The sequence below is a fragment of the Mercenaria mercenaria genome, chromosome 9 (genome assembly GCF_021730395.1).
Source record: "Mercenaria mercenaria strain notata chromosome 9, MADL_Memer_1, whole genome shotgun sequence".
Lineage (NCBI taxonomy): Eukaryota > Metazoa > Mollusca > Bivalvia > Venerida > Veneridae > Mercenaria > Mercenaria mercenaria.
The window spans coordinates 33514033-33630424 of NC_069369.1; the positions used below are offsets into that span (position 1 = coordinate 33514033).

At 35.2% G+C, this 116392-nt stretch overlaps 5 protein-coding genes across 12 annotated transcripts; 3 read left to right on the plus strand and 2 right to left on the minus strand.

The window, feature by feature from the left end:
- The first annotated feature begins 239 nt into the window (after positions 1 to 239).
- Positions 240 to 8266, plus strand: LOC123546881 (uncharacterized). 2 transcript variants are annotated; one of them, XM_045333507.2, is made up of 8 exons: positions 240 to 393; positions 815 to 844; positions 1418 to 1551; positions 2368 to 2679; positions 3336 to 3440; positions 4429 to 4464; positions 5730 to 5789; positions 7228 to 8264. In XM_045333507.2, the coding sequence occupies exons 1-8, from the start codon at positions 240 to 242 to the stop codon at positions 7384 to 7386; spliced, it is 990 nt and encodes a 329-aa protein (XP_045189442.2). In that variant the 3' UTR covers positions 7387 to 8264. The 2 variants fall into 2 exon arrangements, with proteins under 2 accessions (XP_045189442.2, XP_053407154.1); XM_053551179.1 differs by lacking the exons at positions 3336 to 3440; positions 4429 to 4464 and having other exon boundaries at positions 7228 to 8266.
- Positions 8267 to 13976: 5710 nt separating this feature from the next.
- Positions 13977 to 25524, plus strand: LOC123546883 (transcription factor IIIB 50 kDa subunit-like). The gene is made up of 2 exons (XM_045333508.2): positions 13977 to 14149; positions 23216 to 25524. Exons 1-2 carry the CDS (start codon positions 14015 to 14017, stop codon positions 24620 to 24622), a joined length of 1542 nt encoding a protein of 513 aa, XP_045189443.2. The 5' UTR covers positions 13977 to 14014; the 3' UTR covers positions 24623 to 25524.
- Positions 25525 to 35313: 9789 nt separating this feature from the next.
- Positions 35314 to 40812, minus strand: LOC123546886 (HIG1 domain family member 2A-like). Its single transcript, XM_045333518.2, has 2 exons — positions 40555 to 40812; positions 35314 to 37134 (listed from the first exon to the last, which is right to left on the minus strand). Exons 1-2 carry the CDS (start codon positions 40736 to 40738, stop codon positions 36926 to 36928), a joined length of 393 nt encoding a protein of 130 aa, XP_045189453.1. The 5' UTR covers positions 40739 to 40812; the 3' UTR covers positions 35314 to 36925.
- Positions 40813 to 41176: 364 nt separating this feature from the next.
- LOC123546885 (nucleolar protein 16-like) lies at positions 41177 to 112602 on the plus strand. Its single transcript, XM_045333517.2, has 7 exons — positions 41177 to 41336; positions 64176 to 64284; positions 65586 to 65670; positions 66460 to 66566; positions 70542 to 70656; positions 107133 to 107330; positions 107827 to 112602. Exons 1-7 carry the CDS (start codon positions 41236 to 41238, stop codon positions 107904 to 107906), a joined length of 795 nt encoding a protein of 264 aa, XP_045189452.2. The 5' UTR covers positions 41177 to 41235; the 3' UTR covers positions 107907 to 112602.
- LOC123546884 (testicular haploid expressed gene protein-like) lies at positions 74966 to 106563 on the minus strand. Of its 7 annotated transcripts, XM_045333509.2 has the most exons (10): positions 104405 to 104698; positions 95493 to 95558; positions 94832 to 94862; positions 94363 to 94416; positions 87685 to 87747; positions 87029 to 87163; positions 86484 to 86621; positions 86067 to 86105; positions 76821 to 77076; positions 74966 to 75315 (listed from the first exon to the last, which is right to left on the minus strand). In XM_045333509.2, exons 1-10 carry the CDS (start codon positions 104418 to 104420, stop codon positions 75025 to 75027), a joined length of 1089 nt encoding a protein of 362 aa, XP_045189444.2. In that variant the 5' UTR covers positions 104421 to 104698; the 3' UTR covers positions 74966 to 75024. The 7 variants fall into 7 exon arrangements, with proteins under 7 accessions (XP_045189444.2, XP_045189445.1, XP_045189449.1 ...); XM_045333510.2 differs by lacking the exons at positions 95493 to 95558; positions 104405 to 104698 and adding an exon at positions 106147 to 106563; XM_045333514.2 differs by lacking the exon at positions 95493 to 95558 and having other exon boundaries at positions 104405 to 104691.
- Positions 112603 to 116392: the final 3790 nt, after the last annotated feature.

Below are 116392 nucleotides of genomic sequence, written 5' to 3' on the forward strand. Positions count from 1 at the left end.
ACAGATACTTCTTTATATCTCACAGCAGTGATGACAGCGATAAGGTGTTTTCAATCGTACAAGACCTTGAACATCGTTTCAGTGTGCCATGTGTGTACGCCGACCGGGATTTCCAGCCAGGAAAAGATATTTTAGAAAACATCAAGGATGGAATGGCACGCTCAATGATGGTATTGATGTTCCTGTCTCCAAAGTTCCTCCGAAGCGGGTTTTGCAAATAAGAGAGTGACATTGCTTTCATGAGGTCTATGGAAAATGGAGCAAATTGTATTATTCCAGTACTGCTGGAGCCATGTGAAATACCAGTCACGCTGAAAGCTTTAACTTACATCGATGCAACTGCTCCTGATATAGATATACCTGCAAAAATAGTTTCTGCTCTAATACAAGGAGGTATGTATTGCTTCTAAGGATCATTTTAGGGTCATTAAATCAAAGGTCAATGTCAAAATGATATTGAGAATGAACAAAACTAGATTTCTTGAACCTACAGGGGTAAAATTAAACTTCTTTGGATTATATCCTGCAGTCAGTCGATAACCTTATTGGTTTTTGCGGTCTTTATATAATGTTGAGGTTGCGGTAGCTTGTACATAGTGGAATTTTGTAAACATATATGGCATATTGCTGTTACATAAATTAACAGAAATTTCCGAAAGCATTCTGGGCAGATTTAGTGACAGTTTTAAATGACTCATGAATTTTATACATCGTTATCTGTATAGGCCTAAACTCAGTAACACTTAATAAGAAAGTCCAAAGTAATCTTGTAATGTTGTCAGTTAATAAAATGACAATATCTTATTTGTTTCAGAGGCTGACTGTTTACCCTATTCAGAAATGAGTAAGTATCAAGCAAACAATTAAATATACGTGTTGATTTTAACCCGCCCGTTTAGCTCAATAGAGAGAGCGCAGATCTACGTATCACGGGGTCGTGAGCTCGGTCCCTGTGTTGGGTGTATGTTCTCCGTGACGATTTAATAGAAGGCATTGTGTCTGAAATCATTCGTCCTCCACCTCTGATTCAGTTTGTACTGATACAAAATCCAGGAACACTGATTAGATTAACTGCCCTCCGTAACATTAAAAAACGGCATTAATGCCTCCTCCTCCCACCCCCACCAGCAAGCACACACACACACACACACACACACGTTATTTTCTTTTTTAAATTTCAAAATTAGTTTAATATTTCAGTTCTGTAATACTTATAGAAATTGAAAGGTAGGTACAAAATGCAAGTGTAAACAAATAGCTGCTGTGTATTAGATATGTAGTCATGCTTGCAAGCAGACGACAGTAAAGGTAATTGTTGAAAAAATTGTTATTGATGCAGACTTTATCAAAACATGAGCGTTTTCAAACAGTTTTGCTTTTCATTAAATGTGCGTTTAAATGGGTCTAACTATTTTAGATGAAAATGGTTACAGCATTACTCTTCAAGCACAAACAACTTCTCGCATTCTTCACTGTCTACGGATTCCAACCAAGTACCAGTTTAAAATAGACACACATCTCTTACAGAAGCTTGAAAGCAACAAAATAAAGGTATGATAGTGGGTCAGATGAATAAACCAATCTTTACCGATTTTACGTCTGATTTAAAGCATGTGGTCAACCTCTTGTGTTTTACCCAGTGCCATATGGATATGATGTTTTCTTTTTGATCTTGCAGTACTAGTGCCATTGATGTGTTTATTGTCCAGGCAATCAGACGCAATACAGTGTTAAAAAGCCAAAACAGTTTTCTTTACCTTTAAAAGATCATGTTTGTTCCTTTAAACTTAAGTCCAGTGGAAAAATGTAAAGTAATTGTATATCATAGATATATAAAGACATAAACCAAAGACTAGGATAGTCTTTTCTAATTTTGATTAATCTACATCAAAGTAATTGACTTATATTAATTAAATTCTTTTACTTACCTTGCTATTCCAAACCCTTGAGGTACATGTTTGAGTTACATAAATATATAGAGGATATTACATGAGTGTCTTTTCATATTGAATTTATTAAACGAGTTGAATAAAATGATAAAATGCGAGGCTCTGCTCTTGCGTTTTGCCGATAATCTGTCGGCAGAGCCTCGCATTTTATCATTTTATTCAACTCGTTTAATAAATTCAATATGGAAAGTCACAAATGTAATATTCTTTTTATCACATGTTAGTCTTTCTTGTCAAAACATAAAAAATTCTACTTTCTTTTACTATATAAACAAGTCAACTTGACCAACGTTTCCAATACTATAAACGACGTCGACGTCAAAGCTTTATTACACTAGTGTATTATCGTTTTTATTTAATGGCTTTATTACACTCCCGTGACGTCAATCATGTGATAAAACATTTTTTTTGCGAACAGGTTTCAGAGCGACTTTTGGAAGATGCAACAAGAACAATCAACCAAGATTCTGTGATGAATTCCTACGATTATCTTCGAAGAAGGAATATTGTTTGTTGGAGTGTGTTGACAATTCCATTCTTCGTACTGTTGTTTTTCTTCTTGTATTATATGACCATTGTCACACGTGCATCTAGGACACCTTTCTCGGAAGAAGATATGCGATTTATTACCAATACTTTTGCCTCTTTAATGACATGCATGCCTTCAGTTTACGGCTTCTTTGCGTTGCTACTGATTTGCGTTTTGCCGATAATCTGTCGCAGACGAAAAGTAAGTATCTCTGTATTTATACAATTTCAGTGGTAGGAATATAACCATTTGCCCGGTAGTTGTAATATAATTGTTATGTGGTATTTTTGCCACTATGACCGCGCCAACTGGCGGCCAACCACTTAGGTGTCAAATGGAATTTAAACTGCGTAAGAAGACTAGTAAGCTGCCACACAAAAAAACAGTTTAAGCATTCGAGTAAGCTGATCAAAGCAAATAACCTGGGTATGAGGTGTGTAATAAATATAAAGTTATTTATATTTGCAATGTTTTTTTCAGTGAAAACCACTTTGAAAAAAATAAATGGTACTGCCCAAAATGAATGATGGACCAGTCCATTTTAGAACTTTAGCAGGGTTTCAGATGTAATACAGAGCACTTATAGGAGTAGGTTGGTTTTATCGATTCAAACTGGCATTTGAGGGAAACGCATTGCATTTACATAGAACAAACTGTTAGGCTCCCAGTCAGTCATCAGGTTTCAAAGATTTTCTTGAATTGGTGTTTTCCCGAAACTTTTATTTTGAGAGGAACCGGTGATCTAGTAAAATTGATTTTACTGTGTATTATTTCCAATTTAATTTGCCCGCCGCATTCAGTCCCATTTAGGGCTTTTACTAACCTAAATGTATTTAAAACTTTGCTTGATATTTCAGGCAGTAGTTAGACTACAGAAAACTTTACTACATCTATATGAAGACGAATTCATCAGCAATAACATTCTTCTTATCTTCTCGGGTAGAAAATACAAACTACCAACTGTATCCTTTCTCATATAACTTCAGTAGTGATCGTATCTTTTACTCTTTTTTTTTGTTGTACAACATACAATAGGTTAGATCTACCTCCAACAATTATTAATATAGGGCAACTTCACAAGTTCAATGCGCTATAGTATTGTTATGTCAAAATTGAATATATTATTCCCACTCTCTTGCTTTAAAAATTAGACCCCAAAATGCACCAGAGGCCACCATTTCATATTTCAAACATTTCCAGGGGAGACCCCCTGACCCGCGCTCACGCGAGTGGAGGGCCCTTCCCGTACCTTCCGTCATTCGCTATTCACCTCGCAGGTGACGTCTTCGTTCTAAACTGGTGCCCCCAGTCAAATATTTCTGGATCCGGGCTGTAGAGAAAAATCATTGTGAAAACGTTTTAAGGCATATCGAGGCGCGAAATTTTAATAAGTACAATATAACATTATCTAAAACGTACGTGTGATATGATAATAAGCATTTGAACGATAAACAAAAGTTTTATTCAACGACAAATCATTGCTTTGGATATCATGTAGGCCTACTATAGAATTTATATAATATCTGATATTTTTCTCTCTATAAGTTCTGTTATCAGTAACAAGGACCACAATATAATATGCCCGGTTCATTACACATGTTTGTTCAACCACGAAAGAATCTATTCTGTGTCTCCGAAATCAGAGAAATAGTGAGCATGAGTTTGGACAGAGATAATGAAGGTTTTTCTTAATCATAAACTGGGAACAATTTTTCAGTCTTCTAAATACCCGTCTGAACGCATAAAACTTAGAGTAAATAAATAGCATTCAGTCCTTAAAATAAGCCTATTCGGATGTAAAAGAACAATATGTGGTATGCTGTCGAATGCAAGCGGGGCCAACGCTAATGAAAATTGAAAGTATGGAATTATCAAACATTATTTCATTAATTAAATCATAAGGCAGCAAAATATCTTTCTTCGTTTTAGTACTTAACTAGTGAATTTCAGTTACACATCATGCGTTACAACATTAAAAGATGCAGAGTAAGTTGGATTATTATTTCTTTTAAAGTTTTTTTAGAAGGCGTTGCAAAACATCACACAGCGGACAAAGACTGATCACAATATTAAACCTAAGGACTCCATGTTTAAAATGTATTTTACGCCATTACTACCTTGGTATAGATAGACAACTACATATTAAGTAAACTAAAATGTCTCTAAATATTACAGTATTTTATTATATTCATTTAATATTGAAATGTATGGCAATATTTATCCACGGCTCAGTGTCTGGCCGCTTCAAATAACAAATGGCTAGCCTTAAACAAAAACATGTCCAATCAAAACACAATTATACGCAACAACATGTTAAGAAGATGAGCCCAATCCTTGGGTAACAGCGATGTAAGACTCACAAATGTTATAAGCATGAAAACTATTTCGCAACTGCCAGATGGTATCGCCTGCGAAATCTTCAACTTCCAATTGAAGAGACCCGCCTGGCGAAACCACCGCCAATTTGCCAAAATATGAAAGAATGAACAATGACTAAACAGTGGCTATGTAAACACGAAATAAACATGTTTGTGTATATAAACAGTGTTTTTTAGGCTAAACTGACAAACTGTGACTGAAACTGACAGTTTTTTTCTATAAAAAGTATTGCAATTACACTTTAAATTATGAATACAGTTCTACATACAAAGCATTTATGTTCTTGTTTCGTAAATCAGCATCGATTGAATTTACTCAAACACTGTAAGGCTAAGTGTCCTATTATGAAAGAGCGCCTAGCCGCTGTATACTCGGGCCGGCATCCCTCCAAAATAAAAAAAAATAATAAATAAAAAAAATAAAAACCCCACAGGGTAACACACTACTCTAACAAAAATATATTGCACTACCAAAGGCCCATTCACAATGTAACGCTAGGATGTTTGCCTTGATTGGACATTGACATAAAATGATACACTATCAGTTATTCTTTTGAGTTTAGCGAAGTTAAGTATATTTAATGCAGATTTTCTACATTTAAATTTAATTAAAGCCTAATGACAAGATATATTAGTGCAAAATGCATAGACTTCAGTAACGTCATATTTTCTTTCGCCCTTCAGACGTTGTTTACTATAACAGATTTTATCACTGTTGTTTTCTTCCTTTGTTTAACTAAACGACAAATCAGGGTATGTTAGAATGATCAGATAGTACATGTATATATCTTAGGATGGTTTTTAAGTCACTTCTAAAAAAGTCTTCCTTTTTTCCAAGAAGTTCTCAATTGTGTGTTTTCCACCTTTTTACAGGACTATCTAACTGTACTTGTGAAAAAGAAAAATCCACATTCTACATGTGAAGATGCGGAGGTAAATTCTTGTTTCTTTTAGTTTATAGCTATTTGGTTTAGTGAATTAAATCTCTTTATGTGTTTAGATAACATGCTTTATTTTAAGGTACGATTTTTTCACATCACTCCTCATCCGTTACTTATATATTAAGTTCTAGTTTTTTAAACAAATTACACAACGTCGCGTTAGAGTGCAGAAGTAGCTTCTTTGTACACCACATTATTTTGCACTGAGGTAACGGATTTTAACGTGCTGTATATTTTACATGATTTCATTGTCAAATGTATCATTTTATTGATTATTTGTACGGTACCTATTACTCCCTTACGTTTTATCTATTTAGGATCTTTGGTCGTATATGATAGTAGTATGTAATGCCCTGTGCGCGCATTATTTCATGTTCATGCTCTAGCTTGGGGTTGATGTTGTGTGCGCATGCTCTAGCTTGTTCTAGATTCAAGATGAGGTCAACCTCTTTTGAATAAGATACGTCATCATTTGTTGGCATGATGTAATCTACTTTGGCACCCATTCCTGAAAGTCTGCGAGTCCTCCTGAAAGTGTCGCAGTTCTTGATATTTTAAAAGGTCACAGGGATTACTGCGACCATGTAATCTCCTTTAATACCGATTCCTGAAACTCTGCGAGTTCTCGTGAAAGTGTCGCAGACAGTTCTGAATGTTTTGAAAGGACGCGTGGATTAGTGGGACGGTTTTATCTCCCTTGGCACTGATTCCTGAAAGTCTGCGAGTCCTCCTGAAAGTGTCGCAGACAATTCGGAATGTTTTGAAAGGACACGGGGATTACTGGGACTGTGTTTTCTCCCTTGGTACCGATTCCTGAAAGTCTGTAAGTCCTTCTGAAAGTGTCGCAGACCAAGAGAAATGATTTAGAATGAGTAAAGAACCTTTGGCATCATGTTATCTCCCTTGGATCCTACTACTGAAAGTCTTCGAGTCCTCCTGAAAGTGTCGCAAACCGTTCTAAATGATTTGAAAAGAATCAGGGACTACTTGAGTGGTGTTATCTCCCTTGGCATCGGCTCTTGAAAGTCTAGAAAGTCTGCGAGTATATTTGAACGTGTCACAGACCGTTTGAAGGGACTTAAAATGAAACCAGAATGTTAAAACATGGCCTTTTCCGTCGTTACCGCCGACTCTTTGTACTTGTTATGTCGTTCAGACTCGCAGACTTTCAGGAATCTGTACCAAGGGAGAAAACACCGTTCCAGTAATCCCCGTATCCTTTCAAAACATTCTGAACTGTCTGCGACACTTTCAGGAGGACTCGCTGATTTTCAGGAATCGGTGCCAAAGGAGATAAATCCGTCCCACTAATCCCTGCGTCCTTTCAAAACATTCAGAACTGTCTGCGACACTTTCACAGGGCATTACATACTACTTGTGATAATGAAGTTGTATGCTGTATCTCTAAATTTTGTTTTCTCTAAATATAGTTATATGCGCGTTCGCTTATCCATGCGCATTTGGAGGAAATTAGTTTGGTGCTAGCAGAAAACTTCGAGAGTCTACCAGAGCGACCATATAACAGACATACTGTAAAGAAAGGCAGAATGTGCATGTGTCAGATCATAGAAAACGAAGGCATGCACTGAGAAGAAAACATAAGGGATAGAGGGACATCATCACTCCATCTTAAAGTATCAAATAGACCTATGTGAAAAACAAACATAAATACATGTATGTAAATTACGCGTTGTGAATGCAAACTTAAATAATTAGATATTTTTCGGAGGAATACAGGAGTATATTTTTCCTGTTAGTATTTCTTCTCTTTTTTTTTTTTTTGGCAGCGTAATGGTGCCAGGAGAGGAGAGATTTGTAGTAACTCTTACGTTGGACATAATAGCTTCTAAGTACGACTTACTACCTCGTACGCAGGACGTTTCCGAACTCCAATGTATAACTTACTTTCAGTTCTGTCCTTGTCTTGCATTAATCATGCGATTTATGTGTGTGTCCCAGGATAGGCCAGTGGATGTTAGGAAACTGATTCTACTTATACATTATATAGAAATAATTAGTTGTAACTGGATTTTTAGATCTGCTGATACGATTGACTTGATATTTTGAGTATCTATTCAGTGTTTTGAGAATACATAAGTGATTGAATTGATATCAGATACGCACTGAAGGAATGCAATAAATGTTCCAGAAACCAGGAGTGTACAGGAACGCGACATATCTTAGTTTTACTGTGATTCAAATGAATGCATTCTTTGTCAAATGCTATTATCAGTTTTATAATAATTTGATGAGAATTCCTCAAATTTATTTGGTATTTAATTGTTATCAGTTGTTAAAGTTAAGTAAATAGTGTAAGGTTCATGGTCTACTAACTACTAATGAACATTATTAACGTACCTGGCATCTCAAGAAACATGTTGCATGAATAAAACAAGGATGAATATCCAACAGGGAAAGCCACTTTCTAAAAACGCAGCCTCCCCAAACTTAAACCCAGCATGCGGACTCGCACACGACCAACACACACACTCACACAAAGCAAACACACAAGGACAAAACGAAGAAATAAAGGTGGGGGCATCGCCTTAGAACGGTTAGTGGCAAAACCAACACTGTGGAGCTTAAACCGGCTTACATTGCACCTGACCTCACTCTTACCCCCACCATGTACCAAAGTCACAGGACAGTGTAAATAAAATTATCCTCGCCAGGTGAAACCCTAACATACGCAAAGGCAACAGAAGGCATGTAATATAAAACAAAAATGCTCTTGTATTATTTATATAAATGCAATCCTTAAGAACCTAAAACGCTTGTACTCAATGCATTGCAGAAGACAGAGCAACAGGGGAAACACCATTAAGGGCCCGATGAATCAGGCCAGATAATAGAAATCAAAATGGAATTTAAGAACTAGCTATCATAGAGTCCTCCACCTGTTCCGTCAGACACAATCAAAGAGGAAAGCGTAGCGTCCAGCTGTAAAAGGGCTGAACACCAAACACGCGGTGTGTCTCAAAACAGTTGGATTATAACCTCTTTTAATAAAACGTTTAATAACTTTACTAAATACAATTGAAAAATTGCCCTGACCCAAAATCTTACGAAGTTTGTAAACCACATCATAAAAAGCGGATTTTGATATACCTTCTTGCAGACGTGTCTTTAAATTGCTGTTGTATTTTAAAGCCAAATCTGAATTATTTACGTAATTTATGATAATGATAGCCCTGATGAAGAAGCTTATTTGTAATATATTGATTACGTTCATTGAAATCCCCAACATGACTACACGCTCTTGCAAACCGATTAACTGAGAAATATATATCCCATAAGATGTTGCATGGGGTACGTCCCCATCAAAATGGGGGAAATTTACAATACTGAAATTAAAATCATCCCTCTTGTCATAAATTTTGGTGTGTATAAAACTGTCGTAAATAGGGAGATGTAAATCTAGAAATGAAGCAGTAGTATCCGAGTTGTTAGTTTTATTTGATAAATAGTATCCATCAATTGAGCAAAAAACTGATTATCCATATTAAGTATATCATCTAGATGCGTGATGTATTATTAAAGGTAGTCATAATGTCTGCCTGTGTATCTAGAGAAAGTCCCAACATAAAATCTCTTTCATAACAGTAAAAAAACCAATCTGTGACAAGGGATGCACAATTTGTTCCCATGGGAATACCAATTACTTTTCTGAAAACTGCATTCCAATATTTTTTCAATGAAAAGGAAAGGGCTTTACAAACTTCGCCATAGGTCCGCATAGTATAATTTTTTACAATGCAACTAGTTAAAAATTCCTTATCGACATTGCAAGCGAAAAAGTAGCATTTTCCATGGCAAAAGTCTTTTGAATTAGGGCAGTTAGTTTTTCATTTATTACGTTATGTGGTAAAGTGGTATACAAAGTAGAAAAATCGTATGCACTGACTGAAGACACCTTGTAAGTTTTCGTAATCATTTCATGTGGGATTTTATAACAGTAAGGTTAATAACTTGGAAATATTTGTAGTGGTACAAGAGCTTGAATTATAGCGATAAAACGAGCATTATGGTTGTTTATGTAATTTGGAATCCAATACATGGTTTGAAGTTTAATTTGCTACTTTCAAATTGGAAACTTAAGTGATGTGATCCGTGATCAAATGTTGTCAACAGAAGAACGCAATGTATAAGCTTTAGTGCCATTAAGTTCGTTCCGTAAAACATTAATATAATGTAGGCGTCCAATGATGATAATATTGTAAACCTGACATCAGTTAAACTATTACAATTCTTATTTAGGTGATGTCAATTAAATTTTATCTTATATGTCAACATTTGAAATAAAGATATGTATCAATGCCAAAATGGACACAATAAACATATACTTGCACTGTAAATAACATAGTCATATCATTTACATTTTTTTGTGTTCAGCAATTTACTTTTCGAGACAGTTTTTTTTTATTTTGATATATTATTGATAAAAGGCAGTATTTGAGAATTAGAATTGAATTGTAACATTGAGAAACCGTGTAGAAAATGTAGTTCGATTTGTCATGATTTATCAATAATATGTTTGAGAAGTAACGACGTTACTATTACGTAACTGGTTAAATCTCATCTTATATTATAAAGATATTTTCCTGGTACTTACTTTTCTGAACGGCAAAAATATGCCAAGTTGGAGAAGGGTAATCAATCCTAGAATGCTTCTATTGACTAAGCTGGCTTGCCTAAATGAAATTAAGTTTAAATTTGTTAAAACAATTTAAAAATTAAGTAAATTACAAAACAATACACAACAAAAACCCGAAATTTAATTTACGGTTTTATTTCGCATTACATTACGTTAAAAAGCTAAAGTATGTTAATACCATGATCTATTTCTTATAAGCTACTAAGTATATCCTTTAAACATTTTTGCTGTCACCATATACAAAATTTAAATTTGAATACAGGGTAGTATATTAAATTGTCCATTAACCCTTAGCCTACTGGTGGCAGATGATTCTGCCTTTGCGTCCAGTGCAGACCAAGATCAGCCTGCACATCCGTGCAGTCTGATCATGGTCTGCACTGTTCGCTATTCAGTCAGTAAATTTTCAGTGCAAACCCCTTTGAATAATAAATGGTACGGTCCAAATTGAAAGATGGACCAGTCCATTATAGAAATACAGCAAGGTAAGGGTTAAGAAAGATAACAAAGAACACTCGAGCTAGGCTGCAAAACTCGAAGCTGAGTACAACTCAAACAAATGGTCACTACCTGAGACTGACCTTTGTGAAACCTTTGTAAAACATAGTGTATAGTCACTTCTAACGATCTGATTATACCAACTGAGAGACCTTTGTAATGTCATAAGTAGCTGCTAATGTACCAATTGACACCTGTAACTGCACCCATTTACACCATTTATTATGTTCTTGAAAAGTAACCAGATTACGTTATCGTTAGATACTATATCGGAATCTGTAAGCACAACTTTGCATAAATTAATGGTTGAGACAATTAATTGTTACTTTTTAGCGGTTCTAGATCATTTCCAAAAGACATGATATTAATTAGTAACATTCTTATGCAGTAAATGAATCTGTTTTAAATAGTGTCAGATACGTTACTAAATACCTAATGTATTGATGAGTGCTCTCATTGTGTAAGAATTTACATCAGGTGTAGCTGAAATTGAACTGTGATAATAATAATATTGAATATGATAATGTACTACAAGTGTTTAGAATCCACAATTCATGTAATCGTATTAAATGACAGCATGTCAAATTTATTTGGCCTGAAGTAAGCTTCAGTATTTCATTTCGCCCTTTTATCTGAGAGCTTAGATAAGATATCAAGAAATGGAAATTAAAGACATGCTTACATAGCTTAAAATATTTGTAATTTGGCAAATCAAATGCTTTATTTCATTTAAAGATGATAGTCAAAACAAATGTCCTGTATTACAAAGAGCCTGATAGTAACATACCGGTATCTGGTTTTGGAGTTTTCAGTACCATTTACCCAGCCAGCATTCCATATCGGCCCGATATCCAACCAACGTCGTTGTCTATAACGGCCCGATATCGGCTTCAATTTCGGCTGCAAATAGGAATGATGTCGGCACGACGTCGACAGACGGTATCGGGCCAACGTCATAATGACATTGGTCCAATATTGGCAAAAGATATTTGGCTAACATCAAAATGATATCGGCCCGATATTGGCAGATCATATCGTGGTCGCGAAATAGTGTGACACGCAGTGCTTTATCAAAGTTTTCTTAAAATGTACACTTCATAAATTCTCAGGGTAATTTCCTTGAGAACTGATATGTCTCGCATCATGTGTATGATGCTTATTTGATTTTATTGATATAATATTTTTCACAAGTATATACTGCATGCTTTATACAGTTACGTAAGCTTTCTGTATATTCATAATTAACACTATTAAAATGTTCAATTAGAATTTTATACATATTTATATTTTCCATTTTTTTGTAATTTTAAATATTTCTATGACGGCATTTTACATCAAAATCAAAATGCATCTTAATTATTGCCTCCCTTTATTACATATAAAATTTTGATAAATACCGTCTACAAATTTTGTTTGGAACCTAGTTTGATTAATTCTGGCATATATCATATTTGCTTAATAAATTAGCACATATAAACAATTAATTTACTTTTTCACGTTTATCAATAATATTTTGAAAAATATAGTTTTATTAGAGAATCCAATATCGGCCCGATGGCACGTACGGAATAGTTACACTGGATCTACCGATTTCAATATTCTGCCAGCACTACAACGGCCCGACGTCGGCCCTGCGTCGGCACATTTTGCCGACATTCCGACATTATACCTATATCGGGCGATCGATAGAGTCATGCTGGCTGGGTAACAACACCCTTTAAAACGTATTTTCAACTAGCATAGTGTGTCCATATAGATTTTTACCTCTTAGAGGCTTAATTTGTACTTTCAGCACAACACAGTTGTATTAAACCTGATAAAAGTTTATTTTAAACCAAAGTGCATTTTGAAATAAAACAGATTTACGCAGAATCAGTGTCAAAATGGCTTATACTAGAACCGCGCAGAAATCAGTCTTCTCTAATCATGCTGTATAAAATTGCAAACAACAAAGTAATTGTAGAAAACAGACATCTCGTACCGTCTAGAAATCTAAATTGTATAATCCTATATCCGATAATTCAATACCATATGAACCCTTTCTTTCCCCGTGCAGTCAGACTCTGGAATGATCATGCAGCCATATATACCATCAAGTAGGCATAGGAACTAAAATTATATACGTAAGTAGGCACTATTTATTTTAGATATATGTGCAGCTAACTGCATGAAAACGCACAGTCTGAACAAATATCATTTTCCATAAAAAATGTTTTTAAACTGAAAAAATGATCCTGGGTAAAATATTTTGAAAGAACTGGAGACAACTCCGCTAAAACTACATTGTAGACTTAGATGACTATGTATACAGTATCTAAAAAGAACGTGAACTTTTTACCTCTAGGCATGAAACAATCATGCATAGTTACTGCAACGGTAAGCTGTTTGAAAAGAAAATTATGTCATTTAATGCCCTGGTGCAAAGTTTAACATTTTTTGTAGTAAAATTTGGTAACAAATAGACGATTAAAAAAAAGTTTAAACCATCAGAATTTCACAAAGTAAAATATTTTTAGAAAGCTATTGCTAGAAAGAGAACAATCTCTGCTATCCATATATAAACTTCTAAGTATGGGGAAACATCTAGAATTATGAGAAAATCAAAGAAAACAATTTCAGGTCTGTTAGATGCATGACTGTGGTATCCTGTATAGCAGTTAACATAAATAGTTTTCTTTTCCATTGCAATGATATAAAATGGACAGTATTATGATTGATAAACGGTGTTTACTCAACAATTTCACTCTCTAAACAGATTGTTTCACATCGTAAAGAAGACCTGGGATAAGTATCTACTAGTAGTACAGTATATCAAGGCTACAGTCTACGTACAACGCTTCACTGTTAGCCTAATTTTCTGTATGTATTAACAACGGTTAAAAAGCATGCTATTGTTTTAAACAACTTGCATATTAAAAGTATCTTGTAATACAGTCCTTTAATACTGTCCCCGACCTCGGAAGTAAAAGTGAAAAATAATTGTACGGCACGGTACGGGTTTCCAAATTAATTATTCACTCCATCTACAACAACAACAACAAAGCGGGCAAACAGAAAGTAGAAAAATGGAAACTTGTCCAGTTTGTGGTGAGAAAGCAGTTACAGAAGATATTGAAAATGGCCAGAAAGTTCGTGTATGCACTGAGTGTGGGGCTATGGATAGTGATATGCAAGAATTGACATCAGCTGACCAGTTCGAGGTAAATACACAACTGCTAGAGCGTTCGGACGTTCATAACCGCAGGAAAGATAACTCTTGCAAAGTTTTTTTTCAAGATTTCCAAAAAATGTGACCACAAAAAAATTGAAATGCTTATGTTCACTTTTCAGCCTACTTTATCATGTTATATAGAGGGTATTTAAAATACTGTATGACTTTCAAGACTTAAAAAATTATGGGCAGATTAGAAATTTCCAAAGTGAAAGTAGCCTGTTATGCTGTAGTTTCGATCCCCTTAACACTTCCTTCTGCGCATGCGCATTAACAAAGACATGTGCGAGGGTCAAAATTAGGTCAAAGTATATTTTGGGCATTCCTTCAAAGATATAAATAGCTTAAAACACAAAGAAATATAAAATATATAAATTATGCATATATAAAACCAGCCATGTCATCGGTCTGAATCGCTAAAAAGCTTTCTTGTTAATTCGCACCCTCTGAATGCATATGTGTAGAAAGTCTTGTTTAACGTGAAAAATTAGTATTTACCGCAGAGTTCACTTTATTCATTCCATCCTGAAGCCACTTGTATGTAGAATTGTAAAATAACGATGTACAAACTGGAAAGTGTAACTTTTTAAAAACACATGTCAACTGGATGATTAGTTTCTGGACGAAGAAATTAGTTTTAGGCACTGCAGCCTTATTTCCTTTGACCCTCTATAAGACACCAATTAGTTGGTTGAAAAATCGAAAATACTGGCATTATGCAACAAAATGTATTATTAAATAAGATTCAAAGCAAAATCAAGAAATTTAGTCAAAAGAGCAGGTGCGCGAACAATTGCATGACCCAACAACTTGCGAAAACGTCAGCCGCTCGCCTTATTTTGCATTAAAAATGGCGGACCAGTAAGTATGAATTTAACGGTAATATACAGGGTTTTTGAAAGGGAAGCAACTACCGGCTGAAAAATCAATACACACCTGCAAGAGTACGGTTGCGTGGAAGAAAGTTTAGCGGAAATTAAATGGAAACTTCAACGATTTAATGGCAAATAATCGGGAATTTAGATGAAATTAAGGTCGAATATATACTGTGTCAACCATTTGTTTGATGATTTATCTGCTTTTTGCGCATGTTGAGTGATAAATTCGCGTTTTACGCTTAGGTGAATCTTCGACGTATCGAACGTAACCGGTACTTGGCTGATGTCAGATGCGTCTCCTGCGTTATTTCAGAAAATGCTAAGGGATTGAAACCACAGGAAGGGTCGAATTGACAAGAAGCAGCAGCGTTCGACACTAACTTTTTTGCCAGGTATCCCGAAGGAATACCTGCTGGGAAATTTAGGAATCCCTGCTGAAAATTAGGAGTCCCTGATAACAAAATGTGGTTAGAACATGAAAAAACTACAATCTAACAAGCACACAACTGTTTACAGTACTACATGTATTTTATTTCCACTTTATTTCAACAACAGTAGCTTGTATGACTTTTGCTGTAAAAGAATAATGTCATTTCTGTCCAAGTCCTCTTCCCCCTCATCTTCACTACCATCGCACTCCTCTGCGATTTGTTGTAGTTCGTCTAAATGTATGCCGCCAAGTTCATTCCCCCTTATAACCCCCTTATTTGTAATCATTTTTTTGACGCGCGTGCCGTAATTTATGCGGGTAAAATACGAGTTTTTCTCGATTTTCGCGGGTCAAAACCCGGGACCTCGGGTCAACTGAAGCAAAAGACCGATGTTTGAGCGAACAAGACTGGGGAATTTCACTTTTTTAGAATCATATTTTATCTGAAAATCAAGAGTCCCGACGGAACACCGAAACTGTGAACTTTAGGATCCCTTGCGGATTTTTGGTGACCTCGGGATCCCGGGACACCGTTAGTGTCGAACACTGAGCAGGCATACATGTATTTGAATGGGGCTAAATGTTCAGCCATAATTTTTAGCTCACAATCTGGAGCACAAAGTGCGCAAGGTGAGCAATTATGACCGGTCATTGTCCGACGTCCATTGTCGTGTGTCAACATTTGCCTTGTGAACACTCTAGAGGCCACAATTTTGACCCAATCTTTATGTAACTTGGTCAAAATGTTAGTCTTGATGATCTCTAGGTCAAGTTTGAAACTGGGTCATGTGGGGTCAAAATCTAGGTCATAGGTCAGATCAAAGGAAAAGCTTGTGAACACTCTAAAGACCACATTTTTAGCTCGACTATTCGAAGAATAAGTAGAGCTATCCTACTCACCACGGCGTCGGTGTCGGCGTCACACCTTGGTTAAGTTTTTCGTACCAGTCCACATTTTGACAAAGTCTTTTGAGATAAAGCTTTGAAACTTTCAACACTTGTTTACCATCATCATGGCCAGTTATAGGCAAGAGCACATAACTCCATCAAGGATTTTGGCTGAATTATGGCCCCTTTTGACTTAGAAATCATGGTTAAGTTTTTCGTACCAGTTCATATTTTGACAAAGTCTTTTAAGATAAAGCTTTGAAACTTACAACTCTTGTTTACCATCACCATGGCCAGTTATAGGCAAGAGAAGATAACTCCATCAGGGATTTTGGCTGAATTATGGCCCCTTTCGACTTAGAAATCTTGGTTAAGTTTTTCGTACCAGTCCATATTTAGACAAAGTCTTTTGAGATAAAGCTTTGAAACTTTCAACTCTTGTTTACCATCGCCATGTCCAGTTATAGGCAAGAGCACATAACTCCATCAAGGATTTTGGCTGAATTATGGCCCTTTTTGACTTAGAAATCTTGGTTAAGTTTTTCGTACCAGTTCATATTTTTTGTAGTGTTTGACATATGGCTTTGAAACTTTTATCACTTGTTAAGTATAATAATTTTTATCTGTAGGAAAGAGAACATAACTCTGTCACCTATTTTGGCAGAATTATGACCCTTTTTGGACTTTGAAATTGGTTCTGTTTTCATACAAGTCCATGTTTTGTCAAAACTATTTGACATATGGCTTTTAAACTTTAAACACTTGTTTTTCATTATGATTTCCATCTGTAGGCAAGAGTACATAACTATTTTGACTGAATTATGGCCCTTTTTGGACTTTGAAATTGGCTCATATATTGCCATTTAGTGCAAGACTTATTGAAATCAAAGTAATACAGGAACATTGTTCGTCTAATCTATTTATTTCTTTTGTCTGAATATCCGTGGAAATATTTTGACCCCATTCTTCAATCAGTTCTTCGAATAGTCGAGCACGCTGTCATCAGACAGCTCTTGTTGACCCAGTCTTTATGAAACTTGGTCAGAATGTTAGTCTTGATGATCTCTAGGTCAAGTTCAAAACTGGGTCATGTGGGTCAGAAACTAGGTCAGTAGGTCAGATCAAAGAAAATGCTTGTGAACACTCTAGAGACCACATTTTTGACCCAATCTTTATGGAATTTGGTCAGAATGTCAATCTTGATGATTTCTAGGTCAAGTTCGAAACTGGGTCATGTGGGCTCGAAAACTAGGTCAGTAAATCAGATCAATGGAAAACCTTGTGAACACTCTAGAGACCACATTTGTGACCCAATCTTTATGAAACTTAGTCAGAATGTTATTCTTGATGATCTCTAGGTCAAGTTTGAATCTGGGCCATGTTTGATCAAAAACTTTGTCAGTATGTCAGATCAATGGAGAACCTTGTGAACACTCTAGAGACCACGTTTGTGACCCAATCTTTATGAAACTTGGCCAGATATGATCTCTAGGTCAAATTTGAAACTGGGTCTTGTTGGATCAAAAACTAGGTCACCTTGTCAAATCAAATGAAAAGTTTGTGAACACTCTAAAGACCACAGTTGTGTCCCAATATTTATGAAACTTAGTCAGAAAGTTTGGCTTGATAATTTCTAGGTCAAGTTCGAATCTAGGTCATGTGGGGTCAAAAACTAGGTCACCTGGTCAAATCAAAGGAAAAGCTTGTGAACACTTTAGAGGCCACAGTTGTAACCAAATCTTAATGAAATTTAATCAGAATGTTTGTCTTGATGATCTTTAAATCAAGTTCAACTCTTGGTCATGTGGGGTCAATAACTAGGTCAGTAGGCCAGATCAACTCTGGTGAGCGATATATAGGGCCATCATGGCCCTCTTGTTTGTAGGAGAGATTGCCATGACATCATGCATTAACACCTGTTTATCTGGTGGTGGGCTTAACATGTTTTTACATCGTTTGTGTATGGGATCAGAATTTTTAATTTCTAATAACTTTTTTGCTAATTTATGGATTTTAAAAATTCAAAAAGTTTTGAAATGCTTACGATTTTCATATTTTCTTATTTAAATATCTTTTGAAATGAAAAAATATTTCAAATGTCATATGATTTTAATAACAGTGTAACGATGCTCCAAAGTTTTAGAAAAAAAGCACTGTAAGTTAAGCGTTCATAATAAATCCATTCTATTTTGAAATAATAATTAAAAGAAATCAATAAATTGCTGGTTTTAACACCTTTCCATTGATCAAAAAAATATTTATATTATTTGTGTTTTAAAAAAGTTTAAGCCGTTAGAAAAACATCACAGTTTACGAAAAACATGGACGCTCGGCGTCTGCCCACCCGACCTTTGTTTCATCAGTTCTAAAGTAAATGTAAACAAGAGCTATCACTAAAGGTGACGAATGTACCCCCCTCATGCACACAGTAAATTGCAATCTGACGCACACAAGATTGCATAATTATCTGGACTGTATGAATATAGACTGTATGTATACAGTATAGTAACAAAAAAAAAGTCCCATAACTATGCAGAATATATATCTAAAAGAACGTAACATGCACCATTGTCACCATGCACAACTAGGGTTGATACTGATCACTTGTGTGAAGTTTCATTAAATTGTGTGCAAGGGTTCGGAAGATTAGGCGCGCACAAGATTGCATATGCAGACTGTAGGTACATAGTATGTTAACAAAAAACAAAGTCCCATAACTCTGCAATTTTTGTTGTTGAAAGAACCTAACATGCCCCATGCACATCTAATGTTGTTAATGATCACTTGTGTGAAGTTTCATTAAATTGTGTCAAGGGGATGAGGAGAGATGGTGCGCACAAGATTATGTATATAGTATAGTAACAAAAAACAAAGTCCCGTATCTCTGCAATTTTTTTTCTGAAATAACCTAACATGCCCCATGCACAACTGCTGATGCACAAGATTATGTATATAGTATAGTAACAAAAAACAAAGTCCCGTAACTCTGCAATTTTTTTTCTGAAATAACCTAACATGCCCCATGCACAACTGCTGATGTTACTGATCACTTGTATGAAGTTTCATTAAATTGTGTCAAGGGGATGAGGAGAGATGGTGCGTACAAGATTGTGTCTACGGACGGACAGACAGACAGACAACCTGAAACCAGTATACCCCCCCTTACAACTTTGTTGTCGGGGGTTACAAAAATACAATGGATTTGTATACAAACATGATCTCTCCTATTGAATGGCTTTGTAATCTCTCTACAGAAACTAGGGAAAAGTTCCTTTATAGTGGATGAATAAGTCATATTAAGATAAATCAAATACATGTAGCAGAAAAAAATGCAATTAACTGCAGACAATTTTGCACAAAACACCTGAAAACGTTGTTACGTGTCAAAATCTAGGACATGACTTTAACACCGCATAAAACTTTATCGGTAATATTTACATTCAAAAACACAATTGATTTGTCATTTATACTCATATTAGAGTCCAAAAACATAATTTTATGCCTGTAAATCAAAACTAACAAAAAGTGGTGTATGTTGCTACCTTGGGTGGTCCTCTACCAAAGTTGATCAAATGGTTCCGCTTGGTTGCACATAGGGGCTGCCAGAGCAAATCAAAGCCTTGAGATGTCTGGTGGTTGCGGGGTTTTGTTAGATTTATTTTCATTTTAAATGCCAATCTATAAATATACATGTATAAGAAACAAATACTAATGTGCCTCATTTCTAAGATAAACTCTGCCTGACCTTACATGAACAGCTGGAAGTCAGTGATGTAACCATGGGCTGGAATACCTAATCACTGACAGATCTTATATAATCTAAATGGCTAGTGTAAATGGATAGAGGACGAATAGGAACTGCTTGATCATTGATAATTCATCAGCATTGTCCAAGAATGGGACTACTTTGTGTAGCACATGAACATCCTTTGGATGTGATTTGGAATCAAATAAAGATGCTACATGATTGTCAGAAATACACTTAACTTTGGTAGCGGGATAAAACCCGCAACCAAAAATAGAAAAAACTTCAAACGACATCTCCTAAAGTAAAACAGATGGTCCGATTTTGAAATAATTTCACAAAAGGAAATGTCTAGCCGTCCGGTAACCGGACGCCTAGCCTGCATTTTAGCCGTCCAGTTACCGGATTGCTGGCAAATCCTCAGGGTATTTTCTAGCTGTCCGGTAATAGATTTCCTAATGAATATGTAATGATTTTATTTACTCACACTAAAGCTGTGAGTAAATCAATTATTCTCTAATCTCAATTATCAGAACAAAAAACAGATTCAGTATAGGTTTAGACTATGTATTTTGACAGCAAATATCTTTACATTTTTCGCGGAGTAAATACAACATTTCTATAGTGTGGATTTCCTCTTGTTGTACCCATCAGGCTTTGGCATGGATTGTAAGCTTGATTCTTTAAGATATTCTGAAACGAAACTAACACATACTTTTAGTAATCGTACAAACGTGTTATTCAAAACTAAAATACTCAGCTTTCCGAAACTATTATTTAAAATTATGATTCTAAATGTATATTATTCATGTTTTTGAATCCAAATGAATAGTGTAATTAATTATTCTAAAGTCGGATCACAACAATTCTTATTTTATAAAGCTATAAAGCTATAAGTCTCTGATATATCCATGGTCCATTAAATAGTTTAGTTCAGCTTCAAATAAGGGAGGGTGGGTGGGTCCTGATGTGTATTGCTGTCAAAATTCTAGCCTCAAGTGATGACTACACCTGTGTAACGCTTAAATACCCCCGAATTACCACGAAAACCCTGTTCTAAATTCCTGCCAAACAAGATCAATAAATTACCGTACAGCCTGATAATTTCGAAACGAGAATAATTTCACATATAGTTTTAATGTTATTTACTTAAAGATATCGATACTTATCTGCAAACAAAATTTTGTGTGAATACATGCTAAAGATTTACAATAAATCACAGCATTATTCAGCTGATAAAACGAAAGGTTGTTGAAATCAATAATGGTGAGATCACCATGATGTCACTCATTAAAATCTGTTCATCTGGTGGCTTTTATTGGAACAGAATTTTTAAATTTTAACATTTTTTTTTTCACTGGATTTTCAAAATTAAAACATTTTTGAAATACTTACAATTTTCATATTATACTATTCAAATATTTTTTTAACGTGAATAACTGTTTTAAGTAGCATTTAATTTCAGTAGCAGCAGTGTTATGTTCAAAACTTTTAGAAAAACAGTAGTTAATTAGCGTTCATAATTAATCCATTTTATTTCGAAATAACAGTCAAAATTAATTAATGAATTGCTTGTTTTATGAGCTTTCTGTTCTTCAAAAATATATATAAATTTTCGTTTTAACAATTTAAGTTTAGACCGTTAAAAAACATCACTTTTTACAAAATAATATGGACATTCATCGATTAATGTTTTATCTGGGTACACAGTAAATGCAGATAAATGCAAGGGCATGTCGTGATGAAATGGTAAAATTAATTAGATGATATTTACCAGAGGAAAAATGAATTTCAGCAGCTTTATGCATAGAAATAAAATTCTGGTTCTCTATTCTATGCACGGTACTTTGGATAGAGAACCAGTTCTGCACGAATAAGTATGCTGTCTAGGGAACTGATTCCGGTTCTCTAGCCCCTACCTTTTTTAAATGCGGAGAACTAAGCACATTTTTGGGGCCATTAGGGCTAAAAGTAGAAATAACTTTAAACAGCTTATTGTGAAGCTCTGGATCTTCATCAAACTTGAGCTGTAGTATTCTTATAAGCCTTCTGTTAAATTTCTTCAAATTGGGATGCTTGGCCTCTCTTAGTGGACACTTGAGCTAAAAAATTGAAATATCTTTGCAATACTTTTTTCCTGTGGATTGATTTGCAAATCTTCATTCAGCTACGGTCTGTAACAGGACTAACATCATTGTAAGGTCCTCCCTCAGATTTGTTCAGATGGGGGCACTTGACCTGTTCAGTATTTTATTTTATAAATACCAAGCAGAGTTGTTACTTTTCATGATTCAGTGTGGTATACATATATTCAAGGTCAAGTAGTAAAGGTCAGATGAACTACTTAGGACCACCATAGCCGTCTTACTCAACATGGAAGATATATTGCCATAAAAATTGTGTGTCAGCTAGTATCAGGTGGAAGAGCTTTAAACAGTTTCAAGAGCACACTGTATTAACACAATTTTGTTTCATTATTAGAATTACTTTTAACAATTTTCTGTTCTACTTTAACCTTTAGCCTGCTGGCGGCAAGTGATTCTGCCTTTGCGGCCAGTGCAGACCAAGATCAGCCTGCACATCCGTGCAGTCTGATCATGGTCTGCACTGTTCGCTATTCAGTTAGTAAATTTTCAGTGAACACCCCTTCGAATAATAAATGGTATTACCCAAACTGAATGATGGACCAGTCCATTTAAGAAATTTAGCAGGGTAATGGTTAATGAAAAATCAACTTACATCACAAACATTATACTGTTTAACATTTATGTTTGTGTTTCTTCCAGTACTATCCTGTCATGGTGCTGTACCCAGATATTGCATATCCAGTCATCCTGCCATTTAGAAGAAGAAATATGGGGAAAAGTGTACTTTTCCAAAATGCAGCAGAAAATAATATACTAAGTCTTAATTTTAGCCCAAAGCACAACTTTATCATTTCCGTAAGATATAAATACTCCAACAGTATGCCATACCCACCCCCTCCCCCAATTCACATAAAGAGATTGACAGTTGACACAATGAAGTTTTATCTTTACGTTAATGAGCAAGTTTGTTTAAACTGTACTTGTAACCTTTTTGTGACTATTACAAATCAGTTTGATCTGTTTTCAGGGGACAACTATAAGTGATGGCAACTGTTATGGTCCAGCAGGTGGGAAAAGATGGATGAAAACAACATCAAGTTGTGCTGAAAGAAACAAAGCACTTGGTAAAAAATTGATAACTAACATTGGAATTCAGCTGAAAGTTGGTGATGTCATAACTAAAGAGGCGTGCCAGCTCTATGAAAGAGTTTATGATAATGAGTTACATAATACTTTGGTAGATAGCAAAAAGACAATGTGTATGGCCTGCTTATACTCCTCTGCAAGGATGCATAAATTTTCCATTAATATTAGAGAATTAGGTTTCTTTCTCAACATAAAGAATTCAGCTAGAAGATTTGGGTCAGCTTTGAAGTGTCTTAAACATAAGTATAATGTACATTTACCGCCCATCGACATTCAAAATGAGGCTTATAGAGTGCTGTCTCAGTCCGATTTGCCAGGTGATATAGTGAAAACAGCGAATCAGATTCTAAGTATAATGCAGCGGGCAATGATAACAACTGGACGTTGCTGTATGTCCTACGCAGTGCCTTGTGCTTATTTTGCATTCAAAGCATCAGACATAGCCGCACACTGGCGACTCACTTTTAAAGCTTTTTGTAAAAAGTTCAACTTTAGAAAGACATTAAAATATGGCTGTAAGCCCGAAGTTGAAAAAACACTAAAAGCCATGGCTAAAGAACTACCATGGGTGAAGGGGTTAGATGTGGAAGTTGATAGAGTGGAAGTTCACATTAAAGACATAATTAAGTATCAGTCATCCTTGTTTGCCCAGGCAGTTCTTACCGCTGTAAATGAGATGGAAGATACCGATAAAGAGGTAACAGAAGTTTGTCCAGACATGATCGAAGATCCAGGCTATATTTTTCGTTCGTGTCCAAAAAGAAAACAAGCAGAAGAAAAAACAGGGAGTGGAGACACTGAAGGACTTCCTGCAGAAAAGAAACAAAAGATAAAGAGTGAAAAAAGAGCTGAAAGAGATTTTGATAAGCAGTACAGTGGCAACAGTTCAGGTTTAGAAAGTTTTGACTTAGGGTCTGATGATGATACTGACCACTATATTTTATCATCAAAAGAAGTAATGATAAAAAAAGAGGTTAATAAACGATTTGGACTTCATAACGAAGAAGAAGAGGATGCCGTTTATGTAGATGTTGATGAACAAACTAGAAATTTAACAGGTCTAGAAAAGTTTGAAAATGTTAAGGAGGAAAATGCAAATAATGCAAGTCAGAATGCTGTAGATACAAATGATGAAGATGGTGATGATGATGATGATGATGGTGATTATGGTGATAACGATAGAAAGAGTATTGTGAATTACTTATTCAGAAGACAAACAAACAGTAATGAGGAAGGAGATGAGGGAGTTGACTTTGCTTCTTCTGATGACGATAATTATTATGATTAACATCGAGTCAGATTATAAAAAAAGTCATTTAAGTAATCAGTTTTGAATATTTTTGTATTGTTAAAATTAAATATCAGTGTTTTTGCAGTTAGTAGTTTGCTTTAAGTCTTGAGATTACTAAAGATGCTTCAGAATACTTGAATTTATGTTGTTGGCTTTAAAGTACTAGTTGAGCTTGCGAATTGTTCAGCCTTTCGTGATTACCAAGGCAGTTCATTTCATCAGGGCATAGCTTAGTGAATTATTCTGGCAATGTATAACTGATTTTGAATGTACTAATTTATTGATATCAGTAAAACAGGATTTTGCTATCAGGGTTTTTTCTACCAGGAGGGGAAGGTGCCCAGGCTTGTGACTTTAGGGAAAAAATAGCTCGGTATTTGGGCAAAGGGGAATAAAAAACCTGATGTAAAGTCAATTTTTGGGGAAAACTGCATCATTTAAAAGAAATTTTCTGAGGGGAAGGGGCCTATTAAAGGCCCCTATTATGAAGGAAGGAAAAACCCTGGCTATACATTATTTGGATTCTAATATGCCCTTTATCTAAAACAGAAACAGAACAAAAACATTGATATCATGGCCCATTAAAGTGACTTCATTTTTAACAGGAACAAGCATATTAGAATATTCATTTTATCGTTCTAAAAATTTTGATCTTTTTTTTTTGTATGGTCCCTCTCTTACATGTATGAATACTTACCAGCGTACTCAACTCGTGTTCGGTTCCTTAGATGTGGCCTTGAGATATTAAGATTTGTGTCCTGTTTGTGTGATTATACTTCTAGTTAAAAGTTAGTGATTGTAAACACACTGCTTGAAAATATTTGGACAATAATAGAATATGTTCGTTCAGGTTTATTCGGTATTCACAAGCTTTTAACAAAAATATACATGCAAAGTATTATGATGAGTTCTATTTTTTGTTTTGATAAGCTATATTTATATAATTAAGCCGTGCCATGAGAAAACCAACATAGTGGGTTTGTGACCAGCATGGATCCAGACCAGCCTGCGCATCCGCGCAGTCTGGTTAGGATCCATGCTGTTCGCTAACAGTTTCTGTAATTCCAATAGGCTTTGAAAGCGAACAGCATGGATCCTGACCAGACTGCGCAGATGCGCAGGCTGGTCTGGATCCATGCTGGTCGCAAACCCAATATGTAGGTTTTCTCATGGCACGGCTCAATTATTTTGTTTTATTAGCTCGCTTGAGCAGAAGCTGTTAGTATAGGTAGATGGTCTGGCATCTGTTGTCCATCGCTTTTGTCCATAATTTACATAAACATCATCTTTTTTGAAACTGCTTGTCAGAATTACAGGAAACTGGCATTCTGGCAAGGCCTCGGTGAAGTTTTGAACCTTCTGTTCGTCCTCTTTCAGGGGTCATTAGAGCTAAAAATAGGAAAACCTTCGAACAACTTCTTCTTATGAACTTATTTGTGGATAATAATCAAACATGATCTCAGATTGATCTGTAGCTTTCATATAAGGTTCTGTACCAATTGTGTTCAAATTCAGACACTTGGTCCCTCTTAGGGTCTGTTAATCGCATTAACCCAAAAAAAAAAATTGAAATACATGTACCTATAAATGACTATTCATGAACTGCTTGATGGATCTTCACCAACCTTGCAGTGGCATTGTAAGTCCTCTCTTAAATATATATTGAAATTGGGCACTTGATTCCTATTAGGGGCTATTAGAGCTAAAAATAGAAATACCCGTCAATAACTTCTTCTCATGAACCCCTTCATGAATCTTCATCAATCATGGCATGAAAGATTAAGGTCTGTCGTCTCCCATATTAATTCAAATGGTGGGGGGGGCATTTAATGGCTCGCTTTAGGGACAGCTTGGGCCAAAAATAATTGACTTCTGTTCATGAACTGATTAGTGGATTTTCATCTTACCTAGTCTTCTTTACAAGGTTTTAAAAATTAGATGATATTGTGCCGTTGGCCACTAGGGTCCCTAGAGCTAAAAATAGAAAACTCTAAAATGATTGGGGCATATAGATTTGGTCTTGTCCATCTGTCCAAAGTTTGTGATGCGCCTAGCTCAAAAAGTATTTGATATAAATTGATGAAACCTTGCATAAGTCTTTATCGTGACATGAACTTGCGCACCTCCTATTTTTGGTCTGGCTCCGCCCCCTATTTCCAGAGTTATGGCCCCTGAAATAGTCAAAAATGCACATTTTCACCTTGTGACGCGCCAAGCTCAAAAAGTATTCGATATAGATTCATGAAACCTTGCATCAGTCTTAATCATGATATGAACTTGCGCACCTCCTTTTTTCATCTGGGTCCGCCCCCTGTTTCCAGAGTTCGACGAGCTCTTGTTTTCAGAGTTATGGCCCCTGAAATAGTAAAAAATGCAACATTTTGACCTTGTGACGCGCCTAGCTAAAAAAGTATTACACATAAATTAATTAAACCTTGCATGAGTCTTTATCATGATATGAACTTGCGCATCTCCTGTTTTTTATCTCGCTCTGCCCCCTATATCCAGAGTTATGGCCCCTGAAATAGTCAAAATTGCACATTTTCACCTTGTGACATGCCTAACTCAGAAAGTATTATATATTCATTGATTAAACCCAGCACGAGTCTTTATTATGATATGAACTTGAGCACCTCCTATTTTTTGTCTGCCTCCACCCCTTATTATGCCCCCCGTCGAAGGAGGGATATATTGTTTTGCAGATGTCGGTTGGTCGGAATGTAGACCAGTCCGTTTCCAGATAATAACTCAAGAACGCTTGAGCCTAGTATCATGAAAGTTGATAGGGAGGTTGGTCATCACCAGCAGATGACCCCTATTGATTTTGAGGTCTGTATGTCAAAGGTCAAGGTCACAGTGACCCTGAAAAGTAAAACGGTTTCGGGATGATAACTCAAGAACACTTGGGCCTAGGATCATGAAAGTTGATAAGGAGGTTGGTCATGACCAGCAGATGACCCCTATTGATTTTGAGGTCAGTATGTTAAAGGTCAAGGTCATAGTGACCTGAACATTTAAAAGGTTTCCGGATGATAACTCAAGAACGCCTAGGCCTAGGGTCACGAAAGTTGATAGAGAGGTTGGTCATGACCAGCAGATGACCCCTATTGATTTTGAGGTCAGTATGTCAAAGGTCAAGGTCACAGTGACCAGGAACAGTAAAATGGTTTCCGGACAGTAACTCAAGAACGCTTGGGCCTAGTGTCAGGAAAATTGATAGTTAGGTTGGCCATGACCAGCAGATGACCCCTATTGATTTTGAGGTCATTAGGTCAAGGTCACATTGGCCAGGAACAGTTAAACGGTTTCTGATCTTCTTGTCCAAAACCTTAGGGGCTTTGATATTTGGTATGTAGCAAAATCTAGTGGTCCTCTACCAAGATTGTTCAGATTATTTCCCTGGGGTCAAATATGGCCCCACCCTGGTGGTCACATGGTTTATATAGACTTGTATAGGAAAAAACTTTTAAAAAAACCTCTTGTCCAAAACCACAAGGCCTAGGGCTTTGATATTTTGTATATGACATCATCTAGTGGTCCTCTACTAAGATTGTTCAAATTATTCCCCGAGGGTCACATGGTTTACATAGACTTATATAGGGAAAAACTTTGAAAATCTTCTTGTCCAAACCACAATGACTATGGCTTTGATATTTTGTAATGTAGCATCATCTAGTGGTTCTCTACCAATTTGTTCATATTATCCCTCTAGGGTCAAATATGGCCCCGCCCCAGGGGTCACATGGTTCATATAGACTTACATAGGGAAAAACTTAGAATCTTCATGTCCATAACTTACATCATTCAAATTTGGACCACATGTATAGTTTTGAGTGGCAAGATGAACCTTGACATGAGTTGGCCTTGATCTTGACCTAGTGACCTACTTTCACATTTCTGACCTACAGCCTTCAAATCTGGACCACATGCATAGGTTTGTGTACCGAAAAAAACTTTGACCTTGTTTTTGACCTAGTGACCTACTTTCACATTTTTGAAGGTACAGGCTTCAAATTTGGACCACATGCATAGTTTTTTGTTCCGAAATAAAATTTGACCTTGATTTTGACCTAGTGACCTACTTTCATATTTCTCAAGCTACAGCCTTCAAATTTGAACCACAATCATAGTTTTGTGTGCTGAAATAAACTTTGATCTTGAGATTGACCTAGTGACCTACTTTCACATTTCTGAAGGTACCTGCTTCAAATTTGGACCACTTGCATAGTTTTGTGTTCCGAAATAAAATTTGACCTTGATTTTGACCTAGTGACCTACTTTCACATTTCTCAAGCTACAGCCTTCAAATTTGAACCACATGCATAGTTTTGTGTACCGAAATGAACTTTGATCTTGAGATTGATCTAGTGACCTACTTTTATATTTCTCAAGCCACAGCTTTCAAATTCGGACCACATACACATTGTTTTGTACGGAAATGAAATTTGACCTTGATTTTGACCTTGAGCAAGTCTTGAAATTTGGAATATTCAAAAATGGCTCAGTGGATGATGCCAAGATCACTCTGTAATCTCTTGTTAGGTTAATAGATTAAAGGTCAAGGTCAGATTAAACCAGAATGGTAGAACGTTTGTTTACAGTGAGCATATAATTTCTGTCCCTTGTGCAATTACTGAATGCATCAAGGGGGGCATTTCGTGTTCGACGAGCTCTTGTTTTCAGAGTTATGACCCCTGAAAATTGTTAAAAATGCACATTCTCACCTTGTGACGCGCCTAGCTCAAAAAGTATATGATATAGATGGATGATAACTTCGGGCTGGCTCCATCCCTCTTTTTAGCCCACCATCATCAGATGGTGGGCTATTAAAATCACTCTGCGTCCGTGGTCCGTCCGTCCGTCATTCCGTCCGTCCGTTAACAATTTCTCGTTATCGCATCTCCTCAGAAACTACTGGGGGGATTTTGACCAAACTTTGTCAGAATGATGTATTGGTACCCTAGTTGTGTCCGTCTGAAAATCAGACTGGTTCAACAATTTATGAGTGAGTTATGGCCCTTTGTTTATTTCTATATTTTACATAGATTTATATAGGGAAAAGCTTTGAAAACCTTCTTGTCCAAAACCACAGAGCCTAGGGCTTTGATATTAGGGTTTGAAGCATTATCTTGTGGTCCTCTACCAAGATGATTCAAATTATTTCTCTAGGGTCAAATATGGCCCCGCCCTGGGGGTCACATGGTTTATATAGACTTATATAGGGAAAAACTTTGAATAACCTCTTGTCCAAAACCACAGGGCCTAGGGCTTTGATTTTTTGTATGAGACATCATCTAGTGGTCTTCAACTAAGATTGTTCAAATTATACCCCTAGGGTCAAATATGGCCCCGCCCTGGGGGTCATATGGTTTACATAGACTTATATAAGGAAAAACTTTGAAAATCTTCTTGTCCAAACCACAAAGCCTAGGGCTTTGATACTTGTAATGTAGCATCATCTAGTGGTTCTCTACTAAGTTTGTTCAAATTATCCCCCTAGGGTCAAAAATGGCCCCGCCCCAGTGGTCACATGGTTCATATAGACTTATATAGGGAAAAGCTGTTAAAATGTTCTTGTCAATAACTACAACATTCAAATTTGGACCACATGTATATTTTTGAGTGGCAAGATGAACCTTGACATGAGTTGACCTTGATTTTGACATAGTGACCTACTTTCACATTTCTGTAGCTACAGCCTTCAAATTTGGACCACATGTATATTTTTGAGTGGCAAGATGAACCTTGACATGAGTTGACCTTGATTTTGACATAGTGACCTACTTTCACATTTCTGTAGCTACAGCCTTCAAATTTGGACCACATGTATATTTTTGAGTGGCAAGATGAACCTTGACATGAGTTGACCTTGATTTTGACCTAGTGACCTACTTTCACATTTCTGTAGCTACAGCCTTCAAATTTGGACCACATGCATAGTTTTGTGCACTGGAAAAAACTTTGACCTTGATTTTGACCTAGTGACCTACTTTCACATTTTTGAAGGTACAGACGTCAAATTTGGACCATATGCATAGTTTTGTGTTTCAAAATTAAATTTGACATTGATTTTGACCTGGTGACCTACTTTCACATTTCTCAAGCTACAGCCTTCAAATTTGGACCACATGCATAGTTTTGTGTACCGAAAAAAACTTTGACCTTCACATTGACCTAGTGACCTCCTTTCACATTTTTTAAGGTACAGGCTTCAAATTTGGACCACATGCATAGTTTTGTATTCCAAAATAGAATTTGACCTTGATTTTGACCTAGTGACCTACTTTTACATTTCTCAAGCTACAGCCTTCAAATTTGGACCACTTGCACAGTTTTGTGTACCAAAATGAACTTTGACCTTTACATTGACCTAGTGACCTACTTTCACATTTTTAAGGTACAGGCTTCAAATTTGGACCATATGCATAGTTTTGTTTTCTGAAATAAAATTTGACCTTGATTTGACCTAGTGACCTACTTTTACATTTCTCAAGCTATAGCCTTCAAATTTGGACCACATGCATAGTTTTGTGTACCAAAATGAACTTTGACCTTTACATTGACCTAGTGACTTATTTTCACATTTTTGAAGGTACAGGCTTCAAATTTGGACCACATGCATAGTTTTGTATTCCAAAATAGAATTTGACCTTGATTTTGACCTAGTGACCTACTTTTACATTTCTCAAGCTACAGCCTTCAAATTTGGACCACTTGCATGGTTTTGTGTACCGAAATTAACCTTGACCTTAAGATTGACCTAGTGACCTACTTTCACATTTCTCAAGCTACAGCTTTCGAGTTTGGACCACATGCACAGTGTTGTGTATGGAAATGAAATTTGACCTTGAGCTAGTCAGTAAGTCTTGAAATTTGGAACACTCAAAAATGGCACATTGGTGGGCGCCAAGATCACTCTGTGATCTCTTGTTAAAGTTATGGCCCCTGAAGTAGTAAAAAAATACACATTTTCACCTAATTATGTGCCTAGCTCAAAAAGTATTTGATGTAAATTCATGAAACCTTGCTTGGATCTTTATCATAATGTGACCTGCACACTTGGCATTAGTCTTGAGAATCTTAGTGCTTATTACAGAGCTAAGGCCCTTAAATAGCCAAAATAGTGGAATTTTTTTTTGTGATGCTCATAGCTCAAAAAGTATATGGCCTAGAATAATGAATCCTTTTCATAAAATGTTTGTTGAGGCTATACCCCATTAAGACTGCAAACATTTGAATTATTTCCCCTTATTTGTGACAAATGTAACAGTGGGGTGGGGGGGGGGGGTCACACCCTGTGTCCTACAGACACATTCTAGTTGCTTCTTATATTATTTGGTGGATATCCACCAAGCCTTATAGGAGTCAGATCAGTACCATACCTATTGGTGCATATTGTTGGCATATTTCTGTTCAGTGATTATTAGTGGAGTTTTGGCCATTGATTTGTTGTATTTTACCTTGTCCTGGCAACTTTTTAGATACCACCAGGAGTAATTAAGTGGAACTTCACAAAAGTGATCTTTGCAGAGCCTAGCATATCATTGGCATGTTCCAGTTTATTGGTTGTCAGCGATGGCCGTTGATTTGTCACATTTAATGATGTTTTAGGGAATTCTCTAATTATATCAGGGAGGAATTCCACCAAACCTTGCAGGAGTGATCAGTACCAAGTCTTATGATTTTTATCAGCATGTTCTGGTTCAGTGATTTTCAAGGGAGTTGTGGCCCTTTATTTATCAAATTTTATATATTTTGCAACTTCTCCTCTTCTCTTACACCATTGGACAGATTTCCACCAAACCTCATTAGTGGTAAGTGTGAAGTTAGTTGTGCATATTATTGTCATGTTCTGATAAGACGATTTTCAGCAGAGTGATGACCTTTGACTTATTAAATTCTTTGATCTGTTTTACTTTTGATACAACTGGTTCGAATTCGAACAAACTTCACACTAGTTGTATATATACATGTAGTTGGAATGTTATGGTTCAGTGATATTTTTTCTGGAGTTATGGCCCTTAATTGGTGGCATTTTACTATTTCTGCATAGTAGATGGTGGGAGTATGTTTTTCATGAAAATACAATCTCCAGTTTATAATTATTTAACACAATTGTTATCTTTCATGATTCAGTGCAACATACATATACAACTACGCCAGTGGAATACACTTTGACACTCATCTTGTAGCACCTACTGTTTGACAGGAGCAGCTTCTGTAACTGTCTGGTGTTTTGTTTGTTTGTTTTGGGTTTAACGCCGGTTTTCAACAGTATTTCAGTCATATAACGGCGGGCAGTTAACCTAACCAGTGTTCCTGGATTCTGTACCAGTACAAACCTGTTCTCCGCAAGTAATAGCCAACTTCCCCACATGAATTATCAGAGGTGGAGGACTAATGATTTCAGACACAATGTCGTTTATCAAATAGTCACGGAGAACATACGCCCCGCCCGAGGATCGAACTCACGATCCCGTAGACCAACGCTCTTACCTACTGAGCTAAGCGGGTGTGCTTACTGTCTGGTGTAACTTGAAACACCACTCAGACTGTTATATATATAAGGAATATTGGCATTTCCCTATTCTGTCGATATTTAGCCAGCTGAACCTATTGCATGAAAATAAACATCAAAGTCAAAATGTAACTAAAAGTGAAACTACAGTCTAACCTGTCTTAAGCAGCCAGCCAAGGGAAGCAGACAATTTGGCCGCTAAAGCCAGGTGACCGCTGATCGGAGGTGCAGCCAATATATGTATTTTTCAGACTTCTGGCCAGTTTAGCCTTTAGGCCCATTTCTGGGGGGTTTCCCATTATTATTTTATCGGAGGTGACCGTTAGTACAGGTTAGACTGTACTATTACTTTCTTCGGGGGTGTTGGGTGGGAAGGGAATTATGTGACTGTGAATCATTACCATGTACCTATATGCCAAGTTTGAAGTCAATAACTTGAATGTTTAGGGTATGCATTGGACACAAGATATGACGGACAGATTTGAACTTATGACCTTGACCTATAGACCTGATTTATGCGGTATGCTCATGGTCTTATTGCCACCTACATTTAAACCGAAATTGAAGTAAATACCTTAAATGATTATTACGTTTTGCTCTAGACATGAAATATGAAAGACAACTTTGAGCATTGAGGTCCATGTGTTATCTTGACCTACTTACCTTGTTTGTGAGATCTGCACATTGATTTATTGCCATCTACCAATATGACAAGTTTAAGGTCAACCTTGCATAGGTATTAGAATCAAGTTTTGCTTCTGACACAAAATAGGTGGGATAAATTTGACTTTTGAGCTCCATTTGTGACCTTGACCAACCTTATTCATGCACTCTGCACATTGTCTCATTGTCATCTACCAATATGCAAAGTTAAATCAATACCTTGAGTAGTAATTAAGTTAGGCTCTCGACATGAAATATGAGGGAGAAATTTGACCTCTTAGTTTCATTTGTGACCTTGACCTTAAACTTAGCAACCTGGTTCATGTGCTCTGCATATCATCTCATAGCCACCTACCTATATTCCAAGTATAAACCATCATAAAATATATTTGTTATGGAAAACAACCCTGCAAAATCACAGGAAAATTGTGTATTGTCATTACAGGTCCTACATCCTTTACAGATGTGTAGTTCAGGAAACTATAATAGCATGTGACTGTTTCCAGTACTCTTGTTACCTGTATATAGCGTGACCCTACTTAGAACTGTCACCTTCTGGTGCGACTGTTTGAACTCGCTATACAATGACCCTGTATATTTTTATTATATAATGTCCAAAAAACTGGACATGATGATGGTACTCAAGTGTTGAAAGTTTCAAAGCTTCATCTCAAAAGTTTTTCTCAAACTGTGGACCGGTACAAAAATCTTAACGAAGGTGTGATGCTGACGCGTGGTGAGTAGGATAGCTCTACTTATTCTTTGAATAATCGAGCTAAAAATGCACTATAATGGTCACTAAATATCTGATGTGTTGAAGTAACAAGGTGCTATTTTGTTTTACTGTAACGCTGTTATGAAAGTCTCAATTAACTTCAATATCTAAATCATCGAAAAAAAAGGTGTGTGATCATGATTAAACATGTATGCTTCCATTAATCTTTTGTTGGTGACCAACTTACATTCCTAATTTGCTATATAGCCACAAATAGAGACATTTTGTCTATTGATGACAATACATTAAAACCATTGTTAAAATATTCTTAAAGCAATTTCATCAACATAATTATTATAGCTGTTCTGAAAGCATGTTAAAAGTAAATTTTTATCGTTATTCTGGAGACAGTTTCCATTCCGTAAGACAGAAATGAGGAAGCAATTATATATTTAGGAAGAAGAAACTGCTCCCATCTGTTGTGTGTGAATTGTATTTTTATATTGTTATACGATAACAATGTATCCGCTGTTTAACAAAGAATGTATGCATAACATAATATAGGAACTTATACAATATCATACCTTAGCCTGCTGAAACTTCTGAAAATGGACTGGGCATTTATTATTCGAAGGGGTACGTGTTAACTGAAAATTTACTGACTGAATAGCGAACAGTGCAGACCATGATCAGCCTGCATGGATGTGCAGGCTGATCTTGGTCTGCACAGGTTGCAAAGGCAGAATCACTTGCCACAGTCTTAATCTAAACATATATCATAAGAAATCCATATAACAGTTTTTTCTTTATTTATTTTAAAATAAGTTTTAAAGAACATGATCATGGTAATAGATGCAAAATCAATTTTTGAAAAAAAGTCAGTTTTCAAGAAAAAATGTTATCAATATGGACTTTAAAAACATGTTATTAGCAACATGGATCTAAAAATGATAAATATTTAAGAACACCGTAATCTATAAATTAGTATCTTAATTATATCGAACATTGTTAACAAGAGTTGCACTAAGCAGTGCAAAATAAGCCCAAAGCTTTAGATGTTTTAACTACTCCCAACCCCCACCCCCACGCCCAGTACAAGGCTCAGCCCTATCAACATCTATCTATATGCCAAGTTTTATGTCTATAGATGTTTTTTAAATTATGCCCTTGGCACAACATATGACAGACATGTTTTGACCTGTGACCTTTCACCTACAAACCCGATTTATATGCTCTGCACATTGTCTCATTACCATCTACGTAGTATGTGCCAACTTTGAACAGTTATCATATTGTACTCAGGACATGACATATGATCTCAATCCGAGACCAGGAGCTTTGACCTATTCTTAAAGTTCATGCTCTGGACACATACAGATTTGACCTTGATTTTAACCATCAAACCTAGTTTTGTCCATCTGCATATCTCTTCATCACCTACCTATATCCAGAGTTTAAAGTCTTAATACCTTGAATGGTTATTAGTTATGCCCAAAAGACATGAAAGACCATAGTCAATTTTGACCTGTGAGCTCCATTTGTGACCTGACCTTTGACCTGGTGGCCAAGTTGTTACACTACGCAAAATGAATAATTTAAAAGTTCTGCTCTGGACACAAATTATGAGACAGGCACATGGGCCATCACATAATACATCCCATTTTTCATGACCCAATTTTAAATATCACTCAAAAGAGTACTTAGCAAAAGTTCTACTGTACATGAACTCTTACAGTTAGAAATATAAAGGAATGTAATAAAAAAAAAACACAATGGACTCAATAAAACTTTCTACTTTGTTAATCAATATTCAAACCTTTGAGAAATATAACAGAAAGGTATTACTGGAAATAGGATGCACTAAGATATTAATTATATTTTTGTTCATAAAACATAAACAAGTATAAAATAAAATTCATATGTGTCACCTTTAAGCCAAACACACTTATTGTATATCATTCTTGGGCCATGGTTCTAGTTACCTCCCCTGACACTGTCAACGATCATGCCACAAGCTGGACTAACTTTACATGTGATATGATGCATAATACTGCAACAGCAAAACAGCTTATATCAAATTTAAACTGACATCATCACATCATAGATGAACGTGTTTATCATGAAAAGGGTGCTATATAAATCTGGTATAATATACATGATCACATTCAAAACTGAATAATCTTATCACAATTTCACAAAATGTTCATGAACAACCCTGCTTATTTTCCCTTCCACAACTGTCTTCATGAACAGGTTCAAACATCAATCGTTGGAATACTTCCTGTAATTCCAGTTACAGCTTCATGTAGCGCAATTCATGAAGCATCCCTGGTCCTGAAAGAATTCCTTCGTAATGAAACTTGAATCAGATGATGTACTTTAAACTATAATGTCTTGACAAGTATTATTCTGTGGACTTCAGAGATTCCAAATCTTTTAATGCTTCGCGATTTCTTCTTTTATAGTCTCTGTAATAGTAACCTCCAGCTATCGCCACGATCGTAAGTCCCTGAAAAATGACACGATACTGCAACATTGACTGTGACTTTTGGCGCTGTCCTTTCACATTATAGTATAACCCAAATCCCAATGCTCCAACTGTCATACCTAAACCTGAAAAATATAAAATATGCGATTAAACAAACAATACTCACAACCTCTGTTTACACAACCTTTGAGGAGTAAATCTATATTTTCCTATATAATGTCCCTTCAATGACTTACTAGTGTTCTAACAGGTCGAATGTTCATTTTGAGGAAATCGACTTTAACCCTTACCCTGATAAATTTCTATAATGAACTTGTCCATTTTTCAAACTGAACAGTCCCATTAACTTTTGAAAGGGGTGCGTATCAAAAAGATACTGACTGAATGGTGAGCAGTGCAGATCATAATCTGTGCTGGTAGCAAAGGCAGAATCAATCATGTCCAGCATGATAAGGGTTAAAGCTTTTGACTGTTCCTTCTGCTCAACTACTGGAACATATGTGAATGATGAATTCTCATTTACATTCAAACCCTGTTTGCTCGAACTCGATGGGACAAGCAAAAATTGTTCGAGTTATTGGTAGTTCAAACCATCAAAACTGTATATCATATCGATATTTTGCTGGGACCTGACAGGCAGTTCAAGCAAAGGGTTGTGCAGGAAATTGGAATTACCTGAGTTCAAGTGAAAAAGTTACTGTATTATCATTATTACAGTTGGAATGATATGTGTTCATAATGTTTATCTGACAATGTCAATAGAACATTGTGGAATTGAAGAGACGATAGGCAAGCATTTCATTTCTCAAAACTAGAGCTGCTTTTCAGAAAAGCGCATGTCTCCCACAACTGCCTAATCATCTGAATAGTAGTATATGCATCAACCATGCACCGTCGTTCATATGACTGAAAAATTGTTGAGAAAGACGTTAAACCCGAACACACACACACAACCATGCACCAAAACCTCTACTACCTTATCAGACTTTGAGTGCTTTGATTATCAAAAGGGCCATAATTCCGAATTGCCTCGAACTTGGCTGAGGACTTACTGGCAAACACATTTTGTTCAAGTTTGCTGAAGATCGGATGAGAAATGTTCGACTTAAGAGTGCGGACAAGCTTTGTGACAGACAAACACACACAGTGTCAGACAGGAGTAAATCAACATGTCTCCCACACCACTGTGTGGTGGGAGACATAATTATAAACAATTCTTAGAAAATTAACCTCAAAAGAACAACAATATCTGTAAAACAGTGACATTTTTCCAAGAGAGGAGTTTCACTGTATTCACAAAATTCAAAGAGTTACCACAGTTTTCCATTCAACCCTCGAAACCTGATTATCATTACTTTTAGCATATAAAAAATTAATTTCACTAACAGGATCCACATCCTGGACAGTTCTTAATTAATAGTTTAAACATACTTATTTTCAACATATGATCAAAATTTATGACCAAGAGGGTCATGATGGCACTATATCGCTCACCTGAGTTTAGTTGCTTGCTGGAACATATTTCTTTGCTAAAAGTAATGCTTCAGAAACAAAAAACTAGGCGAGTAGGTCATGGTAAAGATTATTCAAGATAACTACTGAAATCTGTTAAAAAATTATACAGGTGGTCCAAATCTATTTTGCTGTAGCTTTAAAAATAAGAAAATAGGTAAGCAGGTCAGGGTTAACCTAGGAATCATCAAGATTGGGTCATAAATGTGGCCTAAAGAGTGTTTAACAAGCTCTTCCTTTGATCTGACCTGATGACCTAGTTCTTGACCCAACAAGACCCAGTTTCGATCCAGGCCTAGAGATCAAGATAATCATTCTGTGTAAGTTTGTATCAAATCAAAGAATAAATGAAACCTCTATATGGCTAAAAGCGTCAACATAGAAAATTTTAAAAGGGGCAGTAACTCTGGAATCCATGATGGAATCTAGCCTGTTTTCGAAAGGAACCAAGATTTTATTGTGACTTAAGTTGTGTGTTAGTGTGGTTAAAATCAAATATTAAATGTCACTTCTAAATGTGATCACAAGGTAAAAATTAACAAATTTTGGCTCTTTCATGGGTCAATCTGGGGCTGTAACTCCTGAACCTATGATTGGATCTGACAAATTCATCACGGAATCAAAGATTTATTGTTGTTAAAGCTATTTTGCAAGTTTGTATCAAATCAAACCATAAATGAAGTCTCTGTATGGCTGCAAAAGCCAAAATAGCAAATTTTGGCCCTTTAAGGGGCCACAACTCTGGAACCCATGATGGGATCTGGCCAGTTTTTGAAAGGAACAAAGATATGTCAATACAAGTTGTATGTAAGTTTTATTAAAGTTGATTACAAAATGTGGTCCCTATAACCATGTTCACAAGCCAGAAATAACAAATTTTGGCCCTTTAAGGGGCCATAAGTCTGGAACCATATGATGGGATCTGGCCAGTTTTTGAGGGAACCAAGATATTATGCCAATACAAGTTGTGTGCAAGTTTGATTAAAGTTGATTGCAAAATGTCGTCTCTATCGTGTTCACAAGCCAAAAATAGCAAAGTTTGGCCCTTTAAGGGGCCATAACTCTGGAACCGATGATGGGATCTGGCCAGTTTTCTAAAGGAACCAAGATATTATACCAATACAAGTTGTGTGCAAGTTTGATTCAAACTGATTACAAAATGTGGTCTCTATTGTGTTCACAAGAAATTGTGAACGGACGGATAACGGACAAAATGCAATTACAAAAGCTCACCGTAGGTGAGCTAAAAGAAAGTTAAGTAACAGCTACTTTTACCACTTCTGACCAATATTTGCATCTTACTTGGGTACTTTTGGAGAACTGCAATTAAATTTCAGTTTTTTTTAAGTAACTTAACAAGCAAGTACTTTGATGCTCTTTACAACCTGTTAACTTTCTAGTGTTCTTACTAGAGTTTTTAGAGTAAAATTTACTGTATTATTTTTTTTAATTTTTACTGCACTGGTTAATGTATGCACCTATCTACATGTACAATTGATGGATTTGTGTAACAGTTGCTGTGAATGCTTTGTTCACTTTGTTCCAAAGTTGGCAGTTCTGCAGAATGTCCAAAATACCCCTACAATGCTGTCAGATACGGCAAAGAGCTATAAAATAAACAGATCGGCAACTTGAAAGGCATATAGAGCAAATCTCGCCAACATCCCGTGACAACTGAATGAGATCTCGTTGTAAGCGTCTGTTGATCATGACTGATCAAGTCAGCAAACGCTTTGTCTGTTGATTTGATCATGATTGATCAAGTCCGCAAACGCTTTGAAATAAGATAACACGCTAACACGAGATGACGCGGGATTATCCCAAGTTGCCATTCTGTGTATTTTATAGTTCTCTGGATACGGTAAATGTCAGCTAGTCTGTAAAATTGGTCTGCATTAAAGTCGAAAAATTGAGACTACCCGACACCTTACACTAGAAATGGTCCTGCGTCATGTTGGATACAGATATAACACACTTCATTTCACAGAGGAGACTATAACCAAATAATGCCATTTACTGATTTACCAGATTACCTAAAAGTACAAATGGATTTTCCATGACAGAAGGCAGAAACAGTGCCCTGAATGCCCCCTTTTCCTGGATTTCTCTGTCGCGTTTTGTTTCAAACATTGTTGGTCTGAAACTTTCTTCTTTAGGCGGACTTAGGTACATTAACTTTTCCTCTTGTTGTACTGCAGATGAATTGTTTTTATCCATGATTTTTGTAAGCTACCCTTCGTTGTTGACCTGACAGGTTGACCAGTTAGAGTTACGTAACCTTGATTCTGTGCTTGATTGTAATAGATTTGATTTTCCAACTGTAGATAATTGTCTCTTATTTGCTTTTCTGTTATTAATTTCATTATTGACTTATTTCACTTGACTTTGGCTTATACTGAACATCTTAAAGTCAGAGGTGTGTACTGGGGGTATAACTTTCAAAAGTGCCATATTAATCACAATCGATTAGAATTTTGTTTGGAGTGAATCAAACAAGATTCTCTCATGACCATGCTTTCGGATTATTTTTTTAAACAATAAAAGAAAGGGTTGTTCCTGATTAATATGTTTTAGAATTTTGGATTTAAAAAAGTGCTTCTGTACACCTTTCTGTAATTTGTATTATTTCTCCCTGTTGTCATTTGAATTCGTCTTAGTGGCTGTAAAGCTAACTGTGTTTACTTCCGGGTTTTCAGCACGTGCAAACCAAAAACATGGGTAAACCAACAAAAAGACAGGCGAGGAAACAGTACAATTATAGTACCAACAGAAGAAAGGAATGGAAAAAGTCAAAGAAATTACCTGACATTAAATGGTATATATAAATTATGCAGATTTCTCATATTCTCAGAGTCCTTAACCAGGTACCAGAAAAGTCACAAATTAAAAAAATTAGCTATATGATATATCCCTGTTTCTCGTATTCTCAGGGTTTCTCATATTCTCGTTTTTTGCCTTAAAGTTGTCAAATAATTTAATGTTTGTAATTTTCTAGACAGGAATGATACAAAACTGACACACTGATAATTTCAAGCGATTTGAACAGGCCGTAGACTTCCCCTGGATTGAGAGACTTTCTCTCGATCTAAACATTGTCTCTTGTTTGAAAGACAAAATGTCTTTCGATCGAAAGACTCAAATTTGCTTAAGCAATGAAAATTGATGAAAGAGTAATTAAAACTCTCTTTTTAGAAGGCAGTGGCTAGAGAACCGGAATCGGTTCCCTAGACAGCGAGCTTATTCGTCTGGAACCGGTTCTCTAGCCAAAGTACCGTGCATAGGCTAGGGAACCGGAATTTTATTTCTATGCATTAAACTGTCGAAATTCACTGTCGAAATTCACTTTGTTTCTTGTGGTAAGTATCATGTGCATATTCTTATCTTAATAAGTTAATTATTTTTACCATTTCAGCAAGCTATGCCCTTTTATTTATTTGTGTTTACTGTGTCTCCAGAAGTGTACTCGCCGCATACTGTCCGCCATATTGGAATGATAAAATAAACTAGTACGAATGAATGCGAAATCGTCGACACTGGAGCCAAAATAAACTTGAAATTTAAACTTAACAGGTATAAGACAATAAAAGAAACGATTAAAACAAATTAAGTAATTTCTGTTAATTAGTATTGATTACATATCTTTGAACGTGAAATGCCGAGGTGTTACAAACAAGTATTTAAAGTGATCAAAGAATCTGTATGAAGTTTTAAGGGCAGTTAAATTAATTTGTTCATCTATAAACATGTAATGACGCAAATACAAACCAACATTATTTTATATTTAAATAATTTAAACATAGTACAAGTTTAAAGCAAAATTTAATAACATTTAAAAACTGCAAAGTAGTTTTCACGCATGCATTCGTACTAGTTTATATCATTCCAATACAGCAGACACGGTATATATGCGGCGAGTACACTTTTGGAGACAGTAAACGCAGATAAATTCAAGGGCATGATAAATTAATTACAGTACAGCTAGCGCGGCACCTTCAAAAACCCTTCGACCCTTGCGCGTAAAAATTTTTTCGGGTGTTCAGTTGCGATGGCTGGACACCCATCAGCCCTCGCGGTCATGAACACAGGGGTTCGCGGTGGACGGCTGCGAGGATTCGCAGTGTTCACGCGCGAGGGACCATCGCGGTCAACGTTTTATTTTAACATTAATTTTTTAACAGTATATAGAAGCATTTAATTGTTAAATTTATCATCTATAATGTATTTATTATAAATACACAATGCATATCATTTATTCAATTTACTCGTCTACCTTTATCAGGCCTTGTTATCTACGCCCGATAATTTTAATGTTTCGATTTTAGTTTATTGCCATTGACGATTATATCTTTTTCAATAAATTATATCCAAATTGTAAACAATTGTGTGAAGGGATGTTTTACACACACATTGTATCAAATTGTGACACATTGATTACATTCACAAGATTTTTTCATATAATTGTCTGAACACATGTCAAATTTTGACACGTTATCGGCGTATTTTAAATAGAAAGAGCTCGCACATAACCGTAAGTGTTAAAAACAAAATAACATAACCGATAGTTTTTTTTCTGAGTGAATATAATTTTGTTTTCTGTTTTCTCAACTGTTAACTAAAATCTAGAGGCAGCAAGACCACCATATGCATGTAAGAAATAATTAATCCGCTGATTCGACGGTACCAAGTAAGATGTACTATCTCAGAAGCGAATCTCAGAGAAGTTTAGAACTCCTAATGTTATGAACATGTTTTTATTAGCTCACCTGTCACAAAGTGACAAGGTGAGCTTTTGTGATCGCGCGGTGTCCGTCGTCCGTCCGTGCGTCCGTAAACTTTTGCTTGTGACCACTCTAGAGGTCACATTTTTCATGGGATCTTTATGAAAGTTGGTCAGAATGTATATCTTGATGATATCTAGGTCAAGTTCGAAACTGGGTCACGTGCCTTCAAAAACTAGGTCAGTAGGTCTAAAAATAGAAAAACCTTGTGACCTCTCTAGAGGCCATATATTTCATGAGATCTTCATGAAAATTGGTCAGAATGTTCACCTTGATGATATCTAGGTCAAGTTCGAAACTGGGTCACGTGGGTTCAAAAACTAGGTCAGTAGGTCTAAAAATAGAAAAACCTTGTGACCTCTCTAGAGGCCATATTTTTCATGAGATCTTCATGAATTTTGGTCAGAATGTTTACCTTGATGATATCTAGGTCAAGTTCGAAACTGGTCAGTAGGGTCAAAAAATTAGGTCATTAGGTCTAAAAATAGAAAAACCTTGTGACCTCTCTAGAGGCCATATTTCTCAATGGATCTTCATGAAAATTGGTCACGAATGTTCACCTTGATGATATCTAGGTCAAATTCGAAACTGGGTCACGTGGGGTTAAAAACTAGGTCAGTAGATCTAAAAATAGAAAAACCTTGTGACCTCTCTAGAGGCCATATTTTTCATGAGAGCTTCATGAATATTGGTCAGAATGTTCACCTTGATGATATCTAGGTCAAGTTCGAAACTGGGTCATGTGGGGTCAAAAACTAGGTCAGTAGATCTAAAAATAGAAAAACCTTGTGACCTCTCTAGAGGCCATATTTATCAATGGATCTTCATGAAAATTGGTCAGAATGTTCACCTTGATGATATCTAGGTCAAGTTCGAAACTGGGTCACGTGCGGTCAAAAACTAGGTCAGTAGGTCTAAAAATAGGAAAACCTTGTGACCTCTCTAGAAGCGGTATTTTTCAATGGATCTTCATGAAAATTGGTCAGAGTGTTTACCTTGAAGACATCTAGGTCAAGTTCGAAACTGGGTCACGTGGGGTTAAAAACTAGGTCAGTAGATCTAAAAATAGAAAAACCTTGTGACCTCTCTAGAGGCCATATTTTTCATGAGATCTTCATGATTATTGGTCAGAATGTTCACCTTGATGATATCTAAGCCAAGTTCGAAACTGGGTCACGTGGGATTAAAAACTAGGTCAGTAGGTCTAAAAATAGAAAAAACCTTGTGACCTCTCTAGAGGCCATATTTCTCAACGGATCTTCATGAAAATTGGTGAGAATGTTCAGCTTGATGATATCTAGGTCAGTTTTGTAACTGGGTCATGTGCGGTCAAAAACTAGGTCAGTAGGTCGAAAAATAGAAAAACCTTGTGACCTCTCTATAGGCCATATTTTTCACGAGATCTTCATGAAAATTGGTGAGAATGTTCACCTTGATGATATCTAGATCAAGTTTAAAAGTGGGTCACGTACCTTCAAAAACTAGGCCATTAGGTCAAATAATAGAAAAACCTTGTGACCTCTCTAGAGGCCATATTTTTCAATGGATCTTCATGAAAATTGGTCAGAATTTTTTATCTAGGTCACATGTGCTCAAAAACTAGGTCACTATGTCAAATAATAGAAATAATTACGTCATACTCAGTTCAACACTGGGTCATGTGGGGATAGGTGAGCGATTCAGGACCATCATGGTCCTCTTGTTTTTTAACTTATATTAGCTTCGGGGTTTGAGCAATTGTTTCAGTATTATTACATACTGATTTTATTTATTTTGCAGGTACAGCCATTGTCAAGAAACATATACTTTTGTATTTTGTTATATTTATTTTCGTTCCAATCTAGTGTTTTTATACTAACAATACCTAACAGTTATATTGTTTAGCACTTAACAGTTTATCTTTGTTATGAATCTGGCATAAAATGAAAAGATTATAATAGAGGTAAGTTGCTAGGTTTCTTTTTCTAATGAATTTATTTGCATTAACGACTAAAATGTTATTTTACAATTAAAAAACGTTCTGTTTTGTAACGAATTTTTATTGCTTTTTATTGCCAGTAACAATGTTCTGTTTGGTTCGAAAACGTCTGCATGATAGTTTTTAAAAGTGCATAACTTTTCCAAGTGAATCTGAACAGAAACAGTGTACATAGGTTCTCTTTGAATGTTTTTACAACTAAAGGTCCAGTGCTTAAGGTTGAATGATCAATAATTATTATTTTAATATATTTGTGTGACTTACAAGCTGATAAAATTTCAGTAATTTATTTTATTACGGAATTAATGTAAAATGCTATGTTTGGTGAAAAGTATAGTGGTCTTCGAAAGTATTGAGCACACATTCTGAATGTTTTTTTTTTTTTCTCTATTTCAGGCGAAGACTATGCAAGATTAGTGTCTTATTAGTTTTCCTGCAATATTTTGCACAAGGAGTTTTTAACATTTTTTTTTAATACACATTTACCTAACGTGTTCCCGTCATTGTTCTGTCCTTACCATATTTGGCACATTTTTATTACGTAGTATTAGTACTACAAGTATGTGGGCCTCTGACGAACTGGGAGATGAGACACAAATGACGAACTGAGAAAAAAAAGGAGACATCTGGACACAGAATTAATTTTATTACCATTAAAATTATGAGCTATATCCTTTCGACTACCGCTATCGTACACCGACGCACTACCTGAGACGCCAAATGCAGACTATATTTTTGGGGTTCTCCATTACCGCTACTGTTTTGCAGACGGGCTACCGCAGACGACTAATACGTACCAGAAAAATGGGGGTGCTCATTTCTATAGCGTATAATGCAGTATTTGGGTAAAAATTGTATATTTTCGCAATTGAAAATAGAAGGAATTAACAAAAATATACTACATTTTTATGCTGCGGTAATTTTTATGTAAAACGGTTGCTACACTATGGTAGTTATGTCCATTGTGTGGTTATTGGTATAACTACACTGTGGCACAACTTATAGTTTCTTGTTTCCTGCAATAGTCTACTATGGTATTTATATGCAGCTAAAACAAACAGTTAATGTTTTTTATTAAAAGTCACATATTTAAACGGGCACTGCATCTCTGCGGCAGTACATGCTATTTGGTGTGAATATGTATTAATACGCTGCGGCACTCTCTTTGGTTTCGCATGCCTTGCATTAAACTACTGTGGTAATCGGGGAATAAATAATGCCTACAGGATAAGTTTTGATTACTAGTATAATCCTTTCGCAGGGTAACTTTCTCAACACTGTGGAAGTGCACTTAATTTCATTTAATATGTATAACTACACTATAGCACTGCCTTAAAATTCAAGTTTCTCACAAAAGTCTACTATAGGTCTTAGTAACAGGACGAGTAAAACTATACTGCGGTACTACACTGAAATTCGTTCTTCCTGCAAACGTCTGCTGTGGTAATTATTTGAGTGGTTTGGTTGCTGTACCACTTCTCCCTGTCAACCCCTCCCCCTACCTAACCCCGTCTTACAAGACATATGCATCCCCACACCTATACCTAGATCCTCACTCTGTAATTACTATAAGTACTCTTTTTTCCAGACACCATAGTCCTTCTTGTTTTTAACACTATCATCTGTATTCATGCTTGCAATACACGTCGTGTATTACTTTATTCTTCTGTCTATTCTACTTTTAAAATTCTTGTACAGGCGCGCAGCTGCACCTAATACTCGTAAGAGTGATGCAGTATAAAAAGATAAATAGATAAACGTTTAGTTAATAGTATGTATTAAAGAAAGGCTTTAAAATATTCGTTTTAGCAGATGCAGTTTCTGCATATCTTTGGAAGTTTAAAGTTTATATTAGAGGAAAAAAAGAAGTAGAACTAACGAGGAAGGTTGTTGAACATCTGTTTGAACCGTATAGTGCTTCTAGACACATCCCTTTGGCACAGGCGTTCCTTGCCAGCTCAACACATCTTTGTGGGTCTTTTAATAAGGGCGAAAATTCTTGCCATATGATTTGAAACCACAGAAATTAGACCGACAGAAGGATGTTTCCGCAGGAATAATGTAATATATGTAATACATTATAATTCCTGGTTTCGGTTAGTACAATGAACAAATGACAGCATATGACATGTCAAATCAAAGATGGAAACATGGTAGCTAGAGTATGAAAGGTTACCGTTCAGGAATTAGGAAACCCAAACAAACGCAGGTAGTTAATACCATTGACCGAGAGTTTGAAGACTCACATGAAATTATCTCAATGTCAGGGCGAACAAATGCTTGTCAGTTTTGCAGTATGAAGAAACTAAAGACCGCCGGTGGTCTCCGAACACCAACGTCATCATTTGGTTCTAACCAGTGTAAAGACAATTTACACAGGTATAACAATACTCTTTTTATTAAAAAGTTATATTGATCTAATGAGTAGTTTTAAAGATTTCTTGGTATTATTGAGTCATTGCTATGTTACGTGAACGTACGTTTTTTTTACTCCATGTATATAAATTGGGTCTGAGTCAAGAAGTCGCTCAAATCCAAAAATGTACTCGAATTATCGCTCTGGGTCAAATTTCCCGAAATATTTAACCATGTCAGAAGAGGAAAAGTCTGTAATTGCATTATATATTCGACTGTTTTTAACAGGTTAATCTTTAGTACAGGATAAAACGTTTCGAGAAATCTAGCCCTTAAGTACAAAAGCCAGTTCCAGAGAAGCTGTGCAATAATTGTAGTTGAAAATCAAAATGTCTTGCTTACATAAAAATATTTGTCTATTTTCAGGGTTAATCCCCGTGATCTTTTAAATACTACTTTCAGAGAATGCTTTCTTTCGTATCATGCGTCCAGAACTGGGATTGGCTAACTAAAGAACCGGGCATATTAAATATAGACACATAACTAACTTATTATTATAATAAACAGTTCTACCGATGACATGTTTATCACAGTGAATTTTGGACATTTTATCTTTCTACGTGTTATTAACAATGCTAATTACCCTACCCCCACTCCCTTGCATTTAGACGGCTATTAAAAAAGTACATGTATATATAGATGAACGGTTATTGTCGTAAATTGTTGACAAAATTGTTACATTCTTACTCAGTTAAAACGGACTACAGTACAAATTCAACAAAAAACAGGAATTATTTCATGACTTCAGTGAACATTTTGTGTAACATTACATATGCTCTATGTTACCTATTGCGATGATTTGTAAGTAATGAATAATCTTCATCTGTTATAGCTTTCACAACTTGCTTTCGTTTAAATATATATATATATTTTTTATTTTCTGTCAAATGTTTTTGTTTGCTTTTAATGTTTTACTTTTAGTCTCCTACCTGTTTTTCCGGATCGGACTATAAGTAGACTGTCTATTATGAAATTTAGTCCAAAATACGCTGTCCAGGTTGTGTAGCATTTGATATAAGATTCTTATAAGATTGTTAATTTTATTGTTTTATCTTATTATTTTCTGTTAGAAACATGTTCTTTTTTTTGCATTTTACTTTTAGTCACCTACCAGTTATGTCAGCGGACCATGTAAACGCGTCAACTATACGTTATTAAGGTTCATTTAAATTTATTCATATTCATAATCTGTTTTTGTAGTGTATACGATGCAAGTGCCAAAACAAAACTCAAAAATGTCGAATGACACTTCGTGGTAAAACTTATAATAGTAGCTAAAAGTGTCTTTTTCTTAGTTTGTTATGCCTTACTGACTTTCAAACATATTTTAAAATAACTGAATTTATTAATAGCATTATATCTAAATTAGAGCGTATCCCAGTTGCGAGCTGTATTCCGTTGATACTTTTCTGTAAAGTCCCAATTAAGGTATCAATTGTTTAACCATATAATGAAGAATTGTAAGATCTCATTCCACCGAAAGCACATTCATGTACGGTTTGGGAAACAGATCATTTTAGAGTCTGTTTTTGTTTGAATTTACGGTCATTTTCAACATTATTCCTGTTATATTAGGCAGCCAGTTTAACTAACCATCGTTCCTGGGAAAGACCAGTACTAGACGCCAAAGTCCGTAAGCAACTACCTACTTTCTCACATAAAAAATCCTAGTCGGTAGCACAGCTCGAACCTGCGACCCTCCGTCAGTGAGAGGATTCAGACATTACAAGTGCACGAATGTATCTCCTACATTACGGACCCGGACTATAAATTAATATAATGAGTATACAAAGGCACATATGAAATACTGAATACTGTACCATTTATAAAGCATTCCAGAGTATCCTTGCATTATAATGCATAATGCATGGAGCTCAAAGTCAAAATTACCATTGTGTACTTTGGGATAATTTAAATGCATTCTTACCTAAAGTTTAAGTTTTAAATATGAAAAATACAATACTAACATAGTGGATAAATTTACACACTACTAGTATGCAATTGGAAGAAGCGATGTGTGCATATGTATTACCGTTGAGACGTAAAACGACGAAGCGTTCTGTAGAGAATTACCACAGTGTATATATGTATGTTCCATGTGCAATAACAATTTAAAATATTACTGCCGTAGTGTATAAATGTACACTATTTCTGATTACCACAGTGAAATTTTGTATTTCATGGAAAAAAGTTCAGAACTACCGTAGTGCCATAGTAAAGGTAACTGGTGAAAAGTCTACAAAACGCATCAGTGGCAGACCCGTGGTTTTCAGACTTCAAGAATGCCGGAGCCGCATAATGCAGACGTAGTAAAATAGCTTTAAATACCGTAGCGTAGAAATGAGTAATTAATTAAGTTTTAAAAACTGAGTTCGGTAATTACCGCGACGAGCAACCATCAAAACTAATGGGTATTTTTGGAGAGTAATGATCCCTTAATTGTCTGAAAAGGATTTTCTTATCAACAAATTGCCATTAAAATGATTTTAGAACATTATTGCGCACGAGACGTTTGGTTTTGTTTTTAAATTTTATGGAGACCTGTAATTTGTTGCGTAATATTATTTAGTATGTCATATGAATGATTTAACTTATTAGTTTAACTGATTCTATACCGTTTTGTTAATAACATAAATGAAAGTTTACACTTCAGATCAAATTCTGCAATAAATAAAAAGCATTTAAATTCCCCCCAGATACAAAGAAAAATTAAAAAATTCTGGTAGTCCTACGCTGTACGATGTCGGTAATCTGGACCCTCGTTTTGATGGTACGTTTTAGGCGTCTGCGGTAGTCAGTCGGTGTATGATAGCGGTAATAGCGACCCCCGTTTTTATGGTACGTATTAGTCTGCTATGGTAGCCGAAAGGATATATGGCAAGGCCAGAACAAGTAATGACCGACGGAACGACAACTGGATGCACCACGACTAGTAACAGCGCCGACAGGACATAATTGCATCGAAAAAGCATAACGTCGAAGATACATTATTACGTCGGAGATATATAGCATCAGAGACAAATAACGTCGGATACATATAACGTCAGAGATAAGTAACGTCAAAGATATACAACTATGATTTAGAAATATTGCCTAATGCAGCTACATATACTACTAGCTTGTACCGGTCTTCCTTTGAAATTTTTTATGCTTACGTGACATCCAAAAGACTTCTCATTCAGATTGATATTTATGTTTCATCAAGTAGCAAAGGTCATTTGTAATGATATGAATGTATGAATATTAATTATCATAAATTTATTAGTATCGTTAATTTTTTGTGTTTTGTTTTTATATAATGGATATTTTACAGATGTTTGAATCTTCTTTCAGTGTAACTACTCATGTTAAATGTTATTAAATGACAGGTTTTGTAATACTTAATAAAGATAATAGGTATGAGTAGATTTCTTGGAAGCACAGAGCACAAAAAGCAGATTCAGAGCCCGCATTTGCAAAGTAGAACAATAGCAAAAATAAAACCTTTTAAGTACACTGAACTCTAACATGTAAACTAATAAAAACTCGAGGAGTAATGAAATGTGCAGCATCCTCCACCAACCATCACCACCCCATCAAAACCTACCATATGACGGAACTTTACTTCACAGCACAGTATGTATAGACAAGTGGATCGACTCGAGCATCCCGAAAGATCAGAGAAAAAAATAAACACAACAGAGATGACTCCAGCAACCCGAAGGTCCAGAGAAAAACAAACCACACTGAGACCACATAAAGAGAGTCTTTTTTCGGTCACCATATGGCATTTATGACTGTTTAGTTAATAAATGAGCAAGAGGGTGTAAAATAACAGACTATGTCTATTTGTATTTGAACAAAAAATTCATATTCGTCTTCTTCTCAAACACCAAATTCGCCGCTCGCTTACGTTTACCTGTAATTAGAAAAAATGCAACTGTTTCTATTGTTGACAGAAAAAGTACATGTAAATATTACAACAATATGCGGAATTTCGAAAACAAAAGGTATGTACATAAGTCTCATATATCATAAAAGTGTGTATTAAATATTCATCTAATAAGTAATGAAAATAATAAATCAAAGACTTGAGTAAAAAATTTTGAAACACTATTAAATATATTCATCTTATCACAGATTGTCCATAAATAAATTGTCAACAAATATGATAGTAATTATATCATTAAACATATTACGAACAAATAACAATAATTATTTGATGAGTAGCAATCATAGAACAGTGAAAGAAATTTACCAATAATATCTAAACAACTGAAAAATGACAAACAAGCGAAACAAAAAGAGCGTATTAGGTACCGTAATAAATAAAACAGAGTAAGAAACAGCTGTTAGTAAAACATAATTTGTAAGGTATTTGTTAGATGAGGTGCGAATACCATAAAATTAACTCAACAATCGATTTAGAAATGAACAATAGGATCAAAGATTTATACGCTTGCAGTGACCTGAAAATAGAAATAAAACTGTTAGAACAAAACAAAGAATATGCAACTCTATTTAGATTTTACAGAAAAATACAAAACAATGTGATAATTACTATTACATATCATAACATCGCGACTGATTACGAGTATACGGACGAGGTATACATTCTAAATAATTATCATTTTGAGCGCCAAATGTCAAAGGCTGCTAAATTGTGTCTCTCTAAATAAATGGGTTTTTTGTGTGATTAAATGACTATGTAGAAACTTCATTTTTGTTCTGGGGGTTACATTTAATATATGACATTTATGAATATATCATTTTGTTTTTTTGGGTTACTAATTGCATTTTTTGGAGTTATTTGTGTCCAAAACAATTGGATTTAACAAAGGATTTTATCATAACTGGGTGAACACCATCTCAGTGCACACAATGGATTATCCATATGGATTATCCAAGGGCCTGGTTAAACCTATATGCAAGTGAACTAATGAAATATAGAATCAATACCCAGACAATGGATTTTACCTGACCAACAATTATTGGCAAGATTAAAAGGTCTGGGGATATTAAACTTTAGAAGTTACCGATCAGGAGCTGCATACACACAAGTCACAAAAATACAAAGGAAACAATATGGTGTAAATGTGTCAAATCTTGTATATCCAAAACGATTTAAACACACTCAGTAAATATAAGAGAATGTCACCTGTCTAACATGAACTGTCATTCAGTAGTCAAAAAGGATGTGCTAGTCGGGCAATTGCTTCGTGACGAGAAAAAATTGACTTTGCACTTTTGAAAGGAAACTGGTATTCCGATGAAAAACAATCCCAATTCGAAACATCAGATTTAAATCAAGATGGTTATAGACTCAGTGTTGCGAATCGTAGAAACAAAACGGGTGGCGGTATTGCTCTGACTTGTAAAAGTAGTGTTCAAATGCGCAAAATGGTATCTGGCACCACCGAAAGTTTTGATGTACGGAGTATGGCAAATGGTCTTTAAAACAATTACCATTAATTGTGTAGGCATTTATAGACCCCCAGCTTTGGCGACACCTACGCAATTTGGAAAGACTTTTTCGAATTTCTTGAAGACGTATTTCCATGTACCCCAATCTCATGATCATGGGAGATTTCAATCTACATATACATGACGACACCAACACTATTTCTGAATTCAACAGTTGTTTATGTGCTATGGGTTGCAACAACATGTACATTTCCCAACACAAGTGTTCGGTCAGAGTCTTGATCTTGTGATCACAGAGGTCGCAAATGGTGTTGAACTTATCTCATTGTAACCCGGTCCTTTCTTATCCGACCATCGTGTAGTAAAAGTCATTACAAAAGTGAAAAAGGAAAACATCATCAGCAAGTCTATTACTTACCGGAACTTTTATGACATAAATGACTCAGATTTTGCTAGTGACCTTGCTGATTTGAAAATTGAAAGTGATTCAATTGAGACATATGTTGACATTTTCCAAGATGAAATGAAAAATATCATTGACAAGCACGCTCCTTTAAAAGAGAAAACTATTATTTGTCGAAATCCGAAACCGTGGTTTAATGAGGATATCCGCCACTTAAAACAAATTCTGCGCAAATCCGAACGTTTGTGGAGGAGGTACCAAAATCCACAGGACTATGAAATTTTCAAGACTGCTCTTAATAAATATCACCATGAACTGAAACTAGAAAAACAGAGAACTCTTAGCCAAAAAGTGCTCGAATACAAAGGTGATTCCAAAAACTTTACAAATTTGTGACAGATCTCCCGGCGGCAAGTCGGAGAATCCAATGCCTGTTGTTGAAAATGAAAATACGCTAGCTGACAAATTTGCTGACTTTTTCATGGAAAAGATTCAGAAAATACGGACAGCTTAAAAGATTTTGAAAACTATAAACCATCTATGAGAAATGTGCCGAATTTGGAAAATTTGATGAACTTAGTGAGGATGAAGTTAGAAAACTCATTAACCAGTTACAAACAAGTCGTGTGAAATTGATGTTATTCCAACAAAAGTGTTGAAGTCATATTTAAACGAGCTCCTCCCAATTTAACTAGACTAGTGAATCTTTCATTGACTCAAGGAGTCTTCCCAGTGCAGTGGAAACAGCAATAGTTAGACCTCTGTTAAAGAAAGCTGGTCTCGAACTTATATTCTCAAACTATAGGCCAGTGAGCAACTTATCATTCTTGTCCAAATTGATAGAGAAAGCAGCACTGTATTTACTTAATAAACATGTAAATGAACATAATCTCCTTCGGAAAAATCAGTCCGCATACAGGCAACATCATTCGTGCGAATCGGCTTTATTGAGACTTATCAATGACATCTTGGACGCTATGGAACATCAAGAAGTGACTGCATTGATAGCATTAGACCTTAGTGCAGCTTTTGATACGGTAGACCACGATATTCTTTTGGACGTTTTGAAATGTCAGTATGGTGTCTCTGGGTTGCATTGGACTGGTTGAACTCATATCTGAGGCCACGGAGCTGCCGCGGTGAGTGTGAATCAAACAGTGTCATCAGCACGTGAGCTTACGTGTAGTGTCCCCCAGGGAAGCTGTTTAGGGCCGTGGCTCTATCTCACGTACGCAGGAACGATTTTTGACATTGTTCCCCCGTCCATTTCCGTCTTTGCTTTGCCGACGACCACACCGCAAGCACACGTTTTAAGCCCGAACCATCCATCGAGGCTAAATCCATTGGTGAACTAGAGGAGTTTGCTACAGATTCAAATGAGTGGATGAACAGTAACAAACTAAAATGAATTCCTCAAAACTGAACATATTGCCTTTGGAAGTGCCCTCAGTTGAATAAGTTAAACATTCACGAGATAGATATTTGTGGTGATAAAATCAAGAGACAGAGTAACATCAGATATTTGGGGGCCTATTTGCACGAAAACTTTAACTTTCAAAGAGCATATAAAAATAAGTGTAGAACGCAATGTTGAATTTTTTCCGAATCAAAAACATTCGCAAATATTTGACTCAGGATGCAACTGAAACCTTAGTGCTATCGCTGGTTATTTCGCATTTAGACTACTGTAATGTTATTTTATACGGTATTTCTGATTGTGACATCGCAAAACTGCAACGCATTCAAAATATGTAGTGCGAAGTTAGTTCTGAATCGTAGAAGAAGAGACAGTTCTAAGCAGGCACTCTACGATTTGCACTGGCTGCCGATCAAAGCCAGAATAAACTTTAAGATCTTGACGTACATGTTCAATTGCCATGTTGGAAATGCGCCTGCATATTTGATTGAACTCTTAACACCGAAAATCCCCCAGCGCTCCCTCAGATCCTCGGAGTCATCAGTTGACTGTTACATCGTCCCTTTCAACAAAGCGAAAAACTTTTAGTGATAGAAGCTTTAGTACTATAGGGCCAAAGTTGTGGAACAATTTGCCGTTGAACATCAGACAAAGTTCTTCAATTGACTGCTTTAGGAAAAGGTTGAAAACGCATTTCTTCAGAGACTACCTTGCATATTCTAAGTTTTGATTGAGTTTTAAACAATGATGCTGGTGACAGTGATAGAAATTTAATGTTTGTCTGTGATAATTGTATGTTAGTAATATTTTAAAATATAGTATTATCATTGACTTTAAATTAATAATTGCTATTTTGATTCGTTTTAATTAATCTTATTTAAAATATTTTATATTTAATATTTTATTTCAACTTGTATTGTAAAACGCCATTGAATATGTTTTAAATGTAGAAATAGGCGTTTAAGCAAATAAACCAGTTTCAGTTTTAGTTTCAATTAGCTTGTATATGCATAGACAATTTAAGCATTTATATTTATAAATTATGAGATGAATAATTCTTTCAAAAAGTATTGAATGAACACCAGGTTTCTTCGCGGCCAACCACCAAGGACCATCGCGACCGTCCATCGCAACGCGCAGCGTTCGCTGCCACCGGCAATGACCATTCCTGAACACCCGAAATATCCGAAATGACACCCGTCGCGGCGGACAGTAAAAACGAACACGCGAATTGGAATTGCGGCGACGGGTGTTCAAATGAAGGTTCCGCACTAGCTGTACTTTAAGATAATAATATGCATGACACTTACCAAGTAACAAAGTGGATTTCGGCAGCATTATGCATAGAAATAAAATTCCGGTTCCCTAGCCTATGCATGGCATTTTGCTTAGAGAACCGGTTCCGGACGAATAATTTCGCAGTCTAGGGAACCGATTCCGGTTCTCTAGCAATGTTGGCAAAAAGCCGGTCAATATGAGTATTGACTGGGCCGGCAGTCAATACTGGTTAAAACCGGTCAATACTGGTCAATACCGGTCAATACTGGTCGATTCAATACTTTGGTCATTCTTGGGTGGTCAATACTGGTTAATTCAACATTTTTACATAATGCACATTAACAGATTAGAACAGGCTGTAAGATTTATGTAAAAATAATAAAGCAATCTGAATAATATAGAATTTTGTTTATTAAAAAGTATAGTGGTCAATGCTGGTCGATTCAATTTTGGTCCTTGGCAGCGTGTCCTGGTCAGGCTCAGTTCTGGACAATATACTTAAGACTGGTCAGTGGTCAATACTAGTTCATTCAATGCTGTCTTCAAGTTATCAGTTATCTAATTCAATTTATCTTCTTATAGTAGCCTTTATTTTGAATTAATCAAAAAAAATTATTACTATAAAATACACTAATTGAAATGGACAGTACTGGTCAATTCAAATTTTAGTCCTACACAGTATCCCTGATCAACAAATATAGTGGTCAATACCGGTCATTTGAATACTTGCATAACTTTTTTTGTTTTTTTTAGATAAAGTATGTTCAAGCACCTCATTAATACAGTGGGATTATGGTCACGACTGCTAATTAGTGACTAGATAGACAGGTCTGCAATATATAATCTTTTGTATATTGTAAGACAGGGTGTCAGTTAGGCAATGTGACAGTTGCTATCAAAACACAATTAAACCACTTCCATGAAAGGGTCCAGTTATTCACAGCAATTTTCATAGAATTATATTCCAGTAAAAATAATTAGATTTAACACTTGTGAATCAAACACTTAACTGCTACAGTTTATGAAATACTTTCTACAGATGGAGTTCAGTTAAATTAGCAGTTTAATGACCAGTATTAACCAGTACTGACAAATCGACCACTTTGACTAATTTGGAAGCATTGATTTGGTTGTTTTAACTAAATATAATGCATGCAACCATCTTCATCAAGCCCCAAATGCTCTTAACAGTCATTATTTAAATTGTTCATAAACTCTGCAAAATATCTTAACAGTCAGTATTGACCGGTATTGACCACTTCAGGGAGTATTGACCGGGGCGGTTATAACCGGTTAAAACCGCTGGTTAAAACCGGGGGCGGTTAAACCGCCCAACATTGTTCTCTAGCCACTGCCTTTCAGAATGCGCAAATTTATTTCAAATATATAAAATTATTTTTCTTTTATCAAATTTTCAAAATCAAAATTATTTGGGAATTTTGTTTAAGCATTATAATGCTTAAGCAAACTTCTATGACAATGTGTTTCTTGTAAAGTTTACTTGAAATAACAATTTGTTTCAATGAATGAATAATGCGACTGTAATGAAATGATTGTTTTAATAATGATTTCATGTTTTTTCAACACTTAAGCTAATTACAGTCTTTCGATCGATAGACATTTTGTCTTTCAAAGGAGAGACAGTGTTTAAATCTAGAGACTGTCTCTCAATCCAGGGGAAGTCTCCGACCTGTTGAACGCATGTTGAGGAAACTATCAGCATTTTACTCAATTTTAAAAAAAAATCCTTATTTTTTTCTGGTGGTGTTAGGAAATTTGCCATAAATAATTTATTATGCAATTGATTGTCATATTTCTTTATGTATTTACTACAGAATATATCTTTTAATTACACATTGGTAATTTTAATGTAAATGTTTTAAATTCTACAACTTATTTCTGATGAAAAGTCAAATCTAAATCCACGGGAATACGAGAAACTCTTGGTCCATTTCTGCGGGCGGGGATGGTATCAAATACAGTATTTATTTATTTATTTTGTTGGGTTTAACGTCGCACCGACACAATTTTAGGTCATATGGCGACTTTCCAGCTTTAATGGTGGAGGAAGACCCCAGGTGCCCCTCCGTGCACTATTTCATCACGAGCGGGCACCTGGGTAGAACCACCGACCTTCCGCAAGCCAGCTGGATGGCTTCCTCACGTGAAGAATTCTACGCCCCAAATGAGGTTTCGAACCCACATCGATGAGGGGCAAATGGTTTGAAGTCAACGACTCTAACCACTCGGCCACGGAGGCCCCATCAAATACAGTAACAAAATAACTAAATGGGATAATTTCTGTAACATTTTATGACTCCATCTGAAAGACAAGTGAATTTTCTACAAAAGAACACCCAAGTGCTGTTAATGGAATGGTTAATCTGTACTGGGAATATAAAAATGCCCCTTAGGCTCCCGAGAATATGAGAAAACAGGATATAGGATGGAGTTCCCTCGTATCGCGGTACTTACGGTCGGAACATAAATAGCATATCAATAAAGTCTGATCTTTAGTTTGTTTTCTGCATTAAAACTTTAAACCAACTGTCTGTTATAACTTGCAAATCATCTTTCTTTCTCAGCCAGCGGAGAATGTGTAAAAAACACATTCAATAAAATGTCAGCCATACTTGACCTACTTTAACAATCCCATAGTTTTCAAATATCGCGGTATTTGATTTTGATAGCTGCGGGACACGCCTACTTACGTCATCATGTGACCGCAATAATTTCATTCATAAAACAGTGCATAAGACGAACTTTCTGAAGCTGTCCATTTAGTTTAATTTAAATAAAAGCGTTTTTGGGCGGGAAGGGGTGATGAGCAGATGCATAATTTTGAGATATTGAATGGTTGCGATAAAACTAAGTAATACTTACCATTTACGATGGAATTTTGCAAGAAATGTTTGTAAACAAAATCTCATGGTTCCGGTTTACAAATGTAAGTCACTGCAAAGGGAGGTTACCGCGATACGAGAGAACCCGCGATATTACTGGACACCACTACAGCTAAATTTAGCTATATAGAGCTAGAAGTAGCTATAAAACCAATACCAATAATGTAAAATATGTCAAATTAAGATGCAAAATGGTCATAATCACGTCCAAAAGATTTAATATGAAATTAGGCGCTGCCTATCTGACGGGAAAACCTAGTCATACAGATTCTGTCTTCTTTCTGCATACATTTTTCTTTTTGATATTTTCATTTTTGACAGTAAGCCTGAAGGTTTTGCTCTTCAGCCGTTTGTTATGAAAATTATGAACAAAGGCAAATGTTTTAATATGTTTGGTTTAAGTGAACGTGATTTGATCATTTCTTCAAATGTGTCAAGACTAGACTGACGATGGAAAATGGTTCTCATGAGTTGAAGATAATAGATATAGTTGGGTGCACATAATCTAGTCCCAAAATGCACCAGAGACCACTAGTCCAGTATATACCTACAGTCTGCGCTATGGGCCCCAACGATCATGCCTTTGCTGTCAATTCCAGGGTTTTTTCTAGCTAATTTGGGAACTTAGCCTATACCCCCAAAATTGGGAATTTTGACGCATAAATGTTCCAAATTGGGAAGTATTTAGTCCCATAGGATATAGTAAGGATGTGTTTAAGCACTTTCTCATATACTTGTTTCACATTGTACAACCTCTTTAACATACTTCCATTACAAAATTGTCCATAATTTGGTAAATTTTTGTGCAATTTTGATGAATTCTTTTTCAGAATGTAGATTGGGAATTTTTGCACTCATTTTGGGAAAAATACATACCTTTTGGCATTGGGAATTTAGCCGAATAACGGCTATAAAAACGGCTGAAAAAAAACCCTGAATTCGTTTCTCTAATACAATTTTCTGAATCCAGGAATGCAAAGTTTCTTTTCAGTTCATGTGTACAAATAGTTTTAAAAAAATACACATTAATCCTGGGTAACGTCACGCTCGACCTCATGGCATCAGCGCATTTGGATGATGTGAGTGCAACATCAAGTCAGACGTGACAGTATTCATACTTAATTAAAAAATCTTTTAAAACTTATCTTTTTAAAGAGAAAATGGACATCACAATTAATAGGAAACCAGTTTGAATTTAGTTGCTGTCTAAATATCAGAGTTCTCTTGATAAACCAATAGTGCCCCATAAAAATAAAAGATGTGTTATCGTAAATTAATGGCAATACCTGGTATTACAGATTCTTTATATGAAGTTTGATGTTCTATTAAGTTATAAACACAATGTCAATTGTTTGCATTAATGAAAATCCATAATTCCTGATTCTTAGACTGCCATAAAATTAAAACTCAATTTGGCAAAATTTATATTCTAAAGAAAAAGAAATACGTCTACTACAGCACAAAGTTGAGGAAAATTAATTATTACTAAAATTTAATCATATAATTATGATCACTGAGAAACCAGTTAAATAGAAATTTGTCTCTTTTAGGGTGAATATTTGAAAATAGTGATTTAAATTTTTAATGTAGATATTTAATTTTCTTCTAACAAATAAACTTTTGAACTTACAGAAACTTGTTATCCTAAACTCAGACTATTGCAATTCTTTTAAATGTCATTATTGTCAAATGACATCTTTTAGGACAATTAGCTATGGTAAACCTCTTGTATGGGAGAATGAGAAACAACCATTGACATATTAAATTCTTATTTCAAATTCATTCTAAAAAGTTCTTGACCAGAATTTTATCAAGAACACAAACTCTGTCATGTCTGTTGGTCGAAATTCAAGAAATCCAATTTAATTTAGGGCCTACCAAACTCCTAACAGTCTAGGGCCTTTTTGAATGTGATTTAGTGTAATTTCTTAGCTCTATATGGATCGAAGTTGAGGCCTCTCAAGTTTATAGCCAACATTTCTTTCCAAGTGGTAAGTTCTAGTCAGTGAATTATTTTTTGAGAAAGTAGTTGCACTTTATGTGAAAGACTGTGGAAGGGAGATAAGCAACACATGCTTTTCCATGCCTTTGAATTTGAACCTCAAAGTTTCGCTCAAAATTTACAGGCAGAATATTGGTAAACTATACACATTAATGATTTCTGCTCCAAAATTTGTGATAAATATATATAAAACTTGGCCTAAAGCAAAAGAAAAGAAGCTTATGACGGGGTTCGAACTCCGGACCTCGCACTTGTGAATAGGGCTGGATCAGTATATCGGTATATCGATATGAATAATTGAATTATTCATGTTTACACCGATATGCGTATCGGCTTTCTTCGTGTATCGATATATTCAGTGACGCCTATTTTAACACAAAATAAAATCAAACTTCTGTTAGTTGAAATTCAAGAAATCCAGTCTAATTTACCAAACTCCTAACAGTCTAGGGCCTTTTTGAATATGATTAAGGTTAATTTCTTAGCTCTATAGGTATCGAAGTTGAGCCTATGAATAGATTTGCGTATTCTAAAACGAGAGTTTTAATTATTCTTTCATTGATTTTCATTGCTTAAGCTAATTTGAGTCTTTAGATCTAAAGACATTTGTCTTTCGATTGAGCAAAGAAGTATTAAATACACAGAATCACAACAGGAGATAATCTTGTGTTGTCTCGTATCCCCGTGTTAACTGGTGTTATCTTATTGAAGTGTTTGCTGACTTGCACTGTTGATTTCTCAGACTTTCAATCATAAATACATTCCTGCCGCTAGATCTGATAGAAAGTTTTTCACGAGACAAATTTTTATCCTTCTGCTTTCTGTTTCATACACCTATAACGAGATCTCATTCATTTCCCACGTGATGTTGGTGTGATTCACTGTATATGCCTTTCAACTTGCGGATCTATTTATTTTTATAGCTTTTTGGATTGAGAGACAATTAATATTTAGATCAAGAGAATGTCTCTCAATTCAGATGATTTACCATGAAGTCTGACCTGTTAACTGTGGGTCTTTCTGAGGTAAACTGCAACAGCAGGGGTTAGTCCTAAATGTAAGACCTGACATAACTCGTATCACTTTATCCGTTCATTTAATAAATGTTTTACATTTTTAGCTCGACTATTCAAAGAATAAGTAGAGCTATCCTACTCACCACGGCGTCGGCGTCACACCTTGGTTAAGTTTTTCGTACCAGTCCACTTTTTTACAAAGTCCTTTGAGATAAAGCTTTGAAACTTTCAACACTTGTTTACCATCACCATGTCCGGTTTTAGGCAAGAGTACATAACTCCATCAAGAATTTTGGCTGAGTTATGGCCCCTTTTAACTTAGAAATCTTGGTTAAGTTTTTCGTACCAGTTCACATTTTGTGTAAAGTGTTTGACATATGGCTTTGAACCTTTTATCACTTGTTTAATATACCAGTCTCTATCTGTAGGCAAGAGTACATAATTCTGTCAACTATTTTGGCTGAATTATGGCCCTTTTTGGACTTGGAAATTGGTACAATTTTTGTTCAAGTTCATGTTTTGTCAAAACTATTTGACATTTTGCTTTGAAAGTTTGAACAGTTCTTTATCATCATGATTTATATTTGTGGGCAAGAGTACATAACTCTGTCAACTATTTTGGCTGAATTATGGCCCTTTTTTGATTTGAAAATTGGTTCAGTTTTCGTACAGATCCATGTTATGTCATAACTATTTGACATATGGCTTTGAAACTTTGTACACTTGTTTATCATCATGATTTCCATCTGTTGGCAAGTGTACATAACTCTGTCAACTATTTTGGCTGAATTATGGCCCTTTATGGACTTGGAAATTGGTTCAGTTTGATACAAGTGAACGTTCTGTCAAAGCTATTTGACCTATGGCTTTGAAACTTTTAACACTTGTTTATCATTATGATTCCAATCTGTGGGCAAGAGTACATAACTCTGTCAGCTATTTTGGCTAAATTATGGCCCTTTTTGGACTTGGAAATCAGTTAAGATTTCGTACCAGTCTGTATTTTGCCTAACTGTTTGTCATATGGCTTTGAATCTTTGACCACTTGTTTACCTTCATAGTCTACTTACCTAGAACAAGGACTTTAGCTCAGTTATGGCCCTTATTTGGACATAGAAATTAGTTAGATTTCATATACCATTCGATATTTTGTCTATTAACTGTTTGATATATGGCTTTGAAACTTTGAACACTTGCTTACCAACATGGTCACACATTGCCATATAGTGCCAGACTTATCCAGTTCCACAAATGCAGGTACATTGTTTGCCTTTTCTGTTCCTTTTCTTTTGTCTGAAAATCTCAGGTAATATTTTGACCCTATACTTCTGTCAATGCTTTGAATAGTCGAGCGCCCTGTCAACAGACAGCTCTTGTTATTTTCCATGTTATGTCAGGTCTTAACATTGAACTGCATTTACATATGGCATAAAAAATCAGCTACAATTGTCAATTTTGATCTGTACTGTAGCTTTATGGACAATATCACTCAAAAGAGACTGAAACTTTCACATCGAGTGTGAAGAAAAATCATAAATGTGCTTTATGACAGCAATTAATCAAAGCCTTGAGATGTCTGGTGGTTGCGGGTTTTGCTAGGTTTATCTTCATTTTAAATGCCAATCTATAAATATACATGTATAAGAAACAAATACTAATATGCCTTGATCTAAGATAAACTCTGCCTGACCTTACATGAACAGCTGGAAGTCAGTGATGTAACCATGGGCTGGAATATCTAATCATTGACAATCTTATATAACCTAAATGGCCAGTGTGAATGGATAGAGGATGAATAAGAAATGCTTGATCATTGATAATTCATCCGCATTGTTCATGAATGGGACTACTTTGTGTAGCACATGAACAACTTCCTTTAGTTGTGATTTGGAATCAAATAAAGATGCTACATGATTGTCAGAAATACACTTAACTTTGTTTGCGGGATAAACCCGCAACCAAAAATGATTTTTTACCTTACTTGTTATTAATTATCCAATTATACAAAATACAACAATTCAGGTTAGTCATAGTTCAGTGGATTTAATATTTTTCTTTCAGTAAAGAGATAAAAGAGTCATGGGATAGAAGGCTAAGTGTTGCCAGAAATCTTGCAGACATGGGACTAAGTGCAAACCCAAACAAAACAATCCACATTAAGTCAGCAAAGGTTTGTCTTTTCTGTGTAATGTCTTTTCTGTGTTCAGCCTAATATTTCTGCCAAGCGAACTTGCCTGCTATGGATTAGTTTGTGCAGATTTATTTCATAAATATCTATACATTAATTACTTTACCTTTAAGAAACCCGCCTGCTTAGCTCAGTAGATAGAGCATTGGTCTACGGATCGAGGGGTCGTCACGAGTTCGATCCTCGGGCGGGGCGTATGTTCTCCGTGACTATTTGATAAACGAAATCATTAGTCCTCCACCTCTGATTCATGTGGAGAAGTTGGCAGTTACTTGCAGAGAACAGGTTTGTACTGGTACAGAATCCAGGAACACTGGTTAGGTAAACTACCCGCCGTTATATGACTGAAATACTGTTGAAAAACGGCGTTAAACCCAAATCAAACAAAGTTTACCTTACTAAACTTTACAATTAGTTATGTGCATTTTGACATAAGCTGTACTGTGCATCAACACTGCAGAGCTAAGAGTAGAAAAAAAAATAGTTGCTGAAAACAACCTCTGATAAACCACTTAATGAATTTTCACTGTCTTAACACTATCCAGAATTATTGACCTAAGATTTGTTCAGATGGTTCAACTCGACTTAGCCAAGCTCACATGAAACAAAGGTTCTGGGTGAAATTTTAGTAAAGGTGAATGTTGCATCGTCCTCCCCATAGTCTTCTCTGAAATAAATGCTCGGAATTGCAATATATATTGCTTGTAGCATTCTGGCATGATAAACCTCATAATTTGTAAAAATGGCACTGCTTGACTGCATTTAAGAGTCTGTTTGCAAATGAGTAATAAAATTTGCAAAAACCTCTCACACACCCTACATAGGCAGTCAAACTCACTGTATTATACAATTGATTTGTCAATGAATGACCTCCATGATTAAAAAAAAAATGAATGATAGCACTTAAAGACTTTACATTCAACAAACATCACTTAAATACTAATGTTATGACAGTTAATAAAATCTTTAAATAACTTTCCTGACATCTTCTTGTCATGAACCATTTGATGGATCTTCACCAGTTTTAGCCTGTAGCTTGCCTGGATGGAGCTTTCAAAAGTTTGTTCAAAGTGGTCTGTTCTATTGTATTTCTGTGTGTGGGGAGTGGGTCAGAGCTAAAATAAATAAAAAGAAAACTTAAAATACTTCAACTTATGAATTCACTGTTGTATGCTCAGCAAACTTGTTCAGAAGCTAGGTCAAAAGTTCCAAGTCAAGTGTGTGACATAGGAATGCATGAATTTTTGTTAAAGCCAGATTTTGAAAAACAGTGTTTCTTTCAGGAATTGATTACACCCATTGACTTAGATGACACAGGTAAAAACAAAGAACCAAAAGGAAGGCCAGTTAAGGAGCATGTTGTCCAGTGTAAGTATTTTAGTGTATGCTATGGAAGATTTTAAGGTAGTTGTATAGGTTTGATAAACTGAAAGTCAGATATCTTAAAGCTTAGTCTAACTCTCCCACTGTTTGGGTGTAATTTTTCAACATGATCCTTACTATCAAGTTTGGCACAGAATGTATATATTATGACACTGAAAAAAGGATAAAGTGGGTGAAAATAAAAGTTAGATATTCGTAAAAAAGCAAGAAAAATGTAAATTGCTGCATTATTCAATTTAAGCGTTGTAACAGTTTACTAGATATATACCTTATGCGCAACATTTTTGGTTATTTATAGGAATTTCTTGCAAAACTCTGTCAATAAGTTTGTACCACTAGTCATTATCAGGGTACGCATTTTTTGTGTGGATTTTTGAGAGAAATTATTTTTGCCTAAAGTGTTGAGATCTTAAGGTAGTTCTGCAGGTTTGATAAACTGGAAGTCAGATCTTAAGGTAGTTCTTCAAATTTGATAAACTGGAAGTAAGATCTTAAGGTAGTTCTGCAGGTTTGATAAACTGGAAGTCAGATCTTAAGGTAGTTCTTTAAATTTGATAAACTGGAAGTAAGATCTTAAGGTAATTTTGCAGGTTTGATAAACTGGAAGTCAGATCTTAAAGAAGTAATGCAAGTTTAATAAACTGGCAGTAAGATCTTAAGGAAAGTCATCCTACATAAAAATATCCAATGTGCACAGTTATTAAAAGGGCTCTTAAATTTTTCTAATGTATCTTTAGAGGTTAATATGCTTAAAAATATATACATGTTTTTCAGCTCTAGAGAAAGATGCATCACGGCCATCAGCAAAGACCAATAAACTGTCGGAACCAGATGTTCTCTTTTGTACATATATGCTAGATAAACATGGGGACGACTTTAAGGTATATGCGTGTTATGTGTTCTGAAATTGATACAGCTATATGTATGTAGCAAGTTCAGTTAGCTCTGTAGTATCGGACTATGGTCTACCTTGATAGTCTGATCATTGATAAGGGCTGCTAGTGAGGACCTTGGAGGATCCTCTTATGTGTAACTAGTCTGCCAGTGAAATCCACAGATCTACTGGTTCCTGGACTGCTTTTCTCACAGCATACTGTACAGTGTGGATCAAGCAAACACTATTCTGATTATTCTTTTATCATGATGGAGTAGAACATGCAGAAATCAGCACCTCAACACATCTCACACAACACTTTAAGATTTTTTTTTGCATCCAGAGAAAATCTTCACAAGTTTTTTTTTTCAAATATCCAGTCCTTGCCAACAAAAAATAATTGATACTAAGTTGTTAAAGGTCCAATACTAACGAAAGTGAACATTTTAATTTCTTTTAAAAAGCACAGAAACTATTTCATTTTATTGGAAAATGAAAGTTGGTATGTAGAAATTCGAAATAAATCGCAGTATATGTACAATTATTTTTCTATGAAGTATGAAGAAAGATAAAAAGACCTGGGGGGTCATTCTGTCGATTCATTGAAATTTCAACATAATACACATACATTTCTTTGAGTTCCAAAGACCTTCTGTAAATTTTGACCTGCCAATCTTCATTATTTAGTGTCTTGCAGAAGTCATGCACTGGCTATGAAAAAAATTGCTAACTCACTTTCCTTAGTAATGGACCTTTAAATGGTGAACATTGTTTGTTTATTTAGGAAGAAGCGATATATTCTCTATCCAATTCATGGATTGTTGTGTAGATGTTATCTAGGAAATGCCTTAAAATTTCTGTAATACCAGAATTGATCTGAATTCCCTTGCTTGACTGGATGCCTGGAATAAGTTAACTGTTTCAAATGTTGTTAAACTGAGTTTTGAGACCAGTCTCAGAATGCTGATTTACCGTTGGTTAATTATGTCTCCCACCACACAGTGGTGTGGGAGACATATTGATTTACTCCTGTCTGTGAGTCTGCCAGTCTGTCTGTCACAAAGCTTGTCCGCACTCTAAGTTGAACATTTCTTATCTGATCTTCACCAAACTCGAACAAAATGTGTTTGCCAATAAGTCCTCGGCCAAGTCCGATAACTAGCCAAATCGGCCAAGGCTCTTTGGAATTATGGCCCTTGACAATAATTAATGAATCACTTAGACTAATAAAATTCCTGAATTATTCATTCTCAAACATGCACCAAAAACCATTCATCTTGTCCGCACTCTAAGTCAAGCATTTCTCTTCCGATCTTCACCAAACTTGAACATCTCTTCCGATCTTCACCAAACTTGAACAAAATGTGTTTGACCATAAGTCCTCAGCCAGGTTCGATAACTAGCCAAATTGGCCTAGGCACTTCAGAATTATGGACCTTGAATTTCTGAAAATCGGCCTTTTTGCTCTTGTCCGTGCTCTAAGTCAAACATTTCTCATCCGATCTTCACCAAACTTGAGCAAAATGTGTTTGACCATAAATCCTCGGCCAAGCTCGATAATTCACCAAATCGCCCAAGGTATTTCAGAATTATGGCCCTTGATTTACCCAAAATCAGCCTTTTACTCTTCAAAGGCATATTTTTAGTAAGTAAACAGTATAAAAAGATTACTATTTAGATGATTAGGCAGTTGTAGGAGACATGCGCTTTTCTCAAAAGCAGCTCTAGTTTAAAGACTGAGTTCAAAATCAAAATTATGCTATGTTTTGAGATTGGCTAACTCTGGCCCTGGATTGATATCATGATACAGCCCATTCAAATAGATATGAAATCATTTTTTAGCTCATCTGATTTTTTGGAGAAAAAAAATGATAAGTTATTGTCATCACTTGATCGGTGTCTGCGTTGGCGTCGGCATTGGCGTTGCCTGGTTAAGTTCTATGTTTAGGTCAACTTTTCTCCTAAACCATCAAAGCTATTGCTTTAAAACTTGCAACACTTGTTCACCATCAGAAGCTGACTCTGTACAACAAGAAACATAACTCCATACTGCTTTTTGCAAGAATTATGGCCCCTTTTGGACTTAGAAAATCAAATTTCTTGGTTAAGTTTTGTGTTTAAGTCAGCTTTTCTCCTAAACTATCAAACTTTTGAAAGCTATTGCTTTAAAACTTGCAACACTTGTTCACCATCAAAAGCTGACTCTGTACAGCAAGAAACATAACTCCATCCTGCTTTTTGCAAGAATTATGGCCCCTTTTGGACTTAGAAAATATCAGATTTCTTGGTTAAGTTTTATGTTTAGGTCAACTTTTCTCCTTAATGGTCAAAACTATTGCTTTAAAACTTGGAGCAGTTATTTGCCATTAAAAGCTGACTCTGTACAACAAGTACCATAACTCTACATTGCTTTTTGCAAGAATTATGGCCCTTTTTGGACTTAGAAAATCATGGTAGGACAATATACAGAGACAAAAAAATCAGATGAGCGTCTGCACCCGCAAGGCGGTGCTCTTCTGGGTTTTTTTTGTTCCATGTTGGCACAAAATTTCATGGTTTTGGCCAAAATAGCTGTTTAATGGAGGTGTGAATTCCTGGCTTTTGAATCTAGCACTTATAGTGAATGGAAATGTTATTAAGTTATATGTTGGCACAACCATGAAAACCCCTGCAAATTATGAATGATTACACAGAAGATAATGATTTAGCACATGTACATAGTATACCCATCAAGATTATAAAATGTACAGTTTCACAGTTTGGAGTGAGCCTCCATGGCACATTAGTTAAGGTCACTGATTTAAATATACTTAGTGCTGGTCTACATGTGTTCGACTCTGTTCATGTTGTCACCTGAGGAAGCCATCCAACTGGCTTTGGAAAAGTGGGTGGTTCTTACCCCAGTGCTGGCCCATGTCTGAAACAAAGGTCTTTCCCAGCCAATAGAAGCTGTAAAGTTGCCATATGAAGAGAAACAAAAGACATGAAAAACGAGAACTTATATTTAGGAAAAGCTTGCTTTTGATCATGGAATAGTTTATGTTTTAACACTGAACAGTGACACATTACAAAAATAAATATATATTTATGCCAGGCAGTCACATCGTTTTGAGAGAACTTCTTTTTTTACCCTAAGGAGGGGAAACAATTTATGTTAATATAATATGGTATCACCCCTTGAGTGAAGTTGCTTCACTTCTGTGGGTTAGAGTGCTGGCTTATGGGAGGTTGATGGTTCTACCTAGATGTCTGCTTATGCCAGAAATAATGCCCACAGTGGGACTTCTTGGGTCTTTTTCCATGTTAAAAGCTGGAAAGTTGCCATATGACCTACATTGCATTGGTGTGATTTAAAACCCAGTAAAACTGTTAACATACGGACTGCTGTTTATAACTGAAATAGTTGAAAAATGGCATTTTATCTACAAAAGTCCAATACATACAGAGGTTGCTGTTTCATACTTTTACATAAATGAAATGTAGTAAATCCCTAAGCATTAAATAATCTTTTGCTGAAATAAATTTTCAAACTTAATACAGTTGCTCGTTAGGAGTAAAACTATACATTTAAAAGTTTTTACAGGTAAAAATGAATGCATAAGGCTATAATTTTTGCAAGGCTTGCAGTATACTTAACCTTTATCCTGCTAAATTTCTAAAATGGACTGGTTGATCATTCAATCTGGACAGTACCATTTATTATTTGAAGGGGTGTTCACTGAAAATTTACTGACTGAATAGCGAACAGTGCAGACCATGATAACCTGCACAGATGTGCAGGCTGATCTTGGTCTGCACTGGCCGCAGAGGCAGAATCACTTGCTGCCAGCTGGCTAAGGGTTAATTTTGACACCTCTGAAGTTTATTGAAGTAAAGAAGGGAATATTACAAGTACATTTACATGCACAAGTACAAAACTCGCAACATCTATGATTGCAGAAAAAATGCTGTTCGGTCTGCATGGTTCTTATATTAATTTCAGGCAATGGCAAGAGATCCCAAGAACCATTACCAGGAGACCTCAAAGCAGATAAAGAAGAAGATAAACATGTTTAAAAACACACCAACACAGTATGAGGCCTACTTAAAGTCAAAAGGTGAGAATGGCTGATACATGTATATATAAACAAGACAAGACAGACAATGCATTGTGATTTCTAGAGATATTTCAGAGCTGGATCCTAGGAAGGTGACTTTTGTGTGGATCCAAATCACACTGAGTATTGTTGTTACGGAGGAATTTTGATATTCTGACTGCAATTGTCCATGTGTAGATGAATTCATCATTGAAAAAAGAACTAGTATTACAAGAAGAATTAATTAAATTTGGTATTATTCAGTTATGTAAATAGTGATTTTCAAAAAAAAATTTAAAAAAATACAACAAGAATTCATTTTTGAAAAAATATTTGTACTAGTAGATTATTACTAAATACATGCATTTGTTGTCATTTTGGTTGACTATTATTATCATTTTGATGTTTTCATTGTTAGGAAAATAACAATTTACTATCATCTCTCATTTCTTATTCAACTTGTTACACAGTGATATAGAGTGTTAGAAAATAAAAGTATTACAGACACATGTATTTGTTGTTGTTCAGTCTTCCCACCACTTACCTGTTCCAGCTCTGATTTGTTTCTAGATTGCTTACTAGTGACTGGTCCATATTGGGACCAAATTAGTGTTTTTATACGCCCAAAGGGAGCATATTATGTTATGGCGCTGGTGTCTGTCCAACTTGAAACAAATGTTAACCACATCGAAACGACTTGCAGAGCGCATGTTTTGGATGGCTTCAAGGTCGCACTTGGGGGTCATAGGTCATATGACTTTGTTTCATGTCTGCTCTGTAACTCTTTAACTGCTTGAAGGATTTTTAAGAAACTTGGCGCAAATGTTCACCACAACGAAACGACATGCAGAGCACATGTTGCGGATGGCTCTCTCCAAGGTCAGCATCACACTTAGGGGTCAAAGGTCATACATTCGGGCGTACTAGTATATTGCTCCGCATTGCGGTGCTCTTGTTTAATTGTTCTCTGGCATCTTTCAAAGTTTTAATATTAAAAACCTGTGTGAGCCAGAGATTTTTGTCATTTAAAGCAAGCAAAAGGTATTATATGATCACCTGCATCATGTGGCATTCACTAAAGTTGTCTGCTCTCAAATTTGAGCAGTTTGTACCTAATGCTTACCAGAGTTGTTCATAATGTTTATCAGCATAATATCTCTGCCTGCTGTAATAACCAGCTGGATTGTCTTAGAGGCTTTGCAGTTATGGCCTTTGTAGATAATTATAGTGAAAATTGACAAGTGTCTGCTCTCTAACTTGAGTAGTTATTATGCAGTGCTCACCACACTTGGTCATAATGATTATGGTTACATTATCTCGGCAAGGTATGATGACCAGCTTGATGGAGTTATAACCCTTGCATTGTGAAACCTGGGTCACAATGTCTATGTGCATAATTTGGGCATGTTTACTAAGCAGCCAGATTGTCCCAGAGACTTGTTTTATGGCCCTTGAATTACTTAAAACTGGAAATTGACAGCATTCAAGTAATAACTTAAGCTATTCTTATCCAATGTTCACCAAACCTAGACTGTAAATGGGCATATCATCTTAGCCAAGTTTGATTACCCCAAATGGATAGTTCTTGTTGCTGTGGAGTGATGGCCCTTGAATTTGAGAAATATTCAGTTTGCAGCTCGTGTGGAGCAGTAAATTTCATAAATTATGAGTCCCTTTAACTGGCCCTATATGTAGGAATATGATAAGTTCTTCAGTCCAGTCATCAGTATATAATTCATTAAGCAAAACATGCTGAAATTTGAATATCTTAAGACAAATGAAAAAATAACATAGGCCTGCTTTCAGTGAATATTTTTATTTAAAAAATAAATAATTCCAAATCAGCTTGTAATAAATTGTCTAGAAAAACAGAAAAGAGCTCATGCATTCTACCAGTCTGTAAACTGGATGCAATTTGCATCAGGTAACAAGAACATTTTTAAAAGGCATTCATTCGTTATTCAGATTTTATGTACTCAATAAGATGATATTAAGACTGTTGTTGTTGTTTTTTTCATCTCGCCAAAATGTTTTAAGAAAGTATAATATTTAAAGATACATTTTTTCTCTCTTTATGTAAGAAGGTGACAGGGGTATTTCATTGTTTCATCCCTGAACAATTGTATGATTAATTTGTAAGATACTCATCTGTATCACAACAGTTTTTTTCTGAATTCTTTTCTGCTTTATAGCACTAGATCAATACACCATATTTCAGACATACTAAATTCAGAGTCATATTTAAGCAATGTAATGAACATAAATACATGCATATAGAATTGAAAATTCAGGTAAATACTACTGTAAAAGCACACATTTTCGCTGGGTTAAAATTTCGTGAATTTGAAATTTTGAGTTTGTTCGCAAGGTTTTAATATTTGCGTAATTGTAAAAATGGTATCGTACTTTAATTTGAATTATACTAATGGTGAATATTTACCGGAGGATTAATTTTCGCGAGAAGTAGGGCCTCGCAAATATAGCGAAAATTAAACCCTCACAAAAATTTCTGCTTTTACAGTAAGTCTGGAAACATCAAAGAAGCAAAGAATATTGACTTAAGAAAACATAAATTGAAAATGGCAGTTCATACTGAAAACAGCCGTGATGAGTGAATAAAAATAGAAATACATTTGATCTCCTGTACCGTTCTTAATGTCTTGTACACAGTAGTCTCCCCTCTTGCTATTGTTTTCCACTATGGGAGGTAAAAAAATTGCTATGGGAAAGATACAGAAAGTTACTGCTATTTTGATATCTGCATTTTTCGTGAATTTTAGGAGAACTTAACCATTCCTCAGAATGTTTATGAGGATTAAATTTTGGAAAATCCTTGTCCAGTTTTATTTCTGCTAATTTCAAATTTTGAAGAAAAAAAAATGCATTCCCATTTAACATAAAATGTGAAAGTTGCTTAACAATTAAATAAGAGATCTGCAAAGTGTAAAAATGAGCAGTCCCAGTTGCTGGTGTTTGATATTGTTTGGCATAAAATGACTGCAGAAAGTGAATAGAAACTTTTAAATACCTTGAATATTCAAATAATTTCTATCCTAGGTGACCGGATAGTTTCACTAGTTATGAAGAAATTCATGAAAAAGGTGAATCAACAAGCGCTTTGTCTGCTGTAAGCAAGAAATTAGAAATATACTATTATGAATAAGAAACAATTATAATACTGACAAATTGTGCTTAAATACCACAGAATAAAACAATACAGACATACAAAAATATGATAACTGTGCAGTTAATATATAATAATACTGTTTTCAGTAAAATGAGCAAATTAGGTTGAATTGAATACACATAACATTTCAGAATTATATAAATCAGATCTCGCTATTTAGATACATACATATTCTGATAACAAAAACAATACTTAAACTTGTTTAGGAGGGAGAAAATAATACTGTTTCACCAAGATAATCACATTTCCATGAAATACCTACATGCAGCATTTCATTATTCTAGAAAATACTTTAATTTTAAAGAAAAATATATTCATGTTCTCGTTTTTTTTTTTACCAGGATTCAACATTGTGTTATTTCTTTCTTTCTTTTTTAAGAAATAAAAACATCATGAAGTTGAAATACTGCCTAAAATTGTACATCAGAAATCAAGCATTTTGATAAAGAAAAAAGCTAAATAAGTTATCTCCCAGATTATTTAGATGTGTAAAATTAATATTACTTCTGAACCACCCTATATATTTCTTTTCCAAGCACTGACACACTCAGCTCACTGTTGTCAGTGTCATTTGCGTGTTCGTTTTATCTTAGACAAAAGAAGTCTCTTTACAAGTTGTACCGTACTTGTCAAGTAGTTTCTGTTAGGTTAGAAATTACATGTAATAAAACTGTCCTTAGCATTAGATAAAAATTAATCAACACTCCCGAAAATACATCCAAGCTTATTTCGAGACATGTTTTATGTCTGCACTATTTACGCTGTTGTTCCTTTGTATTTTTAGCACTGTAACAAGGTTCTTTCACATATGACACAAGCAACATTATTTCGAACACATCTGCTGTTTAATAAAGAGATTATGGTGCCTTTAGCCTTAAAGTTTGTGTGTTTTGATAATATTAACAAGGTGCATTTTGCATCTTTAAAGTTCGTTTCAGTCAGCCAATTTGTTTTTACAGGAAGTGGATAGTTAATGTATTGTTCGTTTATGTACATGCTTTAGGAGACAGAGACTATCTAAATAAAGCTAAGTCCTTACTCTTAGAGATTATGTCATATCTAACATGGCTTAGCCACTCTAGTATTGCACCTGTCAAGGTTAAAAGTTACATTGCTGGCTGCAAACATTTAACAAAATCAGACTAATTTAAGTATTTTTTAATTTAAAGATGTAGCAATTTTTGTAACAGAAGTGTTTGTTCTTAGCGTTCAATAGGTCTAGAAAGTTGTTCAATCCGTGGAGGGAATGCTCCTTTTAGCGCTAATGGTTTCACAAGAAACGCATCTGGATTGAATTGCACGTGGTCCATAGTTGCTCGCACAATCGGTTTAGAAAGTTCCTCTATCCTGCCAGATGATGAAGCGCGTTTCGCAGCACGAGAAATTGGCCATTGCTCATCACGTGGTAATTTGTAATCGTCAACCACAGGTTTAGGGCGGGCTAATTCCAGGCATCTTGAAGTTGCTGTAGCATTTTTAGCACTATTTGAAACCTGCAAGAAGTGTTGGAAATTGAATAGTTGGAACATATTAACTGTATGTAAAGATCAGTCTATAACCCTTACCCTACTTAATTTCTATAATGAACTTGTCCATCTTTCAATTTGGACATTGACTGTTAAAATGGATGCTTACCAAAACGATAACTGACTGAACAGCGAACAGTGCAGATCATGATCAGACTGCATTGATGTGCAGGCTGATCATGATCTGCACTGGTCACAAAGGCAGAATCAATTGTGTCCAGCAAAATAAGGGCTAAAAGTAGTTAATCAGATTTTGGTCAAGTAATAGATTTGTTTGAAGCTTTTAACATCTACTCGTTTCAAGTTTTTTTTGTTCATATAGTACTTAATACATGTTCGTTTTCATTGGAAGTATTTTCCCATCCTGGTTGCCCAACCAAGATAAGAGTTATTTTAGCAAAACATATCTTGCCTATTATAAGGAATGATATTGATAAAAGACTTATTGCATTATAAGCCTGTTTGTTAAAAATTAGCATTAACAGTTATATACTTAGCTGGAATTCATTAAGAAAAGTTTTTTAAAAAAAGATACTATTACCTCCCTTTGCCCACCTTCTGTGTGCAACTAAGATTGATTAAACATAAATTCAGAAGCTATACCAGTTTTAAAACTTTATTTTTTCAGACTTTTTGAATATCCTGATATCTATCAAATGCAAATTTATAACTAAAATAAAAAGAAATGCTTTGTTTCATATTAACCTTTAGCCTGCTGACAGCAGATGATCCTGCCTTTGGGACCAATGCAGACCACGATCAGCAGGCTGATCATCCTGCTGGTCATGGACATGGTCTGCACTGTTCGCTATTCAGTCAGTAAATTTGCAGTGAACACCCCTTTGAATAATAAGTGATACTGCCCAAACTGAATGATGGACCAGTCTATTTTAGAAATTTAGCATGGTAAAGGTAAAGTTATTACAACAATTGTAATTATTAAAAGTGGTCTAAGTCTATGTAATGGGTATTTTGTTCCTTAAATAATTCCCTAAAGAGAATAATACACAAAGAGAAAAATATAAAATGTTGCTCATATGTGATTGACCACCTTTAAACTAATTGAAAACGTTCTGGAAATTTATTATCAAGCTTTTTGATATTTCACCTTTACCCCGCTAAATTTCTGTAGTGGACTGGTCCATCATTCCATTTAGGCAATACCATTTATTATTTCAAAGGAATGTTCACTGAAAATTTACTGGCTGAATAGCGAACAGTGCAGACCATGATCAGCCTGCAAGGATGTGCAGGCTGATCTTGGTCTGCACTGGTCGTAAAGGCACCAGCAGGCTAAGGGTTAAATGGAAAAAAAATATTGGAACGTTTTTCACGTGGGTAAGATGTCAGCTTTTAAGCCTCTGGGCCGGCATGTTCCAATCCCTATTGGACTACAGTATGAGTGGAAGACATTAATTTTGAACTAATGCTTACGTACAAAGCATAGCAGAAATCATAAATGAATTACAAACCCCCCATTTGGGTTCTCTGAAGGGTCCTTCATCTCTGGGTTTCGGTGTAGATAGTGACAATATACGCTCGGAAGCCTCAGCCTTCATTGCTGCATGTGATATCGGAGTTTTTATCGGTCTCTCGGGTTTAAAATCTTTATGCGGTGTTTTATGTCTTGCCAGCTGGGTGATGTGTGGGCGTTCTCCGCACGAGACTGCATTGCGATCTACTCCAACAATTGGACTCACTCTACCACAGCTATACTTGAACTGTGGGCTACAATGTAACATATTAAGTTAGGGTACTTGAATATGGGCCACTATTTTATGCTTGTACATGATACATGGTTTCTGGGGGCTATTCGTGCAGAGATTCAGAAATGCAACAAGATATATGATTTAATATATAGAAAATTATTTGAGCCGCACCATGATAAACCAACTTGATCATAATCTGATTACTGAGTAACGACCTTTTTTTAGAAGTCATACATTACCAACTTTTAGTAACATCGATCTATCGGAAAATCGATAAATTTGCCTATATAAACAAAGAAGGAAAAAATCACTTAAACTTAAATAGAAAAGGTTCTATTTGGAAATCAAAAATTCGATACCCCACAAATTAAAGTTTAATTTATTCCGGATATTATGAATATTTATTTTAAAAAATATTTTAATATTTGGTTGGTCCTTTTTTACTTTAAATAGACCAACCTCAGTTCATATAGACTCTGTAGGAAACGGGTTAAAAAATTTGACTTTTTCAAATATAACAGATAAAATGAGATATTTTCCGCAAATAATCAAAAATTCGATACCCCTAAAAATGTAGAAAAATTATTCAATTTTCGTTATGTGTAATTTGTTTTCAATTTGATAATGGTTTGTTTGGTCCTTTTTGCATTTTAATGTGTACAGTGAACATTTCTTTAAAAATCCGGCTTTTTCCGCCGTTATCCGTAAGTACTCGGAAGCTGTTACGGAAAATACTGTCGTCTGCTAGCCTGACTGTCGGTTCAAGTTGTTATAGCTCAAAGCCTATGAATTGTAGGCAACTTCACATTAACAAAAAAAAAACAAAAAAAACAACAACAAAAAACTGAGATTGTACTAAGACAAATTAAAACAAATTAATTGTTGAACTCAGAAACTCCGAAACCTAGATCTGCTGTCGTTTAAAATAACGCTATGGAGGATTAAGTGTTCAATTCGCATCTATAAAATATACAAATGCTTTTAATTTTCATCGCAAAAAAAGATACTTAAAGCAACTAATTCTCATGTGTTTCCGTAAAATATAGTCTGTCAGTAATTGAGTTTCAAAGCATTATTAAGAAATATAGCGATAATTAATTTCCAGATACCTATATTACCTATATTATTTTTTGCCGCTGGTGACTTTTTTATTGCCGCGGCGGTCAGGGTCCGACCTCAACGCGGTCAACTTTTTTTCTTCATATGGGATTTTTTTAATAATTTTGAAACAAAAAAATCATTTTCTATTATTCATAATATGACCAAACTTTAATTTGAAAGATAGCCTTGATGAACTGATAATTCTGCTTCTTTCCTAATCTACTTTGTATATATTATTCTGTATTCTTAAATTAATGCATGTTGTTGGTACATTCTCAAATCATTCGTTTAAAAAATTGCGATATCTATTATTTGTTTTAGTCCCAAGATTGCACACAATCACATCAAGCATAAAATAATTTAATTGTAACAAATATCTTAAAATTACCCTTTGACTTTTATTGTGTATTACAATATTGCCTAGGGGTAAACAGTATCCGTTCAGTGTTGTTTCAAGCCGGGTAATAAAAAATATGTTACCCCACTTACTACAAGTGATAGGTATTTTTATGGTTTTATGGTTTTTGCGTTTTAATATATTTATTTCACTTTCTTCTGTCTTTATATAGTCTTTTCCCTTTCTTTCAGGAACTTTGTTTTTACGATTTATACACTTATTTCATGAATCGTATGACAGTACAAATTTAGAATTCACGTCGTTAATAGAGTTGTTCCGTAAATATTTACTGAGTAAAGATCTTGGCCCAAATTTCACGAAAAAAACTTATTTATTCTAAAATTATAATTTAGTAAGTCTGCTGTTCTAAAATTGAGATATTGATTAAGTTATTGTTATTTAATGTTGATTTTTTCCTGTAACGATATATTTATAGTTAAAGTATACTATGGTAGTAGTATTTGTCAGCAGTACCTATTCAAGTCACGCAAATATGATATTTCTATTTAGGCACGATATAAGAAGCTTAATCCTTACCATGCTAAATTACAATAATAAACTTGTCAATCTTTCAATTTGGACAGTACTATGAAAAGGGTGCATACAAAAAAGTTACTGGCTGAATGACAGACAGTGTAGATGATGATCAGTCTGCACATCCGTGCAGACTGATCATGATCTGCACCGATCGCAAAGGAAGAACAAATCGTGTCTAGCATGGTAAGGGTTAAGTATTTCCTTTTAAAAGTATAAGTCTTATTTCTATACTTCTTTTTCTTTAAAGCGACTGGTCCCCAAATCGTTCGACAACAAAAATACTTTTTAGATATCTTGAAAAAAAAGCTATATTTCTTATTAAGGCTTCAAAACTTAATTACTAACAAACTTTATGTTTCGGAAATACATGAGAACTTGCTGTTTTACTACCCTTTACGATAAAAATCGAAAAGCGTTAGTGATTTAGAATTTTGAAAATATTTAAGAAACAAAAGCTCATACTCCAATGTTCATAATATGTGAAAGAAAGCGCGTATAGAGGAAGTATATACGCTTTCTAAATATTTTAGATAACATATTCATATTCATGAATATTTATTTTATTTACAGACAGTTTCTTGTGCATAAATATTTCTTTTCTGTAAATAGATATATGTTAGTATGATGTTTCATGTATTAAAAAGAAAGTAAATCTATGTGTTCGATGTATAAAATGTAACGATTTCTAAATATTTCAGATAACATATTCATATTCAGAACAGAACAGAAATTTTATTTGGCATTAAATAGCATATGCACATTTATAGCCAATACAAAAGTATACAAATACACAATGTATGTGAAAAAGATGGACACACTATAAAATATCACATTTACAACAAAACATTTTTACTGAGAAAGTATCTATATGATCGAACCTCTTGTAATTAAAAATATTTGAAAATAAAGAATTAAGTTTCTTCTCTATGTTTAAATGCAAAATATAAATATTTAGAAAGATTTTTTAAGTCCTTTGAATTTTCGCTTGACATTAATGTTTCAAACTTTTTCATAGTCGGCCATCTACAGTAGTATGGTTTGAGATATTTTCGTCTTATGTTATAGTACTTTGGGCAAATAAGTAAAAAGTGAAATTCATTTTCGATGACATTCATTGTACAGTTTTGACATATCCTTTCTTCCCGAGTTATTCCATGATGTCTGCCTGTCTCGATTGCAAGGTTGTGGGAAGAGATTCTAAATTTAGTCAGTGATATTCGAAATTTGTTTTCATTTATGCAGTTCAGATATCGTTCTTGTTTAAATTCTTGTTTATATATGCTATATGAGGATAATCTGCTCGAGTTATTAATATTCGAGTACCAATGTTGTTTATAGATGTCTAATATTCTACTTTTTAAAACAAAGAAATGATTTTTAAAATTTGCATTTTGGTCTAACCATATATTTGACATTCCTATTTCATTTAATATCAGTTTGACATGAAATGCCCAATTCTTTCCTCTGTATGAATTGTCATTATTAGCATCGTCCTTAAGAATATTATACATTTTTTTGAGTAGACTATTTTCATTGAGATTAATGACTTTGAGCCAGTATTTAATCAATATAATTTTCCGCTGTATTTTCATAGGGTGTCTGCCTAGTTCGCCGTATAAACCATCTAAATTTGTAGACTTTCTTACATTTAAAATTTTTCTCAGGAACTTACAATGTACAAGTTCAATATCTTTTGCTTCATCGTATCCAAATACCTCTGAACCGTAGTTTAAAATTGACCCAACGAGGCTATCGAATAATTTACATTTGTCTTCAGGTTTTAATTCTAACTGATTAAAAACAATAAAAAGGTTATGAAGTGCATGTCGTGAATGTTGTGCGATGTGTTTTTGTGTTCGATGCCAGTTTCCGTTTTTAAATAAAGTAATTCCCAAGTATTTAAATTGTGTAACTGTTTCTATTGTTTCATTGTTTAGTTTGAAATTAAAACTGGAATGTCTTCCTTGTTCAAATATCATTATTTTAGTCTTTTTGATGTTAATGTTCATGCCCCATTCGGAACAGTATCGGAAAAGATCATCGAGAATTGATTGTAACGCTTCCGGTGAGTGTGCAAAGAATACGGCATCGTCCGCGAACAAAAGTACAAATAATTTTATTTCATCAATTGTAAACAAATTGTCAATATCACTATTAATATTGTTTACCAGATCATTCACAAAGTAGAGAAAAAGAAGGCTTGAACTTGGGTCTCCCTGTTTTGCGCCGATATTAGAATCGAAAAAGGCTGATGTCGATTTTCTATATTTAACTGCTGCACGGACAGAGCTATACATGCTTTGAATTGCTATAATGAACCTTGAACTTACGTTTTCTTGAAATAGCTTTACAAATATGTACGATCTATCCAGTTTGTCAAAGCATTTCTCAAAATCAACGAATGCTGAGTACAGTTTTTTACCTTGTGAAAGTGTTTTAGCGATGACGGAATGCAGTATAAATATACAATCAGCAGTTGACTTTCCCTTTTGAAAACCATATTGATTATCAATGATCTTATTATATTTCTTTGACCAATCAGTCAATCGATTTAATAGAATTTGGGAATATATTTTTGCAATAATATTAATCAATGTAATTCCTCTGTAATTTTTTGCTTCGTTTTTATTTCCACTTTTAAATATTGGTACTATTAAACCATCGCCCCAAGATTGGGATATTCGCCCGAGAAATTATTTTATTGAATATTAATTGAAGAATATGTGATATTTCATCAAATGCACATTTATACATTTCTGCCGTTATTGTGTCGATTCCGCTACTTTTATTATTATTTTGTGTAAATACTGCTCTTCTGATTTCATCAATCTGTATCTCTTTGTCTAGGTCTTCATCATGCATATCATAATTAATATTTATCTCTTTGTTTGCAGTGTCAGTACTATATAAATTTTTAAAATGATCGAAAGGTCATCTATTTTCAGATTTTCAGCTAGTGATTGATTTTTAGAATATTGTTTCTTTATTTTGTTCCAAAATTTTTTAGGTTGCGATTTACTTAACTTGTTTAAATCGTGTTTTTGTTGTGACAGGAATTTCCGCCTTTCACATCGCTTAATCTTCGTATAATTCGCTCTTTCTGATAAGTAGTCTCTTTTAAATTCTTCACTGTTTTTATTTTTTACAAATCTATTTCTTTTCTCTTTAAATTTTTTTCTTGCATTATAGCAAGTATCATTAAACCATGGTTGTTTAATCTTACTGTTATTTTTACTGATATTATGTTTACGCGTATAGCTAAAGGCATTTGACGCGCATTCATACATTGTATTTGAAAAAGTTTCCGCAATCGTGTCAATGTTGCCATTATTATTTATTTGCTCAATTATGTTAATAAATTTGTTTTTCTTTGAGATCAAATGTTGCATAAAAATATCTTTTTTAGATTCATCCCATTTTATAACAGTTTCTTTATCTTGAGATTGACTAGAGTTCACAGTAAGCTTTAAAGTTGGCATTGTAAAACATAATCCGTTGTGATCGGAAAATTCGTTTGGATCTGTGATTACAAAATCAGATATCAAATTGTGGTCATTTATGTGTACAAGTAAATAATCTACGACACTTGAACCATTTAACGAATAATAGGTATAGTCGCCTATATTAGCGTCTCTATGGAATCGCTCATTATAGATTATATATGAAGTCGCCTGACAGAATTCAATCAGTCGCCTACCTTGATTATCAAGTACTCTATCTTTAGACACACGTGGGGGGATATTAAGATTATTTAAAATATCATCGTTATTATCAATATAATCATCATGTGTTAAAAGTTCTGAAAAAGTTGAGGTTCGACTATTGAGGTCGCCAAACACAAAACATTTCCCTAACAATTTGTACTTTTCTAATCCATTTTCAATTTGTTCAAAGAAATCAAAATTATCAGTATCAATTACCGTGGAATTAATTGGTGTTATATATGTACAGCATAGATATACTGTTTCATCAAAACTAAATAAGGTTTTGTCAATTTCAATCCGAATTATTCCATTTTGAATGGTTTCAACAATTTTTATATGCTTATCAAGAATGTCTTTATAATATAAACTTATTCCGCCGCTAAAACGGCCTTTTGTAGTGTTAAATGATTTGTTGCCATATAAGTGAAAACTTTTATATCCACCAATTTCTAAATTCAATTGAGTTTTATCAGAAATCCATGTCTCTTGTAAAAATATTATGTCATAGTCACGAAGTACATTTATAAATTCAAGATCTGATATTTTACGGCTAAATCCATTTATATTCCACGATAATATTTTAATGTCATTCTCATGACCTCCTTAATGGTCGACTTCTCTGTGATGCCAAGTTTGTACTTTCCCGTTCAAATATCTTTGATGCGGCTTATTATTTAACAACAGTTTATTCCGACAACTTTCGTTTTATGTCCGTTTTTCTCTTCCTCCTCGGCGTTTTTCATAAGAATTTTGCGCGCATCCCTATACTGCTGCGGAAGCTGAACACCGACCCCTTGCTTAAGTTCTTTAAGCTTCTTTTTGATATTTCGTCGTACGACTTCATACGAATTAGTTCCCTGTCCGTGTATTCGTGAAATTTAACGACTATGGGTCGTGGTTTGCTCGCTGCATTCCCTCCAAGTCTGTGAGCTCTGTCTATCTTTATTTCATCATGTATGCCAAGCGTGTCTTTGATAAATGTCTTTATGTTCTCCTCACATTTGTCAGGTTGAGCCGTTTCTCCTTGCTTGGGCTTAGGTGGTTCCGGTTGACCGTAGAAAACCAAATTTTCACGCATTGACCGGAACTCGAGCTCTAACAATTTGTCTTGAAGGTCATCATTTCTTCTACGACTGTCCCTAAGAGCTCTCTCCGTAGATGCACACAGTTTCTGTAACTCATCAATATCTTTCTTTGATTTTTTTACATCTTTTTGACTGTCCTCAATGTCTTGATTCAGATATGTTACACTCTTGTCCATGTTCACAACTTTATTTTCAAGGTCAGAAACTTTTGTTTGCATATTTTGGACGGTGATTTTTATATTGCTCACAGATTGCTCAATTTGGTCAATTTTTGGTAGAGCTTGTTTAATCGTTTTTACATCCTCTATTAATGACACTGCCCAACTCGGTGGTGCAGTATTTTGCACATTTTGAATGTTTGGAAACAGAGGCGATTGCGGTTGTAACCCTTGCATCATAAGCCCATTGTAATTCAAAACCGGAGGTGAGTTGTTCATATTGTTCATAACTGCTTGAACATAGTCTTGACTATTTGAAAAGAAATTCGATAAATCGCTTTTCACGCCACAGTTTTGTGATTGAATCTCAGATGATAATTGGCCATTTTCTATTGTCCCAGGTGAACTACTTGCTCTTCGTTTTTCAGCCTTTTTTCGTCTTTTAATTTGCTTTTTTGACAAATTTTCGTTTGAAGACATGAATAAAAGTTCAAAACTCACTTTTTTGTATAAAAATATCCAATATTAATCCATATTTTTCAATTATAATCCCATTTTTATCGGAGCGATTTTTTTCACGTCTCACCTTTATCACATACCGTTATACATTCTTAATATATTCTTAAATATTACTTTTATTTGACAATTAATAAAGTATTATATAATGATTTTCACTTTAATAATTATTAAAACTTCATTCAGGTATATCATATAGAAAACCGCCCGCCTGTAAATGCATCAGATAATGACTGTTTGTTAACGGTTTCTCTAATTGCAATAGGCTTTGAAAGCAAACAGCATGGATCCTGACTAGACTACGCGGATGTGCAGGCTGGTCTGGATCCATGCCGGTCGCAAACGCACTATGTCGGTTTTCTCATGGTGCGGCTCATTTGTACCGATTATCCAGGAAACTTAAGTGATTGAACTGCTGTATAGCCAGAAAACGAAATATGACTTCTAAAAAAGGTGGTTAATCAGATTTTTGATCAAGTAGTGGATTTCATAGAAAGTTTAACAAATGATCATTTGTGTTCACTGAATGTTTAATACACATTCAGTTTTAAAATTTGAGGTCCCTATCCTGGTTGCCCAACAAAGATGGAGTTATTTTAGCATTTGAAAAAAATTTAATAAGTACACTTTGCCTAAGGAATGATATGAAAATAAGGACTATATATTATATTTGTCAAAGATTAACATTAACAAATATATATTGAGCCAAAATTCATTTGAAATGCAAGTTTGTAAACTTGATATTATCTCCCTTTATCTGTCTTGGTTGCACACAACCAGGATTGATTGGAAATCAATTTATGAGAAGTACACTATTTTAAAACTTACCTTTTGTTTAGAATGATTGAAATATCTATTAAATTGAAATGTAAAACTAGAAATTATATTAAAATCAAATGAAATAGTCCGCTTTTTGAATATTTCATATTAAAGGGGAGTAATAACAAAATATGATAAAAATGATAAAATAATATTTCTAATAGCGTCCTAACTCTATATTCATTAAATTAATCTCTTACAGAATACATACACTTAAAATGAAAAATATCATATAAAATGTTACTTAAATGTGATATGGCTACTGGTTGCATCACTCTCGGCGACAAAGAAAAAAATCTGCACAGAGATTGTTTTCCGGATGAGCATATCATGTATATTAAATATCCAGAAATTGACGTAATGAAATTCTGAAACTGAATTTCAGGTAATACATGTTAACTTCGGCGCATTCCACCTTAAAGCTGTTAAAAGAACAACACCTAAGCATAGGCATTGTATAGTTGTTAGTGTTTCTTCGACGTCTATTAACTGAAACAATAAACAATTCAGACACGGCCTAACGAACGAATTGTGTTAGTGATAAAGCCAATCAAAGCATTATGTATAACGTAAGAGCTAAAATAAGTAAGGAAAAGTTACGATGCATTGTACGTTCAAGCAAAAGTTTCGAACAGAAGCACACTTTTCATGATTTATACAGAAACAGCCTCGTTATTTCACACAAAACCTACATGTTTGGGAAAGAAACCTTCTCCGCGTAAGTTTTCCCACTGAAAATATAATCGAGATCTGTTATACTTTTAAACACTTTTAGTAATACTTTCACTTTACCAGAACCATTCACGTGTTTGATCTTTAACCAAAGTTGTCTGTAAAATTCCACATTTAAAACATAGTTCGTGTTAATTTGTCAGAAACAAAGACGTATTTTGATATTTCTTCATATTCCGAATTTATCAGAAGAAGTAGGTGCTCCGCATTTACCATCACAAATTTGCAACCACTGCCCTTTCACCACCGTAACTTTAAGGAATCCAAAGTTATTACATGTACCTTTAACATACAAAAGGACATTATCTACACCTTAATGCATAATTTAAATAGTTAGGACATTTAAATGTGATATTTAAGATTCTAATAACTTTTACCGGTCATCCTTATATTCCTTGTGAGGTCGTTTTGGTTCTGCTAGGACCTGCAGCCTTTCTGTTGCCACGGCGTCCTTCGCTTCGTTTTTAACTCTCCATAAAACCGACGCTCTTCCGCAGCTATAGAAGAACTGTGGTCTGCAGTGAAGTAGGGTAAATTGTTTAAAGATATATCATGTTCAGATCTTTAAAAAGATAAACAGACAGTTACTACGCAATATGTCTTCAATCATGAAATAAAAATGTCTAAAATGTTTGCTAAATTTCTAAAATGGACTGGTCAACCGTTCAATTTGGGCAATACCATTTATTATATGAAGGGGTTATCACTAAAACTTTACTGACTGAATAGCGAACGGTGCAGACCATGATCAGCCTCCACGGATATGCAGGCTGATCTTGGTTTGCACTGGTCGCAAGGGTAGAATCACTTGCCGCCAGCAGATTAAAGGTTAAAATACTAAATCATTGATAAATGAATATGCACACACAGTAATGATAATTATGTTAACCATTTGAAGCACGTCGCAGAGTGATCAACTTACCTGTTTACTTTATCTCCTTTCATAAAGTTTACTTTGGGCAGTGCTAAGAGATCTAATCGCTCCGTCGAGCCTCGTTCTAAAGTTTCTTTCTTTATAGGCCACATCATCTCCTGTGTGCCCCAACGTAGATGAGGCCTGAAAACACAAAATTTATTAACTAAGGAATAAAGAAAAAAAAAGACCTAATAGTCTGTTAGCATTTGGTACAGGTGCGAACTAAATGTATATAACGACGTAATCAACTACGCCTTGTCTTCCACCACAAACATTTCAGCGGATTTTTTTGATTCGAATTGAATTTTTCGCTTATTTTAAATTTAAGTTAGGTCTTCAGGGTAACGCCTAAAATAGTAGATAGGACAGTTCACCCGCTTAGCTCAATAGGAAGAGCTAAAATCTACGGATCGCAGGTTCGATCCGCGAGCGATATGTATGTTCGCCGTGACGATTTGATAAAATACATTGTGGCTGAATTTATTCGTCCTCAACCTCTGATTCATGTGGAGAAGTTGGCAGTTACTTGCGAAGAACATGTTAGTACTGGTACAGAATCCAGAAACTCTGGTAAGGTTAACTGTCCGCCGTTACGGCGCTGAACCCAAAAACAAATACAAAGAGACTTAACTGAACTGAGATTTCAAAGGAATTGCTCTTACCCAACGCTTGTGTACCATTCTGTTTTGGGTTCTTTTGGTTGTGACAACTGAAGCAATCGTTCCCTGAAATAAAAAAAAAAATCTTTTTTTTTTGCTGTAAATCCATATTTTCGAAGACTGAGTCACCAAGGATATAACCATTCTAACTACGAGTTTAAATGAGCCGCGCCATGAGAAAACCAACATAGTGGCTTTGTGACCAGCATGGATCCAGACCAGCCTGCGCATCCGCTCAGTCTGGTCAGGATCCATGCTGTTCACTAACGGTTTCTCTAATTGCAGTAGGCTTTAAAAGCGAACGACATGGATCCTGACCAGACTGCGCGGAGGCGCAGGCTGGTCTGGATCTATGCTGGTCGCAAACCCACTATGTTGGTTTTCTCATGGCGCGGCTCAAATAGAATGGACTGGAAATTCCCTGTCTTTAAAATGTAAAAGTATAAATAATCAGTGATCTGTAAAAGATTAGGATACCTCGCGCTAGAACTGATGTCGAATTAATCTGTAAGTTGAATAAAAAACATGTGTAAGTCATAATAGTTTCCTGTGTACTTTTCGCCCGTGAAGATTGGCAGATGAAACAAGACTTTAAACAAGTGACAAGTTGAAAATTACTCCATTATCATCCAATAGTTTTAAGATCTCTTTTCACAGCATGCGTATTTTCATTAGTAAAAAATCCAAACTTTTCACAATTTTGTTCTCACGGTTTTAAAGGCAAATGTTTTTTGTTTTTTTTGTCACCTGTAATCTGCACCAGCTGTATTCATATTTATTCTATAAATAAACCCATAATCGTTGTATGACATTTGCATTGGTTACTTTGTGAGCAGTTCGACACTGAATAACCTGTCCGTTACGACACTTGACGGAAACGACTACCCCTGTTATCAGACATACTCTCGAAATAAGAGCAACTGATGTCGGATAAGAAAGGTTCTGTAGTTCACGTATGACTTTACAAGTTTAAAGTTATGGCAAATTTAAAGGGCTTGATACATAGTTAAAAAACATAAGCAAACCAAACTGACAAAAATCATCTCATATAACGATGTTGGTGCGAAAGGAAGAACATGCCGCTTAACAATGAATGTGTGTTTTTTTAATTTACCAGAATAATGTACTCTTCATAATTTTATAAGTACAAAAGAGAACTTACAACTTTCCTTGAGCTTCCTTGGTTTTAAATTTCCAGTGGTTAAGATTTATTGGAAAGTCTTCCACCTTTTTAGTAGTTTCAACATCCGTTAATAAACATTTATTATGGTATCTAGAATTAATTTGCGAATGCCGAGTAAAAGTTGTATGCTTAGATACCGCCATTGCAGCCATTTTGCAATTGGTGCCAACAGTTTTAACTTGAAAAACCACGAACCCTTAAGTCCAGTGCAAAGTCCAAAATTGAAACACCTTTTTCACCAGAAATGTGCATGAAGATAGGAAAACGAATTAAACACATAAAATGACCTTATACACGGCAAATGCCCTTTCCAATGTACATGTGTTAGGTGGTATAGTTGCAAGTAAGTGATTATTATTATACATAAACAATTCTATCGTAAATAATCCGTCTGGTAGTTACGCAGACTTTTGTTAGATGGATTAACACCTGGATTAATAGTTTATCCTAACATATGCAGCGGTCGTATACGGCCGTCTGTAACGAAATAGTTAAGATAAATATAAGAAAAAAAGCTCATTTGGAATGCATGCTTGGTCCTAACATACGCACAATCGTATCAGTGATGAATAAATAATGCAGATATATTATATATTAATTAATTTCCTTGATACAGGTACCAAGTTAATTTATTGTTCGTCATTGCCGAGATAAGAAACTTGGCCGACTGCTTTTTTCACATTTCCGCATATACAAATGCACTATACATGCAAAAAGGGCAAACGTCACACCGACACCCTATTAGGTCATTATATGGGCCCAGCTTTTGAATACCCCAGAGACCCCTCGTGTCACTCTTAGCAACAAGCGCGGGAACCTGGGTAGAACCGCCGACCTTCCGTAAACTGCCCGGATGGCTTCCTCGCATGGAAGACTTCTTCACTTCAAGCGAGGTTTCGAACCCGCAGCGAAGAGGGGCAAGTAATTCGAAGTCAGTGGCGACGCAGGTCCATTTTCTTGCTATGAATTTTTTATTTTTTAGTAAGTAAGACTACCATTAATATCATATCGCTGAGGCACACCTTAAAAACACTATAATCGCTTTTATAGACGAAAATTATTTTACTTTCCAATTGAAATACCGCTAATTTCGAGGATTATTTGTCTGCATGACGTAATTCAAACGTGTTGCCGCCAAATTAGTATACTTAAAGCATCGGGTTATGTAGAAGTTATAGCTTGTCAAAAATAAGGACATTTGTCGTGTGGCTCATTACTTAAAGTTCCAGATTACAAAAAATTCGAGTACTTAAAATAGAGTTATTTACCTTTTAAAGTATGTTTTGTGTATTTAGAGCTTAAAAGAACGATTTAATGTAAAGTGAGAGAATAGTTTTGAAAATGTTTTTATAAAAATACTTCAAATTCTTAAAACAATTATTTCTGTGTAGGGACCACTTACTTTTAAGGTGACCATTATTAAGATAAATATGCACGTGGGGGCATAAATTCCAAACAACACTTTTGTCAGACAGTGCCCTCCAAAAGTCTGGAGACATATTTGAAATGAACAGTTTTTCAACGGGATATAAATCACTCTAGTCTAAATTGTAATAAGTTCTTACACAGAGTAAAAAGATAATGAAATAAATACCAGGGAGACGTCTTTAAAAAGAATTTCACAAAGAAATTGTAAACGTCATAATTTTATCTTAAGGTAGTCTGCACGTTCGGATCAATTTTTTTCTATATTGCAGAATCTGATTGAATCCTTTAAAAACTTCAGAATATTCTTAGAAAATTCGGCAAATACTTTGAAGAAAGATCGGGCTTTGTGCTCGATTTTTTTGCTAGATTTGAAAATTTTGAACCTCGCACAAAGTTTTATAATGGGACTCGATTTAAAAATCAGAATTTTGACAACATGTTTGCGATTGATATGCTTTACAATGTTTATTGAAATTTCTGACAGTCACAATTGAAGCTATGGTCTATAATATGCATTTTCATCCATCAGAGGTTCGGCAAAACCCCGAAACGAACTAGGGAACCATGGCCAACCTCTGGTCATCAACCCAGATGTCGAGTCCAGACGTTACTTTACGTTATCCGGATAAATGACGTTACGCCATTACTTCCGTTTATCAGACGTGCAAAACTACCTAAAATGCTGTATTGAATCTTGTTTTACCTCCATTTTTAATAGCAAAATCTATTTTCCAAGAAATCTATGTCTGGCGAAAAATTGATAGTCATTAGGTTCTTTTAGCAATGCATCCGTGCGATAATTTACAGGAGAATGGAACAGACTTCAACTACATATACAGTAAAAGGGAAGTTTTGTAATCATTGCATTTTAACAAATTATGCTTAAATGTAGAAATGGTTATTGCGACTGGATAATTGTGTTGAAAATTCCACAATGCTTTGCCAGCAATCTATACTAATATTAAGTCTGTACTTAACCAAATGTGCATATTCAGTACAAAGAGTCAGACCAGGCAGACTTAAAATCAGCAGACACAGGGTTATCAATTTGGGCCAGCCGAGTACATTCATACTTCTGTTTATAATATGACAAATGCCGATGATGATATTATGTTTTGTTAACTTCTTTTTTTCAGTTGAAGTTTTTTTCCGTTTTACAAACCAAAACTACCCAATGCTAAAGTCTTGTGTATAATCTTAGTAGGGGATCTTGTCTGCACTTATGTTTGTTCTTATGAATGACATATTGACATGTATGGTATTAGCGCAGATTTGATTTAATACAACAGAACACTGGAATTTAATTTAATCAATCATTACTGAAAGATTTATCGATATTTAAATACGAATTGCTGATTATATTTAATAAATGTTAGTGTAAGAAATATTAGCACTTTAAGTTTTGTCTCGGAGATTATTTCGCTTCAATTACTAATATATTTTTGGGCGAGTTTAAATTAAATTAACAGCGAAAGCATTTCCTAAATTTCAGTAAACTGTAAACAAAAGGAAAATGTGTTTAAAGAAATGAACATGCCAATTTTTTAACAATGCAAAAATTATCAAATGAGCCGCGCCATGAGAAAACAAACACAGTGCGTTTTTGACCAGCAATGGATCCAGTCCAGCCTGCGCATCCGCGCGGTCTGGTCAGGATCCATGCTGTTTGCTTTCAAAACCTATTGGAATTAGAGAAACTGTTAGCGAATAGCATGGATCCTGACCAGACTGCGCGGATCCAAGCTGGTCGCAAACGCACTATGTTGGTTTTCTCATGGCGCGACTCAAATACTGGCGAAATCCTATCTAAACGGTACATCTATATCGATAACGGTTACATTTCACATGTGCATGAAAATAAGTAACGTACTATAACTTTAAATAGGTGCAAACATTTTGTAACCTTACAGAACATGACGCAATCCTACTCGGATTAACATTCGAATCACCTCACCCAGGCCTGTAGTCAACAATGTGTGTATTGTAAATTGAGACTTACTGGACCCGCAAACAAAGCCCTCCCCTACACTCTACCACCCCGCAACGTTGCACTGAAGCCACATTCTCTCTCTCTCTCAATCTTCCCCCCCCCCCCCCCCTCCCCCTCTCTCTCTGCATGAGACAGTTTGTAGTAAATAAAATTAATTATGACAGTCAGCAATCATACAAAAAGGAGTGAATATGTAACATTTATTACATAATTTCCTATTAGAATATATTATACGAGTTGGTAAATACATAAGCATATGGCTCCCCTCTCAGTCTCACAATGTGATATTTTTTGTGAAGATGTATTTTTGAGAATTGCATTTAATATTCTACGCCATATAAAATGATGAATATGTGACATTCTTTTCTATGCTTTCATGATACTGTATATCTATAGGTACCATCGAACTTGAACTTCGTCTAAATAGAACTGAATATTTGGCGCCACTCGGACACTCTCGACATTACATTTATAGGAAGTCTTCATGAAACTTGGTCAGAATGTTTATTTTGATGATCTTTTAGGCCAGGTTCGAAACTGGGTCATGTAGGATTAAAAATTAGGTCACCCGGTCAAATCAAAGAAAAACCTTTGGTTATGCAATATGGGTTGCATTTCTCACTGGATCTTCATGAAATTTGATCAGAATGTTTGTCTTATTGAATCTTTGAATATGGGTCATCTGGGGTCAGAAACTAGGTCATCTGGTCGAATCAAAGAAAAACATTGTGTATGCAGTAGGGGCTGCATTTTTCACTGAATATTCGTGGATTTGATCAGAATGTTTGACTCGATGAAATCTAGGTCAAGTTCGAATATGGGTCATCTGGGGCAAAAAACTAGGTCACCTGGTCGAATCAAAGTAAAACCTTGTGTATGCAATATAGGTTTTAATTTTCGCTGCATATTCGTGGAATTTGAACAGATTGTATGCCTTGATCAAATCTAGGTCAAGTTTGAATATAGGTCATCTGGGGCTAAAAACTAGGTTACTCTGTCAAATGTGTGTGCTACAGGGGCTGCATTTTTCATCTGATGTGCATGAAACTTGGTCAGAATGTTTGTCTTATCTGGGTCACGTGGGGTCAAAAGCTAGGTCACCAGGTCAAATCAAAGGAAAAGCTTGTTTATACTCTAGGGGACACTTGTTTGCTCCAATCTTCGCGAAACTTTGTCAGAATGTTTGTCTCCGTAAAATCTTGTAAGAGATCAAATCTGGGTCATGTTGGGTCAAAAACTAAGTTACTAGGTGAAATCAAGGGAAATGCTTGTTTACAATGAAGAGGCCACATTTTTGGTCCAGTCTTAATGAAAATTGGTCAGAATATTTGTCTCCATGAAATCTCAGACGAGTTGAAAATTAGGTCAGCTTGGTTCAAAAACTAGGTCACTAGGCCAAATCGAAAAAAATCTTGTTTACACAATTTGGCAACATTTTTGCTCCAGTTTTCATGAAACTTGGTCAGAATGTTTATCTCCTTGAATACTCGGACATGTTTGAAACTGGGTCATGTGGTATCAAAAACTGGGTCACTATGTCACACATGTTTATACTGTTATGGTGTGTTACTCGAATGAGCGACCTAGGGCCATCTTGGACCTCCTGTTTAATGTTATTGTCGTGAAATATGCACAGATATGTACTTTTGTGCACAGATATGTACTTTTGTCAAAGCCAAAATTGATGTTAGTCGAATTTTTTGCTTTTTAATATACTAGTAATTTCCCACTCATAATGTGGTAATATACGCGCCTATGTCTTTTTAAACTTTTTAATGTATCCAACTTTGTAAAAGAAATGTTATGTATCAGAGATGGTATCTTAAATGTGAGATAGTTCATCTTTTGTCTACTCTATACTCAAATCTTTAAGCCTAGGTATAAACTCTGTTTTCTTGATACACATGTTTTGCTCGTTATGGCTGTTACTGTATTATATACTATGACTATGTACTTTGTACACGTCAAAAATAAAATTCTGTTCTGTTCTGTTTAAAGGAAAATAATGTTTTGATTTTGTTTTCGTTGTTCCACACGTGCAATGCTTGAACCCTGCTGCAAACAAGTGTGCATATTGTACCTGGTCGGCGATGAAGCGTACATCGACTTTGACCTTTGTAGAGAACCAGATCTCCTTATTGAAGTAAAAATTATTAGAAATTTAGAAACTTATATAAAATAGTGCCTCACCCGAACATTTTACAACTTCAGTATAGTTAAAAAGAGCATGGTAAAATCAGAATCTTTCCAGCTGACAAAAGTTTAGTAATCTCAACCTCATATCACACCGCATATAAAATAATTTTTATCCAACTGGAGCACACTTATGGGCATTTAACACAAGTCAGCCTATTCACGTTTCAAAACAGTTTTACCTATTTAAATATCAAATACTTTACTATGTTTACCTACATTACATATCCTGAATGCATTTTGTCTATTAGATACTTTTCAAGTTTTTTTTTTATCTAAATACGATAGCCTCTTCGTAGCAGAATGAGGGTTTGATGATCCTTAAGTTTGAAAGAAACAATAGAACATTTTCTTACCTCCCGGACTCTCGTATTCGTTCAAACTCGGCTGAAAAGGAAAGAAAGCGTTTAGTTTGTGACTGTACTGCTATGAGAGAACGTCGTAATTGTCCAAAAAAGTTAGCACCTCCATAATTGTAATTTTCAAAGATCAGAGGTTTTATTTCTTTCAGTTGAAAGTAAGCTGGTCGGGTTATTTGATATAAACTATACTTACAAAATAGTTTTAAAGGAAATAAAATAAATTTTTATATTATGTCAGAAAAAAAGTTCACTTTTAATAAGTTTACTCTGTGCTTTATTAGGAAAAAGGTTGCAACATTCCATTAAAACAGAGAGATACAGTGTAAGAATGCAAATTTAGGGGAAAGATACATGTACACGCAAGACTATGCGTACGAGTATAGCCTTGGAAAAGCTTGAGTATGTGTATTTTCATTCCATGCAGATAGAGGATGTAGCAGTACCCAGTTTTAGCGCAAGTAATAGAGACAATCTTTAAAGAAGTATTGCACGAAAATCTCGTGAGTTTCTCCATAAGAGTAAGTGATGTGCATTTGTATATGTGTAAATAGACGAGGCAAAGTTAAACAGACACACGAAAACGCATGCTTGAATTGTAAGACATTTTTTCTTGCTGCCATTGCCGATAGTTCAAGCAGACTCTCAAGTCACTCACCACTCTTCTGTTTTGGTTGGAGGAGTCCCTCCTCTCTCGTTGCTTCACGTGACCGGTATGGTATCTCTGTTAATTTGTTATATTATTTAGTCGTCATTTTGATGGAGTATAACTAAAATCGTTTTCATAATGTACTAATGGGAGAAAAAGGTCTATTAGAGAAAGTCTTAGTGTTCTAGTGCTAATGTCTATATTTACAAATATTTATTTTAGCATTTATATATCGAACTAAAGCCATTTATATTGTTTTGATTTATGATACCCTTGAAAAAAGGGTTTTTCAAAAGCCGAAAGCGCTCGGGTTTGTAATTAAACTTTTGACTTTGTTTGAAATTGTATAATTCTATTTTTTGTGTTCTTGTATACGTGTTTGAAAGGCATTTCGCTGACGTTTTTTCTTTATTTTCCGACTTATATATATATATTTAAGTATAAGTTCTGCACGGTGCATAAAAAGTCAAATCAAATAAATTGACGTATCCGTTTTACCTGTATTTTGATTTGATATCCAAATGTAATCCCAAATTCGAACAATTTTGATTCATTAAGTATAGGTTAATAAATGGGAGAGCGGTGCCTTTGAGTGATAATGGCCCTGGCAAGGTGATAATAGCCCGAGGGCTATTATCTTCTTCCAGGGCCATTATCACTCAAAGGCACCGCTCTCCCATGTATTTACCTGTTTATTACATGTTTACCTATAATATAGTAAGAAATGTTTTTTTTTGTGTCATTTTTATGGGTAGATACTTGCATCTTCTGGCACAATAAATTTCAGCTTTTCAGTTTCTATATTATTTGTATAAGAGTCTATTTACTGTATAAAATCAAATACCTGGATAGTTGTACTTTCTTGCTTATTGCATAATTTAGGGATAAAATACGATATTTCAAGAAGAATACACGATGTTACGCTCAAGATGATAAAATAAAACGGAAATATTCGCTGTTTTACCTCCACGAAACGCCATGACGTCATTTCTGTTCACAGACGTTAATTTCCCGCGCTAACGCCAGGGCCATTATTGATAATGGCCCCGGGGCTTATTATGATAATGTGATAATGCATGACGCAATGCGATAATGGGAGAATTTTCAACACAAATTTGTTACTATTTATAGGTACTCATGTAATAAAAACAGTTTATGCTACTTTTATTAACACTACCATCAAAATCAGTTTCACACTTCAATTTCAAGTACACCTGAACTTAATCACCACTAATCAATATATGTGCATTGCATACGGCTGTACATCTTCTTTTCATTGAGAAAACAAGTGTCTGCAAGAATCGCTGGTCCAAAGCAGCCCATTCACGCTGAAGAAAGTTCCTTAGTTCCGCTACATTACCGTTACGGAGATTGTTGTCATGGACTTTAAGCTTCAGATTCGCCCAGACGTGCTCTGTTGGGTTGCCCCAGGAAATTTCTTGTCAACCTCGCTGAATTGGGAGGTGCATTATCTTGTAGCACGAGTCCAGGATTCCGCCGCATGTAAGGGACGACAACAGGACGTAAAACTTCATCGACGAAACGCTGAGCTGTTAGGCACACGTCGTCTAGCCCCGGGGTTAACGTTATCCAAGAAAACCAAACGCGTTTTCACATGATATGTAAATCCAGCCCAAACCATTGTACTTGGGCCACCAAAACGATCTCGTTCCATGACACAGGCGTCGGCGAACCTCTCATTACGGCGTCGGTAAACGTGCAGACGTCGGTCATTGAAATCGATCTGAAATTTGCACTCGTCGGTAAAGAGCATGTGACGCCAACGTTGTAATGGCCATCTTTGATGACGTTTGGCAAAGTCATTACGATTTCGGCGGTGCCTAGTTACGGGCGCCGCAATAAAGACGTCTTGCACGTACTCCAACTTCACGTAGACGACGTCGAATCTTACGCGCGCTCACACGACGCGTCCTGCCTGGCGTGATCCCAGCAGTATGAACATGAACTTCAAAACGTCTTCGTAGATGAGTTAAAACTATCCACCTGTCCTGCTGACGTGTAGTTACATGGACGTCCGGTACGTCGACGGTCGTTAACTCTCCTGTTTACGCCATATCGTTGTCTTTGACGTCGAATTGTATGTTCGTGAACTCCGAAGTTTCTTGCAACTTGCCCTACAGTGATCCCAACTTGCAACGGGCTTATAGCGCACATACGTTCCGCATTTGAGTGTTCCATTGTGACGTTAACGTCAAGTTAATTTAAAAGTTTGCACTGGCGAATGACCTGTCAGATTTTATCACAGCAAGATAAGCATAAAAACTCAAAATTACATTGCGAATCTACACATTGCACATTCCACGTGAAATTCGTGCTCATCATGACCACTCAGCCAAGACATTGTCACTTACCTGAATTTTTAGAACAATAATTTGCAGATTTGTGTAGGAATCAAAATAAAACCGGTTTTAGGACAATTGGTCAAAATTTGAAAAAGTTACCACACTTCTAAAACCCGTGCAGAACTTTTGGCCTTATGTGTATATATTACGTGGGAATAGTTTTTAGCTCATCTGATTTTTTGAAAAAAAATGATGAGTTATTGTCATCACTTGAGCGGTTGTCGGCGTCGGCGTCGGCGTCGGCGTTGCCTGGTTAAGTTTTATGTTTAGGTCAGCTTTTCTCCTAAATTATCAAAGCTATTGCTTTGAAACTTGGAATACTTGTTCACCATCATAAGCTGACCCTGTATAGCAAGAAACATAACTCCATCTTGCTTTTTGCAAGATTTATGGCCCCTTTTGTACTTAGAAAATATCAGATTTCTTGGTTAAGTTTTATGTTTAGGTCAACTTTTCTTCTAAACTATCAAAGCTATTGCTTTGAAACTTGGAATACTTGTTCACTATCATAAGCAGACCCTGTACATCAAGAAACATAACTCCATCTTGCTTTTTGCAAGAATTATTGCCCCTTTTGGACTTAGAAAATCAGTTTTCTTGGTCAAGTTTTATGTTTAGGTCAGCTTTTATCCTAAACTATCAAAGCTATTCCTTTAAAACTTGCAACACTTGTTCACCATCATAAGCTGACCCTGTACAGCAAGAAACATAACTCCATCCTGCTTTTTGCAAGATTTATGGCCCCTTTTGGACTTAGAAAATATCAGATTTCTTGGTTAAGTTTTATGTTTAGGTCAACTTTTTCTCTTAAACTATCGAAGCTATTGCTTTAAAACTTGCAACTCTTGTTCACCATCATAAGCTGACCCTGTACAGCAAGCAACATAACTCCATCCTGCTTTTTGCAATAATTATTGCCCTTTTTGGACTTAGAAAAATCATTTTCTTGGTTGAATATTATGTTTAAGTCAACTTTTCTCATAAACTATCAAAGCTATTGCTTTAAAACTTGCAACAGTTTTTCACCATCATAAGTGGACACTGTACATCAAGAAACATAACTCTATCCTGCTTTTTGCAAGAGTGATGGCCCTTTTTAGACTTAGAAAATCATGGGTAGGACAATATTTCTATTATACAAAAAAAAATCAGATGAGCGTCAGCACCCGCAAGGCGGTGCTCTTGTTTTATTCCATATTCTGTCTGTATAGAGTCATATCTCAGACATAGTTCAAAAACATTGATAAAACATGGTAATAATCTTAACTGTTACTGGGAAATGTGGCCTTGTAAGATTCAGTGAATTCCTTAGTATTTATATACTGTTTACTTTAATTAGATAAGAACCAGCTGAATAAAGCTACATGGTGGTTCAATATTTTTCAAGACACAGTGCGCTCACTGTTAATTATTGCAAAGAGGTAGTAACGTAGTGTTTTATGACCTGCCTCCATTGTCGAGAGAGAAAGTTACTGTAATCAAATCATGTCCTCACGAAAGCATGCTGTTACTAACTTTAATGCATTACTGATGACCTGCCTCATATACAGTGATCTTACAAGAGTGGTCCTATAATGTGTAGGAAAATGTCAAACATTTCGCTTAAAGACCAAAAGTGATTTGTTGATTATGCTGCACAAAAAAAAAATGCAAAAGAGGCCTACGCAAACTTTGTTTGCTTATTTTTATCTCTAAAACAATTTAGCCAGAATGTTGGAATTACACGAAACTGTTTCGGTATTAGACAGTGGTATCATTTTCAGCAAGAAAGGGACACGCTACCAGAATTCTTTGCAGTGTATTTACACAAATGCCTTGTATTTAAGATATCATATTTGAATATATCACTTATGAGTGACGTTCATGTGCAAACTTCATTTAGCATGTTTAGGACACAGTAAAAATAAATTGCTATAGACTGTAACATTCTAGTTTATTTCCAGTGTTATTATTTTTATTAACAATGACTAAGGAGTGTAATTAGATGTTGATTGGCACATTTTTATTGGACGATTTGTCACATATTTTCGCGACATCACATATTGTATTTTTTAATGAAAACTTGTATTCAATAAAACGACTCTTTTCTGTTTCTATGGATGGAGGGTATATATAAATCATGATTTCTTTCATTATAGCTTTCGAAATAACATTTGAATGACATGTATGCTTGTGCAGTTTGCATGTCAAAAATTTGTCTATGGTTTATTTTCGCTATTAGAGTTCTTTCATTTATATGCTTTTGACATATACTTTTGATATATCACCTTTTACCTATGACAAAGTTAAATAAAGTTCACATAAAATGATATAGGTTAATGGATTTTTGATAAGGCGAACCTTTGGTAAAATAGGTATTTATTATTGTATTGTTGTTTGTAATGGTAATGTGTAGAGAGGAATCAAACGGTAAACATTTATAACAGAAAGTAGAAAAAATGTAGACATCGCCATTGTTAAAGATGAAATTCGTTTATTAAAATTCCATTCAAGTATGCAGTGACATTGAAATTACAAATGGTCTTTTGTATCGTACACGGCAATACAAAATTTATTATAGAAAGTTATTAAAAGGTTGACGCATCATTTCATACTTTATTTTTTCCCCTTAATGGAAAGTGTATTCTAAATACGAGTCATGTTAACGCCGAATTGCAGTTTTGCCTATTTCATATGTTACATATTTTAAGAAAAAAATGTATATCCAGGCTACGCTGTTCTGTCGTTCATTTGCGTTTTGTGTATATTTAGTGTTGTCGCATACCATGCATATGTCTTAGCTCACCTGTCACGTAGTGACAAGATGAGCTTTTGTGATCGCCCGTCGTCCGTCGGCGCCCGTCCACAGTTCCTTGTGAACACGATAGAGACCACATTTTGTAATCGATTTTAATCAAACTTGCAAACAACTTGTATTGGCATAATATCTCGGTTTCTTTCGAAAACTGGCTAGATCCCATCATCTCCAGAGTTATTACCTCTTAAAGAGACAAAATTTGCTATTTTGGCTTGTGAACACGATAGAAACCACATTTTGCAATTGATTTTAATCAAACTTACATACGACTTGTATTGGCTTAATAGCTCGGTTCCTTACAAAAAATGGGTCATATGGGGCCAAAACTAGGCCACCCGGTCAAATCAAAGGAAGAGCTTGTTAACACTATTGAGGCTACATGTATGACCCTATCTTCATGAAACTTGGTCAGAATGTTTATCTTGATGATTCCAAGGCCAAGTGTAACAGGTGAGCGATATAGGGTCGTATGACCCTATTGTCTTAAAATACTGTCAACTGATAGTTTGGATTGGAACATCATGATGTTTCTTAAAAGTATCATTATATCAAAGAAACCTTACATTGCAGCCTTGTGCCATGTAACTCCGATCAAGTATTTGATAGTATTTGTTTGCAGATTTTTTTCTCATTCTTTCTCCCTCTCCCCTTTTTTAGCTCATGAGCTATTGTGATCACCCTGTGTTCGGCGTCCGTCGTCGTGCGTCGTCCATCTCAGTTTGACTGTTAGCACTCTGGAGGTCAAAATTTTGGCCCAATCTTAAGTCAAACTTTAACTTTATAAAACCTCGGACGAGTTCGTTACTGGGTCATCTAGGGTTAAAAACTAGGTCATTTGATAGGAAAACCTTGTTAAATTTTAAGAGGCCATATTTTCCATTTGATCTTCATAAAAAACTTGTAAGAATGTTTGTCTCCATGAAATATAGGTCAAGTTCAAAACTGGGTTACCTGAGATCTTAAAGTAGGTCACTAGGTCAAACATAGAAAACCCTTCTTGTTAACACTCTAGAGGCCACATTTTCTGCATCATCTTCATGAAACTTTGTCAGAATGTTTGTCTCTATGAATTCTAGTATTAAGTTAAAAACTGGTTCACCTGAGGTAAAAAAACCTCTAGGTTTCTGGAAAAATCATTGTTAAAATTCTAGAGACTACATTTTTCCATTTGATCTTCATAACAAATTATCAGAAAGTTTGTCTCCATGAAATATAGATCTGGTTCAAAACTGGATTAACTGAGATCTTAAACTATGTCACTAGGTCAAAGCATTGAAAAACCTTGTTAACACATTGTACTTGATCTTCATAAAGATAGGTCAGATCATTGAAAAGCTTGGATAATCTGATTTACATAAAAACATGGTCAAAATGTCTCCATGAAATCAAGCCCAAATTAGATACTAGGTTATCTGGGGTAAGAACTAAGTCTGGTCAGTGATACAGGGCCTTCAGGGCTCTCTTGTCTTTCCCCTATCTATGTCTTTCTAGATAGGGAAATTTGAAAAATTAACTTTAAAATATCTTCATGTCGACTTAAGAAAATAAAACTTCTATACTTCATGTATGGAGCTTCTCTCCGTATCTTACGTGTAACAGTTTAGTTTTAACATACTGCTGCAAACTATAGTACTTTTGCAGAAAATGTTGACAGGAACGAGCTCCCAGAGACACAATGTATGTAGTCTATTTATGGGCAAAATTGATTAAAGTTTATTGCGTTCTTATATGTATTTATACCACCTACAGCTTTGAATGTGTTATAACTAACCCGTGTTGGAAATCGTTATCTAAGGTTGTACGATACATGTGCCAAAAATGTCGAAGCAACCGTAAAATGGCTCTTGCTTCAATGAATATAGCTTATTAAGGCATACACTACAATATTTAATTAAATCTTCACACAGACAAAATTCTTCGTGAACACAGCCTTGTGGATTGCCAGCAACTGTAGTCGTGTGCATTTATTAAAATGTTAAAAATGTAGCGTACAATGCATTTTATAATAACTTTTAACTGTCCCACATTTTCCATCCAAACAGTTTATCTGAGAAATTGAAAATATTATTCAATGTGTAGGCTATAGTCAAACTAAGAGTCTTAACTGAACCGAATACGATAATTTAAGTAAAATCATGCTCCGAATAGGTGTAATTGAGGAGATTTGGGTAAACTTTATTTTAAAGCCCAGTTCTTCCTTGGTCCGTCAAATCGCCAAAGAGAACATTCACGTCGCAATGAGTCACCATTAGAATGCCAAACAATGAGCTTAGATAAAATATGTTGCCTATAATGATATTGCATATTTGAAACAGGTAGACTCTGCCGCATCGAGCAGCGCTATTTAATTACCAAGTTTCAAGTTTATTTTCAAGTCAAGGCCCTTATGGGCATCCGACATAAACATTACAAACAATGTAACATACAACATGGCATATGAAACAAGATGTCATTATTGTGAACTGTGTACAAGGAGGATGAGAAATTTTATTAAGGTAGTGAACCCGGAATCACAACTGGTAAACTATAAACCCTCTAAATAATCTACAAGCCCGAGACAAATAAGCAAACACCCTGTTGTTACCCAGTTGATTTCGAATCCATCACCCCAACACTAGCAAATTATCTAAGACTAGACATCACGTCGGTGCATGTTGCCCTTCATTTGAACTGTAGTTCTTTATTTGTCTTCGTTAGAAGTTTATTAATATGCATAATGGTTAACTTATGTATGACTCTAAGCAGGGTTCACATTATGATTTATATAGCCTATACCTGAACCTACAAGGGGGTATTGACTATATAATAAATGAACAGTTTAAAATATTCGAATATTATTGGGAGACATCGAGAACGTATATATATACGGATAGAATTACGGGGTAAATCGATGTGATAGTATTATATTATGTCAGGTTTTAGTAGTCTCTCCTAACTCTACAAAAGGGTGGCAAAGTACATGTACATGTATATAGAATTTTAAAATGTTTTTAATATTGATTTTTATACTTTGATGAGACTTTAATAAACAATAAAGCCTGCTCAGATGAATGTTTTAATCATGTAGAAATCATCGACAATGGTGTGGGTGATGGGGGTTCGGTATATTGAAGTTAGTTAAAATGTATAATGTGCGCATGCATATTTTACAGTCATAGAGCTCTGAAGAGCTTTGCCGATGCCACTGTCTGGTTTGAGCTTCAGAGTGGCCTGCTCATTTTCACCTCCATGTAACATCAAAACATGGTTATAACTTCTGATATTACAGTCGAAGAGACAGTAAAGTGTTTTATACATTATGGTTTAAACTTAAAGAAATCTAAGTGCAGTGTTTTAGCATGGATATATTGGAGTGTACTTCCATCGCATTTGATTTATATTTCGTTGAAAAGTTGATACATAAATTAAAGTTTGTGAATTTATGTTTAGTTTGGCATTGAATCACTGTATAAGCGATTAATTGTCGCTTTGAAGATATAATTTATCACTACCGCGACTTTATTGTTTAAATTGTAAACCTTTAAATGGATTTTCTTTCAACCAAAGAAGGCTTATTGTATGTCGTTGAAACGTTTACAAAAGATAAATCCGATTACAATGGGCCGCTCTAATAAGCTACGTACATTGTGTGCAATAATTCAATAAACTTATATAATATTAAATTACCTTTCGTTGTTAATGATAATTTAACAATTGAAACACATAAATATTTTTTTTAACTTAAAAATTGGAAAAAAGTGTAAAACTAAAATGATAGATACCTTGTACAGTAGCCATTTTGCCGTTGCTGATTTAGAGTAAATATCCAATTGCACTCCTGTCAAAGTGCTATCCGATTAGAGGTTTAGACGAAGTGTTATATATCGGCTATTGATATTTTTTTTCATTCAGAAAAAACACATGGTACCGTACTGAACAGTCAGTCGTTTTAAAACGCCGCGCTGTATCTATGCAACGCGCCTCGTTACCGCGCGGGTCACGTGACGTTCTATTGTTTTCAGTGAAAGTGTTAAACGCAGATCGGATTCTTTTTTTTATAAATTTATTTATGAAAATGTCATAAATCACCTATACTGGTTAAATGCTACATATTCCATTTCAAAAGCGGCTGTTTGTATATTCTGTATGTTAGTGGGTATTAAAATCGATCCGATTTCATTATGTATTTTGCGCTTACAATGATTTATTGTGACTCGGCAACGATTAAACAATAAAGTATTTGTTATTAAGCAAGTGAAAAATAATGAGCGGTTTTATTGCATTGCGTAATCCTTTATTTTATATGTTTGAAGTAGGTTGTATTTATTCTTAGATAACGGCTAAATGAAAATCGGCATACCTCCGGTGAATCAATAGAGAGCGGAATTCACCACAGTCAAAGCGGATTCATTTGACGATCGGGGAAAAATACATAGTCTTGATTTTTGATTTTTCTATTTTTGAAAATGTGTATTTTTTTCTGTTTTACTGTGAAGAAAGTTACGTTTGATGGAGGCAGATACTGTGGTCTAGGGATAGAGCGCCCGCCTTCTGACTCGGACTTTTTATTCTGGCCCCGATGGAGCGAAACTCTACCACTGTCCTAATGGGTCATAAATTACATAATTACTTTGTACACAACGTGACTGCCATATATTGGCTATGAATATAAAGTATATATATTTCCTATATTCGATAATTGCTTTCTCATATATATGTCAAAGGTCTGAATATTGGATTCAAACATTATTATTGAATCCATTGTTTTTATTACCTCCCTATTATATCTCTGGTTGTTTAAATTATGTGCAGTATTAACAGCAGTGATTTTCTAAATATTTAATTGCGCTTACTCTCCATCTTAATAGCTGCTTTAATATATTTTTAACATAAAATTAAAAGCATTATGGGACTTTATAACTTTCTCTACAATTAGTGTGCGGGAAATAGTTTTGGGCTGAATAAAAAGTTTAAAAAAAAACAATCTGCAGTTACAAACCGCGTGTCAATTTTAATCCGACTAAGGCTGTTCTGGGTGAATTTCACAAGTAATTGACAAATTCTCTACATATTTCTTCGTAGGGCAAAGTGAGTATCTAATATTGCGGAGTTATTGCCAGCCGCTCAGTGGTTTGAATCCCGTTATGGGGGCCGGGCAACTGTATCCCCACTTAGCTCTTTACTCCAGTTGTTTGCAGAAAACGAACTCCAGAGTTATAATTATTTAGGTTAATGTTTTAGCTTACGAGGATATGTGGTATCAACCCAATCGGGTTTCTAACTCACGACATTAGGATTTTACAGCATGCAAAGCCAGCACATTACCACCGGTACAGCGGCTCCTCTTACGATGTGAAGAAAATGTACACATCTTGCACATCTTGCAAAGCCAGTCAAGTTTTACTACGACACTGACTCGTCTTACGATTAGAAGAAAATGTGCACAGCCCGCAAATCCAGTACAGAATCGCCACTACACCGGCTCCCCAAACAGTGTGAAGAAAATAATTTGTAAAATACTTACTTACGTAGTCGATGTTCAGAGCTCTAGGATTTCGTTTTGTAACCATGGTTACCCCCTTAACTAATGGCTATCCATTTCAGGCGATATAAATTGGTTGTTTTGATTTCCAAAAAAAAGTTTTCATGCAAATCGACAGGTGATTCAGTCCCTTATGCACCTGTACCTGATTTTTTTTTTTTTTTAAAAAATGCGAGTATGAAATTTAGACTGGAATTTAAAATTCCCAATTAGTGTATTGCTTATCACTTCGCATTACGCTTAATTTTTTCGAGTGTTTTTTATGTAAGCTACATCAAAAGCAAGTTTCATTGTGATCTGTTGCAATTTAAGAAAAAGTAAATTAAATAGAAGATGATCTTTTTTTTAATCCAAAGTTCTCACTCAGCGGACCCGGAATCCCTTAGAACCGAAACTAAACTCGTACACCGCACAAATCCGGAACGCTTGAAACTATGGAATTGACGGGGTGTCTCTTTAAATATTGAATATTACAAACATAGATAGTAATTGATATGCTTCAGTTGAATAATAATTTAAATTGGTTTATCAATGTTTTTGTCTCTATCATGACTGAATCAAAACAAGATATTAGATAAGTTATTAAGATAACATTCATTAAAGTGACCTATGTGACGGGTACGTTACATATTCGGCCTATCATATTTATTCATTATGTTTATGAAAATGATTGTCTTTGTTTTGTATACAAAAATGTATAATCTTATTCCGAGATAAATGTACTTTTGGCGATTATTAGGTAAATTTCAGATTTCACACATGATAAAAACGTTTCTAGTTGCAATATGTGACCCTAGTTACCTCTCCTGACGTACCGTCTACAGTTACCTCCCCTCATTAGCATAATCCTAGTGTTGGACTAGTGATTTTTGTTGGGAGCAAAACAGCACTGGATGCTTTGGATTCCGCGCTAAGATAGTCAAATATTTTATTTCATTTTGATTATATTAGTGTAATTATATTTACAGTGGATGACGCTTGGGGAACATTTCGAAAGGTTTGCTGCAGTCCAGTGACAGCTGAACTGAGGGACGGACCTCCGACCTCACACTCGCCTCGGAAACGGCGAAGAATCACGAGGAAGTACGAAGCGGCACGAAGAAACGGACACTACACACAATCTCCTGAAGTGCTGGACAAAGACAGTACTGTAGAATCTCCGCCAGGTATACTGCTTTAGTGTAATGATATTTCAGTATTATGTCACGTGCAGATATCCTGTCAAGAATGTAGTTGTAATGGTAGTCTTATACAATGTGTTCGTATAGTTTGCTAAGTTTAACGTTGAAACTAATTTTATATACAGGATGCATCTGCCAGATGTCTTTGTCTTGAAAAATTGACAGCCTCGATTTTATTGAAACTTCTTGAAGTGGTAAAATTTCTGACTTTCAATTAATTTTTTAAATAAATTGCTAAATGTTTTGCTAGCTTGCTTAGTATGGTCATATAAACTGTTTTGTAGGGAAACTGTTTTAGGTATACAAATCTTACCCCATCCTGGTCATACGGAGTTCAGCCTGCATTATTGTAAATAAGTCTTGTCGAGGCAAGGCGTTTCCCCGAAGATAAAAAGCTTCTGAGATTTTCTAAACTATTTATATGAATATATAAAACATGCAAACTTTTTGTTCAGTCATCAGAAAAACTTTTTAATTTCAGTTACGTTGAGTCGAGTGAGAAGAAAACTGCATTTTGGCAGAAAACCGCCTAAAATCAGGGAAAATGTCTTAGACAGTTGAAGGAAAACTTGCTACAATCAGTTGGTGCTAAAATAAAGATGGATTATCCCTCAAAATAGTGACAGGCATGTGTCTGTTTATGGAGCAGTTATGTTAGACATTAAACCACCATTGACAGCCAGAAGGGCTCATGAGCGTTCTTTGGCCATATACTGATGAACCCTTTTAGCTCTTAACGGACGAAATAATCTAATATTTTTATTTTTGGAAGGTGACATTTTTAAGGAAAGGTTAACCTACTAACAAAGTTCTTTTGTGAAAAGATTATTTCTGTAAAAAAAACTTTACATCGTATGAATTCTAACTGGAAAAAAGAAGATAATGTTGAGGTACAAATCGTTGTGCATAAAATCTCAAATACTGAATTTTATTATACCCCCAGATCAAAGTATATGGAGCCTATGTTGGAGGCACTCATGTCTGTTCGTCCGTCCGTAATTCGTGCCGGCTCCACATCTTCTTGTTTGGATGATTTTTATAAAACTTGAATATCAGTTATTAACCTCATCGAGACGACGTGCAAAAGGCAAAACCCTTTTCACTAGGTCAAAGGTCAATGTCACACTTATAGGTCAAAGGTCAACTCATTTCACTTTGTGTCCGCACCATATCTTCTAAGTTGCTAAGAAGATTTTCATGAAACTTGCATCGAATATTAACCTTATCAATGTGACTTGCAGAACGTACTATCCAAGGAAGAGGTCACACTTATAGGTCAAAGGTTAAATAGTTTGACCTCGTTTCTGCTCAATATCTTCTTAACTAATTTATTGGAAGATTTTCATAAAACTAAAATCAATTGTTTACCGTATTCAGACGACGTGTAGAGCATATGATCTGGGTCATTCAGTCCAAAGTCACGGTCATACTTAGGGGTTAAAGGTCAAACATATTAAATGTATGTCCACTCAACATCTTCTAAAATAAACTAGAGTGAATTTCGTCAAGTTATCACTCATTGTTAAGCTAATCAAGAAGACAGTGTAGTGTACAACCCAGATAACTAGGTTAAATGTCAAGGTCACACTTAGAAGCCGCAAATATGAGTCCGCTCCATAACTGGGTTTACTTAAAACTATAATTGATTGTAGTTAGAACGACACGCAACAAGCGTAAGGCACGACTTTGGTCACTAGGTTTAAGGTCACGGTCAGACATGAAGGATAAAGGTAAAGATCGTAACATTTTACTTTCCAGTTTTTTCCTGTAACTTTTTTTTTACAAACACTACTTATCGTGTTATTGGCTGGGCCAGTATTATTGTAGCTAATAAGTTACTTTTTAAGTTGACGTTTGTTTTTCATTTTTACTTTGATATCGTTTTCTAAAATTGAAATATTTGAACAAGTTTCAATTTCCACTTTTTAGCATTTAATGTACTTTTTTTAAATGTTGTGCTATCTGCAAGAAGCAGTTTTTATCTCTTACATTTTTAATGAATGCTTAAAGATTTTTATATTTCATTTTGGTGAAGATTTTTCTAAAGTCTGTATTTAATGTTTAGACTTGAACTTTACAATTTGCATCTAAAACCAACGATAAACAAGATGCGTTGTTTTATTGTATTAGAATGTGACAACATCGAAATTGTTTTTCTTATAAGCATGTTTATTTCGGGCTATTTTGGGTGAGATAGGTAATAGAAAGAGCATTGAAACGCGAGGGTAAACGATTTGTACGAGGGGGCGTAGCCCCCGAGTATAAATCGTTTACCCGAGAGTTTTAATGTTCTTTCTGTTTTGTATCATAGCCATCCATATATGGTAGTTGTAGGCGTTCCACATTGCCATATACAGCAGTTCAGTGAGTACTTAAAATCCTTGCTTTACAAATGTGTAAAGCCCAGGTAAAATAAACCAATGCTAGAGGAGCAGAAAATCAATAAATACACGTCGCTGTCTACTGTTCCAGACACGCTGGCATACTTTTCTTTCCAACAGTGCGGTAACTTGCGTGCGGGTATTAAATACCTGCACACTTTTAGTTACCGCACCCTGTACTCAGAGTATGTAATAGAAAGAGCATGGAAACTCGAGGGTAAACGATTTGTACGAGGGGGCGTAGCCCCCGAGTATAAATTGTTTACCCGAGAGTTTTAATGTTCTTTCTGTTTTGTATCATAGCCATCCATATATGGTAGTTGTAGGCGTTCCACATTGCCATATACAGCAGTTCAGTGGGTACTTAAAATCCTTGGTTTACAAATGTGTAAAGCCCAGGTAAAATAAACCAATGCTAGAGCAGAAAATCAATAAAATACACTTCACTGTCTACTGTTCCAGACACGCTGGCATACTTTTCTATCCAACAGTGCGGTAACTAGCGTGCGGGTATTAAATACCTGCACACTTTTAGTTACCGTGCCCTGTACTCAGTGTATACGAATTACCTGCACCAAATTTGTTAAGAAAACACACCGAGCTATGATACAAACGAATATCCTGCACCAAATTTGTTAACAAAAAACACCGAGCTATGATACAATTGTCCCTTAAAGACTCGACATTTTCCGTTCAACTACGTATTCTCTGTCAAACTCCTACGCAGATATCTCCCTTGCCTTAAAGGATCAATGAGAGCGTAGCAGCAAGGGAGATCACTGCGTAGGAGTTTGATTCTCCGTATGCGATTTTTCGGCATTTCCCGGTTGGTATGGAAAGTAATGTGCTTGTATGAGCTACAAATGGTCGAAGTATACAGGAAAACCTAATCGCCGCAGTGAAACTGCAGATTGCCATTACTTTGTACTGTCTTATAGATCACATGTTTTATTTTTCTATGTACTCTGTGTAATTTTTACATATTAGGCTTTATGTAGCGATTTCATGGTCTGCAGTTTAAGTTTAATTCGCGAAAGGGGAATTTTTGCTCCCCCCACACTTTTTAGCTCATCTGAGCAATGATCATGGTGAGCTATTGTGATCACGCTGTGTCCGGCGTCCGTCGTCCGTGCGTCCGTCCGTCGTCAACAATTGTGTTTAAAAGACATCTCCTCCATAACCACTGAATGGATTTTGATGAAACTTAGCATGGATGTTCCTTGGATGGTCCTCTACCAAAGTTTTTCAAACGGTTCCGCTTGGTTGCACATAGGGGCCGCCAGAACTAAAAATAGAAAAATCTTCAAACGACATCTCCTCCTAAACCGATGGTCCGATTTTGAAATAATTTCACACAAATGGTCCTCATGTCACCCTCTACCTACCAAGATTGTTCAAATTATTTTGATTCGTCAAAAAACATGGCCGCCAGAGGGCGTGGTCACTTTTCCCTGTATGTATATAGTGAAAACCTTAAAATTCTTCTTGTGTGAAACTTCTAGCCTGATTAAAAAAAATACACAAATGGTCGTTGTGTGACCCTCTACCAAGATTGTCCAAATTATTTTGATTCGTCCAAAAACATGGCCGCAAGAGGGCGTGGTCACTTTTCCCTTTATGTATGTAGTAGAAACTCTTCGTATGTATGTAGTAGAAACTCTTCTTGTGTAAAACTGTAAGCCTCATTTTTAAATAATTTCACACAGTTTTCCTTGTGTGATCTTCTACAAATACTGTTTAAACTTTTCTAATTCGTCAAAAAACATGGCCGCCAGAGGGCGTGGTCACTTTTCATCAACAATTTCTTTAAACAACATCTCCTCCAAAACTACTGAATGAAAATTTACACAAATGATCTCTGGTTAGCCCTCTTTCAAAGTTGTTACATGGTTCCGGTTCATTGAACATACGGGTCTGTTTGGTTAAAAATAGGTTTTCAGCTATCAGTCTTTAAAAGTCCTTTTCTCTATAGCTTTGATATTTGGCATGATATAAAGGTTTGACTCTCTACCGTAATTGTCTGAATTATTGCCCTAAGGTGAATAAAATGGCCATGTCTGTGTCGACATGTACTTACTATAGGCTTATATATAAGAAAATTTGAAAATCTTCTTCTCTGAATCAATAATAGCTAGAGCCTTGATATTTGGCGTGTGATATCAGATTTATAATGTCTACCGTATTTATTCAAATTATTGCCCTAGGTTCAAAAATGTGTGTGACATGTATATAATATAGACTAACAAAGAAGAAACCTAACTCTGTACTTATACAAACACACTTGAAGCCTTGTACACAGGTGAGCGCTTTAGGGTCATTGACCCTCTTGTTTTGTGGGGGTACACTTCAGAGTTGTTGTTTTAGGATATACTAGTAGACGAATGCAGATTGATATTCACGAATATTTTTAATTTGCGAGTGACATTATTCGCGAAAATTAGCGAAAATAAAATCATCGAGAAATCACCTTACCTACAGTACTCTTGGGATAATTTGTTGTCTTTAAATAACTGAAAAGTCTTAAGTGTATTCTGCATATATAATTGCATCGTATTGAATGACTTCAAGGACCTAATTGTTCGAAATTTTGAACAAATTGTAAAAATTGAAGGAGTGGCTTATAAGGCTTGTGTAAAAAGTTGTAATTTGGTTACTATGGATATAATCTTTGTGGAACCTAAAATTCTGTTTTTGTTAAGTTTTGTTATTATTTTTAGAGAGATTATGTTGATGTATTGTTTAGAGAATGTATGTTTTAGAAAGAATGTATGCTAGTTTGTATTTTATGTAATGTTATTGAAGTAAGATATATTTGTTTTAATGTTTGTACAAAAGATCTGAATGAAAAGTTTCTAGAAAAAAAAATAGAAATGATTTGCCTGTTTTGTTGTCTTTGTTAATCATAAGAGCAATTCTACTGCTTCTTTTCTTACTTACTAAAGCTACCTTTAGATGGAACCTGTGCCAAAAGTCAGGCATACTAGATTAATGCAAATTCTTGCCAAGTTTTTCGTCGAATATGTTTGCCTGCGTTTTATTCTTGGACAGGGAGGATTAATCATTAAAGTTAATACTATTTAACATTTAGAATACCTGGAAATTCATGTAGAAAGCCAACAAGGTCAACAGTCAAAGAAACATAAATTTAGCTGCAGTATATTTTTGGATTAATATGCTTACTTGTAAATTGAGGAGCAAAACTACATTTAAAGCATAAAGAGGATTGTTTTCCAGTTGAAACAAGTCCCCAAGGTTACAGTTTTGAAACTAACCTCAGAATGCGACGTTACCATTGGCCAATCTCAAAACTATGTCTTGCTAAGAAACAATCAGACATTTTAGTTGTTTCAGAGACCTAATCTCGGACCCTCATTGAAAAATATGGAATTCGGACTAAACTCCTTGTTTAAGGTATTGGATCACTATAGTCTGTCCCACCTAATTTTGGACCTCCGATATTTTATTTATACTGTATATAAAATTGTCAAAAATGACATCGTTAATACCGGACGGTTAATATCTCTGGTGGGACAGACTATAATAGTAATGTTTACAAAATGGCCTTTGCTTGGTATATTCTGAAAGGTAACCGTGTTTTGCACTATTTTGCAATTTTTAAACAACTTTTACCGTGCCGTTTCAGTTTATAAATTTTGTATAACTTATGGTGTCTGCTCAAGCTCAAGTAGAGACAAGTTTCAAATTGATAGCCACTATCCAAAACGTTTGCAGAGAACTCATTTTACCATTAATTTTAGTTAAAGAAACATCAAACTATTGGTAAACAATTATAAAACACAAAATAAAAATGTCAATATCATTTTTTCTATGGTGCCTCAAGTAAACGGATTTAATGAGACAGAATTCATACTTCAACGTTGAAAAAATAAGGTCGAATGCTGTGTTTCTGTTTTGAATTTTGCTTACTCCATTTAAAAATAACCTTGGGGCAGACGTAAAACCTACCTAAATTTCTTCCACAATATATAATCTAAGAGTGAAAGCAAAATAGAGAACTTTCACCGCGTGTAACTCAATATTTTTAAAGATGTGTAACTCTACCCCTTCTGTTTAAGTAGTAAATTCACTTTGAACACCAAGAAATCGCTTATAAGATACATCTTTTTCCATTTTTAGCTCGACTATACGAAGTATAAGGAGAGCTATCCTACTCGCCCCGGCGTCGGCGTCGGCGTCTTTCCGCGTCCCCACCTTGGTTAAAGTTTTGGTGCACTTTCTCTTTTTTCTACTTATCTCTGTAATTACTTGATGGATTTGATTCAAACTTTAAATACTTATTCTTCATCATCATCCAAATCATCTGACGTAAGGGCCATAACTCTGGCACCAATTTTTCATGAATTATCCCCCCTTTTCACTTAGATTTTCAGGTTAAAGTTTTGATGCACTTTCACTCTATCTCTGTTATTACTGAATGGATTTGATTCAAACATAAAATAGTTGTTCAACTTCATCACCCACATCATATGACACAAGGTGCATAACTCTGGCACCATTTTTTCATGAATTATTCCCCCTTTTTACCTATAATATCAGGTTAAAGTTTTGGTGCACTTTCACTCTATCTCTGTTATTACTGAATGGATCTGATTCAAACTTAAACAATTGTACAATATCATTACCCTTATCATATGACACAAGGTACATAACTCTGGGACCAATTTTTCATGAATTATTTCCCCTTTTTACTTAGAATTTCAGGTTAAAGTTTTGGTGCACTTTCACTCTACCTCTGTTATTACAATGGATTTGATTCAAACTTAAAATAGTTGTTCAGCATCATCACCCACATCATATGACACAAGATGCATAACTCTGGCACAATTTTTCATGAATTATTTCCCTTTTTACCCAGAATTTCAGGTTTAATTTGTATGCACTTTCACTCTATCTTTATTATTACTGAATGGATCTGATTCAAACCTAAACAATTGTTCAACATCATTACCCTTATCATATGACACAAGGTGCATAACTCTGGGACCAATTTTTCAGAAATTATTTCCCCTTTTTACTTAGAATTTTAGTGTTAAGTTTTAATGCACTTTCACTTTGTCTCTGTTATTATTGAATTGATTTGATTCAAACTTAAAATAGTTGTTCAACATCAACACCCACACCATATGACGCAAGGTGCATAACTCTGGCACCAATTTTTCATTAATTATTCCCCCTTTTTACTTAGAATTTTAGGTTAAAGTTTTGATGCACTTTCACTCAGTCTCTGTTATTACTGAATGGATTTGATTCAAACTTAAAATAGTTGTTCAACATCATCACCCACACCATATGACACAAGGTGCATAACTCTGGCACCAGTATTTAATGAATTATGCCCCTTTTTGCTTAGGATATACTTATATAGTGTTTTGATGCATTTTATCTTTACCTCTCTTATTACTTTAAGTTGATATTTTTACATAGACTCGGGCTTTTGTGCAATATCTTTGTCCACAATTGGAGTCATTAAACACTCCAGTGACAGCTCTAGTTTCCTCAGATGTGCACAGTTTCACTATCCAGCATCGATATAGTCGAGCGCGCTGTCTCCTGTGACAGCTCTTGTTGTACAAGAAATCAATAATAAGTCTTGAAAGAAGTAAATTACTAGAAGAAAAGGAAAATAAGGGGAAAAACAATTTGGTCCCAGTAGGGCTTGAACCTACGCCCCACTGAGAATTGCAGTAAAAGTAGGTTTATACTAGGAATTGAATACTCTTCAAAAAGGAGGTTCTCTATTAGTGATCTAATACCTTAATAATACGAGTTATTTTAGCTCGACTATACGAAGTATAAGGAGAGCTATTCTACTCGCCCCGGCGTCGGCGTCGGCGTCTTTCCGCATCCCCACCTTGGTTAAAGTTTTTTTTACACTTTCTCTTTTTTCAACTTATCTCTGTAATTACTTGATGGATTTGATTCAAACTTGAAATACTTATTCCTCATCATCATCCACATCATCTGACATAAGGGCCATAACTCTGGCACCAGTATTACATGAAATATCCCCCCTTTTCACTTAGATTTTCAGGTTAAAGTTTTGATGCACTTTCACTCTATCTCTGTTATTACTGAATGGATTTGATTCAAACTTTTAATAGTTGTTCCACAACATCACCTACATCATATGACACAAGGTACATAACTCTGGCACCATTTTTTCATGAATAAATTCCCTCTTTTTACTTAGAATTTCAGGTTAAAGTTTTGGTGCACTTTCACTCTACCTCTGTTATTACTGAATGGATTAGATTCAAACTTAAAATAGTTGTTCAGCATCATCACCCACATCATATGACACAAGATGCGTAACTCTGGCAGAATTTTTCATGAATTATTCCCCTTTTTACTTAGAATTTCAGGTTAAAGTTTCATGCACTTTCACTCTATCTCTGTTATTACTGAATGGATCTGATTCAAACTTAAACAATTGTTCAACATCATTACCCTTATCATATGACACAAGGTGCATAACTCTGGGACCAATTTTTCATGAATTATTTCCCCTTTTTACTTAGAATTTTAGGTTAAAGTTTTGATGAACTTTCACTCTGTCTCTGTTATTACTGAATGGATTTGATTCAAACTTAAAATAGTTGTTCAACATCATCACCCAAACCATATGACGCAAGGTACATAACTCTG

Bases quoted from the DNA above. Each gene is read 5' to 3' on its own strand.
- LOC123546884 (XM_045333509.2), bottom strand. The intron at 94,863-95,492 runs GTGAGTGACTTG...TTTCCTTTTCAG, and splicing joins CCAACCAAAACAGAAGAGTG to CCGAGTTTGAACGAATACGA. The intron at 86,106-86,483 runs GTAAAAGTTATT...TTATATTTTCAG, and splicing joins AAGGAATATAAGGATGACCG to TGGGAAAACTTACGCGGAGA.
- LOC123546885 (XM_045333517.2), top strand. From the start codon at position 41,236: ATGGGTAAACCAACAAAAAGACAGGCGAGGAAACAGTACAATTATAGT. The intron at 41,337-64,175 runs GTATATATAAAT...TTTTTCTTTCAG, and splicing joins AAATTACCTGACATTAAATG to TAAAGAGATAAAAGAGTCAT. The intron at 70,657-107,132 runs GTGAGAATGGCT...TTATATTTACAG, and splicing joins GGCCTACTTAAAGTCAAAAG to TGGATGACGCTTGGGGAACA.
- LOC123546886 (XM_045333518.2), bottom strand. From the start codon at position 40,738: ATGGATAAAAACAATTCATCTGCAGTACAACAAGAGGAAAAGTTAATG. The intron at 37,135-40,554 runs GTAATCTGGTAA...TATATTTTTCAG, and splicing joins AAATCCATTTGTACTTTTAG to GTTTAGGTATGACAGTTGGA.
- LOC123546881 (XM_045333507.2), top strand. From the start codon at position 240: ATGAGGTCTATGGAAAATGGAGCAAATTGTATTATTCCAGTACTGCTG. The intron at 1,552-2,367 runs GTATGATAGTGG...TTTTGCGAACAG, and splicing joins TTGAAAGCAACAAAATAAAG to GTTTCAGAGCGACTTTTGGA. The intron at 2,680-3,335 runs GTAAGTATCTCT...TTGATATTTCAG, and splicing joins TAATCTGTCGCAGACGAAAA to GCAGTAGTTAGACTACAGAA.
- LOC123546883 (XM_045333508.2), top strand. From the start codon at position 14,015: ATGGAAACTTGTCCAGTTTGTGGTGAGAAAGCAGTTACAGAAGATATT. The intron at 14,150-23,215 runs GTAAATACACAA...ATCTGTTTTCAG, and splicing joins CATCAGCTGACCAGTTCGAG to GGGACAACTATAAGTGATGG.